This window comes from Ruditapes philippinarum, unplaced genomic scaffold, assembly GCF_026571515.1.
Source record: "Ruditapes philippinarum isolate M1 unplaced genomic scaffold, ASM2657151v2 ctg1394_1_1_1_1, whole genome shotgun sequence".
In the NCBI taxonomy this organism is placed as follows: domain Eukaryota; kingdom Metazoa; phylum Mollusca; class Bivalvia; order Venerida; family Veneridae; genus Ruditapes; species Ruditapes philippinarum.
Window position 1 is genome coordinate 1 of NW_026859055.1, and position 131536 is coordinate 131536.

The following is a 131536-nucleotide window of genomic DNA, read 5'->3' on the forward strand; positions in this document are numbered from 1 at the left end:
AAAAATGCCTTAATGCCACTATTTTATAAAAAAAACTCATTTACGAAAGCGTGAAAAGGTAAGACGATGTCGACAAAAATATAGCGAAAAGCGGACTACACTTTAAGCATTGTGCAAACATTTTTTCATCAAATGAAATGTATATAGGGTAATGCGTCAAAAGTTGTTTCGACAAGGTGTAATGTATTAGGTATTCCGTCATAATTTTAATCGAGAAAGTGAAATCTATCACATATTGCGTCTACATTTATTTCGAAAAACAACTTTTATTAATTTCTCGTCATAAAAGTAATCGTCATGTGCCATGTTTCTTTTTTTGCAAGAAAACATTTGGCCAATTAACTCAACTTTTCTCGTTTATTCGAGTTATTTTTTTTAGAAAAACACTAAACATATCCTGCCTTCGCGCCTTATATTTTTTCGAATAGCGTAAATCTTCTCAAAAAAGATCGCGTAAGAGGTGACCCTTTGAAGCTTCCGGAAGCTTCAAAGGGTCACCTCGCTTCAAAGGGTCACCTCTTACGCGATCTTTTTTGAGAAGATTTACGCTATTCGAAAAAATATAAGGACGGAATACCTAATACATTACACCTTGTCGAAACAACTTTTGACGCATTACCCTAATACATTTCATTTGATGAAAAAATGTTTGCACAATGCTTAAAGTGTAGTCCGCTTTTCGCTATATTTTTGTCGACATCGTCTTACCTTTTCACGCTTTCGTAAATGAGTTTTTTTTTTTATATAAAATAGTGGCATTAAGTCATATTATACTACAGGAGGCAGCATATTTATCGAAGTCATGGAGAAAGTTTTAACAGTATTGGTATGTTATTATTGCCATTATTATCATTAATATTACTACTATTAGTAGCACTAGCAGTAGTAGGAGTGGCGGCGATAGTTGTAGCATCAGAGAAGTAGCATTGGCAGTAAAAGCAGCAGCAGCATCAAAAGCAGCTTGTTACTGTAGTAGTAGTAGCAGTCGTAGTAGGTACTTGTAGAGGTACACGCTTTAATAGATTCACTTATTAAGCTTTTCATGGAAGCTTAATGTATTGTCTGTGGTTTACATACTCTTCGCCCTCTAGCGTTTTCATTTTTACTTTGATTTTGACCAGAAGTTGTATCTTAATGTAAGCTAGATCAAGTTAGAAAATGGGTTATTTCGGGTGAAATTCAGGGTCACAGTGACTTTAGAAATAGCAAAAATGATAAAAGGTAAAAATTAGCAATTTGGGACATAACCCAAACACTATATGCCTTAGGTGAACGGAACCTATGCTATAATAACCACTAATAGGTAATCTTGGAAACATGTAACTTTGGTCTGGCTTGCTTTATTACTTTTTGAGTAATCTGCAATTGAAGTGGTCAAAATGGCTCCAAATATTATTTTGAGATTCTAGTCACTTTAGTGTTGTTATTTTTTTCTACACACCTTTACAAATGGCCAAAATATTTTTTAGCATGAGTACTAGGAATATCGGGAAAAGAACATGTGAGTAGGTCAATGGGCCCCTTAAGGGAGACAAAATATCCATATTTCGGTCACTGTGGTTAGTTGCTATTTTCACATATTTTAAGTATAAGTTAGCTACTGTGTCTGGATAAGTTCTACAAGTACCAAAAAGCTAGTTTACATGGCATAAAATGCCTATTTGGAGCTTTTGGACACTTCTGCAAGTTCATGTATCTACAAATCTTTTGTATAATTGGTAAGAAGAAGTATAAGGAAGAGATCAAGAAATATCGGAACGACCGGGTCAGTAGGGTTAATAACTGAAACATAGGGGCCCCTTTAATGGCTAAAATACCCATGTTTAGCCTTTGGACACTTGTTTACATTTCCACGTACATAGTTCATAAAAGAAAATAGTCGTATCAGGATAAGTTCTCAGAATTAGAAAAAAAACTTGAGGTCCATGTTGCTGTATTTGGTTCAGCTTTGGATGGTGGCTTTTGGACTTGGTTACCTGGGTGCCTACGCTTCTTGTTCCGTTATGGTACATAGCTCATTATCTTACAACGCAAAGAATGGCTTGTCCGCAGCTAGAGTTATACCAGGGGCAGAGCGTTATAAAGGTAATGTAAAGGCTTCGTTAACTATAGCCAGCTTTATAAGCTCATGAGACACATTTTCACGCACGTACAATAGCTCTCCAATCCTCTCTTCTACATAATGTTAGGGAGGCATACAGCAACCGACTACCTCAGCCACCCAGGTGGGATACGAACTTCGACCTGCCTCTTCGTAGGTGAACGCCAAGACCACTAGGCCACAGAGACAGACATACATTCAAAATGTATAATGAAAATAAATGAAAATGTCACTGTTGTTTTGGAATCTATAACCAAACAGTTTACCAAAATACTTCCAAAATATGATAAAAAGAAATTTGCAAATGCAGTAAATTATGAAACTTGGGTGCATTAATTTGAATTACGAAAAATTGGAAATGTAATATTGGCTATCAAAGCTAGCAACAAGCATAGAACGCTCGTTGGGTGCAAAGGTTTGCTGAAGAAAGGTAATAGTTTTACTGCACCCTTTTTATTCACCATATCTTGCCCATTGCGACATTATTTTCTTCCGAAATTTAAAAAAAATACTTGCTGGACATATCACACAAGACAGACACTTGGATCTACCTACTGGTATACCCAAATCAATATGCTGTGACGCATTCCGGAAATTGATCCACCGACTAAAATTATGCATTTCTAGTAAAAAGGAGTACTTCGAAGGAACAACATAAAGAAATTACTGATTACTAAATTTTCTAACATCAAGTTCCATAATAAGCAATTCTTTTCAAACATTTCTCTTACTTCAACTTTGATAGCGGTCACTTTTAAGCAAATGTTTTGGCGGATGTTACCTACATTCAAAAGTATGTCTCATGAAAACTACGCATTCGATGTTCAAAACAGTTTTGAAATTTGCATTTTAGAAAGTTCATAGTTCTGTGTGTTATTATTTATATACGTGTAGTGGTTTGAAAGAGTCGATTGTTGTTGTTCTAAAATTCCTGAAAAAGCGTCAGTCTACGTTGCAGTAGTATTGGCATTAATGGCAATATTAAGAGCAGTAGCAGCAGAGTAGTAGTAGTAGCAGTATTTTTAGTCTTGGTAGTAGCCGAAGTAGTTAAGTGGTAGGAGTAGTAGTATCAGTGGCAGTAGTCGTCGTTTTAGTCGTATTCGTTGTCATCATAGTTGTTGTCGTTAGTCGTAATATGATATTTTATTATATATTTATGTAATAGTATAAGCTAATATTCTTTGCAAAAGTATTGGTATTAATGTTATTCAATGATGCTGTTTTCTGTGAAAAATTCTAATAGTTAAATTTGCATTTTGATAACTTTCAGATACTTCTTGTGGCCGTTCATCAAATCGTCCTATGGTACGACACCAGATGAGCAGAGGCTATACGATTCTGTCAAAAACTTTTCAAACTTAGATATGCGTATTCGGTTATGACTGGAATGTTTTTGTTTGTTCGTCATATTGTTATTTCCAAAATCAAGATAAAAATAATGCTTAAACGTTTGAACTTGCGTAGACGTGAAGAAAGCAACCCAGAGGATATTGCTCGTGGAATAGTACAGGAACATCGAGAGGGGAATTCCGGACTAGGTTACCAAGCAGCTGGGAGAATGTTGTTTATAAGATATGGAATCAGAGTTTATCAAAATACAGTGAGGATTTTTCTTTAAACGTTAGACCCTTGTGGAGTAGTCAACAGGAAAGCAAGACTATTAAGACGTAGACAATACTTCAATCGAGGCCCAAACTTCGTTCGTAATTCATGTCGATGATTATGACAAACTTAAAACCATTTGGAATATCAATTCATGCAGCTATTGATGGTTTTCCCGAAAAAATATAAAGTTGAAAGCTGCACCTTCTAAAAGAAACTCTGCTTTTGTTGTTTTTTACTTCATGCATCATATAAAGAAACACGGTCATGTACCAATAATGGTAAGGGTCGATCCAGAGATTGAAAACTGTACATTAGAGAACTTTCAGATCGCGAAACTTTACTTTTTCTTGGAGGAACTTCTTTAAAGATCAGATTGATAGAAACCTATTTGATAATAACCTATCAGTTGCATATCGAATGCCTTAGTCTTTGTTATAAGCATTTCATTCTAAAATATCATCTTGACAATTTTAAGAAATCCTGGATTATAAATACTGTTTTCACAAACTTATCAAGAGTCTGTAACATTTGAACCCAACATGATGAAGAATCACCCGATGATGTTTGGTTGTACAGATTGTTCGTTTGAAAAAAATGTTCTGCAGAAGAATTGGAGAATCTGGTTTGGACCCACCTACTGAAATGGTGCAGTTCAGTGTAATTTTGTCGGGGTTAAATGCACATTCCTTTCAACAACTGAATATTGCCGAACAAGCAATCGAAGTTTATCAAACATAATATCACCGCTTTATAATTGATTATTACAGAATTAGATTTAAATTGATTTGGTATCAGCTGGAAATGGTATATTGGGTACGTGACAAGGGAAATAAATAGGCCATGTGGAGTTGTTCGTATTATTTCTGTATTATGCACATGCAAATATTTTTGATATTTGTCAAAGTGTCATAGAATGGAAATGCGTCAAACTCCCTACAATTGTTCAAATACATGTTTCTAAGGTAACAGTAGATTAAGAATATCAAAAACATATCTAATGTCAATTTGGCACATTTGTAGAGGTATAAAATAAAAATTGAAAAGTATTGTTTAGATGGTGAGAGTATATTATTGACTAGAGCTATCACGTAAGGTGATTAGATTATACATAATTCAATCAAAGGAAAATTATAGTTCAGTAAGTTGGTAAACAATGGACCGTAACTCCTAATTAAGTCTTGTAATTTTTTTCAACAGGTATACCAAAACTTGTGTGGACAATAAATCTGTCCAACCTGTTCAGTCAATGTAATGCTCAGCTGAAAATCTAAGGTTATAGCATCCTTAGGCATTTCGTTGTTTTGTTTTTTTTTTTTTTTTTTTTTTTTTTTGTGGAAATGGTAGGAACGATTTATGCATATCTGCAATAAAACGTTTTGAATTAGTCTGCAATTTTTATGTTATTTTGTTGTGATTAATGCTTCCGAGGGATCACATTGTTTCCAGAATTTTAAGTAAACACAGCTTTGTTTATAAATTCACCTATAGGAACAAGGTAAATGCAAAACTGTATATACTAAACAAAGACCCGTTACTATTAAACATTCCCCGTGCTTTGAAAGTGCTTGGTTTTATAATTTGATCTGATATGTATTAAAAATAAAAGCTATAAGATCATCTTCTATGTTGTACTTTCAATCCTTGAGGATCGTTCAACACGACATTATTGTTGTGTACACATGTTATGTGGTATTGTTAGTTTCTTTCAACCTTGGTGGTTCCAGTGTTCCGACTTGAATACCGTATAATCACGCTTAGGATATGTCGCCTGCTTTTTAAATTTGTATTTTGGGGTCTTGTCTCTGATATGCAGGCTTCATAACCTTAGATCTCCTTTCAAAATTCCATTTTATTTTTAAGTCCGCCCATTGTTTTCTCGTTTATGGCACACACATTCTTTTACTCGGAGAACATACGCCGCTTTTCATGGAATGGCATATAGTATCACATTGAAGCTTCTATTATCAATAATAACCGCCGTATATATGCCACATCTGCAGATGTTTCTAAATTCAAAGTTTTACCATTTTTGTGTTTAAATGTTGATTCTGCCTAAGCCGGTGCTTGAGGCGTGGACGGTAACTTGCACTTTCGAGTACCGTCCATGTACAGGCACAATCAAACCGAGCCTACAACATTTTCAATTTTCATTTTCAAGTGTTGGGCTTTCTTTTGGGATTCTGTTTTTCTCTCTATTTTATTGTAGTATTTAGATGACAATGCCCCCGATTGCGCTTTCGAAAATAGTTCAAAGTCATTTAGGCTCATGGTCATATAATTATAAGTCAACAGGAAGTTCTTGTCAAAATGGCTGTTATGTTACAATATGAAGCAAATCCATTTATTTATAACGAATATATGGGCAATGTAAGAGTATCAGAAAATTTGACCTTCAAGTACAAGGTCATTCAGTTGTCAATGTCAAATAATTAAAGTTATGCAGGAAAGGCCTTGTCCAAACGGTTATTGTGTGCAATAAGGTAAGTTCGTGCACTTATAAGGAAGTTATGGGCACTGTAAGATTTTTCAGATAACCTTCAAGTATAGGGTCAGTCAGGGGCAAATGCCACGAAATGATAAGTCAGCAGGATTGTTTTGTCCAATGGAGTATTTTGTCCGAATATGAAGTAAATCCGTACACTAATAAAGAAGTATTGGCCAATGTTAAAGTTTTCGGACGGAGTGTTTTCATTATTGTTCTTTAAGCCACATAAAAGAAAAGAAGCCACATAAAAGCATTGCGGAATGAAAAACACTGAAGGACGGATAGTTCAAAATCTGTATGCCCCCTTCGGGGGCATAAAAACAACACTTAACAAAGGATTGCTACACGTCTGACACATCTATCTCCAAAACAAAATCACTTCAAATTTAAAACAGTGTAAATTCTATTTTGTTATTTCATGGCAGTTTTTATTGTACAGAACCAGTTTTCAGATCGACTTTTCCGAACAAAAAAGATCGAGCTATTATCATAGATTGCCGTTGTTGTCCGAAAAGTTAAACGTTGGTTCAATTCTATTTTATTACGGAAGCTTTTGATTTCATATTTGGACACAATATTCTTTTGGGCAAAAACTTTAAAAGGATAATTATGAAGATGAACTTGATTCCTAAATGACATTGTCCTTAAGAATTAAAATTTCAAAATTGTTTTAAAATGGCTATCACTTTATTTATCGGTGGATTCAATTAATGCTCGGACACAACAACCTTAAATATATCCTCTATCACAAAAAAAAATCTTTTGAAATTTTATTTCTAAAATTTAAACAAAAATGAATTTCCGTAAATTTTCACGTACAAAACATAATTTTTAATTTGTAAAATGAAAACAAAATGTATAGAAATGAAGATATCGAGTTGCAATCAAAATTGACAGAATGACCACGCAGGCCCTATGAAGAAAATACTCTTTATTCTTTTATAAGGTATGCACACATTTTCTTTATGTGTGGTAACAGATACTTTCAATTGGCACCAACCTATATTATTTTTATTGTATTCAAATATAATAGTATAAAAAAAATATGCACTTAATATCTGATTATGTAAACGTACATTTGCCTTGATAGTGTATATTTAATGAGACCACCCTTAAAGAGAGAAATATAATTATGACATTGACACCTTAATGACATTGATCATCAGGGATTGTCCTACATGGTACATAATCTTATTTATAGATGGATTTGATTTATTCTTGAACACAAGTCGTGTGAGATCACCTTCACATGGATTATTATAAATCTGACCTTGACCTATGATTGACCCTGTTCAACCAGCTTGTTTTCATGTTTTGTTTTCTAATTGATGTATATGTGCATGAGAAGCAGCCTGACAGTTACCAGTCTTGCAGCCCAGAGGCCTAGCATACTAAAAGTAAGGAGTATCGCAACCTTATTTAAGAATTAAAAAAAGGTTTTAGACTTTAAGTGATTTTAGGTGGGCAGAACTTAGTTAGATTATAGCAATCAACTAAACTCATTTTCACAATTTGTTACCTGCAAATGAGGCAAACACTGTTGCTGGCCTGTCACACACATGCCACAAAAAAGGAAACATGGCAACAGAATGGAATTTCTTGGTTTATCCATGCATATGGTACACATGTCTGGCTCTACTGGTTCAAGGTCTGCCCGAAAAGTAATCTGTACCATAAAACACTTTAATGAGACTAAAGACAAATTATGTAACTTTCAATACCTTTTTAATTTTATGAGCACGGTTATTAGTTATGACTGATTTGAGACATTTTATTGTTTTCAATAAAGCACTGTAAATGATTCCTAATGAAACTAGATGCTGTTTTTTATCTTTTATTTCCTTTTTTTTTGATAAAAAATGTTTGTCTCCCCCAAAATATCTTTGACTTACGAAGTTAAATGACGACATTGTGAAGATAAAATAAAATACAAGAGGGCCATGATGGCTCTGAATCGCTTACCTGGCTGCTTCAAGTCATATAAGGGCCAATACCAGATTTATATTACTCCCTATAGAGGTCTCATTAAGATTGTTTTGTTCAAGTAAGACTAAAATAATTCAATTAATATCAAAGATATTTGTAAATTTGAAATGTTGACAGTGACGGTCAAGACAATTTAAAGTCAAGAAGGTCACCTTCATATGGATTATTTTCAAGGTTTTGTCCATAGGGATGTTGTGTGCAAATATCAAGTCTAGGGAGTAAAGATGTAACAAGATTATGACAAATGTTTAAGTTTTCAGACGACAGCGGTCTGTAGTGTGGTCATGAAAATCATATTAAACTGGTCATAATAATTATTTTTTTACTGCCAATGAAAGAAAAAAAAACAAGAAGAGCGAAAAAGCTTATCAGATTTGTTTACATCAATGAAATTATAAAACTAATCCAATTGTGATACCTAGATAGTATAATACCTATAATACAGGTCTATACAACATGTTTTGTAGATGAAACGCTGACACGCAATATAAAAATACTGATCTAAATTTTAATTGAATCTTTCTCATCTCGGTTGCTTATTGAAAAACAAAATTACAAATGCGTTTTATCACCAGTTTAATATGGTTTTGAACTTCACCTAAATCATCTAGAAAAAAGCGAAGGAGAATGGAAGACACTTTACTTATTGGTCTAACCTGACAGGCTGGTGATTATACAAGATGATACTTAGATGTTAATAATAATATTATATGATTCTTATAACTTTGGTTCGTATTTTAAATGGCAACAAACGATGTAATAGCGATGCAATAGGAAATCGTTGCGCATTAATTCAACACAAACACATTCAATTGTATTTTCAGTGGTTTTAGAATGGATTCCAGTAGCAGTTCAATGTAAAAAAAACTTGTTTTCAAAAGTTTTAAAAAGTTCTAACTAAGTACATGCAGATAGAAGGTCTCCACTGGTTATATTATGCATCCCATTTCTGCAAGACTTTGCCGGTATGTAGTCTGAAGAGGTGAATGTGTTTTAGAAAAAAAAAGCTTAAAGATCCTGTATGTTTTGTGATTGACATTGTTACTGTGTGTATACCACACTTGCAAAAAAATATATATGTGTATAATTCTGCAAATAAAACAATTTTCAAACATCGAAGAATATGTAAAATGTGAACTGCAAATATTTTTGCACATTATATTTAATCAAAAAAATATATGCATTCATTTCTTATGGGCAAATTTGACGGAGAATTTATAGAAGATAAATTTCTAATTACCTCCCTTTATCTTCATGAAATGTTAAATTCGGTAATATTTTTGTAAATGCTTATTGGAACTTACAATATTGACAAATCTTAATTTGATCATCATTTTTATGAAATAAAACCATGAAAAAAATGTGTTACAGGATCTTTAATGGTATCGCATGGTATCGCGGTAATTAAAGGGTATCGCCCGAATTCCTCGCGTTGCAGGTAAAATGATATGCCAGACGTAGGTAAACTAGTGTATATTAACTAGTGTATTTTGCGTAGCAAATCGTAATCAAATATTTTATATTAAACACTATTTGGAAAAATTGAAGTTCATAAATCATAAACATTTATAATGACTGACATTGATATCATTTTTAGCCTTTTTGTCATAAGGTATTTTGGTGGAGTTCAAGAATGGGCAAGAATGTAGATGGTCACGGACTTTTAGGTCATATTCTTTTGCGTTATTTATTATGAATAGCGGCTAGACGTGGCAAAATGATAAGGCCTGCAGAAAGGAAATGGAAGTGATCTCATGTTTTTGCCGGTGACAAAGGCAATTAAAACAAACACAATTACACACAAACGCACACACACGTACACACATTCGTACATGTACCGTAGATGACCGAATTATAATCATTAATTGTTTTGTTGGGTCTTGATCTCATCAAACACATTGAATGTGCGTAATAAGATTATTAATGAGACTTATTTGAAATTATCAAGATAGATGTGGTATGGTCCAGTGATAAACTTGTCAGACTAGTAATCTAACGATTGCTGGTCGCGTGGGTTCAAACTCAGTCAATGTCAAGTCGTTTTTACTGTTAGCAAATAATTTTACAATCATTGCTTACTGGTTGGTTTTCAGTTCCAGTGTCTTTTCACGCATCGAGCTTCCAAAACGACAGAACTAAAATAAATTTGTATAACCTAAAAATAACCAAGTTGATTTTCTAATTGTATAGCGCTAGTACAATATATACAAAATAAGCAGTCTGATACAAATAAATTTTGTCGGATTTTACGTCAGGAATATTAATTCAATTTAATTGTGACTTTTCAGTATTACTGGTGAAGAAAGACCTCAGGTGCCTCTCCGTACATTATTTCAGGCACGAACGGAAATAAAACCAGTGACGTTCCGTAAATTACCTAGAGTATCTTTCTCATATAAAAAAATATTAAGTATCTTGCGGGATTCGAACCCAAAAGGTGAGGGGCAAGTAGTTGGACACATATACTCAAAGCAATATACTGATTACTAGCTCCATGAAACTGATTTTTAAAAGAAATCTTGTATTTAAAGTCTTTACAGACTCACAGTAATGTAATGATTTCAAATTTCTTATATTTTTTGCCATTAAAAATTTTCCCTTTTTGGGGGAAAAACCCCCTTTGGGCGGGCCCAAAATTTTAAAAATTTCCTTTTCCCTTTTTGGGATTATCAATTTATTACTACCTTTCCTTAAAAAGCCCCGTTGACTCCTGAAAAGTCCCCAAAAATGCCCTTTTTTGTTTCGCAAAACGCAAAATACCGGCCCCTTTTCCCTCATTTTTCGAATGAATAAAACCCGAAAAGGATGCGGGATTTCGGTAAAAACACGCTCAGAAACCTAAAAATGTAAACAAAAAGTTAAAATTTTAAAGCTGAGAGCTGCTGGGCAGGTTTATTTCAAATATATTTGTAAAAGTCCCCCTTTAAAAAAGTGTTATAGGTACAAAAAAAATAAAAACATTATTTATAATTTTCTTAATTTTGGGGGGGTAGGTAACATAAAACCAAGCTGTTGACATTTAGTCGGATTTGTTTAAAATTGAACATCAGTGGGCATTTTTAAATTACAAATTGTTGTCAGACATATTTTCAAGCAAAAGAGTACCGGAACAGAAATTAGATGTCAAATATATACATTCGTTTTACGTTATCTCTGTGTCTGTTTACATCTGAAACCACGTAGTAGAACTACTTTCAATCCGTATTGTTTCCGAGGTTATTATAGATAATAGCCGCGGCAGTTCCAAATGATTTGCTTTGTTATAATACTGCACGTTTGTAACGTCGCTTTTCATTGGATAATCGTGACGTTTATAGATAGTTTTATATACACGGCCGCTGTCAATGTATAAAGAAATCTCAATTTTTTTTTCTTAAAAAAAGGAAGTTTGCAGTATTATAAATTAGTTATATAGATTGTTGGCATTTTATATGGCCGAATATAAATTGTTGTTTGCAACATAACCCTCACCTGGAGGCTCGGGTTATACAAACAACCGTTTATATAGGGCCATATGACCTGTCAACAATCTTTATAACTAATAATTTAAGTTATATCCGTTGTGTTAGATGTACTTCGTGTCCAGGGACATAACATACAACTCACACATGAACGTTGTTATCAAATGTGCGCGTTGACGTTCACGCCATCATCATAATAACTTTAATGTCATGTTGGCTGGATATTGAATCAAACCAGACATTTACATTATTAAAAGCGATTACTAAAAATATTTCAACATTGATAGTTTTATTTTTAACTCCGTATACAATTTTGATATAAGTATTTAATAAAAGGGTTATTTATCGTGTATGATAAAATATGCACTTGTTCTCACGTGGATAATAAAGCACTCCCTACGGTCGTGCAAGATTAACGCTGCTGTGTATATAAATATATAGCATTTCCCGACAAAAATATAACGAAAACCAGAATACACTTTAGGAACTGCGCAAAAAATATTTTCATCAAATGAAATGTTTTAGGGTAATGCATCAAAAGTTTTTGCGACAAGGTGTAATGTATTAGGTATTGCGTCATAATTTTTTTCGAGATAGTGAAATGTATCACGTATTGCGTCTACATGTTTTTCGAAAAAGACCTTTTATTAATTTCTCGTCAAAGTATTACTCGTCATGTGCAATGTTTCTGTTTTTTGCAACAAAAAAATTGGCCAATTAGCTAAACTTTTCTCGTTTATTCGAATTATTTTTTGCGAAAACACTGACAATATCATGCCTTTGCGCCTTAATTTTTTCCACTTGCGTAAATTTTCTCACAAAAGATCGCGTAAGAGGTGACCCTTTGAAGCTTCCGTAATTGAACAATCTTTACATGTTACTGGACAAGACGATTATATTACATGCACACTTGAAAGATTTGTTAAGTCTAAATATTACTTCTCGACTCGATAATCACATTGCTGGAACTAAATGTAAACATTGATGATAATAAGTCAGTTTTTATAGCATATAGTAATGTTTCAATTTTATAGGTATCTATTCAATTCAACACGACGGTACTTGAACCTAAAGAAGGATTGAGGATGGACATTAAAGCTGATCCAAATTCAACGGTGTATGTTATGATTGAAGATAAGAGGAGCAGACTACTGGGTACTGGAAATGATGTGTTTGACAATGAGGTATGGTTAAAGAAGGTCTAATTGGTACAACAGTATTTGGCTCCACGATATAATCTAGCATTTGAGGTCTTCCACGGCTGTATATTCAGAACACCCCATCATGACATTAGCAATGTAGATGTCGGTCCCATTTTTGTCAAAATACTCATGTTTATGAAAGTTGTCCATTGTATATTATATATCTTATTATTCTGTGGATGATATTTTATTTATTTTCTCTCATGTCCTCAGATTGTGTCAATGGTGGAAAACATAGCTTCGTACGTAAGTAGATATTTTGTTACACATAAGATATATTACATGCTATTTCGACCGGTAGTATTCCCACGAGTTCACAGTGAAATGTGTAGAGAAAATATGAACCAAGCAAAAGTAAATAATGTTGGCTATGTACCATGTTATGAAAACGTTCTTGACAAACGTATGAATTTATCTTCTATACAAATACATGTATGTTACAACTCGAGCGAGCCAGATATTGAAATATGGATGTATGTATTACTGTAGCTTGCTCCAAACGCTGTACAGTTTCAAGTTATGTTTTGAAATTTTATATATTCACAATGTTTGCCATTTTCAATAGTTTATGTGAGCATGTTAAGATAATCGCACTAAGGTAAGACACCAAAACATATATGCCTGCCGCAGTTGACAACCTTTTGTTTGGGAATTGGAAAAGAATAATTTTAAATACAAACTGATGAAAAAATATGTTGGATTGAAATTTACTTTTTAGCGAATGACGCATACTCAAAATCATTGCTAAAAAAGAAACCCTTCTTGAAATAGCAACGTATTTAGTTTCGGAACATTTTATTCTGGTTACATACAATATTAATATACATTGTTTTTTTGTATATTGAATAAAGGAAAAAAAATCCTATATTACAATTCTTCCCAGAAACGACTGAAAGGTTATGAAAACAACATAACTTTACCATTTTTTAAATTAAACCCCCCCCCCCCCCAAAAAAAAAAAATATATATAATAAAACACCATTTCATTGCATTAAGCTTTAATATGGGTCTAATATAAACAATTAACTTTACAGTTATATCAATAAGCATAAAACAAATTTAATTTGTAATAAATTTGTATTGATCAAATGTATTTTTCATTAGGATGATGATGTGGTAATGCTGTCAGATATACCTATATTTACCAAGACCAACGCCATGGATTTACTGATGTTTAATACAAATCTTCCTAAACAGTGTATGTATGTTGATTTCCTTGGTTTAAGTCTTTTTACACACATATATATTTTCAAAAGCTTTTAAAATATTGAATACAATACATTTTATTTTTCAAAGTTTATATATTCGACGACCCATATATGTCTATATCGTACAACTGTTTTACTTTTTTGTATTTTATTTACAATGACATTATTATTATTAACCAGGTTTTCCGAAGGAAAAAACTGGTTATTAGATTGAGGTATGTCGGCGGGCGGATGGGCGGGCGGGCGGGCGGGCGGGCGTTAACAATTTCTTCTGTGCGCAACTCCTCCTACATTTCTCAACGGATTTTGACCAAACTTTCACAGAAGCTTTGTCATCAAGTGCCCTGGCGCATATTGTCGGGGTTTTGCCATTGGATAATATTTGACCTAATTATGGCCCTTTGTTGTTTTTTCTTATATAGAATATATAGTGAACAATTTCTTCTGTGCGCAACTCCTCCATCATTTCTCAACGGATTTTGACCAAACTTTCACAGAAGCTTTGTCATCAAGTGCCCTGGCACATATTGTCAGGGTTTTGCCATTGGATAATATTTGACCTAATTATGGCCCTTTGTTGTTTTTTCTTATATAGAATATATAGTGAACAATTTCTTCTGTGCGCAACTCCTCCTATATTTTTCTACGGATTTTGACCAAACATTTACAGAAGCTTTGTCATCAAGTGCCCTGGCACATATTGTCCGGGTTTTGCCATTGGATAATATTTGACCTAATTATGGCCCTTTGTTTTTTTTCCTTATATAGAATATATAGTGAACAATTTCTTCTGTGCGCAACTCCTACATTTCTCAACGGATTTTGACCAAACTTTTACGGAAGCTTTGTCATCAAGTGCCATGGCACTTATTGTCCGGGTTTTGCCATTGGATAATATTTGACTTAATTATGGCCCTTTGTTTTTTTTCCTTATATAGAATATATAGTGAACAATTTCTTCTGTGCGCAACTCCTCCTACATTTCTCAATGGATTTTGACCAAACTTTCACAGAAGCTTTGTTATCAAGTGCCCTGGCACATATTGTCAGGGTTTTGTGATTGGATAATATTTGATGTAATTATGGCCCTTTGTTTTTTTCCTTATACAGAATATATAGTGAACAAATTCTTCTGTGCTGAACTAGTCCTACATTTCTCAACAGATTTTGTTCAAACTTTCACAGAAGCTTTGTTATCAAGTGCCCTGGCGCATATTGTTAGGGTTTTGTGATTGGATAATATTTGACCTAATTATGCCCCTTTGTTTTTTTTCCTTATACAGAATTATCAATATATAGTGAACAAATTCTTCTGTGCTGAACTAGTCCTACATTTCTCAACAGATTTTGTTCAAACTTTTACAGAAGCTTTGTCATCATGTGCCCTGGCGCATATTGTAGAGGTTTTGTGATTGGATAATTTTTGACCTAATTATGGCCCTTTGTTTTTTTTCCTTATACAGAATGCATTTTTTCCTTATACAGAATATACAGTGAACACTTCTTCTGTGACAATTCCTCCTACATTATTCATGTTTTACATTGCATATAGTTACATTGTTTATTGCTTGCATTTGTATTACAAATACAACATATTTATCTACAATGGAGATAATTTAAAACCTGGTTTCGTGGCATTGCCATGTTTCTTGTTACTTTACTGTTATACTTCGTTCTTTGACATTGATATAATGTAGATATCATCTATCACTTTGGAGAGATAGATCGTTGTCATATGATTTTATTTCTTATGATAAAAATTGCTATAGTGTTGTGTTGGCAGCATCAACAATGCATTAATATTGATCCCGTGTAGTTCGACATCTTAACTAAATCGGGAGAAAAAAATGCTTTCTGTTGATGCTATTATTATTATGTAACATGTCAAATTAATTCATGAGGCAAAATATTTCTCGAAAAGTTTATGTTTTCATTCAACGCACTATTTTTCTGTTACAGGTTTTCATATCACTACTCCACCTCCACGTAAGATTGTAGCTTATAGTATATAGTTTAGTTTATTAGATATTTTACAAAATTTATATAATATTTAAGTTATATATGCATATTTATTTCTTTTTAAAGTTTCATTAAAGTACATGTACACTCAAGCTCTGTTTATAATTAATTTAACTTATATACAATTTAAATTGATTTTATAAGATCCAACTTTAGCTGATAGAAATAAAACAAATGCTCAACAAATGAAAGAACAAACAAAATCATATAATTTACTTTCTCTTTGCAGTACATGTAACTTTCCCAACTTGGAGTAAGTTCATTTATGATAACTTGAGTTGCATGAGTGACTTTATCAATTTTACAAAATACTAAAATCATCAACAAGACAGAGGCAATAAGTCCATATATTTAACCAAACACCCACCCCTTTAAGCATATGTTATCCGCTGCCATACCTTTTAATATTTGTTATAAAGTAATTCTTGCGTTAAAGAAACTGCGCTAAGGTCCAACAATTTCCTTCATAGATCAACTAAGACACTTAAGGCGCTAAGATATGCAAAATATGATAAAAATTATACCCATAAGTAAATTGAAAAAAGTATTTTTGTGCCCATGCTACCCACTTTAATTTGCGTTTGAATGGGATAATAATGTTTTTAGTTTTTCCTCTTTCATCTTATTATATAGAATATTTTTTAATCAAAACTTTATATTTTTCAGTACCTGGAATGGTCCCCACTCCTGCACCAGGTAAAGATGTTGATATTAAAACAAAGTCAGTCCCAAAATGCCGTTGAAAATCAATGATTTATTATATGCATGTATTGTTCATTTATATTTCATAATGAATTAACTTCGGAGTAGCTTAATGTATATTGTACAGGTTTATATATCTCAGAAAAATTATAACGTTACATACAAAATGTACATTCAGTTATATATCTCTATTCAAGTATGTTTAATTTGAATATTATGCTCACAGCTGTAAAATTAAAAATCACATATTTATATTTCATTATATCACAAACATCTAAATATCAAGTTGGAATATTTTCATGGATGCTTTCATATAGCATATAACATTAATGCATTCTAATGATTATTTATCTACTATTTACAGGTGCTGGTTTTGGATCTCCATGTAAGCACCAATAGAAATTATTTGTATCTCATTAAATTTAACAAAATGAAAATTAACATAAATACTTTACAAATAAAAGAGTGTCGTAATGTAACTGTTTTATAGGACAAGAAATTGATACAACTGACTTTATTCTTGACAATGTAAACATACTTGACCAAATTGAATTGTATTTGTTTGTTTATTTTTTGTTTAAATGATTGTTTGTTAAAAGTATCTTCCTAATTCAAAATATTTCACATTTTCTTATATTTTAGATAACTTTCCAACACCACCACCTGGTAAGAAATGATAACTTTAAAAATGTCTATTAACATTTTTGTATATTTTGTATTAAAGTCCTTTATGCCCATCTAGGGGTATGAAATTAGTGAACAGGTGAAAGATAAAATAGGTTTACAATTTGCCATGATTCTTTCAGTTTTATAATTTACCTCGCATCAGCGATAATAACTCATGTGGGCCAAGAAAATTTCTGTAAATATCCATCAGAATTTATCTGTAACATTCAATTTAAAAAGACCATTTCTGAAATGGTGTCTAATTAATAAAACAGGTCGGTTGTGATTTTTGTGAACGCGGGTTACCTAAGACTCAACAATAGAGGCAGTGACAGAAACATTTTTTACTGAGAATTATAGACACATGTGTCCTTCAGAATGCAAACTATTTTAAAAATCGAATATGCTCTTCCCTACAATAAAAATAAAATCCCACCTTATTCGTTTTCAAAGTCCGTCAGTGTATATATGTTTTTTTTTATTGCAATTAAAAGCCATGGAGTCTACTTATTTTTTATCTAAAAAAATGGAATAAAACGCTGAACTTAAAGTGGAATGAATGATCTTCGTAACTTTGTAAATGAACTTTTTTGTCCTGACATAATAACAACTAGATCTAATGTAACAGTGAAAGTCATTTCAATTTAATTCAATAAAATTAGGATTCATAATTTCATAATCTTTTTCTATTGAATTTTGACTGAGTTGCTCATTATATCTCAAATTGAGACATTATTTTATAGAATTAGAGTCACTTTGTCTATAGAATAATGGCAAGGGGTGGAGTATTGTGAATGCAATATTGTATGTGGTCATTATATATACCTCTTTGTATCGAATAGTGTTGCAAAGCAATGGCCTAGAGACATCTCAGATGTTAGTACGACTGATATTCACAAAGACTGGAATTCTGCGAGAATAATATTAACATTATCTTTTGTTAGATTTACTTCAAGAACATAATGTTGTCCCCCGACCTTGTTTAACGTGACTATATGTCTTACTTTTTAATTGTTTTCTTTCTTATTTTACGACCAGGTAGAACATATTGGCCAGGTGAGTCAATATTTGCCACTTTAGTCACTTGTAGTAAATATTCTAACTTTATATAACAAATTTAGCAGTAACACAATGTATTCAGTATAAGCAGTCCCAAACATACTTTGGATGCTCTAACTTTACAAAAATAAATAAAAAAGTGTATATACAAATGTTAATATAATTTACATTCAAACGAACGTGTTTTTTTAAAACTGTATTGTATACAATGAATATTACTCACAAATTAGATTTTAATACCTTGACTAATTAACGTATAATAATGGACGAAATATCCTTCAAAAAATCAAAACAAAACAAAAAATAATATAAAAAATAAAACAATCGGAAAAGTTTGTTTGCATCAATGTTTGACAATCATGTAATGCATTCTGCTCATGGCACGTTCCTGTATATAACATGTCATCACTTATTTTTAGGGGGACAAACTACTGTCACTACAGGTATTTCTGTCTAAAATTATTATATTCATTCAGATTGAAAATTTCAAATATAATAGTTCTTTTCCAAACAGCGACTGCAAGTTTAAAAGAATAGTTATGTTGTCATTTATTTGAAGATGTTTGTATTTTAGAAATAATCAATATCTATCAAGCCTTATACAATAAGCCATAAACACAATATTTTTTTCTTTTTCAAATATAACGTTCATTTACATAATTTGAAAGAATGTTTTTGTGAAATTTGAGCAACACCTTTTATTAAGTTTCATTACTGTAACAAAAATTATGACGAATTTTATAGTTAGGACATATTATATGCATAATAATTTAATAATTTATACTCATGTTTGCTAAATACCATTATGTATTTGTTAGAACCTCCTCACATTGTTGCTAAAGAATTTATCCGACTGCGGTTTCCCGAGACATGGTTGTGGGAAGAACATCACGTTGGGTAAAGTTACGGTCCTTTTTTAATCTATCATGAAAATAAAATTTCAAGTTCTTTATTTGGCAAGTCTATTTGGCGTATCATGAAACGAAAGACGACATGTTCGTTAACTCAAATGTATATTGGAATAAATGATAAAATCATACATTGTTGACAGAAACATGACAATAAAACTACCAATCTAGTTTATTTTTTAATTCAATACATGTATTTAATGTGGGTGGCATTATTATCGTAAAGATTGATTTAAACATTGTTTAATGATTAGAAGAAATAAGTACAAAACGATCTATCTGGTTTATTCTTCCAGTCAATATTAACTGTGGATAACATTATTGTAATTAAAATTCAGCCATTATTCGTGTTAATTGGGATTACATTGAAATGTGATACAGCTTTAAATGATTATATGGAATACATTGTATATTTGTGTTATATGATAATATACCTGCAGGTCTTCTGGTAAAATCTCCATCAACCAGACCGTTCCAGATACGATCACCACATGGATAGTTTCAGTATTTGCTACAAACAGCATTTCTGGTTTCGGAATATCTGATGTCAAACAAAATGTAATCTTGTTTATATTTACATTTGTCGTATACATTTTGCTTGATAAGTTGAACTGTTTTAGTTATGTAATCCATAGAAATGTTTAAGTTTTTAAAGCAAGTATCATTATTTTTATTGTTGCTGTTGCTGGTTCTACGTCACAACAACACGTATGAGGTCATATGGCGACTTCCCAACTTGATTGGGGAAGGATATACACTGTCATTTCTTACAAGATTATGATCGACTTTACAAGCTTAAAATAAATATTTATTATAAACTAAAGAATGATATTATTAGAGGCTTGTTTAAGTACAGTCTTTTAATAATTTCTTCATGTTTACATGCATCTTATTTTAAAGATAACTGTCAAGAAAGACTTCTTTATTACCGTGGATATGCCATCATCAGTTATAATTGGCGAAGAATTTATTGTTCAAATAACAGTGTTTAACTACATGACTCTTCCGCAAACGGTAAATGTTTTCTTAAGTATATTTTTTTCAGAACGCGACGAATCATGAACATCATTTGCTGATTTGTTTTAAACAAGTGCCAGTAGAAAAGTCTTGCAACATATATTGTGAGATATAACTGATAGCCGGTGTAACCTATTGCATATGAAATATTTTTTAGTAGAGGCCTATCGTTCAGGTAACAGTCCTACACGGGCTGCCACCATGTTTCCTCATGTGACACCAGTACTGGTTAGGTCCAGGAAGTTGATTAGGTAGTGATTGATATGCGCTGCATTGGCTTGTTTCATAATCGAGCTTACATGAATATGTTTCAGAAACAATTTGTTATGCAGATGATTTCCCAGCTAAGGGATGCCATTTCATGAACGATCTGGAAACTGATTTAAAAGACATTAATACCTTTTTTATTTGCCAAATACACAACATTTATAGATATAGAGGATATTTGTTTAGTTCAGTGTAAGATCGGAATATATTTCACCGAATGAGCACCAAAAGGTATATTTGCGCCACGAGTGAAATATGAACTTTTGGTGTTCACAAGGTGAAATATATTTCAATCTTACACTAAACTAAACAAATTTTCTTTTTATTATATGCAAAGAAACGTTTTAAAAAGACATTTAACCTAATACTGAATGAAAAGCGCGCCAAATAATAATATAAGGGGCTTAAATTCAAAACAGTGATATTATCAAAGTGGTAATTTCACTGTTTCAAACAGTGAAATTACCATTTTATATCACTGATATATAGAGGATATTTGTTTAGTTCAGTGTAAGATCGGAATATATTTCACCGAGTGGGCACCAAAAGGTATATTTCACGAGTTGCGCAGCCACGAGTGAAATATGTACTTTTGGTGTTCACAAGGTGAAATATATTTCGATCTTACACTAAACTAAACAAATTTTCTTTTTATTACATGCAAAGAAACGTTTTAAAAAGACATTAAACCTAATATTGAATGAAAAGCGCGCCAAATAATAATACAACGTGACGTCATTTACGACGTCACGTCATTAAGTTGGTACCCAGTACTGTGCACGCTGGTATTTCACTGAAACAACGTAAGGGGCTTAAATTCAAAACAGTGAAATTATCAAAGTGGTAATTTCACTGTTTCAAACAGTGAAATTACCAGTTTTATATCACTGATATATTTCTATAAACCACCGAAAAGCATGTAATAAATTTCTATAAACCACCGAAAAGCATGTAATAAGAAATAATACTTCTATTTTCAATACTGAGATACGTAGAAAGTTATAGTTACAGATAATGTACGCTTTATTGTTTATCTGAACAGATTCAATAAAATTTTGAATAATTAGGGTCTTATCTTATCATCACTTATCTCGGATGTTCTCACAATACCTAAATAATTATAACTGTATTCTAGGTATTTCTTCAAGCTGTCCAGTCCGATGATCCTAACAATCTTATTCCAGCAGCAACGACGGTAATAACCATTATACATATTACTTTTATAAACCACATAATTTCTAAGTGTAATTAGTCCCCTACCGGTTTACCGGAGGGGACTTTAGGTTTACCCTCCGTCCGTCTGTCCGTCTGTCTGTCCGTCCGTCAGTCCGTCCGTCTGTCCGTCCGTCCACAAAACTGGATCCCGCAATAACGCAAAAAGTACTGAAAATATTTTAATGAAACTTGATATATGGATTGATGGCAGTATGGAGATTATGCACGTCTTTTTCTTTTCTTCCTATGTTGAAAATTCTGGTTGCTATGGCAACAAATAGACTGAAAATATGGCAAATTTTACACATAACCTGGATCCAGTGAAAATGCAAAAATTACTGAAAATATTTTTATGAAACTTGACATATGGATAGATGGCAGTATGGAGATTATGCACGTCTTTTTCTTTTCTTCCTATGTTGAAAATTCTGGTTGCTATGGCAACAAATAGACTGAAAATATGGCAAATTTTACACATAACCTGGATCCAGTGATCATGCAAAAATTACTGAAAATATTTTTATGAAACTTGACATATGGGTAGATGGCAGTATGGAAATTATGCACATCCTTTTTTATCTTCCTATGTTGAAAATTCTGGTTGCTATGGCAACAAATAGACTGAATTTCAAGATTTCTGATTCTAGTTTTTAAGTTTTTTCACTATAAGTTCTTTATTTCTTAAGGTATTTTCTTCAAACTTTAAATATAAGTTGCTTGTCATCAACCACATCATATGTGACAAGGTTTACAACTCTAGCACAAAATTTATCAGAATTACCTCCCTTGAACTTAAAATTTTCATGAAAAAAACATTGGTTTTTTTACTTCTTTTTCTGAATGTATCTACTTCAAACTTTATATAAATGTTTCTTATAATGTCACTCAACATTTTTGAGTGTTCAATACTCTAGCAAGACTATTTCCAGAATTATGCCCCTTTTGAACTTAGACTTTTTTTTGAGAAATTGTTAATTTTTACTCCATCTTCTTCAATCATGTTAGGATTTTAAAAATGTTATATTTTGATAACAGGGATGTTTAAAAAATAACTTTAGAGTGTCCTTCAGTCTGTCTGTCTGTACATAAAAACTGTTTCCTGTGATCACTTTTAAAGAACTTTTTCAACAAATTGGCCAATGGCCCTTCAGAATGTTGCTTGGGCTCTTACCGGTAGGGGACTTATGGATTGCTTGCAATACTATGATAATTGCTTGTTTATAATAACATTGTACATATTCAATGAACTTTCGAGTCCCTTATATAGAACGATAATACGATATTAAATGATCTCAAAGTGTTTTAATAAAGAAAAGGTAAAAGAAAAATTAAGAAAGCATTTTTAAAATCTACCATTTTATTAGGTCCCACCAAATGAAGGCCGCTCTACGCATGTACATGTTAGTCCTAAACATGTTGGAGTTTTAAAAGTCAAAGTTTTTGCAAGAACAGGTTTCTTTAAAATATCAACAACTGATGCAGTAGAAAAAGAATTAATGGTTATGGTGAGATAAAATTAACTCGTTTTCATTTTTGTCCAAATGGTCGTATTCAATTCGTCACATGCGACAATTAACACCTCTGTGATAGGTGAATCAAATAATTTACGAATATGCAAGCTAAAGATACTGTGACATTGTATTGAAGTTATTTTACATAATAAGGTTAGAGAAAAAATGTAAGAATTTGTCTGCTTTCAGAAAATTTTATACAACCGTATTATGACTACTGCTAAAAGAAAGCATTTATAGTTTATTTTAATAGTTTAACTTACAAGTATTCGGGAACTGAAAAAAGAATCATATTTAATTGCAACATGACATTGATAGAAAGCTAATACATTTATATGGAATTAAATTTAATGCGGACCGTTTATAAAATGATTGAAACGTGTAACAATACATTTTGAACATTTATAAACATATGGATGCACTAGTGATTATCATTCAATCATAATACAGCATACTGGTGTGCAAAGGACAACAAATGAACAACTTTTAGTTGATGTCAATGGCGGCAAGACATTAACCCAAACATTACCACTGGTAAATCACCCTGATTTGATACCTGGTACCAAAAAGGTGTACATGAAAATATCAGGTAGGTTTTTGGAATGAAATATCTACATGTATTACATGACTTGCTGTGTCATATTGATTTTCAATATCAACACATTTTTGTATTGTATTGATGAAGACAAGACAAATCCATACTTAATAAATGTACATGTTTTGAAAGCGATGCATTCTTTTGCTTTGCATGTTACTACCGATCTTTGTTACTGTATTATTTCGTGACCAGAGTAGTCAAACGCACCCATGAATGTTTGAAATTAATGGACACACAATTAATGATTGCATTCTGGTAAATTCGCTACGGCAGCATCATACATTACAATACTTCACTCAATGCATTAGTTCAATAAGACCTACCTTGAAATATATTTATCCATGTCATATTTGGAGAAGAAAACTTGGGTTCTTATTCTACTAATTAACTGATTAGAGTTCAATAATTGAAACATTATTTCTTTTCATATATAGGCGACTTTCTTGTGCCAAATACGTTTGGGCTAGAGAGGTTAATAAGTGGGCCTGATGCTGGAGCCGAACAGGGTTTGGTGGATATAGCGCCCAATGTGATTTTAATGAAATATTTGAGTATCACTGGACAGTTGACAAAAGCCGTGGAAACTAAAGCTTTAAACTTAATAAGATCTGGTTTGTTCACTTCATTCCATTAATGCTTCTATTTTGCTTTTGTTTCAGAAAATGTGGTCTTTTGTTTAATAAAAGTATGACATATACACATTTCCAACGTCTGATTTTTTTGTTCAAAAAATATTTTGATTTTTTTTCATAAACTTTGTAAGTCTTTCATAATAAGTTGCAAGACTGGTTTTGTTAAAAATATTGTATTTGAACAATAAAATGATTAATCAAGTTTGAAATTACACTTTTGAATGAGAAGTGTTTGTAAATGATTTTTTTTATGATGTAAACAGATTTCATGATTTGAAAGTAAGTGGTATGGACAATTTTGTAGTTGTTTTATTTTTTCTGACAGGTTACCAAAATGTGCTTGCATTTAAACGCGGTTATGATGGTTCCTTTGCACTGTCAGGAGAAAGTAGTAACTATAGCAGCATGTGGTAATATTAACATTAAGTTTCAATATGTGATGCACCTTTTAACAAACTAGTGGTGGCCTAGTGATAAGATGTCAGCTTTTTGCGTCTGAGCCATACTCTTGTCATGACCATGCTTTCTTATCATCATACTTAGTAATCTCTTACAATTCTACTTCAGAATGGTTATGAATAAATTTTATCTATTGTTGTAATGAATTGTAAAATGATTAGATTAAAAGATACACGTAGATATGACATGAGTGCTGGTTAGTTTCATGAAGACGACTCGAAAGTGAAAAATAAAATCCCAAAGAACTTTTTTCGCAACAATATTTAAACTAAACTAAACCTTTGTTGAAGACTACATTTTCTTTAATTATTTTTGGTTTAGCAATATTTTTTGCATTTATACAAATACATCAAATATACACATTTCTACATTATACAGTCGTATTGAGCTAAAGGTGTCTGTAACATTAATGAATCCTTGTACTGATGCAGTTATAGTGTTGATAGCTTATACTTTACAATATTTGGAATGAGTTAAGATGATATCGAAAAAGTTATATTACAGAATAAATATTTTTTCATTGCCTAGGTTAACTGCTTTCGTGCTGAAGAGTTTTCATCAAGCAAGAGATCTTATTTCTGTAGACAATGATGTTATGTTTAGAGCAATGGTATATCTGTTAGGACAACAGAATAACAATGGTTCTTTCACAGAGTCGACACTTTACACTAATGTACGTTATGTTGTAGTTTGATTGTAGTGTTTAAACATAATTTTAGAAATTATAACTTAAATCTCATAAATCTGTATAAGTATCATTTTTTGTTATTTATAATTTAGCATAATTTGAAAGTGAAATATATTTTTGCTCTTGTGAAATTTTTGTTGTTGTTTATTTCCCTTATTGAACTTTTTTAAAATTATTGATGCATAATTAACTACTGAAGGTAGTCACTTGAATCTTAATACATTTAGGATAAAATGGGATACCACTTAGTCATTTAATGAAATACAACATTTTGAGAAATTAGTGGTCTATATCAAAAACGCTTAACTATGTTATGTATTCTTTTTAAAAATCTTTTTTTCGTTAATTACTACTCGATCCAGGCACTTGTTTTTTAACTATAAGCACTGAGAATATTCGAGCGCGTTGTCCTACTGACAGCTCTTGTTTTTAACGACTTGTTATCAAGCAGGTTATATTAATTTCAGCATGACAAGGAAAGGACAACACTGCAAGTTACAGCATACTGTCTAGTTACAATAAAGGAATGCGGAGACTTAGTGAATGTAAATGATGCCATATGCTGATGTCACATACATTAAAATATGCTTTAAATTATTCTTATTATTATTTAGTTTTACTAATCTCCCTTGCAAGTATGATATAAAAGTTATCTTTATTTCTCAAATTAATTGTACCTTAGCTTTCATGGCATTACATTTTAACTCACCTACCGTTAAAGAAAGTTAATTTTTCTATGACTAAAATACATGTAAAATAAATCAGAAAATGAGTTTGAGATTCCTAAACGTCCTTTCCAATATTTTTGTTTTGATTTTAGCCTGTGAGGCTGTCCCCTGCAATTACAAAAGGACAACAATATTTGGAAAGCCAATTGTCTACTATTACTGATCCCTATACACTATCTATCGTATGTTATGCACTTGCGAAGTCAGGGAGCTCGAATGGAACCACGTGTTATAAACAATTGGCTGCTTCAAAACACGCAGAAGGTATATTGAAATCAAGAAAACACTGAAAACGAATATTTTGTTTTCTTGTTTTATCTTACATTTATTTTTCCAATAAATATCTAAATATATGTCGATTATGAGAATTTATCTATTCCAATAACATCCCAGATACTACAATACCTTTGATTTCACATGTAATTACCATTCCATTGTCTATGATTTTCAGGCGTGGAATCAATTGTGTGCAAAGATTTCTCGTTAACTTATTTTGACTGTTTTTAAGATGGATATGTTTATTGGCCGGAATCATCTCAGGCTATCGGTCACATGAAGTACAATAGTCAGCAACAATCCAGTAGTCCTGCTAAAGATGTAGAGACAGCAGGGTATGCAATGCTCACATTTATCGCGCTTGGGTTCCAAGCAGAGGGATTACCTATTCTGAAGTGGCTTATTTCCCAAAGGAACTCACGTGGAGGATTTTTATCTACCCAGGTTTGCTATGAATTACTCTAAACATTGAGCGAAAAGATGTGAAAGGAATTTAAATTCTAACAGACAGCCAATCATATTCGTGCAGGACATTTAGGGGAAATACGTTTATTATGATGTATTGGCATGAAAAATAAAATTAATTATTTAATTTTACCCATGAAAATGGTGCTGTATCAGTCAAATATACTTGAAATACAAATATGAAAGTGAGTGGTGTCATAATTCAAATTTATTTTAAGGGAGTAATTTTCAAAATACTTTTTCCGTAATTTCAGCTATTTTTTCATGTCTAAAAATTATAATAATGGGTACAATTAATAATAGATACAATGTTTTTTTTCAGGACACAGTTGTAGCAATACAGGCACTTGCAGAATACGGAATTATCCAAGCACATGTTACGAAACAGTCGAGGATACAAATAAATGCTTTTGGAATTGGCTTCATGCACTCATTTAATGTAACTCAAATGAAATATGATTCCGTGCACCAGATCGAGGTAATACATTACATGACATAATTGTGGATCGTCATCTTAGCGAAGAGGATAAAATGGCGTTTGTGTATATTTTAAGTTATACAAGTAAACGATGGCTAGAGCCTCGCGTCATGCTATTTGCTGTCGTATTTCCTGTCAGCAACTTACGAATTAATGATAATGCATATTGATTTTGGCGGTAAGTTCATGGGAGAAAACAGACAACATCATTCGACGGTTTTCATTGAAGCGGCGGGGAAAAGACACGCGCAGAGAAGTGCATTGAATGTCAACGAACAGTGCACTTAAAAAGAAACATTCAAGTATATGATAATCATTAAAGTGTAACTTTTCACTTTGTTAGTGAACACGCAATTATAAATGCGCACGCCTTGTTAGCCGTAAATGATGCAGAAATACTCACGCGGTTACGGTATATACGGCATATTATAATACTGCATGTTTGTAACATTGCTTTTCATTTGATAATCGTGACGTTTATTTAAACTAAATACACCGTTGATGTCAATTTAGGAAGTAATTTCAGTTTTTCTTAAAAATTGAAAGTTTGCTGCATAATTATTTAGTTATAAATGATATAATTATAATTTAGTTATAAGTTAAATTATGGCTCTTTAATATAACCTGACCCGTTATGCAAACAACCGTCTATTATTGGTCAAATTTTTTTTATAACTAATAGTATAAATTAGTGTTTGAGCCAATCATAATTCGAGAAAGCCATTTGCATTATTATATTAATATGAATGTATACTTATTTAAGATTAATTTACGTTGATGTATCAATAACTAAAACACTTTGTCTAGATAACATAACTTATCTTTGGAAATATAACAGTGTGACTCTGATTTATTTGGATTTTTTTTGTTGTTGAGGAGTTTTGGGGGTTAAAATCACACTGAAATAAAATAAGTATAAAATCACAGTAAATATGTGTTTAGATATACTGGAACACGATTTGTATCCCACCATCAGCATGTCTCGAGCATGAAAACTATTCGAAATTTAATTATCTTGTGTATGCACTTTAAACGAAACATTTGTCTTGCTTTTTGATGAATCGTTTTAACAAGGTGTGATAAGCATAAGAGTATGATACAAATTATTTGTTTGATATAAATCACATTTCTGATACAAATATTAAACTCACTTCTACTATTACAGATGCCAGCAAACTTACAGAATGTAGTTATACAGGCTGCTGGAGAAGGAATAGCTGTTGTTGATGTGAGAATTTTATTTTTCGGTTACACTTTTACGACAATTCTTATAATAGCTTTGTCTCATGAATTATAAATTAATATACAGCGCATTTTACAACAAACTATTATAAATATATTGCATCATTTTTTTTCATACAAGAAGTGTGTGTAAAGATAACAAACTCAGAGCCCATAATTGCTAGTCCTTAACTGCCTTAAATTATGACTTCGAATATTTTGTTTTCAGGTTGCTCAATCATACTATGTTAACAGTAGCAGCAGTAATGGAACTTTCATCGCTGTGGCATCAGATTTTGAGCAAGATTCGCTAAATACACTGATCTTGAAGACCATTGTAAGGTAAAATGGAATAGTAAGCAAACGCTTAATCAGAGTGTTTGCTGGGATAAGGATTCGAGAAATTTTGATTTGATATTTAACCTTTATCCATATGAAACTGTGACACTTTGAAATTGAAACGCTCAATTTCAGGGTTAAAGTATTAAAAATTAAGAAAATATACTCTGTCCGCTGCTCAAATACAAATCCTGGGCATGGCTACCTTATGACGGCATAGGGTTTGGTGTCATCATTGCTAGCTCTCAAAAGGGATGACAAATCGTGCAGACTATATCTTTTTTCTTATTGATGTTGTCAGGTTTAATAAATCGCCCATTCTCAATAAAATAAAGCATTTGAGGTTGAAAAATATTAAAAATTTGATGTTGTCATTGTGTAATTTTTTATCGCTGAAGTAAAAGTTTAGGGTGCTTTGCAAGTTTGCCAGAAATATTTTGAACAAGAAACTATGATATAACAGGATGGCATTTATTTCGGTAATGACACTGTATTTCTTCGGTAACGTAGATTTCAGATCTAATAATGTAACATATTGGCTGCATATTAATAACAAATGTCTGTAAAATATATCAAAATCTGTAAATTCTCTATCTAGAGGGACTTTCTAACCCAGGAAAATTCAAAGAAGTTGGGTACCTTGCTAATTTTCAGTCAATTTCTTCAAAGTTAAATATTCGTAGAAAGCAAAAATAGTCAATTTTGGAAATGATTATTTTATGTCTTCATTCAAAGGATATATATCATATATAATATATGAGAGGTCGAATGCATACACAAATTTTGTATTAGCAATTTTTTTTCAAAACATTCAACTTTCCACTTTCTTAATATTTGGAAAATTTAGTACTAAGCAGTTCTATATTTATTCCCATATAGGATATCACGTATGTTTCATTTTATTCAAATGCAAGTAAAGGTTGAGAAAACAATTTTATTTTTTGTAAAATAATTTATATTTATGGATATTATTTTAACATTATTATTATAGAATGAAATACGGCCAGTAAGCTCTTTGCAGAAACGAATTAGTTGTTGCTGAGAACATCAATATCTTGTAATATATTTTTAACATTTCTGCTGGTATATCAACATATTATTAACATATCTTTCCTTTGTAAAAACAATTTTGTGTCTTCTTACATCTAATACAAGGTAACCGTTACTAACAGGCATGCTTATCCCAACTTTATCTTTAATTTTCAAAAATTGTTGAATTGTAAGTTGGAGTAACGTATGTTTCACACTCGCTTATTTATGAACTTTATCACGGAATTGAAACTTATATGTAAAATCGACTTTTTTTATTTAGGAATCACATGCACATCATTATTTTGTCATAAAAATGCGATTTTATGTTTTTATATATGCATGTGTAAACAATATAAAGTCTGTTTGATAAAGTAACGTTTGTTTCACTGTGGTTACTTAAACAAGTTAAAACTCGACCAAAGTTAACACAATTTACTTACTAATGTCAAATAGAAGTTAATGTTGCTGTTATACGTGCTTTCTGACTTCAATTTCCCTTTTGATAAACTTACTTTAAAAAGTTGATAACGTATGTTTCTGTAACGTATGTTTCATTTTTACATTGAAAGTGGGTTAAAAAATGACGCAAGACCGTTTAACCCGCCATAATTTGTGGTTAATATATCAGAGTTACACACATGTTAATTTTCTTTCTTGTTTGGATTCTTCTTTGAATGGATTGGCTCTTAAATTATGGTAACGTATGTTTCTTTTTAAAATGCTGCTGAAAAGATTTGAATAAAAAATGAAAATTTCCGAAAATACAATTGATATTTGAGAGGCTGCAAGCTTATTTTTACTTATAATTATATATATGCTGTATTATTAAGCATGCATCGATTCAATTATGTAATTTCGGTTTCACTTCTTATTGTTTTAGGTTTGTCACTATTTATTTATATGCATTTGGCGACATTTGATCATCCATTATATAAATGAGATTTTAACAGTCAAATATATTTTTTACCAATAATCAAAGTTCATATACACACAGCAATGACTAATTACACATGTTTCGTTTATTCTGGAACTTATTTTTCTGAAACACAATTTCAAAGTTGAAAATTCTAGGTGGCGACAGTAACGTATGTTACATTTTAGGGCATTAATGGTACTTGTAAAAGAAAAATAACAGATAGAAATGTAAAACTGAGAGTGTCCCTATTAGACAAAGTGGCAGCCACCTTTCTAACGACATTTTGACCTCAAGAAAAACCTTCGTATAAGAGCTACCCAGTGGAACATCAAATGCTGTGTTTTATTGAGAATGAGCGAAATGTGTTTTTGTTTGGTATATACTAGTCATTCAGCTTTGTTTACATTTTAAAATTTAGAATTAAAAATTGTTCGCCCTGTATTGAAATTCATAACTTTTAAACCGTTTATTTTCTTCTTTTTTAGTTGTCTATATGAATGTTTTCAGGTGGAATGGAACTTATGTAAGTCGAATGATTCTGATGGAAATTGAAATGCCAACTGGATTTGTTGCTGACCATGATTTCTTTATAAAACAATCTAAAGTTATGAAACACGAAAGCATCGGAAGGACACTTGTTGTGTATCTCTTTGGGGTAAAAATGGTTTGATTCAAAACTAATTTCGCATTTGCATTTTGCTGTGTTGAAATCATCGCTGCGATCTGTTTGTAAATATAATTGATATTTAAGAAATAATAATATAGAACTAGAAGCTTCTAAATAGAAGGTGGTATGTTCTTTTTTTATAGATTGCACAGAATAGCGAGACGGTAGTGAAAGTGAAATTGGACAGGTCCGAACCCGTTGTCAAAAACCAGGGAGGCACCATTACTGTATACGACTATTATGAACCTAGTAAGACAATAACCCTTTTTTCTTTCTATTCTTTTGAGAATTTGCCGAATTATCCAGGGGCAAATATATTACAGAATATTTTTCATTAAAATTAGATAAAGGTATCAATATCTTCACTATTCAACAAGAAAGCCAACGGTTTATTTTGCCGGAAAACATAATAGAAAATTTCAATTTGGATTAATTATATCATCTAAATTCTGGTGTTCACCTGTCGTTTAGGCCAAATTTAGTTGGTTTTAAGTTATTTACAGTTATCCTTCAATTAAACAGCCATAACAAGTTATGTTGATTAATTTTGTAGGAAATTTCTTCAGTGACATTGGTATATCAGTTCTCATTTTGTTTATCTATTGTTTGAATTATAATCATTTTTTTTTTATTCTTATTTTCAAATAAAAAAAATCTGAGTAAATATGTGCAAATGATTACATCATTTTGAACTTTAAAATATCAATTTCTTTACTTTCAACATCATATGAAAGAAAACAACATTATTTTTTTCATACTGTAAATTATCGAATTTCTATCAAATTTCCTCATATCTTTTTATGTAAAGGCCAAACAAAATCAATAAAAATTGAACTAAAGAAAGGGTTAGTTTCCATTAGTTATCATCTCACTAAAGTTCACATTTTGAAATAATTTTTACTTCTGTTTTTGAATCAAGGGAATGGCATATTTTCTCAGAAAAAATCTACACGTTTTACTCCTGTTATTTGCAAATCATCAAATAAAGGAAAACTTGTTCTGTAATAATTTGCAGCAGGGTCGTCATGGGTTTAGAAATTGTCGTATGAAAATACCTTTGAATAGTTTAAAATTACTTCTGGCATTTAAACATAAAACATTTTGAATTTATTAAAGCTTCTTAGAACGAACAGTAATGAATCCTTTACTACTTTAGACTTCTAGACTTTTTCCCATTTGCACAACTTAACTCGTATTATCTGAAAAGCATGTGTGCAAAGGCATACAGTAATATATGTTTGTTGATAATATTTTAGGTCAGAGAGCCATTGCACGTTATGAATCAGGCGTGTTAAAGAGAGCCAAAATATGCGATGTTTGTCCACTGTGCTTATTCTGTACAGGATTTTCGGCGTTCTCTCAAGTAAGTTTTTTCTTACGAGAATACCAAATTTCGGATTAATTAACATAAGTTTAAACAACGATAATTTTATTTGATACATTCTATTATAACGGCCGCAAAAAATCTAATTTTATGATTTAATTTATATGAACAAAACTTCTTAGTATGCGGTTACCCGTATACCATATCATCATATTTATAGGTAAAATATTTCTAAAAAAGGTTAATCTCTCGAAGAAAATGAAAACCAAATAATAAAAATAAAAAGTTGACAGTTTCAGACTCGATATTATTTAGTATTTTGTAATACTGTAATTCTCTCTTGTATATGATGATAATGTGTGTTTTGAAAAGAAACTTATTGCTGAATCATTTAACAAATTTTATACAACAGTTGCATGTAAACTTGTTGAAAAGTTGCCAGAAAGTATGCATAAATTTGGTACGAATTTTGTTAATACTTTTTATGCAAACAAGGGTGTTTTTGCAAACAGTTTTTCTTTTTCCATTGTTTCTGAAAGTAAAGTTCTTAAATACTTAACTTCATTAGGTGTCAAAAAAGCTACTGGCTTAGATGGTATACCCTCACGTTTTATCAGAGATGGATCCCCAGCTATTGCTAGTCCATTAGCTCATATCATAAACTTATCCCTTATCCAAGGTCAAGTCCCTGATGATCTTAAATCTGCAAGAGTTGTTCCCCTCTATTTTAAAAGAACGACAAAATTGTCTGTGGTAATTACCGGCCTGTGTCCATTTTAAATGTTGTATCTAAAATCCTTGAAAAGGTGGTTTATGACCAGGTTGAAGCTTATTTTAAGGATAAAGATCTGCTGTATAAAATTTCAATCAGGTTTCAGGAGTGGCTTCTCTACTGATACTTGTCTGATTCACCTTACAGACTTTATCAGGTATGAAAATGATAAAGGTAATGTTGTTGGTATGGTGCTGCTGGATTTGCAGAAAGCGTTTTGACACAGTCGACCATTCCATTCTTTTAATGAAACTGCAAGCATCAGGTCTTAGTATTGACGTCCTAAATTGGTTCAAATCATATTTATCAGATAGACAGCAGCTTGTAGATGTCTCTGGTACTTATTCTTCCAATTCCAAAATAACATGTGGTGTTCCTCAGGGCTCAATCCTTGGACCCCTTCTCTTTTTAATTTATGTAAATGATATGTCAGCTGTGGTCAAAAATAAATTGCTATTGTATGCTGATGATTCTGGTATCCTTGTATCTGGTAAAAGTTTATCTGTTGTTGAAAAGGCATTGACAGATGATATGGAATTGGTCAGCCAATGGTTAGTGGACAATAAGTTGTCATTGCATTTGGGTAAAACCGAGTCAATTTTATTTGGGTCCAGGCAAAAATTTAGGTCACAATCTAACCTGCATATAACCTGTTCTGGTACATCCATTGAATCAACTTCATCTATCAAGTATCTTGGGATTACTATAGACCAAAATCTGTCATTTTGCGCCACGGCCGAGTCTGTTCTTAAGAAGGCCAACTCTCGGTTAAAATTTCTTTACCGCAAGAAAGAGTTTCTTACTCAGCATACCAAGAAACTTCTGGTTATGTCTCTTATTCAGTGTCATTATGATTACGCATGCTCTGTTTGGTATAATAGCTTGACACAGTCTTTAAAAAATAAGTTACAAACTTGTCAAAACAAAATAATGAGATTTGTACTTGACTTGGACTCTAGAGCCCACATTGACCCATCCCACTTTAAGTCCCTTAACTGGTTACCGGTCCACAAAAGAGTTGAACAGATAATGTTGTGTCATGTTTTTAAGATAAAAAATGGCCTATCTACGGATTACATGTCTGAACACTTTATTTCACAAGATTCCATTCATAATTATAGTACAAGACTTAGTCAAAAGGGTGGATATTGTCTACCTAAGGTCAAAGGCCAGGGTTCTAAATCATTTGTTTTCTCTGGTATTAAATTATGGAATGATTTACCTGTAAAGTTAACGGAGATCAACAGGTTACAAAGTTTTAAGGTTGCCATCAAAAGTCATCTTATGAACAGTATTTAAAAAAAAAAAATTAAACATGTTTTTACATATTTCGGCTCAGGATTTTAAATTGTCTGCCATTTATCTTATTACAATTTTAGTAATGTGTTTTAAATCCTAGCTGTAAACAGGAGTATCATTAACTCAAGATTTGACTGTGATATACATTTTTATGATTTATTAGTATTTTTAAACATGATTATATTAAGGTTTGCCTCTCTATGTCATGCCGCCAATACAAAGGACCACAATGGAAATAAGAGCTTTTTTGCCCTTTTTTGTGTTATCCTTGGTTTTGGTGAGCATGTCATAGTTTTACTCGTATGATATATAGTATTTAATAATGCTCATTATTTTATCCTATGTTATATTGTCAACTATGTATATGCTTCCTTTGCCGAAATAAATCTATATCAAACTACATTCTACGCGATTTTTTCATATTAAAAAAAAATACTCGAAATTTGCATTGCAATCAAAGTATACATTTCAAGAATATAACCTTTAAAATTAGGATGGCTACGGTTTAAAATTTCGAATGAAATACTAAAACATTTTGTGGATAGGATAGTGTAAATATTTGAGCAGCAATCCCATAATAAAGTCAACTAATGAAATCAATTTATTGGCTTTCCCTAGAGAATATTAGGCCTAGGACCTATTTCTATATATTTGGAGCAATTTGCATTTCCTTGCAATTTGATTGATAACGGGTGTTCATTCAGCAGAGAATGCCGGAAAAGCTGTTTAATTTTATTTTTTAAATGATTTTTATTTTTAAACATGAACTATTGAAATTTATTTCTATTACAGATTGGGATTGGAAAATAATCGAAATCGGCATGCATTTATTTGAGATATACTTTAATGGACAAATCTTAATAAACATGCAGTCTAGTCGTTTTTGTATATTTTTTTCACTTTGATCTGATGATTATCATAACACAGAAATAGGCACTTATCATGTTAAAAATGGACCAAATTCGATATATTCCAGGAACAAGAGTAAATCATAGAAAATGAGAATTCACTCAGATGAAAAGTAATGATTTCTCTGAAGGAGATAACGCGCCGATGAATTATTATTATTATAGCTCCTTATGTGTGATCAACCTGGCTAGTGCAGTAATCAGATTTTGACTTACATATTAGATATACTATACTGTAAAATGCATAGTAATTAAGTTTTTGGCTTTTAAAGCATGTTTAAAAAATGACCAGTTACACCCATTGCATACGAACAATACTAATGCTAATCTGCATTAGTAATCTGCATGTATCGTGTTACAAATGGACCGTGTGTAATTGATGGACTCAATGAAAACAATATCATTTAAGCAACCAAAAAGTGTTTAAATTGTGATTTTATCGATTTAAATGTAGTCCATATTTTCCTTATCTCAATCCAAGGTTGAGCCGGATTTACCATTGATAAGAGAATAACATTTCAAAATTGTTATAATCGTTGTTTGTAGTGGAGTTTATGTTTTGATTCAAATAGAACTGTCGTCGCTTCTAGCGGATGTTAAGTAATACACGTGAAATGCTCCTAGAACTTTTTATACTGAGCGTGGCAGTATCATTTTCAGATGGAGGGTATGTAATATACGAAAGAAATTATATTATTGAATAAAGAATATGAACTAATTAAACCCGTATTTTAAATAGTAGCAGGTTCTAAAATATCATGTCACATTTTCAACTTCTAAAATGTCACGTCACATTTTCAAGTTTAACTTGACACAGATTCAGTCAAATTGATGTTTTGCGTTTTCTCATGTAAAGTCTAGTGGCCACAATTGCTGAATCCAAATCACTTGCCCGTCATCGTCAATTCTAATGTGTGCGAATCCGAAAAGTTACTATGACTTGTTTCATGAAAGGAATATATTTAGTTAGCTTGTACTCAGTTGCCCAATTAACACTTAATCATGAATGGTTGTGCACCTAAAATTTAGTTAAAAAACCCTTGTAATCCGCAACATTGCTTTCACTAAAAAATGAATTAGCATCTTTTTCTACGAGAGCCAATATAAAATTGAACAAGGTGCAATATTGCTGTATTGTTTTAGTTTAATTATTATACATTATATATCATTAACATGAAATACAGTAGGAAGCAATTCAAGTTACATTAATTTTGTTGATGAATATCAGAATGTCTTCACTTAATTCACAGAGTAAAAGAAATTGTTGATCCTGTAAAATTTAAGTGAGTCTAAAGAAGGAATTAACTATTTTCAAATCTGTGGGTACTTCAATTTTAGTATCAGTACTATCTCTAAACACAATTGTATTCCTTCAGAACTTATGGTTTTTACCCTAATCGCAGACACCGATCCTTCCTGTGATTGTTTTTGTAAAACTCATATAGAATCTGAATAAATTTTAACATTCTTTATGTAAAGAAACAAAACTGTTTAGAACTTAAGATGCACTGTGATTTTATTTTAATGAAAATTAAAATTATAATTAAAATTGGTATTTTTCATAAAATGTCAGGAAAATTTTAAGTGGCTTTGAGACACGATCAGACATTTCCTTTTTCAGGTCATACATAGCTACATTTCCGGACTCATTGATTCCGGGAGTTAATCTAGATGTTAGGATAACTGTCCTTGGAGCATCCGGAACAGTTAACACTGTAGCGTCCTTACACTATGCCCAAAACAATTCGGAAATATCGTCTACCGCAAAGCAAGTTGCAAACGGTATTGTGATCTTTTTAAAATTCGTTTATTTTCAAATTAAAAGTCAAACCGCACTGGAGTTGTAAAAGATGTGCGAGCGCGTGTGTGTGTTCATGCGTGCGTGCGAGTGCGTATGCGTGTGCGCGCACGTGTGTGTGTGTCTCTCATTGTTTCAAACTGATGGTCAAACAAGTATTAGTATTTTAACTGTCCAAAAGGGAAAGAAAAGAACTCGTATTCTTAAATTAGATTGCATCATTGAAATTGTATGTATATTTGTTTGTTTAATTCTTATTCCGATATCAACATTTTTATCATACCTTGACATTCGGTCCACCTAACTGGCTTGCATGTATAAATTACCAGAAATTACCAATTTAACAGCAAAAGACCGATTATTATTCCACATGATTTCTTGAACAATGGCGAGTAGACTCAAAATAACACTCACGGAGAAATTGCACCCTTCCCCCTTCCCCCGAGGATTAAACCATTGAGCAGTACTTTACTGGATGCACTGCCATTTGATTTAAGCGAGTGGACGTATATGTAAAATATAAATACTTGAAGTTAATTATAATGTTGATTTTTTGCTTTTGTTTTACAAGATTTTGTCATCTGCATTTTGCATTATAATTCTAGGTGTTCCGAGTACTTTGGCTATAAAGGTAAACAGTTCCTCATTCAGTTGTTGTCTATAAATCTTTACATCTTTACTTTTTCAGTAGGGATATAAACATAGAATTTAGTTTTTCTGATTATCGATAAGATCCTTGTAAATATGATTGTATCAAAATTCCTCAATTCTACGTAATGAATTGCCAAAATTGTTCAAAGTTTATACATATTTGAATTTTTTTTATTGATACAGCCTCCTTTGAAGTGATATCATCTCAGATTGTCGTAATCGTCATTAATGGCTTTTGACAAAACTGGTCATGCCATCCTTAAAGTGACAAACAAATTGCCACACATTTTTCAGGTACCTGCTGGTTTGTCATTGTCCCAATATATGGTATCTATAAGCGGATCTGGGGGATTGACTTTCAAGAACGAATCAAAAGTCAATTACGAAGCGAATAACCTGTTTTTGTTCCTACAAACTGATAAGACACGCTATTCAGCCGGACAAGAAGGTATGAAGGAGTACAAATAAGGTTACATACGGAAATCGTGATACTCTTATCATTTTTGCTCTTTACAAATGAAATGTCCCCTGGTTTTCCCATGGGGTCACCAATAATGTCTTATGTAGCATAAGTCCACTTCTTATTTCTAAAATATTCATTTTTTTTATCTCACTTTAAGCCATTCCTCGCTATTATAAAAGACATATTATTGCAAATTTATCAATACTTTCTTACTGTAAAAATAGATTTTCTAGATTTTCTAGGGAAAATAAATACAAATGTAATATGGAAAAGAAATTAGCTACATCATTAAATATTTATGTAGACAAACAACTAGCAAGGAAACGAACTAAATCAAAATACTCTCACTCCTCCGACAAGAACAACATCATAAACAAGCAAGAGCATTACTGTTTCCGTTTACAGGTATCAGCCAAACAGAAAACTTCTTCTATTCTTATATGTTAAAGAAAGCCAAAATTTACAGATGAATACTTGCGTGGTGTGTAATGAAAATATGTTTTAAGTCGCAAGGGTTTCTTATTTCTTAGTGACAATAAAGTAGTAAGTAATCATAATTATGAAAAGTAACATATTTTCACTACAACACACATTTCTTTCCTTGCAATTCATTTCAGTAAAGTATCGTGCTATACTACTTCACCCAAACTTGCTCGGTTATAAGGGACCTCTCACAATAACTGTCTTTGTAAGTATTCGTGAATTTTGACTGAATGTAACATGTTTTGACTAATTAAAAAATTTAAATATGCTAATTCCTTGACATATTTATCTTTAACTTTAATGACATGAATAGTTTAAAATTCATTTTTTAAGAAATAAGACTGACTAATTATAAGCTATACATAATTCTTTTATCCCCTGCTGATATCAATGCACAAGAAATAAAAAAAATCCAGTTACAGTTAATGGCAACCGATGGCATTGAATCATAATCCTTGTATTTATAAAACGTCTATCTGAACAACTTACACTGACACACTATACAGTATTAATGCTTATGTTTTGTTTTATACAGGATGGCAAAAGCAACAAGATTGATGTCATTGATCATCTAACAACAAAGGACGGAGTTGTGTCCGGTAAACTGACTTTGAGCCGTGAACCTGTTTTTGGTACATGGACAATTCAAGTTGATGCTGTGGTAACAGAGCTTTATCATCATACATTATGTTATGAATTATTGAAGTTGAACTTAAGTATTTAACCCATTATCCGATATACACGCCTTTTAACGCTCCTTTACCCCCCCCCCCCCCCCCCCATTAATTGTCTCAAATGGTGAAAAAATGTCTTATTTAGGCCCCTAACACTTGTTTTTGTTTGAGAAATGTTGCTTCAAAAAGTGAGCACTTTTTTGGCGCCGCCCCTATCCGAAAGAGACACCAGGGGTTGCCAGAATGGGGATGTGCCCCTTCTGTCTAGGGGGTTTGAAGGGGGTGGCAGTCCCGCTCATCGCCAAGAAAATTTTGGACTTGTGAGAGGCTAAAAATGACCCCAGGTCGATCATAAGGTAACGTGTAACCAACGCTGAAAAGCCTTTGACTGTATCTCAATCCATTGAGAAGTTACAGCACTTTGAAATCAATTTTGATGGAAAAAAGTGATTTTTGGCAATTTTGAGATGTCCCCTCGTTGCCATGGCAACAGGAAATTTAAGACTGAGCATGTCGTTACAAAGGAAATGGTCCAGTCAAATTTTTTGCCAAGTTTGAATAGTATAAAAGCAGTTTTTATAGTTTTGTAGCAATTTGAACTTGTAACTGGAGACTTTTCAATGAAAACAGCAATTATTCCCAAAATGCTCATGCAGAAATGGGTTTAATAATGCATTGAAAAGTACCGTAAGACCTTATCCATCATCAACCGCTAGGATTTCACAATATCTCTTCAAATGCATTAAAATGACTAAACTTTTTAAACCGAAACTTCGGTGTTAGCTTGTCAATGTGTCTGATGTGTAACAGATCAACCAATATGTCAACCTTGCAGTTAACTACAGGATACTGATTGTGTCGTAAATGCACGAAGATATAGTACTAGAATAGAGATTATTTAAATATCTTATATATGTAAATGCACAATATATTTTATTGTTTTTAAATATTACTTCAATTCAAGTTTTAATATTTTCAGAGGAAGGTATTGAGAAAGAATTTCGAAGTAAATGACTATGGTATGGTATTTTGCTACTTCGCTTCTTTAACGCAATAAGTTATGCAATATAACTTCTTTTATGTCTTGCGATCATTATACTTTCAGATTTTATCATTGGACACAAAGTAGTCTTTAAGGCAAATATATAGTTTTTAGACTTCAATTAGACTTTATCGCTTTTATTAGATCCTAAAAATCATACACCAAATTTTCTGACTGAGGAACATAAAATCCTTATCAACTATATCATTTTAACTATTAAGATTTTGAAAAACATTGCAATATTTGTATTATATGTGTTCAAGAAACTCACTATTATGTGTTTGTTTCGAAATCTTTCCTGTGTTGCATTTTTGCAACTTTTTATGTTGTCAAATTGGTCTTTTAAACTTTTAAAAAAGTCTTCTTAGCAATCAAGTTTTTCATAATTGGTAAGATAACATCATATGAATTGTTTTTATTAACCTGTGGTGGCTGATTTCTGTCATGTCTGTTTTCGTGTCTTCGCTTCTCAAAAGTCGATGACGAAGACACGATGAAATGCTCACTTATCTTGTCTTCGCCTTCGACTTTTACAAAGACACGACTTGGCATATTAAACAGAAAAAATAGATCGCAAATGATGAGCAATCTAAATTTATCTAGATTCAACAACTCTTGTTTGAGTTTTAACTACAAAATTTAAATACAGGCACGAATTAAATAAAATACTAACATGTACATTAACGAAAAAAGAAAGCAACCAAAAAATCTTGTGCTCCGATGTTTTATCTCTGAGACTTAGTTTGCTAGATAATACAACATGACCTATGACCTTCATGAAATGCATCATGAATTTTGTGAGAGTGAATCGAACATATAAGGTATGGTTCGAAGCAGGTGGTCTACAACAGCATTCGTTTCATGTTGCATGTTGATGTCTGAAGAAAACATTCATTGCTTTCATAATTTACAAAATGAGTTATTGTGATAGGTATTGCGAGAGTGGCAATATTCAGTATGTTTTTTTATCTAATGAAGTTGGAAATCATTCCTACAGATCTTTAAACAAAGAAAGATTTTTGTTAACAAAATACATATGTATGATACTATAAGTATACCTGAACACTGAAACATTGTCTGAAACGAAATGTTTGAAATGTGAAAGATGAAATCGTTTTTTCTTGTTATATGTCAACTTTATTTAAACTTCAAAATGTGTTTTGTCTTTTTATAAACACAATAAAGAAAATTTTAAACCCATAGAGACAGTTTGTGCGAATAATGAGTGATAATTCAATAGGCAGATTATATTTGATAGCAATTTGTAAAGCTAGCTTTTCAATCAATAGAAATCTTTTTCGAAATCACTTTTAGATTGCAATGTATCACTCAGTCAACTATATTTGTATGTACATTTGCAACTCAATTTCTAAAAGTTTATGTATACAAATCACGTAAAGTAATATTATTTTATTTTGAATAGCTCGTTAAAACAACATAAGTAAACGAAATCATTTCATTTATTTTGGCAGTTGTTCCCAGATTTAGCGTACAGATCACTTTACAAAAAGAAATTCAGCAGACCATGTCTTTTATCGAATTATCTGTAAAGGCAAGGTACGTATTTTTCAGACAAAGACAATCAATATTTGATCGTTTGTGTCGAGCTTATCATTTATTTATTTTGTTTGTTATTGTTTATCCGCCATGTCAAGGAGATTAAAAAAAACCTCTTATTTTATGCCAACTGATTGAAATTAATTTTTATACCGTCGTGCTATCGTTGTGAAAATAACTGCTAACACTGTATTCGCCATGTGACATTTCTATTTCAGATTCACGTTCAATAACGACGTGCTTGGTAATTGTACAATTCAAATCTACAACAAAAACAAGCTCACCAAATTCGTTGAATATTGGAAACAGGCAAGCAAGAAGTGTAAAAACAATCTGATTTATTTGTTTGTTGATAGTTTAAAGGGTATTTAACGTAAGCACAAAAGTATTTAAAATCGATTAGTAATTGATTAAATGCATAATTTGATCTATATATCGATCCTTGATTTATGCTAATAAACTCTGTTTGCCAAAAGCACATTTTTGTTTTACCCTTAATCGTAGGGTATCAAATACTTGTGTTAAAATATGGTAGGTATGAATTTCGTTTGCATAAGGCATATAGTTGATAATATTCAATTATGATTTTGTATCTTTATAATTCTGTTAGTGTTGCTATTATTTCCAGATAAGGGGAGAAGTCAATTTTACAATACCAATGGCGGACTTGAGAAGAAATCTATCAGTTTACGACCCAATAATAGTTCGTGCCATGGTGACGGATAATGCAACTGCTCTCACTATCGCTGCAGAGGAAGATCTGAAATTTAGTTCAGATTCTCACTCGTCTTCTTCTTTCACACAACAACAGACTATTACTATTACAAAGACAGACAAACGAGACACGTTCGTGCCTGGGTTAACATATCATACATCGGTAAGTTGTTTTCGTCATTTTCTTAAGCGGTATGATTTTGTTATGACGAAATACAACATAGTTCACAGCTAATCGTTTGTTTCTGCCTTACTTAACTTATGAAGTGATAAGTATACTAAGAGTGTAAGATACTCATACATTAAAAGGAAAATGATAAACATAAATCATCATTATCTGTTGCCAATTAATTTGAACGATAACAAAAGGTACACTAAGAACACTGATACTGACATTCTTTGAATACATTTTAGTCTGACATGTTTTACATAAAGGGCAACTTATATTTGGTAGATATTTATTGGGCATGATGATGAACCAGTCGGTACGTCGGGAATTATAAACGTTATACCAACAGTGACAACCGCTGAAGTAAAACAATGTAATCTCAATAACCCACCAACAAAGTGGCTTGATATACAGACTACTGTCATGCAAAACTTCACTGTCACGTTTGACGAGTCCGGATATGGCGCTTTAAATGTTCCAATTAGCGTTCATACTGATAAAGTACAATTCGAGGTAAAACACATTTTTTTTAACTTTTGAGCGACATGCTCTTTGAAACCTGTGGCTTACTCCTTATTCCTGTCGCTTCTACTGACAAAAACTGTAAAAATCTGAATCTTTAATTGATCGTGTTAGTATAAAGCCATATCTAATAAAGTTAAATTAATCAAAGCTTTTACATAATTTATACAAGACAAGAAGGCAACGACATTAAAGTTATATTTCTAAAAACCTTATAGTTAATCTATGGGTCGACACAGACGTACATAGAGCTTTATTCCGTCTCAAGCCAGCCAGTGCCAATGCTGCGTATGAATGTCAAACAGATTCATGCACGTGTAAGTATGGTTTCTCAAACACTGCATACCTTTTATAGGTTTGTCTTCATTTTACTCTTTTTATGAATTTTTATGGGCTACCAGTTTTGTGTCAAAATAATTACTGATGACTGACTTAATGACGGATTTTGCTATGTCTATCACCATATTTCTATTTCGAGACTTACGCAGTCAGACCTATTTTGTCATATTCTGAGCTATATTTTGGTAAATTTCATAGATCTTAAGTGCCATTTGCAATGTGTAAATTTACTTTCTTTGTTCACTTGAGAATACTTTAGTTTATATACATTTTTAAAAAGTTTTATGAAAAGAAGCATGAATCTTGGGGCAACATGCTTTAATTAAGAAAGTTTTATGTGTCAAACAAACGCGCTTTATTCATAAATATTATTACAGTTTATCAAGTAAATTTTGTCAATTATCTCCGATATTCTTATATATATTATCTTCAACTATGAACAAAAGGTTGGTGATAATGTTACCATAGTGACAGAAGCAACAGAACAGCTCAATGGTTTGATATCATACGAGGTAATTATTTTGCTGCATTCAGATAAAACATTTGCATTTTTAAACCATTTTGCCTCTCACTAAATATTGTAGGGATACTCAATTCCAATATGTATAAATACATCAATGACATATACTTTTTCCATTGATGTGCTTAGTCTGAAGTATGTCATTTATAGATTATTTGTAGAATTGAACTTAAAAGTCTTATCTTATCTGCAGCTACTTATGTCTACCATAAATATTTTTTGACGTTGTATGCTCAAAGTATTTAAAAAGAAACCGACACGACAAAATTGAAATTGTTGCAAGTTTTAATGAGCCTGCCCAAGGGCAGTGGGTGTTTATATATTAGTAATTTCTTGTTATGATCTTTATTGTCTTCAAAATGTAAATGAATACTCAATTCATTAATATTTTACACATAGATATATGCTCGAGGAATTTTGCGACATACTTTCCTGAATCGCCTAGTGAACACAAAGCGGACTTACATAGATTTGAAGATAACTGGAGATTTGGTACCACAAGCATATGTCGTTGCTACACATCTTACAAGAGCTGGGCACCTGCTCTCAGATTATATAATGCTTAAAGTGGACGGATCACCTTGTAAAAACAAAGTAAGATTAATTATTCATCATAGCCTGTATTCGGGAAAAGTTAAAGCTATTTTCACATTATGGTAATGTAAGTCAAAGAAAGATGTAGAGTATGTTTAGTCTTATTAATCGTTTAATTTGTTTTGTTTATTCTGGTTTTTGTTTTTGTTGAATTTTCGTTGTTGTTTTTTGTTTTGTTTGTTTTGTTTTCTTTTTAGAAAATGCTTTAATTAGAGATGTTTATATAATTAATTGACTTTCGTTGTAATATCAAAATAAAACAAATGTTTAAAGTCATTATTTTTATTATTTTTATCGGTAAGACTAACCTCAAACAATTTATTTAGGTATCTGTCACATACAATGCAACTTCACTAGAACCTAGACAAAAATTGAAAATTGACCTTCGTGCTGACCCAAACTCAACAATTTACCTGATGTTTGAAGATGAAAAGAATAGACTGATAGGAACAGAGAACGATATTTTCTCGGATGAGGTATTGGCATTATTATTGCTGTTGAATATTTATGATATTGCAATACTTTTATATAAATAACACATGACGGTAGAGGTGATTATTGATATTGTCAACTCAAATACTTTTATATCACCACGAGGTGCAGCCTTTAATTATACAGAAAAAAAATCATACAAGAGGATATAAGAAATATCACCGGGGAAAAATATTCTCTATGAAAAAAATGGACCAGAACACATTAAAGGTCTTAGTGACTTTCACATTGTAGGGTATAAATAGGTTGATAAATATATTGTCAACCTTTACAAAAATCTTAATTCTATCAAATATTTGGGTTATTTCGAAAACGAAAGTTATTTAATTTTGATAATAATTTCACATTAATTTTGAGATGTTAAAACAATTGTTTTGAAATTTGGTACAATTTTTCTTTTAAGTCATGATGTTAACAGTTTAGAAATGTTTGTTCATGCTTTCTGATTATACATTCCAAATAAAAACAAAACAACATAAATACACCGTCGAACTTGAGAAAATTCAAACAATAGTCTTTAATTATATTCACATAAGGCATTTACCATATTCTAAGATGAACATTCAAACATTAGTCTTTCACCATATTCACATATGAAACATCATTTTCACTTGTGAAAATTCAAACATAAGTTTTTTTTTGCTATATTTATGTGTGAAAATGTTAAAGTTCAAACATCAGCCTTTTATTATATTTACGAGGTCACACTTTTTTCAGATAACAGGGAAGGTACTTGCATGGAATCAAAATAAAAAGAGTCAAATAGGAAGAAAGGTAAAAGCATAATTATACTCGTATTTTAGTTTTTAACTCGTGTTGTCAAACAAATAATTGCTGCCACATATATTTTCATTTTTCAATATAATAAAATATAATTTGAATATTTTTAAATACATTATATACATAGCTTATATTTCAAAAATATGCATCTAATGAATCTAGGAATTCGGCCTGCAAATATTATAAGTTATCTATATTTTAAAATTCTGCTGCTATTAATGTATATGGATGTTTGATCTGTTTGCCAATCAGTTAATCAGCTAAATTATGGTAGCAGGTGCTTGTGATGTCATTAGTCAGTTTGTCTATACAATGATAAATAACTTTCGATGTCTATAAACAATTATCTCTTATCAGTGGACTATTCTGTCTGGTACTGTCATTTTACTTCTGCTGCTTTATTACGTTATGCATTTTTTTCTGTCACTACATTGGTTTTGTGCTGGCTTTTATAAATATGATGCAAAAGAAAACCCTGCATCATACTCTCATATGAATATACATATATCTCTAAATAAATCTGTAATTAATAAAGAATCTCTATATTTCTAAATAAATTTCTATGGCGGCATATTTCTCCCATTATCTTTTAACTGAAAATTTATCTAGTTATCTGATACTTAAGTTAACAAACACAAAAGGTTGAATAGATTAAAATATAATCATCTATTTTTTAACTGGTAAGTGTTGGCAATTTCGGGCACTTTTTAGTGTTTTTGGAAGCTATATAATGATTCGTAATCTAACAGAGAAAAACATCTAGTTAGTCTGATAAATAACTGTTATTTATCGTGTTAACACGAAAACTGACTACTTAGTCAGATAGTTAACGCGATAATTATATTATTATCTGTTGGCAGAAATATGCCATGATAAATTTCATATTTCATACATGCTCTTAAAACGGAAATAAATTCTGATTATTTAAAGCTGCAAATAAAATGGCTTTATTTCAGAGGACGATCAAAAATGTTTCTTTGAAAGGAAAGCTGTTAAATAGATTTGGAAGGAAACTTTCTTATATCAATTACAAACATGGACAGGTAGACTAGATATTTTTAAAAGCATATTTTATATTTCCATATATAAACTTATTTTTATGCATCTTTATAATATATAAATATAAAATATAATTCAAAATAAGAAATCGACCTAGATTTATTTATATCCACATTCACACACGGCAATATCAATATGCGGAATATAAACATGGACGAGTAGATAATATGAATTCTAACAAGCTTCACTCTATTGTCATGTCAGCCCTAACAAACAGAGCAATCAAGTACATTATTTAACGATATAGACAAAGCATAAAAACAGTTTCGTATCCGCCATTTAACGTCATATATGACATCAGTAAACCAAATGATTTCAGAAAAATAACTTCTACGCTCAAAGTAGTTCAACATATTTTTTTTAATTTTCTTTTTATTAGCATGCTAGAATGGAATTAGATATAATTGTTCTTGCATAGGTATAAGTACCTATGTTACTATATATAGTAGCACAATATAGGTACTTCAAGGCCATTATGGCACAATCTAGGTCATTATGCGATTTCAGCCGCCTTGCTACTCTGCATTATTTTTCAATAATGGGCGAGTGAATGAGCGCACGTGCAAAAAGAGATAATCAACTCTCAGTGACTTTCAATGTCGTTGAATAAACTGTAGTCATCTGTGCCCACAAAAATTTAAGTTCTGATGGCATAATCAATCGAAATCAACAAAGCTAATACTGAAGATCTATTAACTTAGTAACTGTGCAAAAGTCAAATCGTGACTCTCTTACATGACTTCAGATTGAAGACTGTATAGACTTGAAGACAGAAGATATTTTAATAACTTAATAATATGTCGTGTTTAAATATAGATATAAGCATATAATACTAACTGGCCAGCCATTGGCTGCAAAAGTGCAGGGAAAACCGATGGGACATCAGGTGATTGGATGAAAATGTAATGTTTACAAGTACGGAAATTATTTAAGAAACTATAACACTGAATTGTTTTTTTTTAAAACGAACTCTTTCATAAGTGTTTAGGATAATTTCTCATTTGGATCTTTGCATTTCAAAAAATATATGTCAGTTCTGTGATCAGCAGAAAATTTTAGTTAAATGGGGTAACCATCTTTGGGGACATTTTTCGAAAAAATTGGTCGGTCAACCTTATATATCAAGATCATTTTGATGTGTCAGGCATGTCATTCTTCTAGAAAAATCACATCTTTTAGCATACTCAATTTTAAGGTTGGTAAAGCGGTAATTTGTAATAATGTAAGTCTATTGGAAAATTGATACAGAAGTCTCACCTAGAATTACCAGCAGTACAGGGGATATATCTAAGATCGGAGTATCCATAGCTATGTTTGCGACCTGGCAATATCAGATCCGTTCTTGAAAGCTAACAAGTTCATAAAAAATAACACCAGTTCCTAAAAAAAACTAGCACCAAAACTTATTCTCACAGATAAGGGAAATTTATAAAAGTAAACAACAATAAAAAATAGTTTCTCATTTTTTATTTTGTGTTATCAAGTTAATTGGAGGTTGATACTTTTGGAAGTTTTTGGGTCATTGTCGCATAATTGCAAGCAGCAACCAAATAAAGCAATTTTTTTCGTTAAAATGCTTCGACCTTATCGGCATCCGTGATTATATTCATCAAATCTTGCATACTTATTCAACAAGAATGCACTCAAAATTGATAACTATTTCTTAAGTCATACATGTGGAAATCCACCATTACTGATAATTTATAACCGACAAGACATTCATTTACGTCAACCAAAATGCAACGGAAATTTATTGTCGTTTGTGTAATAATTTGTTTCTTCACAGAAAAGGAAAATTAATAAATCAAAATGAATATTTTTTTCTTTCGCAAAGAACATATTTAAGGCGTGTTTTGTTGTTTTCGAAAGAAATAGTCACTCAAATTTCTGAGTTTCCAATGCTTTTTGAATTATGACGCTGTATCTAATTTGTAATTCAAAGCTGGAAACATAGCAAAATAGAATATCTTTTTACTTTTATTCTTTTTCAGAAAAAACTTTTCAAAAGAAATAGCAAAACCTCCGCAGAAGATATCTATCACGTAAATATATGCATAACAGAAAATTATCATCGTTGGAGAAGTTTAATGCCATTACAGGAACATTTAGTCTTATAAATGAAAACGTTTTGTTTTTCTTCTGAAGAAAGGGCAAAATGTGTTTTATAATGTTTTTATAATAGATTTAGAGTTAAATGCTTATCACGTACATATATAAGCGTTGAATTTTAAAATTAAGTTATCATGAAAGAAGCAAAATACAAATTGGTATATTATCTTTCATACAAAGATACTAAATCAATATTGATGTACTAACTGCCAAACCCACAAGATGGTTCATCTATATTGCCAAGAAATATCTTTTCGGAAACTTTAACAGGACACACTTTAAGGATTTGTGAAATATAGACTATAGTATTTTGGGTCTTAATTGGTCATGAAATTATATGTAAGAAAAAGTGAAATAATAGCATTAGAAGAGCTAACTAGTTTGATTTATATACTCATTGGCGTAAACAAAGAAGTGAGTCGCTTCCATTCCAATGCCAAAGCTAAAATATCGAAATATACTTATATTTGATTAATCGATAGATTATGTATGCCATTTACAATTGAATTTTGTACTTACTTACATAATATGTTCTATTATTCAAACTTTATTGCGAATTTATGATTGATAGAAATTCATTTTTATATTGCATACCATTAACAGGAAAGCGGTGTGGTGATCCTCTCAAATATAGACATGTATCAGGAAAAAGACAGTACACAATTACTAATGTTCAACTATGTTTTACCCCAAAAATGTAAGCACTATACCAAAATATTTTTATCTGAAAAAGGATTTGAATAATATTTAATTATTATTATACTTACAAGGTACAAAGCTATATTGGAATGAAAGAACTAAGTGTCTAAACTTAAAAGAGTAGTGTTTGTAAATTTTTTGATTAAGCAGGAAATGTTTTGAAATTACTTTGTTATGTATAGTATAATTATCAAATTGTCATTTATAGCTTTATACTCTTAGTGGCTACACCTTAATATGCATGGCTAAAACAAGACAATACTTATTTTGCTATGTAACAATTTAAGCATTGAAACGACACGATAACTAAGAGCATACTGCTGTTTTGGAACATTTAAGATAAAATAGTTGCCATAGTTGAGAAAAAAAGTTTAAATAAGACCATACGAATATGATCGGGCTCGTCTATCAAAGCTATTCTTGCGATGACAAATATATTGTATGCCTTAAATAATACATTTTTCTTGTTAAAATATAGCTCCAACTTACTCCTGAATTACCAGAATTTGTTTGCAATTTTGATTTTTCTTCTAAATCGGGACGTACTTGTTCATGTGACAAAAATTATATGTTGTACAATATATATTTATCTTTAGTTATTTTTGTTCAATAATAGGTATACATATTACAACATTGCCACCCGTTACCTATCCATATGGTAAGTCTTGTCACTCCATATATAATCCTCTTAATATTTTTTAATATTTCTTGATTGTGTAAAATCAATTTTCTTGAATGTACACCTTATTAATTTAGTTTTTAGTTATGTTAAATCCATGTTATAAATCTCACAATAAACTTTTTTATTAATATAGTAAAAAACTTAACAATTATAATCATCAGTACAGCTTGACAATTATCATCATCATTGAAAATGGATATGATAAGTCTTATCTTGATGATGATAAAGGTGATTATAATTTGGTGAGGATGATGATACAGGTGATGATATAGTTACTTTTATCATAATAATGCATATAAAGATTATTTTATGATGATGCTGATGAAAGTGAGAATAATTAGAGTTTGATGATAATGATGGAGGTAAGGACCATTTTGACGACAGTATAATATAATCATTTTTACTTTATGCTTTTTAGTGGATTACTGATTTATCCGTGAAAATTATATTTGATTATTTCACAGTGAAAATTATCAAAATGTAATTTCACACTTTTCAATGACGAAACTACTTTCTTAAGATTTTCCCCATGTGGTACCTCAATTTTATTTTTGCTGACAATTCTGCAGGCTGTTCAGAGAAAAGCAAAGCTTAAATTAATAAATAACTTAAATGTTAAAAGTTAAAAGTAATAAAAAGAAGAAAACTTACTTCTATTCATTCAGATTACTTATCCCAAATATCGCCCTTATTTTTGTTTTGTTTAATTTTTACAGTCTGAAAAATTTAAGTATCATACGGGCAATAACTGCCGTATGCTTTATGAAAACTTGAAGAACAATGACAGCTATCAGCCCGAAGAATAAGTAAACAAGCCAGCGTTCGTTAGGCAGTCTTTCAACAATTCCAAGTTTTCCAATTTTGTAGCCATTTTTTGAATGTTTACACATCTGTCAACACTTATTTATTGTCTGTTACAATCCCCAAATAAGTTTTCTTTCTTTTAAAAAGGTGTATGACTAACAAATCCAAATGATATCCCTCTGAATCAAACACAATTATTTTCCTCATTTGAAATATACAACTTTTAAAAATGGCGACCGAATACATTTAACAGAGCCAGGTCTAATATAAATTCGCCGTAAGTAACAGAAATATGGATGGATTGTTGGACTTTTTCTCCTACTAGAATTGCTTGTTTTTATTATTCAAATAATAATAATATTTTAATAAAATGAATAATATCACCGCCATTTAACGTTGATTGTCGAACTTATTTTTCAGCCCAAGACTTATTGTATTTAATGAGAAACTTGACTAAATGAGGCTCTCAATGGGGAAAACAGATTTTAATTTTAACGTTAATATTAAGGAAATTTTGTTTTAACTTGTTTTTAAGCATAACATAAAAAGAAAATTTGTCTGTTTGTTGTATAAGATGTAATTTTATTTCATCTCGTAATTTTTAAAAACAGTATTCTCACTCGTGGCTAGTCCACTCGTGAGAATACTGTTTTTAGAGCTCACTCGATGAAATGAAATTTCATTTTAAACACAAACAAACAAATATCCTCTTTATAACAGTAGCTCAAGATTTCAATAATATAATCCGGTAAACATCATATTTTGACTTTTTTAAACATTATCCTAGGCAAAAACAAAACAACAACAACAACAACAACAAAAAACAAACACAACAACAACAAAAACACAACTTTATTTTCATATAAATCGTTTTGAAGGTAATTTCGGACGAATTTTGCGAGTGTGTACGCATTTTTAGGAACGCACATACGAAATATGTATATAAAATAATAATAAACAAGTGGCCATGAGTATTTAAATTAATTATATCAAGTATATTATATGAAAATTTTACAAAACTTGACATTATAATAGATAGTGACTCAAAATATGATTTTGCACATATATCAAATCCAATAAGGCCCAGTCGAGATAAAGTATTTTGTTTAGATTAGATATAAAAACTTTTAATAAGAAAGCATTTTCTTATGGACAGCTGATTTTGTCAAATTTGTTACAAATTCAATCTCATTAAAATCATAACTCTCTCTACCAAGCTTACGAGCGCGTACTGACGGAACATAACATTATTTATATATTCTATAAAACATAACACCTATAAAATATAATGATGATCACATTTCCATCCAATCAAGTTTTTATATCAATTTACGGTCAGTTGCTATATTACGTATTACATATGAATTTTTGCATCATAGCTTGGGGACATTTCTATTGAAAATTGTGCAAGAGTTAAATCATACTGGAGTGCAGGTATTAGTTACCAGTTCTCCAGTTAACGCACTGTCTGTCGGGGCTAAAAATAGAGCAAGCTCGTTGATTGGCTACATTTCTTCTAGCGTTTACTTATTATTATATGAAGGGAAAAGGAAATGGATAATGATAGAAAAATCAAATTTAGATGCTCGTGCATTGGTTCGTCTATTCTGTGGTTTAATATTTTGACGACAGGAACAGTGTTTTCATTTTTGACTTTGTTAAACACCCTCGTAAAAATAAGATAGCATTGTGTTTTGGTGTTTTTTTTCTGTTACATAATTTTGCATGGACAGTATAAAAAATTCATGTCTAAAGATTATTTGAATATATATTCGTAATTTGTATGTACTTTCCAACAATATTATTTCCTCATTTTGTTTTAATACTTTTTAGGTGTGACGTATGCTACAAGTAAGTAACTTTGCTTCCCAGCACCATTTTAACTAACAATTTATGAACATTTCTATCAGTGTGTTGAGTTTTTCTTTTTTGTTGCTTATCGTAAACTTAATGTAAGTCTCAAAGTATTAATTTGCCAAAATTGACGACTTGCAATATCAGAAAATTTAATATACATACAATACCGAAGCGTTTTTCAAATAAATGTTGTCACGGTTTACTTTGTTTTATCTCGATAGGCATTGACTCAGACATGGTTTTGTGTGATTTAAAGGTCTTACTCAGATGTTTTGAGGCTTTGTTTGCCACCTTTACACTTTTCACTGGTTCATTGAGGTTAAGACGAAATTACAACAACATTATGTCATTATAACGAGTTCTGCAATAACTTCATTGCAAAACTCGCTGAAACAAGCCCTGTTATCTGTTGACTATTGACATTCTCTTATTATCTCTGTATATTTCCACAAGATGTGCGGTTTAATTGAATCGACAGCGAGCAATTTATGATTGTGGAATTCCTTTTATAATATTCGTAAAATCACCCTTATATCAATATGATTTTTTTTAACAAATTGAATGCTATTTAACATTAAAGCTTTATAATTTCAGATTTTATTTTACCAGCTCCAGGTATGAGTGTTTTTCTCCTTTTTTCAGTTCACTTCTTTAAGGATTCTGTTTAAACAGTCATGTATAAACGTATTTAACCGACTCATTTCATTCTGTTACGGTAAGTTAATTGTGGAAGACATGGTATGAACGTATTTGGTATTTTGTTACACATAAAGATAACTCAGTTCATGGAATTTAATATTACAACGTCAGACGGACGATGCAAGCAAGAACTGGCAAATATGTTTAACAATGTTTACGGTTTTGTTTTGTATTACTCTTCATAAACATGAAATAAGTTCACCTCACAATGAACGAATTTGAGGAAAATGAATATGATCACAACCATCTCTTTTCCGTTAACACGTTAAACATCACCCAAGAAAAATAATGCACATTCATTTATTTACAGGAAGTACATACGCACCAGGTAAAACCCACGATTTCTTTTGTTACAGTTTTCTTATTTGGTTAAATGAAAAATGAAAATAATTATACTAAACAATCAATGATATGTGCAGAATTCTATATTTTATTTTTAGAATATCATAAAAAGAAGAACCCATTAAGACTTACTCATCACGAAATTTTTTTTGTTTTTTATAAGCAAACATGTATTCTATATTTATAGTGCTTAACTTTAACTGTCATTATCATTGAACCACTCTAGTGCTGTAGTTGGATTGCATCTGAATGAAACATTTTTCATGCTTAAAGTGGTGTCCAAAAAGGAGAGGTGTCCACTCCAGGTTGATTAAGAGGGATACGTTTGTATTAGTATATAAGAAAATGCAAATTTCTTCAGAATCAATATCATATTATTGTTCCACCAAATTGTAAATAAAAATCATGTGAATTTATAAGTTTTAATTTGATATTGTTATTTCTATATTTTAAAGGACGCTTCCCAACTTATGGTAAGTGCAGCTTTTATTTTGTGTTCGTAAAATATCAAGGAGATACTTAAAGAATAAGTAATTATTGATAAATTCTTAAGATGTGACATACGACCGACCATGAATTCAGGAAGTGTATAATGTGATTTTAATTGTCATACAAAATAAAAGCCAACAAAAATACTACAAAAACAAACAAGCAAAATAAAATCAGATACTCGTATATTTGAATGATTTTTTCCTTCAGTTCCGGGGATGGTACCTACGCCTGCTCCAGGTAACATTTTAAAAGTTTTATTATTTTCATATACATCGTTTAGAACGTAATTCCGATGAATTTTGCGAGTATGGACGCATTTATTATGAACGTACGTACAAAATAGGTATATGTGAAATAATAATAAAAAAGTGCCCTTAAGTATTCAAATCAAGTATATTATATAAAAGTTGTACAAAACTTGACATTATAATAGATATTGACTCAAATATGATTTTGTACATATATCGAATCCAATATGGCTCAGTCGTTCAAATAAAGAGATAAAGTATTTTGTTTAGATTAGATATAATAATTTTTGATAAGAAAGCATTTTGTTATGAATAGCTGATTATTTGGGACAACAACAAAACAATATCATACTTTAACTAATTTTATTTTATAGTCATACATAGTGGCATATGTAATTTATCTCACTGAGTAATGTCTTAGTTTATCTTTGGCATTTTATGGGCACGACTCCATTAATAAAAGCCAAAAGGTTTGGATACCGGGGCATACAAAACCCTGTTAGGGCATCCATAGCAAAGCAAACAAATGACACAAAATCAAAACAAGCAAATGGAACAAACTGTATAGCTTTTTGGAACAGTATGTTCTAGAAAATAATTGATCAAAGCAATACTAGTCTTTCAATTCTTCATTCACAAAATAGTCAATTTTCACAAATGTATATGAGCAACAACACAGCATTGACACTGTTGCGCGAAATTGGTTCTGGGAAGCAGAAACCAGTATCGCCAGTATCACAAAATGTCTATTCGCCGGCCGCAAAATGCAAATTTAGCAGACACAACATGTGAAATCTAGTATTTGAAAGTTCATAGAAGAATACATCTCTGGAGTCGCACCGTTGTCGAATTCTCTCTGCTGGTGGTTTTGGTCCAAGCAGCTTTCCTAAAAGATACCTCTTCCGTGGTATTTAGTAGGGCTAGCTGTCTTGAAACACGTCGCTAATGTTGGCTAATCTGAAAACATATCAAAAGAGGACAGAAACAACAAAACAAGCATGACACAAGTATTAAATTTAAGCTCAAATCTTTGACACTTCACACTCATAATTGACCGAGGAGGGCGGGTGGGTTTTTTCAACAATTCATTTCTTCCTTGTTACAATATTCGACGCCAGCGTTAAAAGGATATGACGTAGATACAGTACCTACGTCATAACCAGGGCAGGGTATAAGTTGTTCCCCAAATAACAGAGACTATTCTATAGAAATAGTCATCATTATTTGGGACAACAACAAAACAATATCATACTTTAACTAATTTTATTTTATAGTCATACATAGTGGCATATGTAATTTATCTCACTGAGTAATGTCTTAGTTTATCTTTGGCATTTTATGGGCACGACTCCATTAATAAAAGCCAAAAGGTTTGGATACCGGGGCATACAAAACCCTGTTAGGGCATCCATAGCAAAGCAAACAAATGACACAAAATCAAAACAAGCAAATGGAACAAACTGTATAGCTTTTTGGAACAGTATGCTCTAGAAAATAATTGATCAAAGCAATACTAGTCTTTCAAGTCTTCATTCACAAAATAGTCAATTTTCACAAATGTATATGAGCAACAACACAGCATTGACACTGTTGCGCGAAATTGGTTCTGGGAAGCAGAAACCAGTATCGCCAGTATCACAAAATGTCTATTCGCCGGCCGCCACTAGACTTCGGATGGTGAACGGGAGATTTCCCGTTTTCCAGTCGAAGGCTCCGCCAATAACATATAATATTGGCTTCGCCAATATCATACTATTATTGGCTCCGGCGAATTGAATACTTAAAAAAAAAATAGTCGTGCCAAGCCATTCTATGATTTATAATACAACACTGCCATAAAGGTAATTCAACTTAGCAAATAAAGCAGCATTCCAACAAATATGCATATACTAGCGGTCATAAATCAAATATGACACTATCTGAAACACAATAATTTTGGTAGTAACCATCAGGATCTCGAGTTCAGTGCCATTTCTCTTGACATGAATTTAGCAAAAGCATTCAAACTGCTCCAAATATGTGCTAGCTAAATGTATATACATTTGACAGTGCATTTTTTCGAGATATTAATTTAGCAATAACGTTCAAACTGCTGCAAATATGTGCTAGATACATGTATACAATAAGTGCATTCAGTCAACTGAACTATAAATTATGCATCAACACATCAACTTTTCAAATATACATTTCCTGAACCACTCTATGCCATAGGTGTTCGGCGCGCTGATCGGCCACCCACCCCACAACCCTCCCACCCCCAAAACCATGTAAACTGCAGTATTTTTCATTTGAAACATGTTTTAATATTTGGTATATGCTTTTAATTCAATTACCTTCATTTCCCACAAAAAATAAAAAATTGATTTATATATAAACATATTTAGTAAAGGTATGCAACTCGCTGCACATTTTTCAGCACTCATCTTAATAATAATTGAACTCTATAACCCCAACGTTTTTTCACCAATTTTCAATATTATGGTTCTGAAAGGTTGGAGGGCCGCAAAGTGGGCGATGGTCCCCCGGGGGCAGCCACAAACCAACGCGCCGAAAACATATGCCCAATACAATAGTGACCATCAAGATCGTGAGATCTGCAGGACTCAGAGCAGATATTTCCAATTGCACTCCATGGGTTCGAATCCTTTTAAATCAACCAACATGTTTAATAATGTTACATTAATCAGGTTTCCATTTGTTTTTAAATCGCATGATGTAATTACTTACACTCCATGCGGTAAAGAAAACTAGCAACAATTTAATGCATCATATCGTCGACAAGGCAGAACACTGGTATTACGTTTTAGTATGCTTAGCACCTATTGTCATTAGAATAGCATGCAATATTAACGTGTTAGAAATTGTCCTAATTTTTTACCCCACAATTGTACATAGGTTGCCACAAGTGCACATAGGTTCGAGCTATATTTTTCAATTTGCAGCATTTCACACCACCCATCCTGGTCAGACCTGGACTGTCTTTCTTACAACTGTGTGAAGCGCTTATTCAAAATAAGTACTTAATTATACTAATATACTTAACTGAGCTGTAAAAAGATTTGAAACAATTAATAGATTTCATGGAATATTTACTAATAAAATGTCTTTATTGGCCTAAAAAACATACTTAATTCCCAAACTCCAACAATAATGGTTTAAGCTTTTTGTTGGACATAAATTCAATTTCTACTGCCAGTGTTATAAGCAATTTAAATTACAGAAAATATTCTTTCACTGGTCAGTTTGCAGCATCCAGCTATACTGTCAGTTAAAAGTTGTTTGATTCTGTATTGGTTATTAGTCAATTCAACCAATTAATAGACTTAAATAAGCATTGATTATAATAATACACATGTATTTACATTTTATTTTAATTGAAAGCCGCATTCATTAATCTATCTGCAATACAGAAAGCATTTGCTGATTATCAGCCAAGATATTTTTGATTATCAAATTAAGTATCTGCTGAAAAAAAATAGCTTAATAATATGGTAATTTAAGATTTTGAACAAAGTGAAACCTTAGAAGTTAGAACATTGCCAAAGAATTTGCATCATTTTATTTAAACATTGTAAAGTTAGTGTTTTTATGTGCCTAATTATGTTTATTGTTAATAAAATAATCCAGACAGAAAACGTCAAAGTTTATTACCATGAAGATAAAAAGGCAATCATTTTAAGAACAAAAATTATATAAATATCAAGAGCTTAGATGGACTCTGAAGTGCATAATAATTTATTACAAAATTATGAAAATATTTGTACATTAAATGATTTAATTGACACTAATTAAATAGAATGTAAACAGTATAAAACAGTATGTAATAGATATTTTTGACATAATGCATAATGCCCATCCAAGGCTTTAATTATAATGAGTGAACAGGTGAAAGTCAAATAAGTTTACATCTTGCAATAATTCCTTTCAATTTTATAATGTACTTTCCATCTATGAAAGATAAATCAATGCAATTGGAAATTACCCAAAACGTTCAATTTATATAAGTTTGGGACAGTCTTTTTAAATTTTAGGCATACTTATATTTTATCCTAAACATTTTAAAATATCAGCTGTAGGTCAATAACATTTTTTCAGTCAATTATTTGAAACATAAAGTCAATTCAGCATAACTTGACCATGACAAAATAGGCACAATGTCATTTTAATATCATAACCATGTTATTTTGAAATTAAATAGGGTGTACTTTTTTCACAATAAAATATTGTTTCAACACCGAAATTAAAGTAAGACGATTTATATTTTAAATATCAAACGTCATACCCTCTCTGAGTTTACATAAAAATTGGTCTTGCAATTCAACCAAAGTTGGGTATTATACTAAAGCCAAGAGAAAACTGTCTTGAATGATTTTCCTTTGAACAACATTCAACAAATAAAAGTTAAACGTTGAATGCATGATTTTGTGTAAATATTATCAACAGTGTTTAACACTAAAATTTAAGAAGCGTGTTCACTTTTATTACTAGTTTAGGGGAATGATTACCTATCATATAGCATAAGATTATAAATGGAAAACTATTAACCTCCAACTTAAAGTTTTAAGTTTAATTATGTGTAGATCTATGGTCAAACTGTAAGAAAAAATAAAAAATAAATGATATACTTTCAAATTTAAAGTTTTATATTTGGATGGTGTTCACTATGTCTAAATCATTAAAAGAGGTTCATAATAATTTAATAAATAAGCTATTCATTTATTATATTAAAATATTTATCTTTTTAGGTTGTGTAAAGTAAATAAAAGGTACAATGGAAAATAAATTTTACAATGAAAATTGAACTACAACTTGTCAACTTAAAATTGCAATAAATTGTGTGACAAATATAATTTGTTATAAATCTGTACTATTATGTAGCCTACACCATGAATTATAAACAAAATAGTCAAACAAAGACAAATATTTAAAATTATTATTATTAATAACTTATTATTATTTTTATTATAATTATGAATTCATGACTGTCTTATTATTATCATTAGATCACATCATCATTATTACTATTATCAATTCATTATTATTTTTATTAATTTATTATTATTATTATCATCATCATAATTAATTTATTATTATTATTATCAATTCATTATTATTACTATTAATTTATTGTTATAATTTTATTTTTATATAATGTTTATTAATTTACTATAATTATTATTATCTAATATCTTAATCATGATGTGACTGATGTTGCATTGAAGTCTGTATCTTTTAATTATTGGTGCATTATTAATTTATCAATTTCTATTTAATGTGATTTTAACCCCTTCTTATCCAACATAATTTGCTAATTATGCATACTTAATTTTACCATAAAAACAAGTTAAACAACAGGCCCTAAAAGAAGGCAATGTATTCACATCTAATGATCTATGATAACAAATACTGAAATATAACTGAATAATTAATTTGTTCAACATGTAGATCTAAACCTAGGTTCCACATTGTAAAATAATGTATAAAATAAACATTCAAACAGGAAATACCTCACCTAATACTGTAAGGAACTAAACTACTAGCTCTACTAACATCAGTCACCAATTTATCTCATACAACAATTCATCAAATGTCAGGAGTCATCACAAGACGCTGCTGATCACCATCGCATTTATTTCCACATTTCCCATACAGACCAGTAGTGTATTGTCTTTAATCACATTCTTCCAATCTCTTCCAGTAAAAATAAAATTATAGATCTATTTTGAAGATTTAAAAGCAAATAAAATATATTTTAAAACTGATTAATTATAACTGATTTATTATGAACATGTTAGACACATTTTTTCCGAATTCAGGACAATTAGCACAAGTTAACAAAAATTTCTTGCTTCCACCATTCTTAACGCCATTAAAATAGCAAAGTGCACCTAGCTAGATGAACCCTCCATCATTTTCATTACAATCATCATCGTTACCACACAGCGAATGATTTATCATTATAGCGAGATACAGACATAGCTAAATGAATAGCCGTGGGTGAGAGTAGATCCATGGATCGTCATAGTAAAATTGTCAATTTACGGCAGCAGTCAGCATACAGTAAAGCTAGACAAAGTACAATCTTATGTTCATTTCACAAAACAATGCATATAAATAATTTAAAATTAAACTGTTCTCGAAAAAATCTTTTGAAGATCTAAATCTGAATTGACTAAGAAAACTTCTCTGTCCATATAATATCCTGCTTGATTCAGTGTTCCATGATCCCACCAAAGACATCAAGAACAAATCCGCTTCAATCGTGGAAAATATCAACAAAATTGCTGCTTATAGGACACACAGAAAATCACTGATGTCTTATCGATTCATATCTAAAAGATACTACTATCGATTGTTGTTTTGATCAGCGATTTTTTTCATTTTTTTCAACAATTCATTTCTTCCTTGTTACAATATTCGACGCCAGCGTTAAAAGGATATGACGTAGATACAGTACCTACGTCATAACCAGGGCAGGGTATAAGTTGTTCCCCAAATAACAGAGACTATTCTATAGAAAGAGTCATCATTATGTCAAATTTGTTACAAATTCAATCTCATTAAAATCATAACTCTCACTTACAAATTCAATCTCATTAAAATCATAACTCTCACTTCCAAGGTAGCGAAGTGCGTAGTGAAGGAACATAACATTATTTATATATTTTATAAAACATAACACATATCAAATATAATGATGATCACATTTCTATCCAATCTAGTTTTTATATCAATTTACGGTCAGTTGCTATATAATATTACGTATTACATATGAATTTTTGCATCATAGTTTGTGGACATTTCTATTGAAAATTGTGCAAGAGTTAAATCATACTGGAGTGCAGGTATTAGTTACCAGTTCTCCAGTTAACGCACTGTCTGTCGGGGCTAAAAATAGAGCAAGCTCGTTGATTGGCTACATTTCTTCTAGGGTTTACTTATTATGAAGGGAAAAGGAAATGGATAATGATAGAAAAATCAAATTTAGATGCTCGTGCATTGGTTCATCTATTCTGGGGGGGGGGGGGGGGGAGGTTAATATTGCGACGACATGAACAGTGTTTTCATTTTTGCCTATGAAAAACACCCTCGTACAAATAAGATCGCTTTGTGTTTCGATGTTTTTTCTATAGCATAAGTATGCACGGACAGTGGACAAATTCATGTATAAAGATTATTTGAATATATATTCGTAATTTGTATGTACATTCAAACAATATTATTTCCTCATTTTGTTTTAATACTTTTTAGGTGTAACGTATGCTCCATGTAAGTAACTTTGCTTCCCAGCATCATTTTAACTAACAATTTATGAACATTTCTATCAGTGTGTTGAGTTTTTCTTTTTTGTTGCTTATCGTAAACTTAATGTAAGTCTCAAAGTATTAATTTGCCAAAATTGACGACTTGCAATATCAGAAAATTTAATATACATACAATACCGAAGCGTTTTTCAAATAAATGTTGTCACGGTTTACTTTGTTTTATCTCGATAGGCATTGACTCAGACATGGTTTTGTGTGATGAAAAGGTCTTACTCAGATGTTTTGAGGCTTCCTTTGTCACCTTTACACTTTTCACTGGTTCATGGAGGTTAAGACGAAATTGCAACAACATTGTGTCATTATAACGAGTTCTGCAATAACTTCATTGCAAAACTCGCTGAAACAAGCCATGTTATCTGTTGACTATTGACATTCTCTTATTATCTCTGTATATTTCCACAAGATGTGCGGTTTAATTGAATCGACAGCGAGCAATTTATGATTGTGGAATTCCTTTTATAATATTCGTAAAATCACCCTTATATCAATATGATTTTTTTTAAACCAATTGAATGCTATTTAACATTAAAGCTTTATAATTTCAGATTTTATTCCAACTCAAGCTTTAGGTATGATTGTTTTTCTCTTTTTTCAGTTCACTTCTTTAAGAATTCTTTTTAAACAGTCATATATAAACGTATTTAAGAAAGCATTTTCTTATGGATAGCTGAATATGTCAAATTTGACACAAGTTCAATCTCATTCACATCATAACTCTCTTTAGCAAGGTAGAAAGCACGTAGAGACGGAACATAAACATTGATATATTTTTAATGAGGATGGTTACGAGTTACATTGCTTTATATACATGTATATGCATTGCATTAGCCTATATCATCATGCAGTTGTAAAGGAATATCTTAGAAAGACTTTATACATATATAATTTAAGAATATCATATAAGCTTTCTAGTGTTAAAACGTTTGCTTAGGAAATAATATCACGGTTTGTTTTCTTTTAAATTACTTAATCATGGTTTCACGTATCCTCCAGGAAAGGAAACCCGTTAATCTTGATTATCCACAAATTTGCATATAAAACATTCGTTTAATTTAAGATTGATCACTATGATTTGGTAAATTTCTATCATGAGTTTAGTTTTCAATTTAAACAGAAAATTCCTTCAATCTCATTGCTTAAAAACGATAATCCTTTAAAAAATATTCTCGAATGTTAGTAAGCATGAGTAATATATTTAATGTATGCTCAAATTTAATATTGAATATTTTTTCTGACTTGTGCAAAAAGTAAGCGCTTCTTTCTCAAACGATCAGTAAATATTTTCTCGACTCTGAAACAAAGTAAACTTTATGAAAAGAAAAACAACAACAACAGAAACATTTTTTACAAACATGTATTATGTATAATTTCATATTTTTTACCACGACTCCTGTTCCATGTGAGAATTTTTGCTTTGAATTTATTATTGTGTCCTTGAAATACATTTTTGCAATATAATATGTCAATATTCAAATGTATTCATGCGTGTTATTATTACCTGTTTCTCTCGATTAAAAGCTATGCCTCAAGCTAAGTTATAATTTCAGTTTACCACATATTCTAGATAACTTTTTCTATGATTAGGTTTGCTTGAAATTTATTTTCGAATGAAATGAATTATGCAGATATCTATATGATACCACGTGTTGTGTTAAGTATACTGCTTAAAATGTTCATATGTTATATTTTACTTTATATTAACTGTCTATACCAAATGGTCACTTCCAGCTTCAGTTGCGGAAAAAGAAATCATACGTACTAGGTTTCCCGAGACATGGCTTTGGGATGAATATCATATTGGGTTAGTATTGTATTATGGCCTAAAAACACTTTGAAATATAATTTCCTCAATTGTCTTCTGAATGGATAATGTTTATACTCTTCATAGAATAAAAGGTATGCATTTATATACTTATCTATTATATTCTTTTTCTAAAGCCAATAGCTATATGTTTTGATCCTCCGTTCCAAACGTACCAAACAACAACAACACATTGGAGTAGTCGGGTGGCTCGCCTAACCAAAAAGACGTAGTTTATACGGCTGGATATTCCTTACTGACGAATCTTTTTAACATTTGCCTAAGTTGTTAACTTAATTTACCATTTCAGTCCATCTGGAGTACACACAGTGATCCATACAGTCCCTGATGCTATAACGTCTTGGGTTTCATCTGTCTTCGCAACAAATCCAGATTCTGGTTTGAGCATTACTGGCACAAAGCAAAAGGCAATTGTTTAATATTCTATCTTACGCAACAAAAAATATAGATCGAAAGAAATGCTCCTTCGATCTCCAGAGAATTACCCTTAACACTATATTATTCTGCATTAGTTTATTGTTTTTAGATAACTGAAAGGGCACACATTATTTTACTCGGGGACTATATGCTGCTTTTAGTGGAATGACTCGAATGAGTCATATAAAGATTCCAGGTAAATTTTCAAATCAACGCATCTGCAAAAGTTTCGAAATTCTAAATTCCCCATACCACGTTTAATTGTTATCTTCTACTTAACCGATACCAGGAGCCGTGGTTGGTATCTTGAATTTATCAGTGATTCGGTTTAATTAGAGACTGCAACATTTTCGATGTTGCCGTCATGTTTTAATATCTAAGCGGAACAGATTCAATCAATCCGAGTCTGCATTATTTATTTAATGTTGTTGTTTTCATTGCTACAGAGGGATCACCCCTTTTCCTGATTTCTATACTTGACAAAACTGGTGTCAAGTGCCGTTTGGTAGTTGGCAAAAGATGACAGTATTTCATTTCAGTGTTGTTTTATTTTTCTGGTCTTTTGGGTTCAATGATTCAAACACGTTGGTGTTGAAAAAATAATAGATCTACTGCTAAAACCGGTGTTGTGGTGGTGAGGGGTGTTGCACTGTTTTATTATCAACAGTTTTCCTTGCTTCCGATGAATCATCCCTTTTTCAAATATTCATTTCAGTGTCTCGAAATTAAACCTATTTCTTTTATCATATTTCAGATAACAGTTAAAAAAAGCTTTTTCATAACAATGGATTTACCACCATCAATGATACTGGGTGAGGAAGTTCTAGTACAAATAACAGTGTTTAATTACATGCCTGCTCCCCAACAGGTACACACATTACTACTTGAAATTAAATTTCCTAATATATATATTTTAATTAATATACAATCTTAAAAAATCTATTGTCATTTTAATTAATATAATTTGTCATTTGACAATGTGTGTCCAAAGAAGTTTACATGTTACAATGAAAGTAAAGCACAGCAATGACCCGTCAATTAAAGTCCAACATATTTTCATCTCAATTAGTCGAAGTGTGAAAACAGCCGACTGATCAAAGGTTGGTGACATCAAGGTCAGATGTTGTCACTCGTGATTCACACATTTTATAGTAATTTTTATTGCCGGTCATCATGTTCTATTAACACGTCGTAAAGTGGCTTTCATCGGTTTCAGGACTTAATTTGTTTTAACAGTTAGATAACTAAATTAAGATTTAATTACATTTGTTTAAGAAAGTTGACTCGTGCCAGTCTGACAGGTGTTAGTTAATTAACAACCTAGGTATTGATGTGTGTTATCAATACAATACAATACAATTCAATTGATGTGTGTTATCAACGTAAATGACAGTGTATAATTGGGGATACGGACAAAAGCCCCCCCGGACGAAAGCCCCCCCCCCGCCTAAAAAAGACAAGGTGGACAAAAGCCCCCCATGAGATTTACACATAGGACAAAAGCCCCCCCCCATAAAAAGTAAAGGTAGGACAAAAGCCCCCCCCCCCCCATGGTCAATCAAATTTACATAAAGTGTATTAAAGTTGTGTTTTTTATGTGTTTAAAAGATACGTATGGACATCACATGTAGATGACATAGTGCTAAGGATATTAATTTGATCCCTTTACAAAAGTGATTAAGCATTACTACTCTTCAAACCCTTGTTGTGTATGTGAAAAGCTATGAATTCAGTATCGCATGCATGCAGTATTTCATCTGATATCATATACTTTGTTATCACTTCAATATATACATTATAAATAAACATTAAAACATTTTTTTTTTCATTTTTATTTAAAAGTTTGTGTGAACTTTGATGAATTTGAGCACCTGTGCGTGTGAAAAAAGATGGGGGGTGGCTTTTGTCCTATCTGTATTTTTTAGGGGGGGGGGGGTCTTTTGTCCTATGTGTAAATTTCATGGGAGGGGGGCTTTTGTCCACCTTGTCATTTTTAGTCGGGGGGGGGGGCTTTCGTCCGGGGGCGGCGGCTTTTGTCCTACACTCGTATAATTAATGTTCCGTCATATTGCATACATTAATACAATGCCCATCAAAAGTCTGGAGACACATAACATTTCACTAATTTTTGGGTAATCTTGGCAAAATCTGTCGAGCAAATGCAGTTTTATTGTTTGAAATATAATATTACCTCCATTTATTATCTTTTGGCATAAAAAATGTTAAGAATGTCATAAGATTTTCATATTTATATGACAAACCTACAGTTTTACATATTTTTTAGAGAAAACTAAACTTAACTAGTGTTTTCGAACACTTCAAAAACCTTTAATAATCCATAAAAAATTTCTGTCCAAATATCAACATAACTTCCATGGTCAGTCTAGTGAATGTTTCACTACAATACAATGGTTCCATTTGAAGACAGAGTGCGCTGTAAAACCCTGAGAAGTCAAGGAGTGGCTGCTTCAGAAATTGCCAACATTCTGGGAATAGGAAGGTTGGTTACTTAAATTTATGATTTTTTTTTCACTTGCTGAATACTTAAAAATTCTTTTGCAAGATCAATATCAGCTTTGGATGTTTCTTTTGTGGTTAACTTCAATTTCCTTCTTCCAGAGCCACTGTTCACAAGATATTGGATCGATTTGAGGCTACTTGAAGTTACCATGATCGACCTAGATTGGGCCGCCCAAAGGTCTCTACACTAAGAGACGCTCCCCTTGCTTATCAGGCAATCTTTACAAGACAGGAGACTCATTGTTCCATTGCTCAAGAGGTCATGGAAATTGACTGAGTTAATGCTTTACATTCCACAATTTGTCGCAGACTTAAGCAAGTTTGATTAGAGTGTCATCAAGCCATTAAGAAGCCACTACTGACCAATGATCATAGACAGAAGCATTTGGCTTTTGCTAGAGCACATTCTGGCTGGACATGGATGGATTGGTCCACTGTTTTGTTCACCGATGAGAGCAAGGTCAACATGTTCCAGACAACGTCCAGGTGAAACTCTTTTGGACGAATGTGTTGTGTCAACAGTGAAATTTCAAGGTGGTGGAATCATGGTATGGGGTGCCATGAGCTTCCAGGGACCTGGTATTCTGAGGGTCGTGCATGGAAACTTGAATTCCAAAGGTTACATTGACATTTTGTGCAATTGTGCAATACCATCGCCTCATCTGCTAGTGTATGGAGATGCGTGCTGGTACCAAGATGATGGTATTCCGTGCCACCGGGCAAAGGTAGTGAAAGAATGGCACTCCCAGAAGAGCATTAGGTGCTTGGAGAACTGGCCACCACATTCTCCAGACCTAAACCCTATCGAAAACGTGTGGCATGACATCAAAATGAAGTTCGGGAACAAGCATCATGGTAATCTGAGAGAACTGTCAATGATTTTGATTCCTGGTATGAGTTGATAGTTAATAGATGTAGAACATTAGTTAAGAGTATACCTAGAATAATTCAAGCCGTTTTGGCAGCTTGAGGCGGACACACTTAGCACTTACTGTGTGGTCTTTTCTGTACTGCTGTTTGTTGGTTTTTGTGCTATTAGGTAAATGAGACAAAATTTGGCATTTTAGACTTTTAATCTAAGTTGTGCATTGTTTTTTTGTGTTCATATGTGACATGAATGAATTAATATGTATCATTATACATTAAGAATGAATTAAATTGGGCATTTTGCCAAGAAAACTTGTTTTTATTGACTTGTCTCCAGACTTTTGATGGGCACTGTATGTACTTCACAATAGTTGCTACTTTCGTTTTCGTCCGATGATCAATTCACTTCAAATATTAGATAAATTGTTGTTGAAATAAATGTGTTATTGTGCTTTTATTGTAATGAATTGGCATGAGTGCTTACTAAAAACATGTGCTTTACTGATGAATACTGACAAACTTGCATTTATGTCATTGCTACGAATATTTGTGTTTATGTTGCACTATTAATATACATGTATTAAATTTTGAATAATATATTTTATAATTTGTAGTTGTAAGTGATTTACCGTCATTTCAACTGTTAAATATTGCAGCATTGCCGTTATCAACAATAACAAACCTATTACTTTGGACATTCAATCAGGCACATATATATGTACGAATGTAAACGTATTGGCAACAGATCCACGTTACTCGAATTCTGTTTCTCTCGAAGTAAAATGCCCAGTCCCTTGAAATTCGAGTTACCGAGAGTTAACTGTACATGTATATATATTTTAATTAATATAATTTGTCATGTGACAATGTGTGTCCAATGAAGTTTACATGTTACAATGAAAGTAAAGCAAAGTAAGGAAAATAGGAAATTCTCCAAAAGTCATGTCTACATGTATTTGTTTCAACACACTATAAATTGACATGTATTAATTGTATTAATAAGATTCTGTCAATATTTAGTTTGAAAATTACATTTTCATTTGACGTATACGAATAAGTTAATTATCTTACACTTGATTAAAACTTACATATTGTTATTTTAAAGGTATTTCTTCAAGTTATCAGGTCTGATGATCCTTCAAATCCAATTCCAGCAGCAACAATGGTATGATATATATGGGGAGCTGATTAATACATTAACTAAACAAAATTAGCTACTTTTATATGTCTATAATACTTACATGATAAGTAAATTCATTTACTTAGAAAGTCTGCGCAGTTATTATTAATTATGATTTAAATGATATGCTGTCGACATTGGACAATGATTTGAAATGTGTAAAGTTACAAGCAAACATATGTAATTATTGATAAGATATCCAGAGTGTAACGCAAATGCCGGGTTGAGTAGGACAGACCCACTTACCTTATCTTAAAAGATAATACATTGTCATTCAAGCTTCCCAGAAAGAAGCTGTATAAATACAACAATGCAAGATATATTTACAGAAAAATCATAATTTTATTACTATCATTATTATCTTGTATTCTATACACTTACCTGTGCGTACAAAATTAAAGTTTTGAATTGAAACCTGAGCAGAATTTGATATGCGGAAAATCTAGTGATACGTTTTGCATTTTGGTCAGGTTCAAGCAAATGAAGGTCATTCAACATATGTTCGAGTTACGCCAAAAGCTCTTGGTACTCTAAAGATCAACGTTCACGCAAAAGCAGGATTCTTTGCTGCATCTGCAACAGATGCAATTGAAAAAGAAGTTACAGTATTGGTAAAATATGATTCTTTAAAGATTTAACAGTATGCTTTTTGTGTCGCCTCTACGAAGTAGTGGCGACATATAGGGATCACTTCTCCGTCGCCTGTCTGTCCGTCTGTCCGTCCGTCACAAAACTTGTCCGGACTACTCCTCATAAACTACTGGTGCAATTTCATCCAAACATTACAGGAATGATCAGTACCAAGTCTTGTTGTGCATATTGTCAGCATTTTCCGGTTCAATGATTTTTGTAAGAGTTATGGCCCTTTAATAATTTTTATTTTTAAAGTTTGTCCGGACTACTTCTCTTATACCACTAATGCAATTTCAATGAAACTTTACAGGATTAATCTGTAGGTCAAGTCCTTGCGCATATTGCACGGGTTTTCCAGTTGAATGATTTTTGGCCGAGTTATGGCCTTTTGATAAAAAGGTGTTTTTTTCTGTGTGTTGCCAGATAAAAGCTTGTCCGGACTACTTCTCATAAACTACTGGTGCAATTTTATCCAAACTTTACAGGAATGATCAGTACCAAGTCTAGTTGTGCACTGTCTGTCTGTCTGTCTGTCTGTCCGTCTGTCACAAAACTTGTCCCCAGTACTCCTCATAACTTACCGGGGCAATTTCATCCTAACTTTACAGGAATTTATGTCGCCACTACTCCGATCACTTCTCCGTCTGTCACAAAACTTGTCCCAACATGAAATTGGCCATCATGAGGCGACACATGTGATCACTGATCGCTCTTGTAAATAGTATGCTTTGTTTTTACGAAGAACTTTTGGTATTGCTTTTGTATCACATTATCTTAGTAAAAGAGAAATATTTTTCACAAGATACCTAAATGCGTTAAGTGGATGCAATTCGTGTCGCTTGCATGCAGACACATGATACAATGTAAACCGTGCTAAAAGTCTAATGAAATAAGACAGTTTTTGAAAGATATTTCCTGGCTATAAAAAAGGTTAACGTATAATTAACCTAACCCGTTTTAAACAATGAACGTTTAACACAATTATTTATAAAAAAAAATATTTTTGTGCTCTAGCCCATAGGTGTTCATAAAACAATAAATGATCAGCATCTTGTTGATGTGAGCAGTGGAAGCCGCACGTTTACAAGACTATATTTTTGAAAGCTCCTAAAAACATGGTAAATGGAACCAAACATGCGTACATGCAGATTACAGGTATCGCATGAAGCAAATTTGACGATGCTTTAACACTTTTTATATCTTTATTCAATCACATTAATACGCTTAGAAATATGAACTTAAAAACGACATTCAACTATATAAATCAAAGCAGACTAACAAAAGAAATTCATTAGATTTGATGTCTTCAAAATAAAACTAGTCGAAGAGTAATAAATTTAAGATAGCACAATAGTTTGGGGGGATCATAGAAGTATATGTGAACAGAATGTTTTGATTTTTCAACACATAGCATAGGTTAATGAATTCATTTGAAATGTATCTGTATGATAAACGTACTAAAACGAAATGAACGTGATTACGACAAGCAATATGAACGTTACATTTATTGTCAACGCAAGGTGTTTGTTTAGAGGGTTTGTTTTACTGGATGACCCTTGTAAATTCTAATGCAGATGAAATGAAACTTATTGTATATTCTTCGTGTAAATTACAGTTTTACACTAAATTATTTAAACTTGTTCATACAGGTAACTTTATGGTACCAAGTATATCGGGTCTACAAAAACTGATACAGTTACCTCACGGAGGCGGGGAACAAACCATGGTTAATTTCGCACCAGATGTTTATATAACGAAGTATTTGAATATTACTAACCAGTTAACAGAGTATGTGAAGAACAATGCAATATCTTCAATCAAATCAGGTGCAGTTACTTTTGATAAACAGTTAACATTTACTTTCAATTGCGTTAAATCTTCTGATTTAACAGATTGTTTTTTTTTATCTAATCCAGGTAAATATAATTATTTTTTAAATTGTGTGTTGGAAATAATTTATGATTAAAAAGTCACTGATTTTTTTTCAAAATTACTGAGTTATCACACGAACCAGAGCTTTAAGAATTTAAATTTCTGATGTAAATACTTTTCAACCGAATACGGTTTGGCGTTAGGCTTTAGTTAGTAATGATTTCCAGACAATGACATCAGATTACAGACGACGCTGCACACAACGTAAGTGACCGATCCCCATACTTGAGAAACGACTTGCTCCGCTTAAATTATGGAGGCTATTCGTTGCCAAAAATCCAGCCTTGTTGATCTGAGTTGAACAGTTTGTTTACGGACAAAATACAATTGTATTTCTTTGTATGTAAACTTCAATGATGAATTCTTGGATTGAGTTTGCCGATTTAACATTGTGAACATGCATTTCAACAAAATACATTTTAATAAACTGTTTTGCTGATAGTAGCAATACCAAGTGTTCATCTTAACATGCGGAATACACATTGTTCGTGTATACGCCTACAAAATAGAAGTTACTTTCTTAGCTTTACATTGTCAAACCACCATGATTCGGATCATCATGATCCAGCTTTACACGTTTTTCAATAGGAGATAAAATAAGCTCCGCCCATTTTCCCGCCCACTACATCATCGTAAATAAACGTATTTATCCGCTCATTTTCGGTATTCACCGTCGGCGACAAGAAGGAAACGCGTAGTTTTTGTTACCACACCTTTTAGGTGTTTTGTTATTCACCTAACATAATTCACTCGCATGATTGCCATTTTATGCATTTATACAATCAACATCAGCGGACTTTAAAGGATAATAGGCATATAAGTTTTAAAACGTTGTAGATACCACATTTTAAAACGTTGTAGATACCACAGAAGAAAAAAACTAAAAAAAAAAAAAAAATAAACTCACCAGGTTACTTACTGTCTGAGGTTAAATATTTTTCAAGGAAGTAAAAACTATTGATAAAACTACATGTATATTCAACGACAAAATAATTTTTTACTGAGGGGAAAATTGCATAGGAATGAGTAACATTTACAGTTAAGCTGCTACCTTACCACTTTCAAATTTTCAAGTCAACATCTGATAGAGATTAATTCTGGCTGTTGTCTTTCCTAGTTGTAGCATTTACTAATATATTAGTAACCTTAATTCTAGCGTATGACTTAACAAGAAAAAACTTTTAACAATAGTAAAATTAAAACCAAAGTTGTAACTTTTTTATTTTTACCATACTGTATAGATATATTTTCCCATTTTTACCATTTTATTTTTCAAAAAAAATATTTAAATGAGTCCAAAGTATGTTGATTATCAATTTATGTATACCTTGTTTATTTTATCTCTTAGAAAGCCATCACTTACAAAACTTAATAAATATTCTGTGTAGTATTTCATGTCTCTGCTTTTAATCAGAAAGGCAGCAAGTCTAGGTAATAGCTATTGACATCATGTATACACAGATCAAAGAGCTGCCATTGATTCAGTACAATGCATAATAGATGTATATAAAGACCTTAACCTACGTCAGCTTACATATATTTAATAATAAAAGGCTAAATCACATCTAATGACTCAAAATACCTCTCTATGGAGGTAAACAGAGATGCTAGGATACACTGAATATTTATTTCAACATTAAAATGGGACAAATTCACAACTATTTGGTTATACAACGGAATAATCGGTGGTAAACTTTGAATTGTTTCGTGGTTATACACTTAGTAAAAAATATGGGGTTTTCTACAAACCCAACATAGTCATTTAAAGAAAGATGGCACAGGCTTACTGTTCAGTTCTCTATATATTCGTGTTGCCAATAGTGACTTCCATGTATCGCATTCTAGTACTATTTGCTGAATGTAAAAGACATGCGTACGAGTACTACCGTGAAACGTTTGAAGGCACACACACCTTTAACAACACTTCCCGCTACCTAGATGACATTCTTAACACGAATAATCCTTATTTCGATCAATTGGTTTCTAAAGTATATCCCAGTGAACTTAAATTGAATAAAACTAACTCTTCAGACGTTATTTCTTTTTTAGATTTAAACATTTCTATCATTAACAATACTATAGTAACTAAAATCTACGATAAAAGAGATGATTTTGATTTTAATATTGTTAACTATCCACATTTAGATGGAGATGTACCTCATGCTACATCACATGGGGTGTATATTTCTCAATTAATTAGATTTGCTAGGGCGTCCAGTCGTGTTGATGATTTTAATGAGCGCAATTTATTTATTACTTACAAACTTCTTAAACAAGGTTATCGCTATCATAAATTGCGTAAATATTTTACAAAGTTTTATACAAACTTCGTAGGATCATGGGTCATAGTAATTTTTCTGCCGTCTTCACTAATTTTGTTATAATATCATTATTTTTATTTACACTTTAATTAGAATTTCATTTGGCGGGGATTATTTTTATTTACACTTTAATGTCATTCAGGAACATATTGGGGCTAAGAGTGAGGTTTGGCGCGCCTTAAACTGGTTTAAACTCCCCAGTGGTTTAACTACCACTGACCGTTCCAAGACCCTCTGTGTTCCTTCACGTGTTTTTCATGTCTGTTTTGTTACTTGTTTTGGATGTTTACATGTTTTGTGATGTCTGTCTTGTTGGATTGTCGTTGACGGTAAGTATTTTCTCACCCCCCCCCCACACTTTTCACCCTTACAGCCCTTATACTTTTAATTCTTTTTATGCCCCCGCCATATAATGGCAGGGGCATATAGTGTTACCCTGTTCCGTCATTCCGTCCTTCCGTCCTTCCGTCATCATCAGTTTCCATTCATTATCTTAATAACCCTTGCACATATTGAACTCAAATTTGACATATGGATATGTCATGAGAAAATACAGGTCAAGTTCGAAATTGGTCATGGTTCGATGATTTTTGGCAGAGTTATGCCCCTTTTACATTGAAAATAATATGAAATTTTCAGTTTCCGTTCATTATCTCCCAAACGGTTCAAAACATTCAATTCAAAATTGACATATGGATATGTCATGAGAAAATACAGGTCAAATTCGAAATTGGTCATGGTTCGATGATTTTTGGCAGAGTTATGCCCCTTTTACTTTGAAAATAATATGAAATTTTCAGTTTCCGTTCATTATTCTCCCAACGGTACAACACATTCAACTCAAACTTGACATTATTGATATGTCATGAGAAAGTACAGGTCAAGTTCAAATTTGGTCATGGTTCGATGATTTTTAGCAGAGTTTATGCCCCTTTACTTTGAAATAATATGAAATTTTCAGTTTTCCGTTCATTAACTCCCCAATGGTACAACACATTCAACTCAAACTTGACATATGGATACGTCAAAGGAATGCGCAGGTCAAGTTCAAATTTGGTCATGGTTCAATGATTTTTGGCAGAGTTATGCCCCTTTCACTTTGAAAATAATATGAAATTTTCAGTTTCCGTTCATTATCCCCCCAATCGTACCACACATTTAGCTCAAACTTGACATATCGATACATCAAAGGAATGCGCAGGTCAAGTTCAAATTTGGTCATGGTTCGATGATTTTTGGCAGAGTTATGCCCCTTTTACTTTGAAAATAATATGAAATTTTCAGTTTCTGTTTATTATCTCCCCAACAGTATTAAACATTCAACTCAAATTTGACATATTGATACGTCAAAGGAATGCGCAGGTCAATTTCAAATTTGGTCATGGTTCGATGATTTTTGGCAGAGTTATGCCCCTTTCACTTTAAAAATAATTTGAAATTTTCAGTTTCCGTTTATTATCTCCCCAACAATATTACACATTCAACTCAATTTTGACATATGGATATGTTTTTGGAATGCGCAGACCAAGTTCGAATCTGGTCATGGTTCAATGATTTTTGCAGAGTAATGCCCCTTTCACTTTGAAAATGATATGAAATTTACAGTTTCTGTTCATTATCAACAAAACAGTGTTACATATTCAACTCAAAATTGACATATGGATATGTCAAAGGAATGCGCAGGTCAAGTTGGAATTTGGTCATGGTTCGATGATTTTTTGGCAGAGTTATGTCCCTTTCACTTTGAAAAATAATATAGATACATCTTAGGAATAAGCAGTTTAAGTTTGAATTTGGTCGTGGTTCAATGATTTTAGACAAACTTATCTTTCCTGAATGTTGGAAAAATTTTGAACTTTCAGTTTCAGCACTCATACTTTTGTGGAAATGTATATAGCCATTATGTTGGCTACAAATATGCAATATGCTATTTTTAAAAGGTTAAAGACTGAATAATTTCAGTGCCTTGAACATTGTATAAAAATGGTTAAGACTGAATAATTTCAGTGCCTTGAACATTGTATAAAAATGGTTTGTGTTAGCATTGAAAAGTTTTAAGGGCTTTGAACTTAGAATGAAAAAAATAATTTGTGCAAACAAATTTGGAACTAAATATTATAACATTTGAAATTTTGGCTGCATGCGGGGGCATCCGTGGCATGATGACACATTTCTAGTTTAATTTAATTTAATGCCTTATGGGCCCGTTTTAGTTGATATCATTTCACATTACATGTCCCACTCCCTTCACCCTTATGACCGCTCTAGGTTTTTTTGAGTGTGTCGGAGGCCGCGTCCTGTGAACGTTGCCTTAGCCTTGTTGATCTTTATTCTTGTTTTTTTACCATTGAATACAAATAGTGGTGTGTGTCATTATATATGGGAAACATTCCCTTATGTTAACTCACCAACTTTAGTTTTTGCATAATATAATGCTCATTATCAGTATAAACGTTGTTACATTGTTACATTATATCTTGACCAATTTTGCAGTACTTGAAAATCCTGTACTAGAATACTTTTTAAAGAATCAGAGGATGTTCAAAGTCAACTGTAATGCAGTTAATGTATGTGAAATTTATAACAGTTTCTATATAATTTGAAATATTTTTGTACCAGCAAGAGTTTACCTTCTTTATATTCTGCTTTCGTGAAAAATTGGCTCGCCTATTAATTTTCGTCTATTTCCGTGATAATTCCATATATGGAAGTTGCAAAATCGTTTACAAATGTTAATCGCGTTAGAATGTAAAAGGAAAGTGTGGTGTTAATTGTCAACCTGAGTGTGTCAAGTTGATGCAGTTACATTCTCAACGTCATGATGCACAGCATTAAACGTGTTGTGTACGTTCTTTCGATTTACATTTCTACATGTCGCACATTTAGAGTTATACATTTATAAATACAGTTTGCAATTTATCTAAGTTGCATGTTTACAGCTTCAATTTTATCAAATCGAGATAATCAAAATGCATAATACCAGTGTAGTATGTAACTCTCGGATTGACAGTTAGATTTTTACTAATCTGTGTAGTAGAACCGAAGTATGCATTGTCAAGTTGCAAAGGCTTGATTTTTGGCAACAAATAGCCTCCATATTAAATATCCTCTGACTGTAAACATGTGAAAATCGCAATATAGATTTGTTATAGTGAAAGTTTCACTTTTTACACACTTTTTTTGCAACAGGTTATCAACACGAGCTAGGATACAGACATAGTGACGGGTCATTTAGCATCTGGGGCGAAAGGGATCAATACGGCAGCACATGGTGAATATAGTTAATTAAAAATGTTCAGAAATGTAAAAGGGTTTGCATTCATTACGTATTTATAAGCCATCTCTGAAATATACTGACTATGAACTTAAAGGGACTCCACTGAGGTTTAAAAGCCTAAAAACATAACATTAAAATTTCTTACATAAATGAACTGGGGCGCTTTAAACAGAAATATATGCAAAGATAGTTAAGAAATATACTTTAAAATAAATCGAAAATCGTAGTTTTATGCTTTTCTTAGCCTAATTTGAGTGAAAAGCGTTTAAACGCTTTTCATTTTTGGTCATTTTTTTACAATTTGAATAATTATTATTATGGCAAAACGAAGTGCACGAATGATCTGAAAGTTTGCACAAAGATTTGTGGTCTACACCTACATCAAATGGTACATTTATCTGGAAAAAAATATTTTCAGTCCCATCATGTCAAAAAACCTCAGTGGAGTCCCTTTAAGATAATGTGTGCCTTTAAATAGGACTCATTCAAAACAACTGAACTTCTATACGAAAGCAATAAGGGAGGTACGTGAAATATTTATTTATATATATACAAGTAAACGTTTTATTATCACCTTTTTATACATATACTTCTTCTTTTTCAGGCTTACTGCTTATGTTTTGAAATGTTTCCATGAAGCTAAATCGCTGATTACAATTGACAGCAATGTGCTGACTACGGCTATGAACTGGCTTCTGTTGCAACAAAATACAGATGGCTCTTTTAGAGAGATGATACCGGTCCTTTATGTAGATGTTGGTAACATTTTCTTATGCTAAACATGTTTAGACTAGAAAAAAGAATGTATTGTTCAAATGAGATGCATGAAGGAAAAGTAATGTTTGTTTCTAAAGAAATGTTCCAGCATAGCGTAAGAATGAAATTCAGAGATATTCTTTAAAACATGTATTCCAACTATAAAAAATTTTGTCTGGACATTTACCTTGTTTTTCTAAGTTTTTTTTTTTTCTTTTTAGCACAGGAAAACAGGGACTGGTATAAAGCTGACAGCTTTCACATTGATTTCAATTATGGAATGTAGGAATATACCTAATGTTCAGGTCCAGACTATTTATCCTAATGAAGTTATTTATCATTTATTTTCATATTAAGTTCATTTGTTTGTTTGATTGGGTTTTACGTCACACCGACACAGGATAGGTCATTTGGCGACGTTCCAGCTTTAACGTTGGAGGTAGACCTCATGTGCCCTACCGTGCATTATTCAAGGCACGGATGGGCACTTGAGTAGAACCACCGACGTTTCGTAAGCTAGCTGGATAGCTTCCTCACATGAAAGAATACAAAGTCCCTGTCGGGATTCGAACCCACAGCGGTGAGGGGCAAGTGGTTTCATATTAAGTACAATTTATTAAATCCACTTTGTAAGTTATAATATGATTCATAAATGTGCGTGCGTGCTTATGTGCGTATGTATGTTTGTAATACTGCTGTAATTATCATTGAGACTGAACACATTGAAATGTACATATTCTAGGAAAATGCAATATCATCTGCAATAACAACAGGAAAGCAGTATTTGGAATCAAAATTGTCTACTGTATCCGATGCATACACACTGTCTATTGTATGTTATGCTTTGGCATTGTCAAAAAGTTCCTTTGGTCCTTCATGCTTCACTAAATTGGACCATTCCAAACATGTCGATGGTAATGTGATATTTACATTTTTTTCTTTCCTTTACTTGCGCCATAAATGAATCATAAATAGTTCATATATGTATCATCGCAATGTCTTTGGATCAGGCAGCTTTATTTATACAAGCATACAGAAAAAACAAACAAATATAAGCGCAAAAATAGCTCGTACACATCGTAAAGCCAATGTCATAACTTACACATTCCGTATAATCTATTTTTGTCGCTTTTGTGAAAGAACCTAAATACATAACATGTTGTAAAATACGTGTTTTGTAACCTTATTTCTTGATTTCAAGAAAAGATATAATTCACCTTAAGCTAAGACTTGCGTACTTGTTTCAAGAGGTTTTATCTAATATAATTCAGGTGACTATGTTTACTGGCAAGAAAGAACTACAATTGTTCGTCGTCAGCAGATTACAGGAACGTTGCAAAATAGAGCACCTGCACGTGATATTGAGACATCGGCATATGCGTTACTTACATACATGACCTTAGGGCATCATGCTGAAGCTTTCCCCATCGTTAAATGGCTTGTTGCACAAAGAAATCCTGATGGAGGGTTTTCGTCAACTCAGGTACATGTATATAATTCTTCTGTTCAAGATCATAGATCATGATTATAGCAAATAAAGTTTCTTTTCCAAATGCTAAAGGGATACATTTAATAAAAAATACCTTAGATAAGATTTAGATTGTTTGTTGAACGGTCTGAAGATTGAAGATATCTCTTGCTGCTGAGAAATGGAAAGTGTTAGTCAATACCGACTTGGTTTCATTTGATCAGTTCGTGAAAAATAACTTTATAAGTGCGCACTTTGTACCGACTTAAGCAGAATTCAGCTTCAATCCTTCGTAAAACCAAAGATTTCGAGTAACCGTTTGATGTGCTATCTAAAAGTTTTTTACGCTTTCATACAACACTTGACATGTTAACAGTGCTAAAATCGGGTATACATTCGTACAGATTTTTTCTTTGTTTTCAGGATACAGTTATTTCTATTCAAGCACTAACAGAATACGCAATCAAACACTCTTCAATTGCTTCCAATTATGGCGTGCAGTTCAATACATTCGGAATGAATTTTATGCACTCATACAAGGCTTCTCAAAACAACTTTGATTCTTTGCATACAGTGGAGGTATGGCTTGAAATTATCTTTACGTTATTCATGTTTCAAACTAACTTTATTTATTATATTTTTTCTTACGTAGAGTCAATGATTTTTATAACTTTATTTATATCTTTTATTTATATATATAAACAGACAACAGAAACAATAATTAACATCAATAACTTTACGACATACAAAAATACGTAGCATTTTCACGGAAAGTATTAAATCATAAACATTAGTATTTAACTTCGTGCGCTTATTTAATCATCCAGCATTGTTAACAGGAATTTGCAATTAGAGATGCTTTGTAGAGATCAATATAAATTTCTGGCGAAAAAAAACAAGCTTACGTTTAAAGTGATTTAGGTTGCATTTTCATTTAATAATCTTCAGTTTTCGTTGAAATGTTGACAATTTACTCTGTAGTTTATGTCAGCTGGAAAAGTACTCTATTTATGCGTATGTTAATGTTTGTTTCATATAATGTGTCCGTATAATACAAGTTCATGTTCTGCTTTGTATTTCATGTTATTTACAAATTATTGAACATCAGTTTAAAATGTTGCTTTTTTCTAGATACCTTCTGGTTTAGACAATGTGATAGTTCAAGCTATGGGAGATGGCATTGCTGTCGTAGACGTAAGTTCTTTTTATTTATTTGCATTACATCTCATTATCTTTTAATTACGAACCAAACAAATAATGGTATATCGACCATGAGTGTGCTATAACATATCTGTTTAGACTAAAATAATTTTTATATTTATGGTAAAGAAAAGTACAAAAATAACCGAACCATCAAACAATCGTATCAGATAAACATTGAACTTTAACTAACAGGACACACGTCCTGTTAGTTAATTCAAACTTTAGATATTTCAACCAGCTAATACCTTTCAACAAGTTCAGCAATAATAGTTTAGTCTCCTGTGAGAGGAATATTGGTTAAAGTAAGAAACATATATCACCGGTATCAACCAATGCCTTATTTAGATAAAAATTTGTTTTATAATTTAAACGACGACAACACACATTTAGCTGTTAGAGACAATCGGTCAAAAAGGGTCACATTTTGTATTTTTGTAACATACTTATATAGTATGTTTATGTCATATCTTTATAGATACTAAACTATATTAAAACAAAGATGAGCAATTGGATATCGGTTTATTTCTTTTGATGTATATTTGTTTATACTTTATCTTTAAACATGTTTTTCAAAATTTCTTTATATCACGTTAACAATGCTCAATTTTATACATATTACAATGTTATGTTGTTCAAACAGGTCGTTCAATCATTCTATGTGAGCAGTGTTGGCAACGGGTCTTATATTTCGGTCGCTGCAGACATAGAGAAAGAGTCGTTGAATTCCCTAACAGTGAGAGCAAACATAAAGTACGACCTCATATCTTCACACACAAAAAAACAAAAACAACAAAAATAAAAAACAACAATTTTTTTCTCGTAAAGTAAACTGAATAAGATGTAACAATTTTCTTTCACGTTTTTCGTGATTACATGTATTGTTAACTGGCTTGTTCCATGTAAGTAATTGTTTTGTCATATCGTGCTAATAATCAAACTGATTATGATAATTTAAAACTGTACACAATATGGAAAAGTCTGAAATGAAAATATTGGTTAAGTATAACTTTATTGTCCAAAAGAAAAAGAAAAAAGCTTGATTTGTCTGAGCCTGTATGGTGTCAATGGTAAACAGTTACTACCGTCCAACTGTCCTAGGAACGGTTTTAGATTTTGAGTAGCGATTAGAAATCCCACTTTTACTAGGTATTAATATCTTGAAGAAAACCATTACATATGATCAAACTAATACATGAAAAAAAATATCATAAATTCCATATATGTCCACTTACAGATGGAATGGTCCAACTTCAAGTCATATGATAATGATGGAAATTGAAACCCCAACTGGATTTGTTGTTGACAGAGACTTTTTTATAAAACAGATTCACGTTAGAAAACATGAAACAAATGGGAGGAAAGTTGCTCTGTATCTTAATGAGGTAGGAATTTGTAGAAAAGCGTATATGGTTACATGTATACATAACTAACTGGTCTGCAAGATAACGCTATAATATTTCAGAAATTTAGTAAACAGCCCTGGGGCAATCCGGCTTCGGTCCGTATTACTAGGGGATCCTAAGTATTGTGTACTACCGCATTTCTTATAATATTTCGCAATTTGCAATAAGAAAATTGTATAAAAGAGCACTTTTGGAAAAGAAATTATGCTGCTAAAACATTTCAAGAAAGTTCAGCAATAAGCTTTTATAATGGTCGTTATGTAAAATTTTCTTCACTGTATAATAAAGTCCGATGAAAAGGATTACAGTGTCTAACATGGCTCAGTCAGTCACTATAGATCTATTTTTGTCGATACATGTATATATATTTATATCATTAAAGAAGGTACATATTTGTGTAAGGTATGATTTAATACAATAGAATGATGTCTTATTTGATTGAAAAACAATAATGATAATACAATAAGTTCAAGAACAATTTGCCTTACAAAGCATTATGCTCTGTAAATACTAAGACGAAAAAAAAACAATGCCTGTAGATACATTTGTTAACTTATTAACCATCTATTTATTAGACAACTAGAATCCCATTTATTAGATTTAGAAAACAGTATATCTACATTTATTAATAAACTTCAAGTAATTTTATTTAAAAGTCAAATCGATACTACATAGATAAGAAAAAGTTCAAAACCTTCAACAAAACCAAAAACTCACAAATAAGAAACGATTAAACAAGCATATGTCTAATACTAAGATATTAAGGGATACACAGGCATAATTTTCATTTCTTCGTTTTGATTTTTTTTCATTTATCTGTAAATGTCCTCAAATGAATACACTAGGCAGTAACAGAAACAAAACATTTCTCCTTGTAAAGAATAAAATGGTGGTTTCCTAACCTGACCCACGCGGGTCAGGTTAGAGCGTTAAGATTTTACAATAATTGGCACAGTGATATCTGGAAACGTTAAAGAACATGTCAAATGAATGATTTAGGTTTTTTTAAATAATACAACATCTACAATATCTGTTATTGTAACTTCCATGGTTTGTTCAAGTCACATTACTAGTTTAAAAACTACTCGGTAATTCTGTTGGCGTCTAAATTTCTTTCAACATATATAGATATTTTTACGCTTCAAACCTAAAATATATAGAATATTTACAGAAAATCTTGCTGGGACATTTAAAAATGTCATTTTAGCGTGATTCGAGTACAAAAGATAAATTTGATATTTTTGCCATAAATTTGCCTGAGTATCCCTTTAAAGGTGAACACACTCATTTTCTCTAACGCCAACAGCACTGCATCATTAGCTTGCGGTGCCTCCAGCCATTGAAACAAATTCATAGTGAAATATATTCAAAATCACTTCATAAGAATCAATATAAGACTTAAAACTAGTTAAAACACTGCTTAATTCCAGAATAAACAAATCCATGAATCACTTTATGTGAGTAACTAAAAATCCGTGTTAGAGTGTGAAATATCTAAAGCACGCAACTCAAAGCCTTTGAAATTTAAGAAACAAATAAATCCCGAAAAACATGTGTTAAATTCAGTCGACACAAATTTCGATAAACTTAAATTCACAATTAATTTGAATCTGACTACATTCCCAATCACTTCTTATAAATACAAAGACTGTCGTTTTGCGCGATATTATGTATGACAGGTGCCAATAGCTGGCTATATGAAATAGACATCATTTGATGTTTATTTCAGACAGTACATGTATAACAGAAAGTCAAATATAATTCAAATATCAGCAATATATTGAAAAAGAAATGTAATATAAATATATTAATTATTCGTATGCTGCAGAATCACGAAAAAAATAAATACAAACAATAGATGGTTAATGTATATTTACATACTTTGATTTTTTTCTGTAAATGACTTACTAGGTACGAACTGCTGCTTTTTTTTTACAAACATTCACTGTTTATATGCCTCATGTTTGCATCATGTATGATACACTGATAATTTGAATTAGTTGAAGAAACAGGTCCATTAATTAATTCAAACAGGGCCAATGAAACCGGATCTTCATTTTGCACACATTTATTTTTGCTCCAGTTCCTTCAACGGGTCCCAACATTTTTTTTCAGAATATGTACCTCATTTTCTGTAGCATTGCTTGAAGATGTAAGAATAACATTTTACTAGGGTCTTAAACACCGTAATTGTACAACAAATACTAATTATTCATTTTCAGCATCAATTGCAATGTAACTTCTAATATGTGTTGTTATTTATTATTTACTTTTAAACGTTAATTTCTTTTACACTCAAACAGTGTTTGCACATTCAATATGGCAATGTTACTGTTCGAAAATAATCTAAATGCCTTATTTTGAAATGTGGTAATTTTATCATAAAACTTTTTGTTTTATAACTACTTTATGTATTTTCATATTTTTTCCTATTTTGCAATTTTCTGTGCACGTATTTTCAGATCATCCAAAACGGTCAGTCCGTCGTGACAGTCAAAATGGACAGGTCCGACCCGGTCGTGAAGAATCAAGCTTGTCACATAATCGTCTATGATTATTACGAACCCAGTAGGTTATACTAGAATGTTCCATGATTTTATTTTTTTAAATCTCTTTAGAAAGGCAAACATTTGTTTAATTTGTAGTCATACTGGATTTAGAGCATGTAAGATGATTATTACGCTGAATTTGACTTCATTCACAATATTAGATCATTATAACTGTACTAATTGTCAAAATGTAAAAGGAGCAATTTTATTTTACTTTACGTATAAACATATTTATGTATACGTATAAATAGTCGCTTTGACGAATTTTGTTCGAACATTGACACTGAACTTTAATTAATGTCGTAGAACAAGTTTGTAGTCGAATGCATGTTTCTTATTATTACTGGTATGATTAAAAAACATATTGTATTTTACTGATAAGTTACATAGCCCTTGCGCAATACTAGTAAGCCAATGCATGTCAAAAAATTAACACTATTTTGAAAACTGCTACATTTCTGTTAAAAGGCAAATTATGCCTCAGAAATATAAAAAAAAATCTTTCTGAAAGGGCAAACATGTGTTTTTATAATGTTGTAATAATTGGATTTACAACATGTAAGACATTTAATTACCACCCCAAGAAAAAAACATGATATGAAATAATTTGTGATAAAGATAGAAAAATGTAAACAAACTGTTATGTTGACCTCCATACAAAATACTAAATCACTAACAGGTAACTCAGATGGCTTACTTATATGGCAAATGAGTCACTTTTTAAGAAACTGTAACAGGAAAACCGAAAATAAAAATATATGACAAAAAATAAATAATAGCGCTTTGAGGCTTTGAATGGCCTTTAAGTTAAGTACATATGTTGATTTCATTGATTTTAAGCATTTTCTAACTTAGGGCGTTGTATGAAACAAGACATACATATAGTTCAATTTATATTGAAGTATAATACATATAATTCTCAAATGCAAAATAAATGTTTACAGCCTACCAAGCAGTGACACGGTACGAGTCCGGTCTGTTAAAGAGAGCCAATATTTGTGATGTATGCCCATTGTGTAACTTTTGTACAGGTTCTTCCGGTTTCTCTCAGGTAACTGTCTATAGCTTTAATTGTAATTTAATTAGTTAGATAGTTATTGCGAACTTTGCTTGGTATTTTGTTAAAGTAGTTTTATTTATATATTTTTAAGTTAATTGAAATGTTTAGATATACATGTGCATGTATTTAATGAAATACAGGCAAATAGAAATAACCGCTTATTTGGTACATGTTTTAAGGTGTTTTTGTTTCAACAACTTGTAGTAATGCTGCTCTTGGTGGAATTTATCGTTGTTGTTTGTTTCTTTTTATTAATTTAATGTTAGTTAGTTATTTAGGTATTGGTTAGTGAGTTGGTTAGTTAGTTAGTTAGTTAGTTAGTTAGTTAGTTAGTTAGTTAGTTAGTTAGTTAGTTGGTTAGTCAGTTAGTTACATTTGTTAGCTTGTTTGTTTAGGGAAAGGTTGTATGTGCACTTGTTTTTCTTCCCATTTTAACAAATAAACCTTCATAGTCTATACATGTACGTTTACTTTGAAACAATAATTAATAATAATAATAATAATGAAAACAAATATGCATAGATCTATATAATCTTTTGTAAAACATTTCACTTGATTTTGTATTACAGATTGGAATTGGAAAGTGAATCAAAGAAATGACATACTCCCGTTCGACTGTCTTCCGTCGTACAAAAATAAAGAAACTATGCACTTGAACTTTCGTTATTTTTCTTTTCCTTAATATATTCATGCCAAGGATTTCTCCGGTTATGGAATCAGTTTTCCGTTCAAGAACAATGTGATCCTTACTTTCTACCTACCGGGCGCAAAACGGATTATTAGGGGTCATTTTCTTAATATTACCAATCATCCTTTGAAGGCTCTGTGTCAAATGCTAAGCTCATTGTCAGAAACTGCATGGGCCGATGCAAAAAATATCGTGAATTAAAAATGTGTAATTACGTTAAGAAGGCCATTGTAAAATAATAATTTTCCGGTTATGGACTCAGTTATCAGTTTACATTTTAATGGCGAGGATATTATGATAGTCTAAACACTACACAGACGCAAAACATATAATGAATCTCTCATCCTTTAATGTTTGAAAGTTTTTTGCAGTCATTGAGCATTTAAAATAAATTTCGTATTTTTTCAAGAGGACTGTGACCTTGACTTGACTCATCAAAACAAAATGCTTTTCAAATGTGTAGACAAGCGTTATAAAGGGAGATAACTTTGCTATATTATCCAATATTCATGGTGAAGAAACTGTTAATCTTAAAATAGCAAAAGACCATAACTGAAAAATATACCAGGTCCTGTGGATAATTATGACACTAAGGTTTACTATAATAAGCGACATTATGCCCACCTATGGGATGTTGAAAGTTAAAATAAGTTTACATTTTGGCATACTACATTTCAATTTTAAAATTTACTAGTTCCCCAAGGAAATTTCATTAAATGTCCATCGCAAATTACCTGTTAAGTTCAATTACACATCAACAGTTTACTGTTCCACAAACAGCCATGCAATAACTGTCTTATTATTTAATACTTTGCAATTTTTAAAATCTATTATACTGTAATCGCAAAAAACTAATAAATTTTTTACCTGTTTTTAATTTTTTTATAACTTATCCTTCCACGAAAACCCCTACCGTACATTGAGCTGAAGCGAGTTCAAGAGAAAAAGTGGCGACCGGGCGTTAAAAGAAAAACCCCATGCGACACAAGGTTTTTGACAGTTAAAATGTGGGGGCGGTCAAGTTTTTTTTCCATCATTGCGCATGCCAAGGATTTCAGCGGTTCACTTACACAGTTGTAAATATGGAACAAGTATTTATAGTAGTTTACCCACGTGTTAATTATTTAATTACCCCGAACAAATACTGTGATGATCTGAAATTGTCAACTAAATGAAACTGTAACAAAATTAAACCAAGAGTAACAATAACTAAACTGTCCTTACCTTGCAGGTTTAAAGTATACTGTAGGCCTACTTGAAAAGTTATTTTTCTTTTATTCTTGAAGCAAGTGATGATATCTACCAGTCATAAACATACAATAAGCTGTGTTTTATTTAGAAAACAAAACACAAACCAATTTATACGGTTATGATCTGTGAAATCTGATCCTTCTGTATCCAGGATATTCTTCGTATGTTTTTTACAAAATAACGATGATATTATATGTCTCTCTACCATATCCGTAATGTTTCACTGATTAAAATTGTTAAATAATCCTTTGTTGCATGCTTTAATCGTCTGCATATTTCAGTTGAACACATTATTATTCACACTGCAATCACTTCCGATGTAAACGCAAGTTTACTTTTGACTTTTCAACAGCAGTATAATCAAATACGTGAGGATATATTTTATGCTGAAACGGACTTATATGCAGTTATCAACGGTTTTTACATCGATAACTTTGATATTGACCAAACATATAATATCTTGATAGATAATTTGATTGATTATAATCACAGTGTTACCATGAAGTGTAATGATAACATTGGACACAATTCCTATGATATTTTGGATTAAGATAGCGGTTTAATAGCTTTCAATAGTTCTGAATAAGAAACTGTTGACAATGTTACACATGCACCAACTACAAATCTGAATGATGATAATTCTACTTTGAATGCATTTGCTGATAATAATTTGTCTGGTTTAAACGAAAATGCTGAGTGTTCTATGCATATTACTTCGGTTGATAACAATATAGTCAATTTTGATAAGACTTCTGAGTTTGCAATTCTCTTGTAATTTTGTTGTGATTAATGCTTCCGAGGGATCACTTTGTTTCCAGATTTTTCTACTGAAGATGAGCAGGTACTTAAAAATGACAATAGTACCGACAATTCATTATCACAAGCCATGCACAGTTGACAGTTCTCACTTTAGTAATGACGGTGAATCAGAGTGTGTCGAAGTAATTGTAACCTCGATTAACATAACTCTGAATAAGACAGAGAAATGTAAAAACAATACAAGAAAGTCTGTGACACGTTCTGCATCTGTTGGATATTCAGGAAATATCAATCACGCAGAACTTGGAGAAAATATGCCTGACCTTTCCAGGAATATATAAAACGAATTTGAAGAGTATGTAGAATATTATCATAATCTTAAAAATTGACTTGGATATTCAGTTTTGGATCTGAATTTACTACGAAGAAAAACTATTATTGAGATTTGAATGTTTAAAAGGCTCATTAAACGTTATATATAAGTTAAAGTTCGTTGCACTTTATTGTCGCCGGGAATGTCGCGACGATCGCGAGCATATTATTGAACATAATGTTAAAGTGTTATATATGTTAAAGGTATGTCTGAAAGTATAGTATAGTGTTGTTTAAGTGTTAAATCAATATGTTCTTAAAGTTATAAATAAAAGTGTATTTATAATAAGTGAAATATTTTGTTTTCGAAAAAATAAAGTGCTGTAAAGATGTTAAAATGTGCAATTAAAGTATTTGTTTGTGATATTATTCACAGCTATTATAAAGTGTTGACGGTGTTAAAGTGTAGAGTTAATTTATCATTTAAGTATATATATATGTGTATATATGAAAAATAGAACAGTGACCAATAAGTTTGAATACAGATGAACGCTGGCTAAAAAACTTTACGACGGTTCCCATAAAATGGTGCTTAACACGAGTATCGGTCACATTTTAACACGTAACATTTTCCCGCTCTTTGTAAAGCAGTTTATGAGAAAGGTACATTCATTGAAAGAATAGAGTATTTGTGGCTTAGAAAAAATTTGGACCTGCAGAACATTAAAATATAGTAAAATAGATAATTTCATTTGATACATTCTATTATAACAGCCGCAGAGCAGAAAGAATTCTAACTTTATGATTTTATTTATATGAACAAAACTTCATAATATGCGGTTACCCGACATACCATATCATCATATTTACAGATAAAAACCTTTAAAATTAGTATAAATACATTTAGGGCTACTGTTTACAATTTGGAATGTTATACTAAAACTAAAACATTTTGTGAATAGGATAATCAGCAATCCTATGATGAAATCAATTTATAATTTATTGGCTTTCCCAAGAGAATATTAGTCCATACTAAAGTAATTTGCATTTCCTTGCAATTTAATTGATAAACGAATATTCCCTCACCAGAGGATGTCGGAAAAGCTGTTAGATGAACAGCTGCAAATGCTGACCAACATTTCAGTAAAGTTTCGTGACTCTAGGTCAAATACTTTTTGACACACCTGTGACAAAAGTTGAAAACCGCAAATTTGTAACCAAGTCAATGGCAATTACTCCACAAATGATAAATAAATCCACAAGCAACCCCAAGGTACATGCTGACCATCAGTCCTGTAAACTCCGGGTTAAATACGTTTGAGCTACGCATCACGCAATTTGACAACTTGCAAATGTATACTATGTCAAGGGCAAGAAGTCTGAGACTGTACATAATGGAAAATGGATAAGTGCAACACCCCTAACGCCCCATAGCACCGGCTTTAGCGGTACTCAATTCTCAACACTTAATATATATTGTGCTGGCATCAATGATCCCAAAGGACCAGAAAAATATAACAACACTGAAGTGAAGTAAGCCAAGGGCAATAAATCTGACAAAACTTAATTAGTCCGCATGCAAAACCCCAGGCAAAAAACTTCACTTGCTGAACAACTTTTCTGTTAAGTTTAATGACTCTTTGTCAATTTTTTAAGGCTACGCACCACACAAGTTTAAAATGCAATTTTTAATAAGTCAAAGGTAATAACTCTACAAATACTGAATAAATGCAAAAGTAAATCTAAAATTATAACTGCACATGCTGACTATCATTTCTATTAAGTTTCATGACGCTAGGTCAAATACTTCTTGGGCTACGCGCGAAACAAATTGAAAGAAGCACATTTATACTAAGTCAAGTGCAATAACTGAAGAAATCCACACGCGTAACACAACATGCACAACTTGACATGCTGATTAATATTCTGACTCTAGCTCAAGCATTTTTAGAGTACATGCGATACAACATGAGAACGGACGGACTGACAAGGGAAAATCTAAATCCCCCCTTAATTTGGGACACAAAAAAGGTTGTAGGCACAGTTTATAATGACATCGTTCAAGGATGGCAATGTTCCATGCAAAATCGTGTTCACCAACCCGACCCCCCACCCCTCCTACCCATCCTGTTTTTCAGCATACACACACCTTCAACATGCTTCAAGCAACGGTTTAGGCAAAACTTCATATAAAATTGATTTTGGTGTAGGTGAAATTCCTGCAGATGTGTTCGTCGGAAACTCCACACACGACACTATCATGCTATTCCACAGAATGTTTATATTATACGCATTTAATATAAACGTGAAAACAATGGTTTTTGTTTAAAAAAAAAACATTTGTCATTCTGACACATGCTTTACACAAAGCTTATGTCGAAATATTTACAACAATAATTGCACATACTTCGCATTCTCTATTTTATCCCGTCGCCAAAGGCAAAGGGAATATAAGAACTGGTCTCCGTCTGTTTCGTCCGTGCATCCGTCCCCATTTTGTCCGGAGCATAACTTTTGAAGTACTCAAGCGATTTTTTTCAAACTTCAAATACTGTAAAAGCGCACTAGGGAAGTTCGGAGTCCAAGAGTACAACAACTCCTCATTGCCTTCTTTTAGAGTCATTCCCTTTTGTCAAATTAACTTGAAAAACTTTGTCCGAATCATTACTCACAAAGTACTTGAGGGCATTCTTTTCAAAACCTAAACACACTGGCATAGCACGTTGGTAGAAAGTGCAGTGAACTTGCCTACATTTTGAGTTATTCTCCTTGATAAAATTACTTGTGAAAGTCTGTCCGGAGCATAAACGTACTATGCTATACTAAACTATACCATAGTACGAGATATAAGTAAAATAACTCTTACTTGTCTACTTTAGGAGTTATTCCTTTTCTTAGATTTATTTGAAAAAACTTCATTCGAAGTATAAACTCTTAAGGTAGACCATATGTAATGCATTACCTCCACTTTGAAATAGGCTAGATCACTTGTCAAATAGAATGAAATTGAGGGGCGTGGGTTCAAACCCCAGAAAGGGCAACTTTTTTTCCTTTCGTTTTTTCCTTTTTACATTATTTTATGTATCTCTCAGATCCCTTATGGAAGAAAAACGTTTTTGATTTTAATTACATATAGTATATCTAATTATTCTAGATATTTATTTGCTAAGTAATGCCAAATTTAATAGCAAATATGATACCAGATATTTTTCAAAGTTTAATAAAATACAAACCACACTGTAAAATTATTTTATATTTCGCAGGATCAACCAGTATACTTTTAAAAAAATTAGGCAAACTTTGAAAAAAAACTCATTTTTAGGTAAATTTTAGGGATATTTTAAGTAAGGCTTTTTATATAGGGAAAATGGTCAAAATTAGTGTTTAAAGTGGGTGGGGTAGGGAACATTTTTATACATATGAAAAATATTTTGTTTAGAACAATCATTTTGCTCGTGTTATTTGTTATTTGAATGGTATTATTTGTTTCTTAACAATGAGCATAGGAAAATATTTTTCATAATGATGATAGTATAGATTATTTGAGTTTCCTCATTTTTGAAAAAGCCCTTCTAATAGCAAAGTTTTAGTTTAGAAAATATATCATAACTCATAAACCACACTGTAAATGTTATTAAAATCTTGCATACAGGTGACCTTTAAGACATATAACTTTCTTATGTTGTCAATTTTACCGTTCCTTAAAATGCACATGGCCCATGGTCTACCTTAAAGAACTCTATATTACCTTCTGTTAGAGTAATTTCTCTTTATCAGATTTACTTTTAAAGTTTTTTTTTCCGGATTATTACTCTACAAAACTTGAAAGATTAGTTCTCAAACTACTTAATCACTGACAGAACACATTGGGAGGAAGTGCAATGTGTAGGTACAATACGTTATCTAGCTACTTTGAATGATTCGTTTATCAGATTTATGTAAAGCATATCTCCTAAAGATCTTGGGGGAATTTTTCTTCAAACTTGATACATTGACAAAGCACTTTGAAAGGAAATATAGCGTGTAATAAAAATAACCTTGCCGTCTTTTAAAGTAACATTCCTTTATCAGATTTACTCGAGAAAAAAGATATATGATGAGACATGATTCCTGTTAATTGACATCGACTATAATATTATGTCTTTAAAAAATAAATATTCATTTGTCATGTGAATGTCATCAGACAATTATAAGACAACTTTTTTCAGCGTTGGCACACATGACACAATTCATCTACATATAATCTAAGGTTCTTTCACAACTTATCGGAAGTAACACGGCAAAAAAGAAAGAAAACATAAAAAGAAAAAGAAATCTGATTTTTTTATGTTTCATGAGGTACATAAATATTAGATTAGACTTTTTTAGGCTTGTATCAGAAATCCAGAGAATGTTGCGAAACGGTATGTGTTGTCCGAGCGCAAATGGTTATACCCGCTATGATAGTATACCGCGAAACCCATACACTCTGTCCTTTATTTACCTAAAATGAAATATGCCCATATATCAAAGACGTCACTCAGCAATTTATAACAAGTTCGGCAACAGCGAAATTTTATTTTATCTGTAAAATTATAAAGATATATTTCACGATTTACTGAAACGTATGATAAAATATGAAATATGCATATATTTATCCCTAAAATACACTCAAATCATGAAACACTTTATACGATTGAACGGATAGAAAGTAAGCGCTTGCAACTATTTAATATAAACATTCTGCATTATTTTACAGATCATTGATATTAAACAGAAACTCCGTTGATGGTACGTTCTCTTCTTGTTGAAATTTTCCTAATCATTTTAGAGACCTTAGCAGTAATTTGATGATAATATAGAATTTGATCAAGTTGCCAGTTTTGCAAACTTCGACTAAAATGTAATTGTTATTATTATTATTTACCATTCTTATATTGTGCCCTTTTCATATACAAATTCGGAGACGCTTAAATTCTAAATGCAATACATTAACATTTTATATCTATCAACTGGTCTTACTATTAGAGCACGTGAGGCGTTCTGGAATGCCAGGAAACCTGCAAGAATTATGAGGTGGCATTAAACTCCAAGCCTGACGGTGTATTAGCACTATTATTGCATAAAAGTATTCGCTTAACTAGGTAATTCGGCATTTCATTATTTATCAAGTATCTGAAAATGGCAGTTAATTATTTTGTAAGGGAGCGTTTGTTTTCGTTTTTCTTATATTATTAAGCATTGAAGATTATTTTTGGCAAAAACCCGGTTAAGATACGACCAAATAGTAAAGTAAAATAATCACATCTTTAAATAAAATAAATTTGCAGTAAATGGTGCATTAATTCGATAGAACACTACCGATACTACGAGTATTAATGTGATTTTTTCAGTACAAAGAACATGAAATGTTTTACTTGGATAATTGCTGTGTTCATCCCCTGTATTTCCTCCAAGGGTATAGATGGTTGAGAAATGGCATCAACTATATTTTGATTGTCAACAACTAACTTTGCGATAAATTCTGTGACGTGGAAATGAGAAATCGTGAATGTGAACATATAAAAAGACCAGTCACCGGACATGTAAATGCATGGGTATGTTGGTTATAGCCACCCCCTACATTGGCCAAATTACGGTTAAATGGGACTGGCTGTTCAAGTCCAATATCGCCGGGATTGTTGTCAACAAATGCCGAAAACGCAACCGTTGTTGTGGGTTCCAAATACCGCTTACCTTAAGTAGGTTTATTTTCTTTATTAAATAAAGCGTTTTAATTTAGTGGGTTGTTAATGCATGACCGTATCAACACTCGTCTAAGCGTGTATAAAACAGGTTTAGAAGTTTACACCGTTATCTCTGTCACGTGAATTCCGTGCGTAGAATCCTACAGCTTTAGTAAAACACTTCTAGCTTAAATTCCAACTAGGTAACATCGTTCATTAAAACCCACAGCCGATGTTTATATAGCAGCTGATATGGTTTAAAATGCCGAATACCGTCATCTCACATTCAGATAAGTATTTTATTTGCCATAATTGTTTTTTTTTAACAGTGAGAGATTGTATTCTACGATTTTAAGTTCTACCTCTCATGTATATTGTATTTCATAGTTAGTGAGTTCGCTACCTATGTTCTCTACCTTGTCTTAATTAAATAAATCGGTTAGCTCTAGTATTATACAATATAAAAGTGCATGATTTATTTAGTTTCCGACTGTTTAATACATTTGAATATTCTTTTTACTTTTTTGAAAACCCAATTTTCTAGTTATCTAGACACATCAGCACGAACACGTGCCATCAGCACGAACACGTGTTGGTTCTCCTAAACAGCTAGTGATTCAACATATTGACGATTTATACTGTTTATCTATATATCTGGTTTTATATTTCAATATGTTACGAATTTCAATTACTGCAGTATCTGCCCTATCTGAAGCAGAATTCTGTTGTTATTCATTGAATGAATTTAGTTGGGATTTTTTTTCACCGCATAATATAAATTTAATGATTTTGCGTACATTTTATTTCTAATACCAATTCTTGTGTGGTGTCAATTATCATCCACTTATTCAGTACGTGGTTAATGTAAGATAAAACGAACAGTAATGGTTATATACAACTTTCGTGAAAACCCTTATCGAACATAGACAACTGAAATTTCTACAGACTGGTTATATTTGTTTAGAATAAGTGCCAGCTCTTTTAGAGACTTGTTATTATACCTGTAAATAAAATGGGTAGCTTAAATATTTTAAAGCTTTTACAATCTTAACCTTTCGGATGTGGGTCGTATAAACCTCTGGTTAAATGCCGATTTAAAATAAATTAGGTACTACCACGCGGTCTTAGACCCTTAGTTGTGGGCGTGGTCTTTGATAATGTATAAAGTATGTATATATTTGACATTGTTGGGTAGAGCAGACTATTTTTCACTAATTATCTTGCTGGGAGGCCAAATATTTATAACATTATTTTTTTTTTCTAACTCACATGTGAATGATATTTTGTGTTGTAAAAGTTGCATTTGGTAATAAGGGTTTATCGCAAAATAAACTTTGATGTGCGATCGGCCGTGTAAAGTGGACATCTGCTCATTTCTATAAATTCTGTGTATACCTAGCTTATAATTTATTTCTTACACAAAATTAAATCTTTTCCGATTATACTCTTCGTTTTAATGTATCACCTTTTTCATTCCTTCCAGCTATAAATAAAGGAATTGATGTAGTTTCTGGACATTATGCTACGACTGACCGCGTATAATTTTTATATGTTATCATGTGTTTAACTGTTTTCCTTGTCTTTCTATGTTAGCATAACCAAAAGGATTGGCAGGTCATCGGCTCGTGAGTCTAATCCCATCAGTCATCAAAGGACGAACACATGTTGACTTTTCTTATGAAGAAATTGGTCATTCAATCAGTAAACAATATGGCATAGTGGCATGGCATGGTTTTTGGTTGAACAGTTAACAAAGAAATTTCAATACGCATATGGCGTCGAAGTAAATTGCATATTTGATAATCAGTTCTTCTTTTTTCTACTCTTATTTCACATATATAACTTCACTTACGATAAGATACGATAATTGTTAATAAACTATAAAGCATCGAATGCAGAACTTTTCCATAAATAGAACTGTTCTTGCACATATATCCCCCCTTTGATTTGAATATGCAGCATGTCTCTAAAATCATGTTAATTCCTCGAAACTAATACTCTAAAAAAAAAATACAAAGAGAAACATAGCACGTAATTTACATATTACGGGTACTTTCAGTCCACAATAATGTTGTGGGATAAACTATTTTTTAAAATAATGCTTTTTGCTGTGTTTTTATCACACGTTATACAAAAAATATTTTTGGCATATGCCATTTTATTCAAAATGTGTGCATAGTTATTTTTTCCATATGTTGGCATTCTAAATTTTTATCGTTATCTCATCTGTAGGGCTGTAAGCTTTAAGTCCTAGCCGATATCATTGTACTGAGTGTACTTGCTTAAAAAGACGCTGTATTCCTTTTTCATTGTCAAGTGTTTATTTTAAAAAGAATAAATATTTTAATAGGTTATAGGAAATGTAAAAACAAAAATTTTATTACAAATCGTTTTGGGTTTTAAAATAAAAAGAAAATCACAATTTATTATAACACAATTTTATTTGATACAGAATGTGCTTGAAATTCAATAGGATAATTGGATCAAAAACCAACACAAACTAAGTATCAAAACATGTTTCGCTTTATTCAGCTTCCTGAGTTGATACAAAAAAAAATGACGTTAACGTACAAAACAAACGTTTACGTTAATAGACGTAGTAAATAATTAAAACAAATATGAAAACAACAGTTACTTATGTGAAAGTTTAGAATTCGAAAAAAAATGTGCTTTAATCACATGTTGAAAATTGTAAAAAAGGGGAGATAATAATTTAGAAACATATTTATCAATCAGTATATTTTATAAAGCTATCAAATAAAATGAAAATGATCTATCTATTATCTATTCAAAATATGGTATTATGCTCAAAATCAATTTATGTTATATGAAATAATGAAAAATCATATGAATACATTACGAATAATGTAGTATATAAATGTAACAATCAAAATTATGCGTGAATAAAGGGAGGTAATAGACGTCACATTTGGCGCGTAAATAACGTTATAATATTACAATAAGTAATACAATAAAACATGTGCACATGTATGTATGAACGTATTTTTTTTTTACATAGCATATATAATTTTCGAAAAGAATTACATAAACTAACTTGATCAAAAGATACATATATTTTCATAGAGAAACTAGGCTAGTAAATAATTACAACAAGTATGAAAAAAAACAAGTAGTGAGTACTTATGTGAAAGTTTAGAATCCGAAAAAAATGTGCTTTAAATTTAATCACATGTAGAAAATTGTAAAAAAGGGAGATAATAATTTAGAAACATATTTATCAATCAGTACATTTTATAAAGCTATCAAATAAAATGAAAATGATCTATCTATTATCTATTCAAAACATGGTATTATGCTCAAAATCAATTTATGTTATACGAAATAATCAAAAATCATATGAATACATTATGAATAATGTAGAATATAAATGTAACAATAAAAAAATATGCGCGAATAAAGGGAGGTAATTAAATACTTATATCATCGACATAAATAATGTATTTGTATAGATTCAAATAAATTAATAACAATTTTAGATACAGTTAATGCATACTAAAATAGAACAGTCTTTTGATGCCGATATGTACTAAAAAAGATATTGACGAGTTTGTAAAAAGTTGCAAGTATATATACTTGGAAAATGATTTTATTATTTGTAAAGCACCTTTGCTTTCAAACCCCTTCCGGAAAAATGTTTCTGTCTTACGTAACCAGTATGTCTCTTTCAAAAGTCTCCCCATATTATAATGGTGTTTATCAATCGGCATAAATTCAATGTAAGACTATAAGTACACATGTATATGTTTGTCTTCCCATCGTAATATAAGAAAAATTCTACCTTAAAATAAATCGTGATTGTAATAGGTATTTTCTGATTGGCGAATTTTATTTCATAAAATATTGTGTGGCCCTCAATACACGCTATTATGTGCATTTCGGTGCAATGAATGCTGTCCGTCAACATCATCTCATTATATACGGAGATCTCTGAGAGTTCACCTTCGCCTCGTTTTCTCTTTAGCTCTGAATATGTTATTTTCTACTGGATTTTCCCATGCCATACGACTTCCATTTCCCAGACCGTATTGTAACAGAATTTAGCATATTTAGCGCTTATTATCATAGTTTTCAGCACCATTTCGTTGCTATGTAGCTGTCCAAGCATTTTCGCTGGGAGCTGTCTTTCATATTTTATTCATTACATTATTTCATATTTTGTTTTCATTGACATTTATTTTCACCAAATGCTTAATAAAGTCACGCCCTTATCCCCATTCAATTATGTTTGTTATTTCTTTTTCTGCAATGGCAAATTACAATGTTGTTACAACTGTTAAATAAACCTCTTCATTTAAAGGCCGTTATGTGTTAAGAGGTTCTACTTATCATAGTAAACAGGTTCTACTAAACATAGTAAACACAAAATAGAAGATTCTTGGTTCTACTTTTGTCGTTAAAATGGTGTGTTTCACAACATCATGTTGCTAATTGATGACATCATAATGTTCCTATTTACCTTTAAAGAGTATTTATGTGTGAGGCATTTTTCCGGCTGATATCGAACCTCAATTATTTTTATAAATAAAACCCGCATAGAAATTAAGTAGGTTTATTTTCTTTATTAAATAAAGCGTTTTAATTTAGTGGGTTGTTAATGCATGACCGTATCAAACACTCGTCTAAGCGTGTATAAAACAGGTTTTAGAAGTTTACACCGTTATCTCTGTCACGTGAATTCCGTGCGTAGAAATCCTACAGCTTTTAGTAAAACACTTCTAGCTTAAATTCCAACTAGGTAACATCGTTCATTAAAACCCCACCCACCCTACCCTTAATTGCGGATATTTATATACAAATTTTGTTGTACGCTTTACTGCTGTCAAGACTTTATATTTTCAGCTGTGAGCCGGACTCCATTCCATTGTTAAACCATGCCATGCCATGCCATGCTGCTTGCCCAACTAAAGAGTACCACAATAAGGAGACCATCCGTAATAAACTTGGACATAGTGTTAACTTTCATCACTGTATTGATGTTCATAGCTGGAACAAAAGCTGTCTGCAGTAGACATTTAACTTAAAAACAGTGTTAAAACTTGTAATTTTTACAGTGTTAAAAGTCGTAACTAATAATTGTGCAAATTCGTAAAGTTAAAAAATACTCCAATAGAACATTTAAATAATTTCAAAACATGCGTAAATGTAAAATTTGTATCAATTTGCAAGGATGCGATCCGACATCCGGTGGTATGACATTGACAAACGGATGCAGGTTTCCTATTTTCCCAATGTGGGTTTTGGTTTTCCTGAGCGAGTCGACCACAGTTTGCAGATTGATTAATTGCGCATGTTAGACTTTTTATTGGGCACACAATTGTCCTTTGTCGAAATTTAACCTAGAGATAAATCAATTGTATCAGTTTCGAGATGAACTTGTATGTTATAAGATTTTTTTCCTTTTTTTTTTGTGTGTGTTAATTGACATGTTAACCCCCCCCCCCCCCCCCCCTGTTCTAATCGCCCGTCGTGACTTTAGCTCTTTCATTTTATTGAACTTAATTTTGAAAGTCATCTATTTCACTCGTCAAAGATTTTACTCTAATGCAATTTTATTTTTTGAGTGAGCACCGGTTTTGTTTTATAAATGATTATACACTCTTTTTTATTTTAACAGCCCGAGGCTTCCAAAATTAATCACAAAAAAAAAAAAAAACAACAAAAAACTCATCCTCAGGAAAAAAAAAAAGAGAAAAAAAAGAAAAGAAAAAAAAAAAAAAAAAAAAGAAAAAAAGAAAAAAAAAAAAGAAAAAAAGAAAAAAAAAATTGTATTTTTTCTTCTAGGTTGGCCTCCCGTATCTGCAACCTCGCGTTCGGTTGGCCATCTCTTATCATTGGTGTTATTGGGCGGGCGCCCTTTAACCGTTAGAGGGGCCTAGACCTAAAGGTCGGCCGTTCACCATGTCCTTGAATTGACTGTGTCTTATATGAACAGGGTTAAAACTCAGCTTTTCGGCCAAACGGCTATTAGTGGTCTGTCGATAGCTGCACAAATAGTATGTACGTGTGGGTCCGTACATATTCAAAAAGAAAAAATAGATGGCTTTGCTACAAACCTCTAACAAAATGGGTATGTTGAAACAGACATGTTAGCCCCCCTGTTCGAATCTTTGTCTGCCGATTAGCTCAGTCAATTTTTTGGATGGTTATTTATAACATAGTAGCTTAGTTGCTACGTCCAACCCTGCATTGTCGCTCTCCATATATTCGGTTTCCATCTATTTATATAAACAAACATATTTATATGTTTTATCATTAAAAAAAAGAGCTTAAATAGGCGTCCTAGTAGGTGACTTTCTAAACTTTCATCAATTTTTCTGAAATTTGTAATGGAGTGTGCTTAAATAATTAACGTATGTAATACATAATTGCCCTCAATACACGCTATTATGTGCATTTCGGTGCAATGAATGCTGTCCGTCAACATCATCTCATTATATACGGAGATCTCTGAGAGTTCACCTTCGCCTCGTTTTCTCTTTAGCTCTGAATATGTTATTTTCTACTGGATTTTCCATGCCATACGACTCCATTTCCCAGACCGTATTGTAACAGAATTTAGCATATTTAGCGCTTATTATCATAGTTTCAGCACCATTTCGTTGCTATGTAGCTGTCCAAGCATTTTCGCTGGGAGCTGTCTTTCATATTTTATTCATTACATTATTTCAATATTTTGTTTTCATTGACATTTATTTGCACCAAATGCTTTAATAAAAGTCACGGCCTTATCCCATTCAATTATGTTTGTTATTTCTTTTTCTGCAATGGCAAATTACAATGTTGTTACAACTGTTAAATAAACCTCTTCATTTAAAGGCCGTTATGTGTTAAGAGGTTCTACTTATCATAGTAAACAGGTTCTACTAAACATAGTAAACACAAAATAGAAGATTCTTGGTTCTACTTTTGTCGTTAAAATGGTGTGTTTCACAACATCATGTTGCTAATTGATGACATCATAATGTTCCTATTTACCTTTAAAGAGTATTTATGTGTGAGGCATTTTTCCGGCTGATATCGAACCTCAATTATTTTTATAAATAAAACCCGCATAGAAATTAAATATATATTGGTTAGAAAGAGCAGTATATTGATATAAATACAATGTAATATTATAATGATAATAAAATAATATATATAAACAACAAAATTAACAAATAATTTAAGAAATAACATTAAATGTAATCACAAAAGACTTTCCTTTACTATGTCTCCCATCGAAGAAAACGGGACATATTGTTTTGCAGCATGAGGTTTGACGGCCCGTTAGTGCGTCTTCCGAATTTGGTTCGCAGGCTCATATTGAGCTTGTATTTGATAAAGGTCTACGACTAAATACATGGCAACCTAGGGTCAAGGGCCTAACAACTAAGGTCCAAATGACCTGGTATCACATTGACCTTGTATGCCAAAACGGTTGACAAACAACATTGCACGTAACATCCAACACGAGGGGGAGTTGGGGAGACGGGCATGCTTGTTTTACAAAAAGATCGATCGCTCAACATTGAAAAAAACATACGCAAAAAAGTATAGATATGACTCTTGTTTTGATAGACGAGAAGTGATTATTTTCAAGAAAGAATGTGAGTCATGTGCAATAGATCTTTCACTTTCCAAATAAGAATATCTTTCACATTCTTGAAAATGCTTAAACAAAGCTATGATGACAAAGCTATGATTATTGCGCTAACATGTGCTACAAAGGAGATGAAACATTACACTTCAGTACCTTGATCAATTTTAGATTGAGATCTATTCTATCCCTTTTCATATGGAATATAAATAATTGGTCATTTTTTTTCTTAAAAAGGTAACTGCAAAAAAGTTCCTTACCAGGGCTCAGTGATAAAACATCACTTGCTATCCTTGAGTGTTCTTTCAAATGTCTCTTTTCTAGCTTCTTTACATGTTCCTTTAGCATTATCACTTCTTCCTGCAGCGTTGAGTACGAGTCTAACTTATTTTCAAGTTCATCGAGCCGTTTGGAACAGGTACTGTCCGAAGAGTTACAAAGGCACAACCGTGGTGCTGCAAAAGCTAACCAGTCTAAAATGATAATTAAATAACTGTCCATTATAGCCTTTTGTGCAAAAATGTGTGTGTTTATTCCTATCGTTCAAGACTATAAAACTATATTCAGCTTTTTTACAAAAAACCAAAAGGCCAAAAACAGTGTTGTACTGAAATGAAAGATAACACTCATGTTTTACTTGCCGATAAAGCATGGAGGAAACAGTTTTAATAATAAACTTACACAGAAACAAATCTAGGTTGAAATTGACAAAAACATTTATAGATAAAACATGTAAGAAATGCTGTACTTCGACTTAACTTTCTTGTTAAAAGTATCACCTAGTAAAATACGACACCAGCTTTTTGCTCAAAACAAGCCTTTATAATTAATGTATTAATTGTCAAATATTTATACACATGTCTACGAACAGAGATATGTAAAGTAGCACTGAACTTGTGATTAAAGCAATAACAGTTGAAGCAGAGGTCGACATGTGCCAAAGTCAATATTTGTCATGATTTTGTTTCATATTTCCTGATTCCATGTATTTTGTTTCAAGTCATCGTGGTGTATACTATGTAGTTTATGACTACAACTGTAAAAAAGAAGCAAAGAAAAGTTGTGGTTAAATGGTCAATAAATGACCTTAATAATCTTTTAACATAACATTCGAATACAGTACAACTCCTTACATGCTTTTCAGTAGACAGTGAGTTTTTTTTTCACAGTGAAATTATAGGATCAAAAGATCAAAAACCAGCACAATTTATCAAGTCATGTTTCGCATATTGATCAGTTGATATGATAAAAATACAAAGAAAATTACGTAAACGTACCAAACAGATGTCTACGTTAATAGACGCCACATATGCCGCGTAAAAGAAATGGTACTTATAAAATTACCGTCTTTTGCTGTTTTATACAATAAAGTATGTACATGTATTCATTTTTTTCTGTAGCCGGACTATTTTTGAATGCGGATGAAAAGAATGTATCATAAGAAAGAGAAAAAATTGTCAGAAATACACTCTGTAAAATACGAATGTGAGTAAAATGTGCATAATTATTTGGACCACACGGAAATATCAAAGGGGTACGGCTCATTGAATGGTCACAAAATATGTGTTTGATTGTAGAAAACATGTATTCGTCATTTGATTGGTCGGTTTTGGTCGGAAATTTACGGGTAAATTTTCGAGCAATAAATCGACCAATCTAATGACGGTTGTTTATAATTGCCAAGATGGCGGTGTTTTTATAGAAATTTCAACGGGGAAATATTTTGAAGCCGCAGGTGAGTTTATATCACATTGTCATTATAGGTTATTGGTATATTTTTATTACTTTTATGTATTTTTAATTGCCCAGCATGATAAATGCTTGTGATATTATCTCTAACGAGTAGTCGTGTAACTTTATGCTTCCTGCTCGATGTCGACCTCGCGAAAATGAACAGTTTTTTGTTACTTTGACGGCCAGTACTCGTTAAGTATAAGAGATATAAGAAAAGTTTTACATCGGTTCGATAGATAAATCATTCGACTACAAATTGCATAATTCCTTTTTATTTATGCAGTATCGTGTAAAAATCTGCGCGGCAAAATCCCTAATTGGGCATAGACACCTTCTTATGGGAGTTGTTACCCTTGTCTATATATTAGTATATATATAGTGTAATGGGAATGGACTTAGAATTCATTTCTGTCTTAGGATAAGTGTTTTAACCAAACACATATTTTGTGAACATTCAATGAGCCGTATCCTTTTGGAAAATATGCGCTTATCATGTTAAAATTGGAACAAAATTCGATATATTTCAGGAACAAAAAGTAGCTCATAGATAATGAGAATTCAATGAGATGAAGAAAAAATAATTTTCAGAATGAGGTACCATGATGAATTGTTCGACCTGACTAGTCCAGTAATCATGTTTTGACTTATATATTTAAATACTCTATAGTGTTATACGTATAGATTAAGAAAATGACCAGTTACACCCATTGCATTCGAATTATACGAACAACTGCTAAGCATAAACCAGATTGTGATTTTAACGGTTAAGTATGTAGCCGACATTTTCTTATCTCAATCCATAGTTAAACCGGATGTACCATAAACTGTTATGCAATGATAAGGTTGATAGAAGAATAGCATTGCAAAATTATTATAATTGTCGTTTGAAGTGGAGTTAATGTTTTGATTAAAGCTTGTAGCGGAATTTAAGTAATATACGTGAAATGCTCTTAGAACTTTTTATACTCGGCGTGGCAGTATCATTTTCAGATGCAGGGTATGTGATATACAAAGGAAATTATTTTTTTAAATAATTTAATTATTATGATTTTATTCAATCCATATTTTTAACAACAACAGCTAAATGATGACTATAGCATTTGCAAGTTTTACTCCTGCATTTACTCCTGCACAGATACAGTTAAAATGAAGTTGTGCGATTTCGCATGTAAAGTCTGGAGACATTTATGACCCAGTACCCAATTGTTGAATCCAAATCACTTGGCCCTCATCGTCAATTCTAATGTGTGTGTAAACGACAGGTTACTAATACTTGTTTCTTGAAAGGATTTGTTTGTTTGTTTTGGGTTTTACGTCACATCGACACAGTATAAGTCATATCGCGACGTTCCAGCTTTACTGGTGGAGCAAAATCTCAGGTGCCCTTCTGTGCATTATTTCAGGCACGAACGGGCACCTGAGGAATATATTCAGTTGGCTTGTACTCAGTTGTCAAATGCAAAGGTGAGTAATTTTAGTCATTTTTATATTCTGCTGTATAAATTTTAAGGGAAAAATATGTTAGTAGATAAATATAATTAACTACCAGCCAATCGATTATGCAGATGCACAGGCGCTAGTCACATAATCAAATATTTTACATAACCGGTCTATATATGTTTATTTTATGCTTTTCGGTGGATTACTGATTTATCCGTGGAAATTTATATATTTGATAATTTCACAGTGAAAATTATCAAAATATAATTTCACACTTTTCAAAGATGAGACTACTTTTTAAAGATTTTCCCCATGCAGTACCTAAATTTTATAATTGTTTTGGCAGGGCTGTTTAGAAAAAAGCAAAGCTGAAATTGATAAATAATTTAAATTTCAAAAGTAATGAAAAGAAGAAAACTTCATACACATTAGTGAAATTACCAATCACCAAATATCGTCTATAAATATTTGTTTCATTTTAACAGTCTGAAAAATACAATTCCTTCCACATGCAGAACTGCTCTTGCTGACATTTGGGCATATTTAAGTATCCTACGAGCAATAACTGCCTAATAACTTGAAAAGCAATGACAGACATCAACCCAAAGAATAAGTTAATAACCCAGGGTTCGTAAGTTTGTAAGGCAGCCTTTCAAAAATGCCATGTGTTCCAATTTCCTAGTGGTAATAAGTTTCCTGTGTGTCAGTGTATGAGTTGTGTCCTTTTCAGTTCCTTGCGTATCAGTGTTTTAGTAGTGCCCTGCGTGTCAGTGTTTGAGAAGTATCCTCTTGGTATCAGTGTTTTAGTAGTGCCCTGTGTGTTAGTGTTTTAATAATGTCCTGCGTATCAGGGTATGAGTAGACCTGTGTTTAAGTGTTTGAGAAGTGTCCTCTTTATCAGTGTTTTAGCGCTGCATCTGCGTGTCAGTGTGAGTAGTGTTGTGTTTCAGTGTTTTAGTAATGTCCTGTGTTGCAGTGTTTGAGTACCCTGTGTTTGAGAAGTGTTTTGTGTTTCAGTGTTTGAGTAGTGTCCTGTGTTGCAGTGTTTGAGTAGTCCTGAGTGTCAGTATTGTCCTGTGTGTCAGTAGTGTCTTGTATGTTAGTGTTCTGTATGTCAGTGTTGCAGTAGTGCCAGTGTGTTAGTAGTGTCCTGTGTGTCAGTGTTTCAATAGTTTCCTGTGTGTCAGTGTTGCAGTAGTAATGTGTCAGTATTGTCCTTTGTGTTACTGTGTTGCAGTAGTGTCCTGTGTGTCAATAGTGTCTTGTGTGTGTCAGTGTTGCAGTAGTTTCCTATGTCAGTGTGTCCTGTGAATCAGTATTGTCCTGTGTGTAAGTGTTGCAGTAGTGGCCTGTTTGTCAATAGTGTCCTGTGTGTGTGTCAATAATGTTCTGTGTGTCAGTGCGTCAGTAGTGTTCTGTGTGTCAGTATTGCAGTAGTGTCCTATGTCAGTGTGTCCTGTGTGTCAATAATGTCCTGTGTGTCAGTATTGTCCTGTGTGTCAGTGTTGTTTGTTAGTGTCCTGTGTGTCAGTAGTGTCCTGTGTGTCAGTGTTGCAGTAGTGTCCTATGTCATTGTGTCCTGTGTGTCAGTATTGTCCTGTGTGTCAGTAATGTCCTGTGTGTCAGTGTTGCAGTAGTGTCCTATGTCATTGTGTCCTGTGTGTCAGTATTGTCCTGTGTGTCAGTAATGTCCTGTGTGTCAGTGCGTCAGTAGTGTTCTATGTCATTGTGTCCTGTGTGTCAGTATTGACCTGTGTGTCAGTGTTGCAGTATTGTCTTGTGTGTCAGTATTGTCCTGTGTGTCAGTGTTGCATTAGTGTCCTGTTTGTCAATAGTGTCCTGTGTGTGTCAGTAATGTTCTGTGTGTGTCAGTGCGTCAGTATTGTCCTGTGTGTCAGTGTTGCAGTATTGTTCTGTGTGTCAGTAATGTCCTGTGTGTCAGTGTTGCAGTAGTGTCTTGTGTGTCAGTATGTGAGTTGTGTCTCTTTAGTTCGTGTTGTGTGTATAGTGTTGCAGTATTGTCCTGTGTGTCAGTAATGACCTGTGTGTCAGTTATGCAGTAGTGTCCTATGTCATTGTGTCCTGTGTGTCAGTATTGTCCTGTGTGTCAGTAATGGTCTGTGTGTCAGTGCGTCAGTAGTGTCCTATGTCATTGTGTCCTGTGTGTCAGTATTGTCCTGTGTGTCAGTGTTGCAGTATTGTCCTGTGTGTCAGTAATGTCCTGTGTGTCAGTGTTGCAGTAGTGTCTTGTGTGTCAGTATGTGAGTTGTGTCTCTTGAGTTCGTGTTGTGTGTATAGTGTCATGTGTGTAAACATTTGAGTAGTGTGTGAGTAGTTTTTATTAATTAATATACGAAAGATTGTTAGTATTTTAGTGAAGTAGAAAGATTGTAAGTATTTTAGTGGAGTAGCGGGGGATCGAACTCGCAACCCCTAGATTTGTAGTCAGACAGTGTTACCACTGCACTACAGCGCCCGCTCTGATTTATAACCATTTTGGAAGTCCCTTTATACAAACTTGAAATTGAGTAAATCAATTTAATTTTCACACCTAAATAGTTAATATAGCTGTTAGCTCTAAAGTGTTTTACAATGGCTGACATTCGTATCCTTGCTCGAGGGGTTATGATAAAGGACTTTACAAAAACGAGTAGTAAAAAGAAAATAAGTAAGACTGTTGACAGGCAATAAAAAAATGCCAGAAAAAAAAACATGTTTCGTTAAATAGAATCGCATTTCTAATATTGACAGTAAATAAGCGAAATTATGAAATATAAAATTATATATTTGAAAGAAGTCCCTGGCAGGATTCAAACCCACATCGGTGAGGAACACGTGTTTCGAAGCTTTATTGGTGAAAGAATACCTTAAATGTGTCTTAGGTATTATTTTAAGCGCGTAGAAACACCAATATTCAATAATCTAGTTGGGGATAGCTATGCCATAGATTCCAAAACCCAGGCAGGACTCGAACCTACAGTTGTAAGAAGTAAGTGTTTTAAAGTCATTGGCCTTAAACATTCGGCCAAAACTGCCAATTTAGTTATTTGTATGGAGGTTTAGCGCCATTTTGTTCAGTTTTTCCTACTTATATTGCACATTATAATGCCTAGCAGTCAGCGCTACTTTCAGGTGATAGGCAATTTACACGCTTTAAATTCGTTATAACGATATTATATTACGTGATATATATATTGTTTTCTAAAGAAGAAAAATGTATTCATTGCTTGGGCTAAACATGCCTCATTAATGTATGAATTATTTGTAGATAATTCATTATAGAAGAACAGAACAGAAATTTTATTAAGACTTGTACAAAGTACATCATCTACAATACATTATATTCACATATATTTTAGCTGCATGAAAATTTACAAACGAAATCTGGATATCACATTGTACGTATTCAATAGTTTCATAATAAAATATAAGTAGATAAACTAACAAACAAACAAACAAACAACATGCATATAGCTATGAAAAAAGATGTGCATTTACTGTATACATTTATAAAGAAATAAGATTAATTATGGATATTTTTGGAATGGAAACAAATCATTTGGAGAATGAACATTGATTCAATTCAGACATTATTAGTTAAAAGTGTATACCTAATGGAAAGAGCTTCTTTAACAAATTTTGATAAACGTACAAGCTCATTTTTATTTTTTGAGTTTAACGGTTGAGTAAATTTGTATACTGATGGATTTCTGTAATAGTAAGTTTTTAAGTGTTGTTTTCTTATAACGTCATAGCATTTACATATACAAATAAAATGGTATTCATCTTCAATATCTAAATTATTGCAACACAAACAATATCTTTCTTCGCGAAGAATCCTATTTCTACTAAATCTACCTGTTTGAATTCTAAGCGGAAGACCATTCATTCTTAATCTACAAAAATAAAATCTAAAACACCTAGGTAGTATATTAAGATAACATTCATATTCAAAACAAGATTTAACATTTCTATATATACATAAAACAGGACTTTTTACAAGATTACTGAACCATTCTTGCTTGAAGGAATCAATAAGGCGACATTTAAATTCTGATAAAAACATAACCTTGTCTATATTGTTACAATTATCAAAAATGTATGAATATCCATATTTATTTAAAATATTTTTAACATTAGAAACCCAATTTGTCTGCCCTTTATTGCTATCTTCAAGTGCTTGAGTATAAACTGTTTTTAATATTATATTGTCGGTACTTACGAGTTTTAACCAAAATTTAATAATTCTTACAAATCTATGAATATATAATGGACATCTTCCAAGTTCACCATATACACTAGTATAACATGTATTTAATCTAACTTTTAACAACCTTTTACAAAATTTTAAATGTATTCTTTCAATTTCCTTAGATTAAGAATAACCCCAAATTTCACATGAATAATTTAATATTGGTGAAACGAAGGCATCAAACAACTGACATAATGTTTTTGGACTAAGATCAAACTCTTTACATTTACATAACAGTATGTTCATTGATTTTAAAGCTTTTCCAATTAAATGTTCTTGATTTAGAATAAATTTATAGAAGTATACAGCTGAAAACACAATTATAGCTTGCTTTACACTTTAATACCTACATTTTTAGTTTGTCATAAAATTGTTTCATTTAAAAGGCAGAATGCAAAATTCGCTTTTTTATTATCATATTATGTTATAAGCCATTTTCTTACAGATACAAACAGTGTGTATTTGTGAGAAGGGCTAAAGGGATGAACAGCAACGGCCACAAAAGTTACAGGAGATATAATTTCAGCATTGTACATGGACTGGGCAATATGTACATGTGTAGTGTTGTCCGACTATATGGATAGTCGGGCCTCGGTGACAAAAATGATGAAATAACATTGTGTTGTTATTTTCAGTATCTGAACGTTAGAAGATTCTTTCTCTTTTAAAATGTCTTTTTATAATAAATGGTATACAAAATTTCCCTTGTAAAGTAAGTGCAATTTAACATTGGCAAGATATTTACCCTTTGCGACGGATTGATTTTCAGAACAGAAATGCAAACACAATGTATATAAATCATAATTATTGTGTAAAATGCATTGGAATTTTGACTTATAATATCAATTTAGAAAGATTCATACAACTCTTTTCTTGGTAGAGCTAAATTATAAGAATATTTAATGGAATCTGACTTGAAATGGAAAAAATGATTCATCATTAGTGGGTGGGGTAATGTTTTATACCAGTCTGAATGATTATGTATTGATTATGCAGTGTTGCGACTTTTTGAATGTAATGAACTTTTGTTATTTAAAGTGTTTTAGATTAAATAATTTTGTGTATTAATGTGTTACTTTGTTAATGACGAATATTTGCGTAGAGTTAAAAGGGTTTTTAATTTCAAAGATTTTTCTTATTGAAAATTCATATGATTTTTATGCATGACATTTTTAGCATTTTATACTTCTCATTTTTTTTTAGGATTTTTTCCTGTAGCAACACATATATAGTAGATAACAAATATACATATATCTTTTCTGAATTTGTTTGAGGTTGGGTCTTATTTTTGGCTTAAATGCCTAGCCTAGACAGTCTTATCATTTTTGCGCTTCACACATGAAATTTCCCCTGGTTTTCACATTGTCGCCAATAATGTCTTATGTAGTATAAGTTCAGTTCTTATTCCTAACATATTCATTTTTTTTATCTCAATTTAAACACTTCCTTGCTATTATAATAATAAAAAGAAACATTATTGCATATTTATTATACTTTCTAACAATACTATTAATAGATTTTCTAGAGAAAATAAATACTAACAAATTACGCGGATGAATATCATTTTAATCAATGAATGCTATTTTAGCGATGTCGATGAGCGTAGTGCACAAATAAATCTGACTGTGAGTAGTGGAATATGTCGGACTGTTTTGGCAACAGGTTTATCGTGAACAAAATACCTCGAAATTGATATTACAAACCCGAAATGGAAATTCTAAATTTAGTATTATATTTCTTCGTATAACGTCTCCGTTGTGCAGGGGTAACACGCTCGTTTAGGGGGGTGAGATGTCTGGAGTTCAAATCCCAGTCAAGGCACCTATTTTTTTAAGTGTCTTTGTTAAGGAAGTAGCCACGATATGCAAAGATTAAGTGTGGCTGTCATAAAAAATGAACATAAATGATTTTTGATGCAACTCTAGTCATGCAAAATTCCGTATGTATCAAACTTAAACTGTATTGGTAAATAAATCTAAACGCAGTCGCTGCATCTCGGTGCCCTGTAAGATGAATTAAAGTATATAACAATTACTTTTTACAGGTAAATAACATACAGATATACAGTACGATTTAGATTGCAAAGATCAGCAAATACCACAGAACTTGCAGCCCTTTGATTGTATTACCTGATCGGAGATCAAGAAATACAAAGCTGGCATTCAATCTCTGACAACACAGCGGTAAACGACAAACCTAACAACAAGTAGTTCTAAAAATAGCTTAAAACTAGTGATTTACAAGAAAGAATTTTTTTATTTTGATACAAGTATCCAACAAATTACAACGCATTCAAAGTTTAAAAGTAGCGTTGGCTTATAGGATAGTCAATAAATGCACAATCACAAATTACGCGGATGAATATGATTTTAATCAATGAAAATGCTATTTTAGCGATGTCGATTACCGAATACTACACAAATAAATCTGACTGTCGAGTAGTGAAATATACTCATGTCGGACTGTTTTGGCGAGAAGATTTTCGCTTATTTATTTACAACAATTTTTAACAACAGGTTTATTGTGAACAAAATACCTCGAAATTAATAGGGATTACAACCCAAAATGCAATGGAAATTCTAAATTTGGAATTATTTGTTTTTATTCAGGCTTTCTTCGTATAACTTCCCCGTTGTACAGTGGTAACGCGTTCGCTTAGTATGTGAGAGGCATGGAATTCAAATCCAAGTCTAGACAGTTTTTTTAAAGTGTCTTTGTTAAGGAAGTAGCCACGATATGCAAGGATAACGTGTGGCTGTCATAAAAAATGAACATAAATGATTTTTGATGCAACTCTAGTCATGCAAAATTTCGTATGTATCAAACTCTGTGCCATGCAAGATTAATTATAGTACATAAAAATAAACTTATACAGGAAAATACTAACAGATATACAGTACGATTTAGATTGTAAAGATCAGAAAATACCACAGAGCTTACAGCCCTTTGATTTATTTATGATAGGGGATCGAACTATAAACCAGAATACAATCACTCCTTTTCCTCAGCACTAATGTTCTATAACTTTCCGCCAAATAGAAAACTTTTATTTTTACATGTAATAGAAAGCCAATAATGACTACAAAAATACTTGCGAATTGGATAATAAAATACGTTTTAAGTCGCAAGGGTTTCTTATTTCTTAGTGACAATAAAATAGTAAGTAATCATAATTTTGAAAAATAGCATATTTTCACTACAACATATATTTCTTTTCTTGCAATTCATTTCAGTAAAGTATCGTGCTATACTACTTCATCCCAATTTGCTCGGTTATAAGGGACCTCTCACAATAACTGTCTTTGTAAGTATTCGTGTATTTTGACTGAATGTAACATGTTTTGGCGAATTAAAAATCTAAGTATGCTTATTCCTTGACATATTTATCTTTTACTTTATTTGTCATGAATAGTTTATAATTCACCTTTTTAAGAAATAAGACTGAATAATTATGAGCTATACACCAGCTGTATTTTTTTTTGTCCCCTGTTGATAACAATGCACAAGAAATAAAAAGCATCCAGTCACAGCTCATAGCAACCGATGGTATTGAATCGTGTTTTTAAAAGCGCCTTTTTATCTTGTATGTGTTGCATGTTTTTCAACTTTTTATGTTGTCGAATTGGTCAATTTAAACTTTTAAAAAAAGTCTTCTTAGCAATCATAAATGATCAAGTTCTTCATGTTTGGTAAAATGACATCAAATAAGTTTTTTTTATTAACTTTTAGTGGTTTTCGTGTCTTCGTGTCTTCGCTCCTCAAACCTCAAAAGTCTATGACGAAGATTTACTCGTATCGTGTCTTTGCCTTTAACTTTTGAGGGGCCAAGACACAAAGACCCCAAATTGCAGAAATCAGCCACCATATTAACAAGAATAAATTAATCGCAAATGGCGAGCATTGTAAATTTATCTAAATTCAACAAGCTTGTTTGAGTTCTAGCTACAAATTAGAATAAAAAACACGAATTAAATAAAATACAAACGTGTACATTAAGAAAAATGTAAGCAATCAACAAATCTTGTGTTTCGATGTTTTATCTCAGAGAATAATTTTGCAAGATAATACAACATGCCCTATCACCTTCATAAGAAGCATCATGAATTCTGTGAGAGTGAATAGAACATATAAAGTAATGTTCGAAGCAGGTTTACAAACAGCGTTAATTTCATTTAACAAAGGACCTTCATTGCCGTCATAATTAGTGAATTGTGATAGGTATTGCAAAAGCGACATATTCAGTATGTTTTTAGATATACTTGTCTAGCTAATGAAGTTGGAAATCAGTCATACAGATCTTTAAACACAGAAAGATTTTGTTAACAAAGTACATTTTTATTTGTAAGAAATATTTATGTAAAATTCAATTGTACAAACTGTTCAATTCCATAAGTACTTTATGACCTAAAACAATATAAATGTATGTCATTACAATATACCTTTACACTAAAATAATGCCTGAATCGAAATGTTTCAATTTTGAAAGATGAAATTCATTTTCTTGTTATATGACCACTTTATTTAAACTTTTATTTCCTATTATATTTTACTATAGTAAACAACCCATCCTTGTTGCTCTGTCCTGTTTTTGTTTGGGTCCTGTTGGGCTTTTTGCCTGTGTTGCTGTGTCGTCCGGGGATTGAGTTCATTCTTGTTGTTCTTGTTTATCTTATTCAAAATGTGTTTTTGTCTTTTTATAAACACAATGAAGGAAAGTTTAAACCCACAGATGATAATATGCAGCAAAAGAATTATGTTCAGCTTTTGGGATGGAACAACCATTTGATGTCCCCAAACGTGTACCGTTTGTAGAAAGAAAGAACAAATAGGAACGATCAAATAAGTATCATTAAACGACACTGATAACAAAATCAGCATAATTAGTTTAGTATACGCCGGAGAGTGGAATATTGGTTAAGGACCATTGCCACATTGGGATAACAATTTGCATTATAATCAATATGATTAAATCACCACACATTAAGATCTGACGATCACCAGTAGGTTGTAACCTTCTCTTGATTTTTTTCAAACAGCCAATCTTCGGCGAGTTTTCACAATTTTGAACGCGTTTTCTAATTTTAACAACTGGAAACCCAATACTAAGTAGGTAATTTTTACGATTTCGAGAGAACAAACAGGGCGTTTTCCATATTATCTGCAGGTGGACTGGCAACACAATCTTGCCCATTAAAAATAGCTTATATAGCTTTCTCGGGAAGTTCGAATCATTACAAAAAAAAAAAAAAAAAAAAAAAAAAAAACACGAAAGAATTGTACATGTGAGTTGCTTGCATGTGCGATATACATAATCCGATGTAACATATAGTTATATAGCAGAAATTAAAATATTCTAGAACAAAATATTCATCTGATAAATTGTCATTGTAAATTATTTTTAGAACATGCTCAAAATTTGTTTTTAAAACAAGAATATTTATATTGCTTTGTATCAGTATATGAATTACTTATGAAAATGTGCCCATTGTAGATGTACCTATCCACTAAAAATAAAGGATTAAACTAAAACATAAAAATGTTTATATAATAAATCCCTCTTACAGATGAAATGGTCCAACTTCAAGTCATATGATAATGATGGAAATTGAAACCCCAACTGGATTTGTTGTTGACAAAGATTTGTTTATACATCAGCATCATGTTAGAAAGCATGACACAAATGGGAGGAAATTTGCTTTGTATCTTGACGAGGTAGGAATTTGTATTAATTCAGACCGGGCCAATGAAATCGGTTCTTAATTTTTTCACACATTTATTTTCAGTTCACTCGACAATCCTAATTTTTTTCAGAATGTGCATCTAATTATCTATTGCATTGCTTGAAGATAAAAAAATGTTAGAGATACATTGTACCAGGGTGTTTCAAATAGAAACGTCATGCTTGTACAACAAATAATGACACTTATAATTCAGTTTCAGTATATTGCAATATAGCTTATATGTATTTTTTGACAGATAGACAAATAACTTTATTTCACTCAGGTATCTCAAAGTATACAACATGAAGGTTACTAATATATAATAGTAACTAAAATATGTAAATGACTCCAACCATTAATAATATTTATTTAATCAAACAAGTTGTAGTGGTGCCATTATTGATTTGAAGTACCAATAATCTTAATTGTGTGGTTTACTCTGTCAATGCCTGTATTAAGCGTGTAATAATATTTTTACACTCTTACAGTCTTACACATTCACTTTGACAATGCTCACCGTGTATATCCAGTAACTCATGAATGTGCAAATAACGCTGGAATTGTGCAAAGTAAATAGTGCATGGACCAATGTTTTTTTAAAGTACACTAAATTGGAAGAAATGAGTTAGCGCATGCAGTTGCTGAGACATTTTATTTTAAAACTCATCAAAAATATGTTCATGAAAATGTTTATTTTTCAAGATCATTCATGAAAATGACGACCTGACTAGCGTTTTGATGGCGATTTTTTTGTTTCGTTTATATTCTAAATACAATAACGTACATATTACTTTTTGACTTTTTAGCTCACCTGTCACAAAGTGACAGGGTGAGCTTTTGTGATCGCTTTTCGTCCGGCGTCCGTCCGGCGTCCGTCCGTCGTCCGTAAACTTTTACTTTAAATGACATCTCCTCATAAACCACTAGGCCAATTTCATCCAAACTTCACAGGAATGTTCCTTTGGTGGTCACCTTTAAAAATTGTTCAAAGAATTTAATTCCATGCAGAACTCTGGTTGCCATGGCAACCGAAAGAAAAAAACTTTAAATATCTTCTTTTAAAAAAACCCTAAGAGCTAGAGCTTAGATATTTGGCATGAAACATCTTCTAGTGAGTGTCTACCAAGTTTGTTCAAATAAAAGCCCTGGGGTCAAAATTGGCCCCGCCCCAGGGGGTCATTGATTTTCCCTATATGCATATAGTTAAAACTTAAAAAATCGTCTTTTAAAGAACCAAAAGAGCTAGAGCTAAGATATTTAGCATGAAACATGTTCTAATGAGTGTCTACCAAGTTTGTTCAAATAAAAGCCCTGGGATCAAAATTGGCCCCGCCCCAGGGGGTCATTGATTTTCCCTATATGCATATAGTAAAAACTTAAAAAATCTTCTTTGAAAAAACCCAAATAGCTAGAGTTTATATATTAAGCATGAAACATCTTCTAGTGAGTGTCTACTAAGTTTGTTCAAATAAAAGACCTGGGGTCAAAATTGGCCCCGCCCCGGGGGTCATTGATTTTCCTTATATGTGTATAGCAAAAACTTAAAATCTTCTTTGAAAAAACCCAAATAGCTAGAGTTTAGATATTAAGCATGAAACATCTTCTATAGTAAAAACTTTAAAAAATCTTCTTTTAAAAAGCCCAATGAGCTGGAGCTTAGATGTTTATCATGAAACATCTTCTTATGGGTGTCTACCAAGTTTGTTGAAATAAAAGCCCTGGGGTCAAAATTGGCCCCGCCCCAGGGGGTCATTGATTTTCCCTATATGCATATAGTAAAAACTTTAAAAATCTACTTTTAAAGAACTCAAAGAGCTAGAGCTAAGATATTAAGCATCAAACATGTTCTAATAGGTGTCTACCAAGTTTGTTCAAATAAAAGCCCTGGGGTCAAAATTGGCCCCGCCCCGGGGGTCATTGATTTTCCTTATATGTGTATAGCAAAAACTTAAAAAATCTTCTTTGAAAAAACCCAAATAGCTAGAGTTTAGATATTAAGCATGAAACATCTTCTAGTGAGTGTCTACAAAGTTTGTTCAAATAAAAGCCCTGGGGTCAAAATTGGCCCCGCCCCGGGGGTCATTGATTTTCCTTATATGTGTATAGCAAAAACTTAAAATCTTCTTTGAAAAAACCCAAATAGCTAGAGTTTAGATATTAAGCATGAAACATCTTCTAGTAAGTGTCTACAAAGTTTGTTCAAATAAAAGCCCTGGGGTCAAAACTGGCCCCGCCCCAGGGGTGTCATTGTTTTTAACTATATGTGTATAGTAAAAACTTTAAAAAATCTTCTTTTAAAAAGCCCAATGAGCTAGAGCTTAGATGTTTAGCATGAAACATCTTCTTATGGGTGTCTACCAAGTTTGTTCAAATAAAAGCCCTGGGGTCAAAATTGGCCCCGCCCCAGGGGGTCATTGATTTTCCCTATATGCATATAGTAAAAACTTAAAAAATCTTCTTTTAAAGAACTCAAAGAGCTAGAGCTAAGATATTTAGCATCGAACATGTTCTAATAGGTGTCTACCAAGTTTGTTCAAATAAAAGCCATGGGGTCAAAATTGGCCCCGCCCCGGGGGTCATTGATTTTCCTTATATGTGTATAGCAAAAACTTAAAAAATCTTCTTTGAAAAAAACCAAATAGCTAGAGTTAAGATATTAAGCATGAAACATCTTCTAGTGAGTATCTACAAAGTTTGTTCAAATAAAAGCCCTGGGGTCAAAATTGGCCCCGCCCCGGGGGTCATTGATTTTCCTTATATGTGTATAGCAAAAACTTAAAATCTTCTTTGAAAAAAACCAAATAGCTAGAGTTTAGATATTAAGCATGAAACATCTTCTAGGAAGTGTCTACAAAGTTTGTTCAAATAAAAGCCCTGGGGAGGGGCTATATACAGGTGAGCGACCTCAGGGCCATCATGGCCCTCTTGTTTTAAGTTCGATGTACCTTAGACAATTTCCAATCTACTCGTGTCAAATTACACTTAATCTAACAGATAAAACGTTTAGACCATTTTAACGAGGTGACGCCGAATATATGAATAAAGCACTGAAGCAACGGCGGTTATCATAATCCAATTTTACCAACTTCCTTCTACTGTTATACGACATTTGTAGTTTGACAAGTGTCTTAGGTATACAGAATATGAAACAAAACATAGTTTTAAATGTGTCTAATGTATATATTTGTTTGTCGAAACACAAAAGTCACAATCAAAACAGAAATCAGGTTGTCTTTCTCAGAAATGATCTAAAAAAACAACATATTCCTGAAAAAAAATGTAATGCTGCTTAAAGTATAATGCCGTAGCAGCCGTATGCGCTCATTCATTTCTTTTAATTTGATTTAAAATAAAATGTTTTGGTTCGTTTACGTTCTGTGTTATTCGTTTTGGCAATAGCGTTGCACAGATTCGGCGTTACTTTTACGTTAATTGCATATTCCTGCGTTACTGGAAATGCACGGTGATGCTACTGTTTGAAAATTATCTAAATGCCTTATTTTGAAATGAGTGGTAATTTTATGTTTTATAACTACTTTATGTATTTCCATTATTTTTTTTTTCTATTTTGCAATTTTCTGTTCACGTTTTTTTTCCTGATCACCCAAAACGGTCAGTCCGTGGTGACAGTTAAAATGGACAGGTCCGACCCTGTTGTTAAGAATCAAGCTTGTCACATAATCGACTATGATTATTACGAACCCAGTAAGTTATACTAGAATGTTCCATGATTTAAATAAAAGATGTGAGTATATAACGACAAGTTTTCGCACAAAATGTTTTCAATAAAAGAGTTTTTAAACTACGGAAATGAATGTATTTGTTTGATCTTTTTGAGCATTTGTCTAATATTGTAGTCATAATAGATTTAGAGCATGTAAGATGGTTATTACGCTGAATTTGACTTCATACACAATATTAAAACAGTATAACTGCAAAATGCAAAAGGAGCAAAAAGTGGTTGAGCTATATGGCAAATGAGTCACTGTTACAGGACACCAAAAATAAAGATTTTTTTTTTTTTAAAAATAGCGTTTTGTGGCTTGGTGGCCTTTAAGTTTAGTGCCCAAGTTGACTCGGTCGTTTTTTTTAGCATTTTCTAACATAAAGTGTTGTATGAAACAATACATAGTTCAATTTATATCGAACATTTAAGTATAAAACATATAATTCTCAAATGCAAAATAAATGTTTACAGCCTACCAAGCAGTGACACGATACGAGTCCGGTCTGTTAAAGAGAGCCAATATTTGTGATGTATGCCCATTGTGTAACTTTTGTACAGATTCTTCTGGTTTCTCTCAAGTAACTGTCTATAGCTTATATTGGTTAGATAGTTACTGCCAGTCTTTGCGTGGTATTTTGTTAAAGCAGTTTATTTCTATATTTTTTAAGTTTATTGAAATGTAGATCTATATATGTACATGTATTTATTGAAATACAGGTAAATAGAAATAACCGCTAATTTGGTACATGTTTTAAGGTGGTTTTTTTTTCCAACGAACTGTAGTAATGCTTCTTTTGGTTGGATTTATCATTGGTGTTTGTTTTTTTTTTATTGATTTTATGTTAGTTAGTTAGTTAGTTAGTTTACTTTACTTTACTTTACTTTACTTCACTTTACTTTACTCTACTTTACTTACTTACTTACAATTACTTTACTTACTTACTTACTTACTTACTCAGTCCGTCCGTCTGTCCGTCCGTCAGTTAGTTAAATAGTTAGTTAGTTAGTCAATTGGTTAGTGAGTTGGTTAGTACATATATGTATACATGTATGCAATCTGTTTTGTTAAACATTTCATTTGATTTTGTATTACAGACTATTGGGATTGGAAAGTGAACTAAGGAAATGATATACTCCTGATCGATCGTACAAAAATAAAGAAACTATGCATTTGAACTTTCTTTGTTTTTATTTTCCTTAATATATATTCTCCTTCGACTGATATTGTTTCACAAATGTGATTCCATTATATAAGGCTAGAATGAAATATGATATTTAGCATTCTAAAGCTAACTGCCATCCTTGATTTTAAAATTTCTGTATGTAATGGAATATGGTATATATTTAAAATAAGTGGAAATGATTTACTCATTCGAGAATTTTGTTTCATTGACCCTAGACCTCCCTGGGCCGAAGCAAAAAATGTCGTTCACTAAAAAAATGTGTAAAAATTGTAAAAAGATAACTAGACAGGACTGATTTTGAGAATTTGGCTCCCTATAAGATGCTAGAGGCATTTTGTAGTACAAGTGGTATCTTGGTGTATTTTTACCTATTTTAGGTTTGCTGAATCCGATAAAGGTGGATACCAAATTGAAAAACTTGATCTTGACCATTCAAATGGCCATTTAAAATGACCACTAAAATGGCCGCCACATTTCTTTATCATAAGTGGATCATATAGCAAATTAAACTTTTAAGGAATGGAAAAGCCTGAAATTTGTCACAAAGCATGTTCAGGTAAAAACAAATTAGATACCAAAACAGAATTAAAACAAAACAATCCAATATTGCCGAAAAATCCAAGATGGCGAACATTTTTAAGACCAATATTAGTAATATAGAAGTAATATAAGATAGAACTGAAAATTTTAAGGCATTTACGCATCATTTACCCTGCCCTATCTGATAGATAGCTTTCATGTATTTCATCTGGCACTCTATGCAAGCACATAGATTCCTATTAAAGGCACCTTTATCTGATTACTCTTGGGTGTTGGTGTTCGTTTACCTGTTATCGGTCGTCGGTCGTCGCCTATGTTCTTCTTTTATCGGTCCTTGTTGCAGTTCTGTTGTTGTGAGTTCTTCTCTTATTGGTCGTGATCTACGTTCTTCTGTCATCGGTCCTGGTCTCAGTTCTTTTGTAGTCAGATGTTTTGTTATCGGTCCTCGTTTCTGTTGTCTTGTTGTCAGTTCTTCTGTTATCGGTCCCTGTACCTTACTGTCATCGGCTCTCGTCTCTTTTCTTCTGGTCTCCGTTTTCTTGTTGTCAATTATTCTGTTATCGGTTTCTGTCTCTGTGATTCTGTTATCGGTCCCCGTCTCTTTTTTCTGTAATCAATCCTCGTCTCCGTTGTCTTGTTGTCAGTTCTGTTATCGGTCACTGTCTGTGTTCGTTTGTTGTCAGTTTTTCTGTTATCGGTCCTTGTCCTGTTCTTCTGTTATCGGTCGACGTGTATGTTTGTTTGTTGTCAGTTCTTCTGTTATCGGTCCTTGTCTCTGTTCGTTTGTTGTCAGTTCTTCTGTTATCGGTCCCTGTCTCTGTTCTTCTGTTATCGGTCGACGTGTCTGTTCGTTTGTTGTAAGTTCTTCTGTACTGGGAGAATTTGGGAGAATTTGGCTCCCTATAAGATGCTAGAGGCATTTTGTAGTACAAGTGGTATCTTGGTGTATTTTTACCTATTTTAGGTTTGCTGAATCCGATAAAGTCAGTTCTTCTGTTATCGGTCCCTGTCTCTGTTCTGCTGTTATCGGTCCTTGTCTCTGTTCGTTTGTTGTCAGTTCTTCTGTTATCGGTCCCTGTCCTGTTCTTCTGTTATTGGTCGACGTCTCTGTTTGTTTGTTGTCAGTTCTACTGTTATCGGTCACTGTCTCTGTTCTTCTGTTATCGGTGCTCATCTCTCAGTTCTTGTACCCGTTCTTCCTTCAGTCGTCGTCTTCGGTCTTGTACTTTTGGTACGTGTTTCCTGATACGTTAAGTTCTTTTGTTGTATCTATCGTTGACGTCATTCTGTGTCGATGTCCTGGTTTTGTCAGTCTTGTAGTCATTCATTCGTTCAGAGGAGTAGCGGGGGATCGAACTCACGACCCCTTGATTTGAAGGCAGACAGTGTTACCACTGCACTATAGCGCCCGCTCTGAATAATAACCATTTTTGAAAGTCCTTTATACATTTAATACTATTTCAATGGCTAACTTTGGGTGTATTACAATTATATTTTAACACCTCTACTATGTAGCCAACCCACGTGACTTTTATATATATTACTCGATTTATTACAAGTAATATTTTTATAGATAACTTTGCTGTTACTTTAAGATATCCTGGAAATTTATTGGAGGGTACCCGGAATTCTAATGTATATCAAATGATGTGATAATCTTCTTGTAGAATTTTCTAAAAACCGTGACTGAATTCTAAAATTTTCAAGAGCTGCAACGGTAAAGTAAGCACACGTACGTAGCAATCTGCACATGTCCTGTTTTCAGACATTTTATGACTTGATGAAAATATGGCGTGGTTATTAGTGTTGTTGTTGTTTTTTTTTACTTTAACTTTAAATTTCAAATTAAATCGCCACTTATTTTTAAACAAGATGGTAAACATTTGTTGTTTTCTGTATTTTTGTTAAGAATGTGAAAAGTATACACTTCTAAGTTGAAGATGACTTTTTAATACTATCGATTATCCATCGTATACCTTTATGCAGTCATAATTGAATAAAAAAAATGAATTATGCAGATATTATTTTCGGCAGAAAACAGCAAATACAAACAAAACAACACACAAAAATCTTACATGCAGCATACATGTGTAATGTTCACAATGTGCTGAAAAACAGCTCTTTATTAATTTCAACATTTCAGCAAGTGACACACTTTTAAAAGAATGGGACAGAAATGTTGTTGTAACCATTTAAAAAGTAGGATTTGTAAATTTGTAAGTTGGATATTTTTTACCTAGTTTGCTCAACACTCAATTAATACATTTTTATATATAAAAGGTACAGAAAATAGACAGAAAAGAACTTTCATAGATTGAGATAGAGCCACAGTGTCGTAGATATTTGGGTTACAAAAGGAGTTTTTGATCCTGATAATGTTTTAAGTAGGATAAACATAATACAAGCTTATATTCTTAAAATTTTGTTCTGCCTTAATTCATTTTTTTAAATACGTGCAATTATGTAATTATTATGTTTTTAGTTATAGTTTCTGGAGAAAATGCTTCACAAAGGTGCTATCTTTTATTTTATAGATACATTTTATAATGTGACACATGTCGCCTTTAAAAAGATTTTGTGCTGATTTTGCACATACTTAATCCCGCTTTTGCATGTTGGAACAGCAATATTTTATTTGTTTGTATACACAGCCTAATTGCTTATTTTGTATAGTCTTATTTTATTGACCTGTCAATTAAGAATACATTACAGCACTTCGATTTCGTTAGTAAAGTTTACGAGAATTAATATGGAGTATATAGAGGATATCTGTTTGTTTGTGTGTAAGATGAAATTTTATTCCATCGAGTGGGCTTTAAAACAGTATTCCACGAGTGGCTTAGACCCGAGCGAGAATACTGTTTTTAAAGTTCACGAGATGAAATAAAATTACATCTGATACAATAATCAAACAAATTTTCTTTTATTTTATGCTGAAAAATAAGTTAAAACGAAATTTCCTTGATATCAACTTTAATATTAAAATCTATTTTCCCCACTGGTAGCCTCTATTATGTACATATATAAGTCGAATTTCTCATAAAATACAAGAAGTCTTGGGCTAAAAAATAAGTTCGACAATCAACGTTAAATGGCGATGATATTATTCATTTTATTAAAAAATATAATTGAGCGCTTATTTTAATAATAAAAACAAACAATTTTAGAAGGAGAAAAAGTCCACCGTCCGTCCATATTTCGTTACTTATGAATTTTAAAAGATGGTCGTTAAAATTAACTGGCCCTTTGAAAAATTTATATTTTCGGGAGGAAAAAATTTTTGTTTGTTTAGGGGATCTTGAATTTTCTAGTTAACACCCCTTTTTTAAAAGGGAAAAAATTATTTGACATTTTAACAGACAAATTTGTTGACAGAGTGAAACTTTAAAAAAGTGGCAAGGGAATTGGAAATTGTTAAAGGGGTTACAAACCGGTTTTTCTTATTCTTCGGGCTGATGGTTCATGCTTTCGTTTTTTATAAAATTTCGGCATATTGCTCGAAAAACTTTATGGCCAAACTCATCAATAGATGTTTTGAGTGGAAAAATTTTTTTCAAAATGTTTAAAAAACAAAAAAAAAATTGGGTTTTTGCTGATTGGTAATTTGGATGAAAAGAATAAGTTTCTTCTTTTTATTACTTTTGACATTTAAGTTATATTTATCAATTTCAGCTTTGCTTTTCTCTAAACAGCCTGACATTGTCAGAATTGTCAGCAAAAATAAAATTGAGGTACCACATGGGGAAAATCTTAAGAAAGTAGTTTCGTCATTGAAAAGTGTGAAATTACATTTTGATAATTTTCACTGTGATATTATCAAATATAATTTTCACGGATAAATCAGTAATCCACTGAAAGGCATAAAATAAAAAACTAATGTTAGTGAAAATCATATCTGCTAAAAATGTAAACGTTGTCGTTACTTCGGCTGTAGCACAGCCGGTTAAGTGATTGACTGATGTGTGAGAGGTCTATGGTTCGATTCCTACTGTTGCCTTCTTTTAAGACCTACTGTTTGCTTTTTTGTTGTTTGATTTTTTGTGTGTGTGTGTGGGGGGGGGGCGCAGTATATATTTTAAAACACTTTTTGTCTCGGTTTATGTTGTATTTATGGCATTGAAATCACATTTCTTGACATTTCAAAATATTTTTTAATATTGATTTTAAACCATAAATACCATAATAAGGGCAAAATATATGAAAACAAAATGAACAACTTAAAAAAATCATAGCTACAAATAATGTTGAAATTACGGAACATCTGAAGTGACATTTTATTGATAATAATTCCCAATTAGAAATATTATTTCGTTTTAACGAAATATAAAATCTAATTTACGAAATTATGATTCGTTATTACGAAATATTAATTTGTTATTACGAAATATTTATTCTTTGGTAATATTTATAAAGACGGATTTAATTTATTCTTAAATATAACGAAGTCAAGTAAACAAAATATAAATTTAAAGTGATTTTTTCAATCTAAGTCATATACCTTAACGCGCTTGTAAAACAGTACGTACTGTATATAACAGTTAATGGAGCCATTAGGTTTATAATCGTTATATTTAGTGGCCAATCTCATTAAAATCTGATCATATTGAATAATCATTTGATTTTGACAAGAATAATTAATTGCATCATATTGTATCATAGTTTTAATGACCTATTTTAGTATTTTAAGCGGCCATTTTGAATTGAAATTTTGAAGGTCAAGGTCAATTTTATTTTCATGGTATCCACCCTCATCGTCTTCAGCATACCCATATTTGGTTAAAACACTCAAGATATTACTTGTACTATAAAATGCCTCTAGCATTCATATTTTCCATAAAATCAGTCCTGTCTAAACTCTCCGGTTAAGGAATCAGTTTTCCGTTCAAGAACAAATTTATGACATCCTGACTTTCTACCTACCGGGCGCAAAACTAATTATTAGGGGTCATTATTAGGGGTCATTTATTTATAATTATATATTACCAATCATCCTTTGAAGGCTCTGTGTCAAATGCTAAGCTTATTGTCAGTTTACATTTTAATGGCGAGAATATTATGATATTCTAAACCCTACACAGACGACAATAGGATCTATCATCCTGTAAAGTTTGATTGATATGTGCAGTCATTTCAAGCGCACTGTGACCTTGACCTACTAAAATGCAGCTTGTACTATTTTTTGCGAACACAAAGAGGTGTTTTGTGATCACTGTATCGTTTATTTCTTGCTTTGTATCAAAGTTGTGACCAAAGGGGTGCGTTTATTCAATGCGGTGTTTGAAAAGAACGGTTCCATAAAGGATGTTATGTTTATCTTTCTCAGAACTGTGTCTCAGAGAACATGTCCTAGTCTACTTAACAGGCACTATATGGTCTACTAGAATTGTAGATGGATAATGACTGAAATTAAGAATGATTTGAACAACGACTTAATGATTTGAAGTTTAATTCAATTTAAAGATTATTTGCATAATGATTGAAATTATTAATAATTTTTTTCATTAGAACAACGACTTATTGATGAAGTTTAACCTCAAGATGATTTGCTGAATAACGCTAGAAAAGTCAAATAAACAATACAAACATATATACATGTCCAATGGATAAATTCAAGGGACTGGGCATTTCATTTCGAGAGAAACGGAATTCGAGTAACGTGTGCCTGATTGTGCCTGTCCATTGTACATTGTAGTAGGTTTATTAGTGTTGAACTGTTGATGCGATGTGTTGACTGGCAATTAAAATTTACTATGAAACGTATGAACCAGAGTGACAACATTTCACACTTCGACTAATTGAGACTGCCAAATAATTTCGTAAATTTGAATAACTCTTTCTTTACATTAAAATCGGACAAAATAACGCGAGTTTGAATCATAACCAACCAACATTTCATATATCTAGAATCAAATATCCTAAATTTCTTAAATATTACAGGTTTATATGCGTTAACTATGTATAACCTATATGCTGTGTAAATGTAGTTAACTTTTGCAAGAAAAAAATGCTTTTAAATGTTGGGTGTTATAAATGGAGACAACATTGCTATATTCTTCAAAATATCTGAATTTCAGTAAATATCCGTAAAGTTAAATTAATAAAAAAGTGTGGGTCAGCAATCCCTCAGTCAACCTGTTGAAGGCATCTACCTGCCAAGTATGAAAGAATTCAGTCTGAGCCAATTTGTAAAAAAAAATTCTCAGTCTGGTAACCTTGACGCAAGTGACTTCTTCTCCTCAACCAAAAGTTATGGTACCAATCAAGATATTTACCTACTGAACAAGATGTCCAATAAATAGAGATTGTAGGCCTATAAGCAAAGGTATAAAAATCAGTGTAATCACCAATTTGTGACCCTGACCTCCCATTCCTTCACAAACAAGAGCTGTCGGAGGACAGCAATGCTCGACTATTCAATAGAGTTGTCACAAGGATGTTTCATTGAGTATAAAAAGGGGCATAAATAAGTAAATCAGAGTTATGGGACCTGTGTCGATCATGATAAACAAGAGCTGACACAGGAGACAGCGAAGCTCGACTAATAAAATACTGGACGCAGTAAGGAAGAAAAAATTATGAAAGAAAAATCAATTATGTATAATTATGTATTAAGTTATAGTAAAAAAATACATTGTTAACATAAATTCCAAGATCAAGGGGAATAATGTTGACTATAGTCACACTAGAGTAATGAACCTTGTCACACAAGTGTGTAATGATAAGACATATATATTTGAAGTTTGAAGTAGATAACTTAAAAAGTAAAGTTATAATATTTCTTAAAGAAAATCCTAAGTTCAAAGAGAGATAAATCTTTAAATACTGCTTCAAGAGTTATGAACTTTTTCACAAAAAGATGTAATTGATGATAAGGAATAAGTATTTGAAGTTTGAGGAAGATACCTTTAAAACTAAAAAAGTTACAGTAAAAAATAACATTTTTCAAGTAAAAAAAATCTAAGTTGATGGGGAGATAATTCTTGCAATATTGCTGCTAGAGTTATGAACCTTGTCACATAACATGTGGTTAATGATAAGGTGCATATATTTGAAGTATGAAGTTGAACCCTTTAGAAATAAATAAGAAACATTAAAAAATAATATTAAGATTCAAGGGGAGATAAATCTGAAAATATTGGTGCTAGAGTTATGAACCTTGTCACATAAGATGTGGTTGACGATAAGGTACATATATTTTAAGTATGAAATTGATCCCTTAAGAAATAAAGTAGTAACAGTAAAATATAGTATTTTTTAAGGAAAATTCTAAGTTCAAGGCGAGATAAATCTAAAAATATTGGTGCTAGAGTTATAAACCTTGTCACGTGAGATGCGGCTGATGATAAGGTACATATATTTGAAGTATGAAGTTGATCCCTTAAGAAATAAAGTAATTACAGTAAAAAATAGTAAGGAAAATTCTAAGTTCAAGGGGAGATAAATCTGAAAATATTGGTGCTTAAGTTACGAACCTTGTCACATAAGGTGGGGTTGATGATAAAGAACATATATTTGAAGTCGATAACTTAAGAAATGACAAAGTTATAGTAAAATATATTTTACTGCACCAAAACTTTAATCTGAAATCTGGACGCGGATGCAGGGGTGAGTAGGACAGCTCTCCATATACTTCGTATAGTTGAGCTAAAAATCACAGTGAAAAGGTATGTTAAGTTTCATTCCATTCTTCAGTAGTTAGGGAGATATAGTGAAAATTGAAATATTTATTCAAAAAGATGCAGTTATATAATTATGAAACAACTGGTACTTTTTATTAGTATTTATGAATTATACAAAATGGAAGATGCCGTGGTAACTTAAACTTATGACGGCATCTTTGAACAAGGCAAAAACACTCTTGAAAAAGTACACTTTCAGTCAAATTGCAATGTGTAAAGGTGTCTTAATAAATACATGTATGTGAATAATTATGATAGCAAAAGTACTTCTGTACACAAGAGTACACATTAATTATAAACTAGAAATGTGTTCATAGGACACGGGTACCCCACACTCCTCTGTTTTGTCAATCTTATGACTCTAGGTCAAATTGTTTTTGGGCTACATGTGCCACAAGTTGATAACTAAAAATCTTTACTTAGTAAATGGAAAGAACTTTACAAATAATGAATATATCCACAAGTGAGCCCGAAGGTGCATAAGTTCACATGCTGACCAACATTCATGTAAACTTTCAGGCCTACAGGTCAATTACTTTTTGAGCTATGCATGAACAAGTTGAAAATTGCAAATTTATACTAAGTCAAGGGCAATAGCTTAGATAAAATAGTCTTCTGTAACTAATTTTGATTATATACTTCAATCATTATCATATAGCAAGAGATTTATATTATGATTCTCAAGTTAAAGATATTCATATGGCATTCACATAGTTATCTAACATTGGGCAGTGAGGACAATTTTTGTTAATTATTGTCTTGTACTTTCTGTTGCAAAATGAATAAGCAAATAAACACTAAAAATATTACACCCTCACAAATAACAAAACTGAAATCAGTTTGTAAAGAATAAATTTAATAAATAGAAAACAATAATTAACAAATGTCACAGAGAAGCAAAATATTTAAAAAAGAAGTATAAAACATATATTCAAATACTGATCATATTAAAAAAATGTTGCCATGTTTTTATGTCAAAACTTCACTATTTATTAACGATTTACATATGAACAAATAAGAATAATGTCTGCATTTTGTCATAATTAAACTATGGTGCTCTAGTTAAAAAGTAATATCCCCTATGTATTGCAAAAACAGACAAATGACTAACCTTACCATGATTATATATATCAAATCTTGATCAGAATTTTATTCCTAACAATTTAAGCTAGATCAGATTATCTCCCTTGTACTTGACAGTGTTGACTATAAATTTGGAAACAATATAAATTCTAGAAAAATATTAATTATACAAGCATTAAAAAATATGATCCATGCACAAATTCAGATAACTGGAACAAGCTCAAAAGACTTATGTAGTTGTTAAGCAGTAAGATACTTAATTAAAAGGAACTTCAAAGTTATATTCGGGATTGAAAATATTTCAAGATATTTATACCATTTGAAGTAGGCTAATGTGCTAAATTTCAGAGGATTTGCTCACTCTGATATTCAAAATAATTGTTTTTATTGTGCAAGATGACCAAAAATTTTAATTCCAAAATCTGAGTCATTTTTTAAAATTTTAATTCTAGATAATTATATATGTTTATTATCCTTCTTATATGTTTTCTTTTTCAGTGACCATGCTGGTCTATTCATAACTTTCAAATTTAAATTTTTATGCTTCTGGGTCTCAGCCCTTTAAACTTAAAGCCAACAAGCTCACTTAACAACACAGAGTTATCTCAAATAGTAACTGCAATAACACCTTGAAAAAATATTAATATATTATAATGTTAAGTTACCAATCTAGAGTAACTAAATGAAAATCTAATGAAATATAAGATTTTTTTCATGTCCACTTTGCTCAAATCTCATCTCTGCAAATCTCTCAGTTAATCGGCAACTTCAGGATCACTTGCCTCTCACCTCTAACCCAGCGGAACTTTTGGATTCTATCATTTGGAAGCTATCTGGCTCGTTTACAGGATACTGATGGTACTATTTGTCATAAACAGTGCAAGGAGGGATACACTGAAGGTTTTTCAGCTCCAGGGAAAGTTGGAAAGCTGCTTTATTGCCTTTATAGTGCCAATGTCACTAGAAAGCCTCTATAAAAAGGTTTTTGAAAGATCTTGGAAATGTTGATGTTTGACCATCTGTACATAATGATATGCCTTGAATTGTTTTTTCCTGCCTTTGAAAAGTTTATACCATTCATCTGAAAATTAATAATAATATTGAATTCATTGTTTTATCTTATCTAACT

The 131536-nt window shown here is 31.8% G+C and overlaps 5 protein-coding genes across 5 annotated transcripts; all 5 read left to right on the plus strand.

Moving 5' to 3' along the window:
• Positions 1–3539: 3539 nt before the first annotated feature.
• LOC132755013 (uncharacterized) lies at positions 3540–19395 on the plus strand. Its single transcript, XM_060745793.1, has 13 exons — positions 3540–3701; positions 4283–4363; positions 12673–12822; positions 13054–13086; positions 13945–14038; positions 16008–16034; positions 16297–16320; positions 16734–16763; positions 17134–17154; positions 17412–17435; positions 18474–18491; positions 18914–18937; positions 19313–19395. Exons 1-13 carry the CDS (start codon positions 3540–3542, stop codon positions 19393–19395), a joined length of 771 nt encoding a protein of 256 aa, XP_060601776.1.
• A 437-nt stretch (positions 19396–19832) lies between these two features.
• Positions 19833–36185, plus strand: LOC132755016 (CD109 antigen-like). The gene is made up of 18 exons (XM_060745796.1): positions 19833–19960; positions 20303–20416; positions 21822–21881; positions 23266–23406; positions 23863–24001; positions 24445–24621; positions 24968–25052; positions 25630–25774; positions 26257–26334; positions 26610–26781; positions 27026–27237; positions 27581–27736; positions 28902–28964; positions 29187–29299; positions 31752–31899; positions 32055–32160; positions 33168–33274; positions 36099–36185. Exons 2-18 carry the CDS (start codon positions 20339–20341, stop codon positions 36114–36116), a joined length of 1998 nt encoding a protein of 665 aa, XP_060601779.1. The 5' UTR covers positions 19833–19960; positions 20303–20338; the 3' UTR covers positions 36117–36185.
• Positions 36186–36721: 536 nt separating this feature from the next.
• LOC132755015 (CD109 antigen-like) lies at positions 36722–64085 on the plus strand. Its single transcript, XM_060745795.1, has 22 exons — positions 36722–36881; positions 37836–37996; positions 38618–38643; positions 38958–39111; positions 39744–39814; positions 40145–40270; positions 41263–41302; positions 42798–42882; positions 43101–43191; positions 43511–43759; positions 44051–44278; positions 44506–44604; positions 45073–45138; positions 45546–45740; positions 46067–46216; positions 46950–47006; positions 47969–48055; positions 50063–50113; positions 50784–50877; positions 51496–51537; positions 54199–54216; positions 63874–64085. Exons 1-22 carry the CDS (start codon positions 36808–36810, stop codon positions 63993–63995), a joined length of 2286 nt encoding a protein of 761 aa, XP_060601778.1. The 5' UTR covers positions 36722–36807; the 3' UTR covers positions 63996–64085.
• Positions 64086–66319: 2234 nt separating this feature from the next.
• LOC132755017 (CD109 antigen-like) lies at positions 66320–79487 on the plus strand. Its single transcript, XM_060745797.1, has 8 exons — positions 66320–66435; positions 70060–70119; positions 70605–70745; positions 71782–71922; positions 72417–72593; positions 78210–78291; positions 78902–79052; positions 79275–79487. The coding sequence occupies exons 4-8, from the start codon at positions 71883–71885 to the stop codon at positions 79407–79409; spliced, it is 585 nt and encodes a 194-aa protein (XP_060601780.1). The 5' UTR covers positions 66320–66435; positions 70060–70119; positions 70605–70745; positions 71782–71882; the 3' UTR covers positions 79410–79487.
• Positions 79488–79802: 315 nt separating this feature from the next.
• On the plus strand, positions 79803–87393 carry LOC132755014 (CD109 antigen-like). Its single transcript, XM_060745794.1, has 9 exons — positions 79803–79967; positions 80325–80536; positions 80945–81100; positions 81653–81715; positions 82365–82474; positions 82959–83106; positions 85590–85695; positions 86621–86727; positions 87306–87393. The coding sequence occupies exons 2-9, from the start codon at positions 80447–80449 to the stop codon at positions 87321–87323; spliced, it is 798 nt and encodes a 265-aa protein (XP_060601777.1). The 5' UTR covers positions 79803–79967; positions 80325–80446; the 3' UTR covers positions 87324–87393.
• Positions 87394–131536: the final 44143 nt, after the last annotated feature.

Coding starts and splice junctions, on each gene's coding strand:
- LOC132755013 (XM_060745793.1), top strand. CDS start 3,540: ATGCTTAAACGTTTGAACTTGCGTAGACGTGAAGAAAGCAACCCAGAG. Junction 16,035..16,296: donor TATCACTACTCCACCTCCAC/GTAAGATTGTAG, acceptor TTCTCTTTGCAG/TACATGTAACTTTCCCAACT. Junction 16,764..17,133: donor GGTCCCCACTCCTGCACCAG/GTAAAGATGTTG, acceptor TACTATTTACAG/GTGCTGGTTTTGGATCTCCA.
- LOC132755016 (XM_060745796.1), top strand. CDS start 20,339: ATGCCATCATCAGTTATAATTGGCGAAGAATTTATTGTTCAAATAACA. Junction 23,407..23,862: donor AAAAAGAATTAATGGTTATG/GTGAGATAAAAT, acceptor ATCATAATACAG/CATACTGGTGTGCAAAGGAC. Junction 25,053..25,629: donor AGTAACTATAGCAGCATGTG/GTAATATTAACA, acceptor TTCATTGCCTAG/GTTAACTGCTTTCGTGCTGA.
- LOC132755015 (XM_060745795.1), top strand. CDS start 36,808: ATGTTAAGTAATACACGTGAAATGCTCCTAGAACTTTTTATACTGAGC. Junction 45,741..46,066: donor GATCACCTTGTAAAAACAAA/GTAAGATTAATT, acceptor CAATTTATTTAG/GTATCTGTCACATACAATGC. Junction 48,056..50,062: donor TCAATTACAAACATGGACAG/GTAGACTAGATA, acceptor ATTCTTTTTCAG/AAAAAACTTTTCAAAAGAAA.
- LOC132755017 (XM_060745797.1), top strand. CDS start 71,883: ATGGTAAATGGAACCAAACATGCGTACATGCAGATTACAG. Junction 72,594..78,209: donor AATATCTTCAATCAAATCAG/GTGCAGTTACTT, acceptor TTTTTGCAACAG/GTTATCAACACGAGCTAGGA. Junction 78,292..78,901: donor GATCAATACGGCAGCACATG/GTGAATATAGTT, acceptor CTTCTTTTTCAG/GCTTACTGCTTATGTTTTGA.
- LOC132755014 (XM_060745794.1), top strand. CDS start 80,447: ATGACCTTAGGGCATCATGCTGAAGCTTTCCCCATCGTTAAATGGCTT. Junction 80,537..80,944: donor GAGGGTTTTCGTCAACTCAG/GTACATGTATAT, acceptor CTTTGTTTTCAG/GATACAGTTATTTCTATTCA. Junction 85,696..86,620: donor CTATGATTATTACGAACCCA/GTAGGTTATACT, acceptor AAATGTTTACAG/CCTACCAAGCAGTGACACGG.